This window comes from Marmota flaviventris, chromosome 18 (genome assembly GCF_047511675.1).
Source record: "Marmota flaviventris isolate mMarFla1 chromosome 18, mMarFla1.hap1, whole genome shotgun sequence".
Lineage (NCBI taxonomy): Eukaryota > Metazoa > Chordata > Mammalia > Rodentia > Sciuridae > Marmota > Marmota flaviventris.
In genome coordinates, this window is record NC_092515.1 from 5,465,843 (window position 1) to 5,568,800 (window position 102,958).

Here is a 102,958-nt window from a genome sequence, read left to right on the forward strand (position 1 = left end):
GCGGTCCTCGCCGCCCTGACCTCCGCCTACCCCCTCGCTGGTACGGGCAGCTCCCCCCAGGGGTGCCGGGCCCGGCCCCGCCCCGCGCCTCTGGCCCGGGTCCCCAAGCACTGAGCGCCCACAGCGCAACACCGGACAGAGCCTCGATGTCCCCTGCGCTCCTTCCCTGCTCCCGTTTTCCCCCATCCCTCAGCACGCTGGCCCCTCTGCAAAATGAAGGCGAGCCCTGGACCGCAGCACCCCCCACCCCGCCCCCGCCCGGCTGCTGCCTCCTCCCACCCCCACGCGCCCCTTACTCATTCCCCACGCAGGGTGTGTGTTTAAAGTAAATAAGAGCATGTCATTTCCTCTATCCTCGTGCTTAAAATCCATCACACTTTAAATAAAACCCAAAGTTCGTAACCCTAGCATTTAAAGCCCCGCACGATCTCGATCTGCCCGCTGGTCTGTCGCCCTCCTCCTGCCGCGCCCGGACTCTCCCTCGGGAGCCTCTTCTCCGCTCCATCGCGCCAAGCTCTTTTTGGCTGTGACCCAAGCCTGGCAGCTCCGGGCAAGACAGGTGCGATTGCTCTTTTCTGCTGGAAGGATTCGAGGCTTCATACAGCTGGGCTCACCAGGAGCCTGTCCCCTGCAGCCTCCCAGGGCACTTGGCATTCCCTGCAGTATTTGTTGGAATCCAGGCTGGGAGGGGTGGGATGGGAAGACTGAGGCTCAGAGAGGTGGGGTCCCCTGGCAGGTTCCAAAAGGAGTATTGATGCAGGCTGGCTTTGGGGTGGGAAAAGGGAAGGAGAGAGAGAGAGAGAGAGAGAGAGAGAGAGAGAGAGAGAGAGAGAGAGAGAGAGAGAGAGAGAAGAAGAAGAAGGAGGAGGAGGAGGAGGAGGAGGAGGAGGAGGAGGAGGAGAAGGAGGACAAGGAGAAGAAAGGAGAGGAGAGGAGAGGGATAACTAAGAAAGAAAGAAGGGATGAGGGGAGTCTGGGCAAGATCTGGGTCCCTGCTGCCCCACCCCCTGCCTCGGGGTCTAAGGCTGCCAGAGAGATTTGAGCAGGAAGCACGCAGCACCTGACCCCTGGAATGTGTCCCCTGGGGGAGAGGCTGAGGAAGCTTATAAGCCCCATGGGGGATGTTGTGGGAGGAAGCAGGCAGGAGGCAGGCCAGCCACAGAATCCAGGAGTCCAGAGGTGGCCAGGTAAGCAGCCCCTGGTCCCCACCTACAAGCCTAGTGGCCTTCATCCACCTTCATCCGCTGTTTTCGGCCTCAGGATGCCGTCTCTACATCTCCTGTCCAAAGAGATCTCTCACTAGCTCTCTCTAGTTAGAATTGCTTCTCTGATTCTCAGATCAAATTCTTAACTTCCCTGTCTCTGTGGCTCTCTCTCTGCATCTTGCCTCTGTCCCTGAGGGTTCTCCCCACTCCTCTCCCTATTCATAGATGGTGGACACCTTCTCTGTACGTTCCTCTCCACTTTCTGTCTCTTTCTCCCTCTGTTTCTGAATATCTCTCTCTGCATTCTGAGTCCCAAGCAGGGCAGGGGGCTGTAGATGTTCAGTAACATCCCAGGGGGCCCAGAAGGGAAGAGAGAGAGATGAGAAGCTCTGTTCTGAAGGTCCCCAGATTCCCCTCCTCATTCCCAGGTGCTGACATGATGGTCACAGCAGGAAGTCCTTGGGGCTGGTTCCTGGGGTACCTCCTCCTTGGGGTCACAGGTATCTGAGTGTGTGTGACTGCCTGAGGGCACAGTGTGGGCTACAGTACAGGTGTGATTTAGTGTTCCTCTGCTGTGTGAAAGGACCATGTGGCCGTGTGCCCCTGTGGTGGGACACATAGGTAATTCCTCACATCATGGTGACTGTGCATGTAACAGTGTGATTGGGTGTGTAGTGTGTTATTGGGTAAATGGCTTTGGTAGCTTGTGCCTCTGAATAGCCTGCAGAGTGACAACGTTGTATGGATGTCGTGGGCACAGGGGAGGCGGAGGGTGCCATTACATGGGAGATGGCGCATCCTCCAGAGGAGTCACCCATTGCTGAGGATCTGGGCCTGCTTCCTAAGTCTCCAATCCTCAGATTCACTGGCACTCACGGCAGAGACTATGATGGTGTTTCTGTGTGAAGTGACTGTGGCTGGGTGTGACCAGGCAAGGCTAGCGGAAGGCATGGCCAGGGCATTACAAAATGTGACCAACTCCCTGAGTAGCTGGCTGTGTGTGCCCAGCCTGGGTGAGGGTCCGCTGTGCTGGGAGACTCCTGTTACAGGGCTTGGTTTGCAGAAGAGGAATGTTATGTGGGTCCTGGAGATGGGTCAGTGACTCAAATCTGGAACCCTTCTGAAAAATGGGTTGTCCTTATGAGCTGATCTCATCTCCCAGACCTCCTCCCAAGGGACCTGACCCCACCCTGTGAGCCCTGACCCCACCCCTGAAGCTTGTCCATGGCTCCCCTCCCTAATCATGACTGCAAGGGTCCAGTCTCCGGAGCCTTCCTCCAGCCTAGACTGCGCGCAGGCCACACCCCAAAGAGTGATCCCTCCTTCTGCCGCTGACTCCTCCCCCAAGACCTCTGACACTGCCCCCAAACTCTGACCACACCCCTGCACTCAGACCCTACCCCGGGAGCCCTGATCCTGCCTTCTAAGCCCGCCCCACAGCCACAGCCCCGCCCCTGAACCCCTGGCCCCACCCCGAGGCCCTGGCCACGCCCCTTCACTGGGACTCCTCTACCCCTGGAGCCTTGGGCTTTCCTCCTGGGCCGGCCCCCAGCCCTGACTCCGCCTCCAGGGTCCCTCGCCTGGAGTGGCGGCAGCCACATCATAAACGGCGAGGACTGCATCCCTCACTCGCAGCCCTGGCAGGCGGCACTGTTCAAGGAAGATGAGTTTTTCTGCTCGGGAGTCCTCGTGCATCCCCAGTGGGTGCTGTCAGCCGCGCACTGTTTACAGAAGTGAGTGCAGGATGGGGTAGGTGTGTCGCTATCTCAGGGGAGGGGGCTCAAACAGACCCAGCATCTGTGGCGACAGCTGTGCTGGCTTGTAGACCCAAGCCTGGAACCGGGGAGTCCAGGGGGAGGGCAAGGCAGGCGCGCACAATGTTGCTGTGGGAAGATTCAGAGAGCCCTGGGACTGGGTCACCCGAGGCTTGGGGCAGGTTCTGATCCCTGGTTGTTGCGGATGAGGATTTGAGGTCACGGTTAGGTGACTCCTAGCACGGTGCTTGGCAGGGAGATGGGGTGGGTCCGAGAGTGGGGACGGCCTGGGTGGGAGGGTAGTCGTCACAGAACTCAACCTGCTCCCGTGGTCCTCAGCTCCTACACCGTGGGTCTGGGTCTGCACAGTCTTGAGGCCAACCAAGAACCAGGCAGCCGAATGATGGAGGTCCTCCTCTCCATCCAGCACCCCCAGTACAACAATCCCTTCTTCGCCAACGACCTCATGCTCATAAAGTTGAAGGAGTCCGTGTCTGAGTCGGACACCATTCGGAAGATCAGCATCACTTCCCAATGCCCAACACCTGGGGATTCCTGCCTTGTCTCTGGCTGGGGTCTGCTGGAGAATGGTGAGCCTGTGCCACCTCTGCCCTCTGGGAGGGGTCCCTCTCCCCACCAGAGGGGCTGACCCAGAGCTCTGTGTCCCAGGCAGGCTGCCCACGCTGCTCCAGTGCACGAACGTCTCGGTGGTGTCCGAGAAGGTCTGCAGTGAGATCTACACCTCCCTGTACCACCACAGCATGTTCTGCGCAGGCGGAGGACAGGACCGGAGGGACTCCTGCAACGTGAGAGATGGGAGGCGGACGTCTCAGGGGGGGACAGAGAAGTGGTGACGGGAGGTACGGTGAGGAGTAGAGACAGGGGGATGGGAACAAAGGGAAAGAGACTGGAAGAAACAGGAATAAGTACAAAGGAGAATACAAAGGCAAAGGAGGAGAGAAAGAAACAGAGCCTGAGGCGGAGGCACACACAGAAGAGCCCAGTGAGAACCAGACAGACTCCAGGAGGGAGGCCCGTGAGAAACAGGAGAAATCCCAAGAACCAGAGAGATGCAGAGGCTCAGAGACGGGGAATAACCCACAGGGAAGACACAGGAGAGACAGATCAACCACAAGCCCGAGGGAAGCCACGGGGGCCACTCTGGGCACAGGGAGCAGGCAGGGGGTCAGGGACCTGCAAGGGACTTCCAGGGTGGGTTGCTGGTTGTTTTCTGTCTTTGTCTCTCAGTCTCATGTGGCTCCTCTCTGATCCCACATCTAGCCCCACCTTCAGTGTTTGGGATTCTGACTCTCTCCTTCTCTCCACAACAGGGTGACTCTGGGGGCCCCCTGGTCTGCAACAGGTCTCTGCAGGGCCTCGTGTCTTTGGGACAAGCCAAGTGTGGCCAGCCTGGCATGCCAAGTGTCTACACCAACCTCTGCAAGTTCACTGACTGGATACAGAAAACCATCCAGGCTATTTAGCCTTGGGGATTGGACCCACGGAACTGGCCTCCCTCACCCAGGAGCCCAGGACCTTAGTTACCATCTCCCTGTGGCCCAGAGGTCCAGAACCAACCCAGCCCTCCTCCCTCAGCTCAGGAGTCCATTCAGAATCTTTTCCTGTCTGCAATGTCCTTATCAGCCCAGTGTTTCCTAGCCTCACGGGTATTAGGCTGGTTTCCACCCTTTGATCCCCTTCCCCGCACCCCCGTCCTCCCCTGGAGTAAAGTGTGAGAGCAGCCGGGTTCTGTTTGAAGTGTCCTCCTTGCTTCTCTTCCCATTGAAGGATTCCAGCAAATAGCTTTTCCACCCTTAGTCTTGTTTCCCCCGGCTGGCAAGCAGGAGCTTTGAACAGGAGGCCACAGGGTTCCAGGGGGAGCAGCTGCACCTGAGAGGTTAAGAGAAACCAATCCTGTGAATGTTGTCAGTGCCTGAAAATCCAAGTCAGCAAACAGTGGATTTAAGTGATTTCTCGCTTCATTTAACTATTTGGTTTTGATTACCTTTTTCCAATTTTGTCTTCTTAGCTGCATGTTAAGTTTGCTGGGTGTGGTGGCACACACCTGTAATCCCATCAGCTAGGGAGATTGAGGCAGGAGGATCATGAGTTCAAAGCCAGCCTCAGCAACAGCGAGGTGCTAAGCAACTCAGTGAGAACCTATCTCTGAATAAAATACAAAATAGAGCTGGGGATGTGGGTCAGTGGTCGAGTGCCCCTGAGTTCAATCCCCAGTACAAAAAAAAAAAAAAAAAAGTTGCATGATTTGTATCTACCTCAGGACCCTTGCTGGAGGCTGGTGGGAAGGCATGAGCGGAAAGATACCCAGGGACAGAAAGGGGGACCTGGGGACAGAGGGAGGACCCAGGGACAGAGGCAGAGACCTGGGGACAGAGAGGGGGACCCAGACACAGAGAGGGGGAAACCCAGGGACAGAGGCAGGGGAACCCAAGGACAGAGCGGGGGTGACCTAGGAACAGAGAGAGGGGAAGACTGAGGGACAGAGAGGGTGAGCCCAGGCCCCTAGAATATGAGGAACTGCTGTTAGACTCTTCATTGGTAAATTACGCTAGGAAGAATGTGCCTATAAAAATTTTATTCAAGATGTATTCATAAATTCATTGTACATCTATCTCCATAAGGAGATATCCAAATTTTTATGGATCTTTTAAAATATCCTCAAACATAGAAAGGAGTGAGATCACTAAAATTAGATCAACAAATTCCAACTCATCAAAGGGGATTTTTAAAGTGACCCAAAGAAAATGATAGAACAAACAAGACAAAAAATGAATAAGGATAAAGATTATTTATCCTTCACCCCGTGGGCATCTGCAGAACGTTGTTCCCGGGGTCTGGAGGACACAGACTCTTCAAAACACTACTCCAGGGATGGCTGAAACCAAAAGGAACGACAGCAGCGAGTCTCCGTCAGTGCAGGGCAGCTGGCACTTCCTTTCCTTGCTGGGGACAGTATAAGATGGTACCACCACTTTGGAAAGTAGTTTGTCAAATTCTTAGAAAAATGAACATACCTCTGTCCCACGAGCACCCTACAACTCCAACTGCAGGAAAGTCTGGAGCAAAGCTAATCAGTGTTGCCTGGCTGCTGGGATGGGAGGGGCAGTATGCCTCCAAACAGATCTGGAAGAAGCATGAGGAACCTTCTGGGTTGATTGACATTGTCTATAACTTTACAGGAGTGAAGGTTACATGGAGGCGTGCATTTGTACACTGGAAATTACACACACACACACACTCACACACACACACACACACACACACACCTGAACAGTGGATCTGGAATCTGCACAGCACACAGGCACTAGGGAAGTCCCACCCACTTCCCAGCATGCACTGGTGGTGCTGCCATGGGGGGGCTGTCTTGAGAAGGTCTCCTCTGAGCTGCTGCGCTGAGAGTCAAAGGTCCCTGAAGTTTTTCTGGAACACCACAGCAAATACCAGTATACCAGGCTGGTGGGTGCCTGGCTTGAGAGCCGTGTGGTTAAAAGATGGAGCATGTAAGCCAAAACCATAGAACACCACGCAGTGGGCAGCTGGTCTGTGACAGGAACAAAGGTCACTTTCCATTTAGGACCAAATTGGGAAGGCAGCTGGGAGAGGTCAGGGCATGGGAGGGTGGGATCTGTGTTTTGCCACTGAGGTGCACCCCCAGCCCAGCTGAGAGAAATGACACCTAATTCAGTGACAGTCTTTCCCACTCAGACCTTGGCAGAACTTTCAACTTAAAAAACTGGGGAGATCAAAGCCCCCCAGCTGATCACCTAGCCCCACACAGGTACAGCTGGGGGGGCGGGGAGGCTGAACTCCCACACCTGGTCACTCACCCAATAGCAACAACAGAGGGAAATGACAGCTGTGGGACACCACACCCCCAAGCCAGCCCAGCACAGGCTGCTTGGGTTCTCTTGCAGACAGCACATCGCTGACGAGTGTGGAAGAGAAACCACAGCGGGCACCTCACACCCCCTGCTGTCCACAACACACCTCCTGCTGTCCACAACACACCTGCCTGGGCTTGCAGAGGGTCCCCACACCTGCAAGATCTACAGAGAAAGTGAGCCACTCAGGTCAGACACAGCACAAGGCCTCAGGGACACAGCAAGATGCTCGGCAGCTTAGTGAAACTCTGTCTCAAAACAAAATAAAATTCTAAAAAGGCCTGGGATGTGACTCAATGGTAAAGTGCCCCAGGTTCAATCTCTGGTATATAAAAAAATTCATATGGATGCACAGAAGTCCTAGAATAGTCAAAGCAATCCTGAGCAAAAAGAACAATGCTAGAGCCATCACTTAACCAGATTTCAAGACATATTAGAGTCACAGTAACAGGTAGAGGGACATGTAAAGATTTCCTGAATAGGAAGGACTCTAGTAGCTCAGGAAATAAAATGAAGTATTGATAAGTGGGATTATATCAAATTAAAAAGCTTCTATACAACAAAAGAGGCAATTCACCGAGTGAAGAGAATGGGAGAAAATATTTGCAAGCCATACATCTGACAGAGGATTAATATCCCCAATACATAAAGAACTCAAAACTGTCAACAAGAGAAGTACAAGTAGTCTAATCATAAAAGGGCTAAAAATCTGAACAGGTACTTCTCAAAAGAAGTACAAATGGCCAACAGATATATGAAAAAAAGGTTCGACATCTTTAGCCATCAGGGAAATGCAAATCAAAACGACACTGAGATTCTAAACCCCAGTCAGAGCAGCTCTTATCAGAAGAACCAGGGGCTGGGATTGTGGCTCAGGGGCAGAGCACTCGCCTAGCATGCGCGAGGACCTGGGTTCAATCCTCAGCACCACATAAAAATAAATGAATGGAATAAAGGTATTCTGTCCGACTACAACTAAAAAAAATAAATAAATATTAAAAAAAAAAAAGAAGAAGAACCAAACATAACAGATGCTGGTGAGAACTGGAGCAAAGGAACACGTAGCCACGGTTGGTGGGGATGTAAATTAGTACAGCAAAGATGGGGAAATCAGAGTGGAGGCTCCCCCCACCAAAAAAAAAAAAAATAGAACTCCCACGTCATGCAGCCCTGTAAGTCCTGTGTATATACCAGAGGAAGTGAAGCCAGCAGACACGAGGGGCCCACATCCCCTTGTTTATTGCTGCACTCTCCAAAGTCGCCAAGATGTGGACTCAGTCTAGGTGCCCCTGCAGCAGATGGATGGATGAAGGAAAGACACACGGTACAGTATTACTCAGCCACAGAGGAGAATGAAATCATGTTGTTTGCAAGAAAATGGATGGAACTGGAGATCGTCGTGTTAACAACGAAATAAGCCAGACACAGAAAGACGAGCATCACGTTTCCTCTCACCTGTGGGCACCAACAAGAGAACATGACCCGAAAGTAGAAGAAAAACGAATCAGGGAAGGGAAGTGGGTGGAGGGAAGAGAGGAGAGGGCAAGAGGGGCGTTAGGTAGGGTGGTGGGCGTTAGGTGGGGTGACACATGCATGTATGGAAAGGTCACAGAGAAACCCACGAATCTGTACGGTTAATTTGAGTTCATAATTATAATTTAGAAAGAAGAAAAATGAACCAGATACTGAGACTTGAAGCAAGTCTCCACAAAATTCAAAGTCATAGTATACTCAGTGTGTTGTCTGACTACAAAGTAATTAAGCTTGAGTGACTCCTCATGGGTACAAGGCTTCCTTTGGAGTGATGAAAATATTCTGAAATTCATAGTGACAATGGTGGCATAATGTCATGAATATACCAAATTTTGTTAGTGACAAATTTTATATTATGGACATTTTTACCACAATAAGAAAAAATAAGGGTATAGAATATTTGAATAATATTAACATAATCATATACTTTGAATATATAGACACCTACAACCAAACAATATGGAATACTCATTTTTTAAAAATTTTTTATAGTTGTAGATGGACAGAATGCTTTTATTTTATTTATTTATATGCAGTGCTGACGACGGAACCCAGTGCCTCACACATGCTAGGCAAGCACTCTACCACTGAGCTACAGCCCCAGCCCCAGAATAGTCTTTATCATAAAATTCCCCGTCCCTTCAATGGGACATTAACAGAATGTACCTCATGGGGGTAGGCTTAGGTGACCCTAAAGTGCCCATGGCCTTTGAGGCCTGTCGACGGTATACCTGGGTATACCCCAGGAGCCGAGTTCAGCCTCTGGCTCCCTGTTGGGGTTTACCAGATGTCCACTGGGCCGTAAAGTCTGGGGTCTGGATTTTGGTTGGGGACTGGAGCCCAGAGCTGAGGCTTGGGTGTCGGGAGCTAGAACATGAGGTTCGGAATCGGGGTATCAAGTCTGAAGTCAGAGCCATGCAACCCCGAGCCTGGAGGCCAGAACTTGACGTGTGGGGTCTGGGTCTTGTAAACTGATACCCGGCAAAGACACGCTTCGAGAGACACTGCTGGCAGGTAAAAGATGGGGAAGGAACCCCAAGTTCAAACTCAAGCAGGAGACAGAGGACAGCCAGAGAGGGCAGCAGCCATCGGGAGGCTGTGTTACAGGGAAAAGGAGATCCTGGGGCAGCTGGAAGGCAGCGGCAGCCGGAGCTTAGGCTGAGGTGCTTCGCAGACCTCTGGGTGAGGGTCTTCCCCAGTCCTGGGGTGGGCTCCCAGCACTCCCACTGAGGCAGACAATCAGCAGACGTCAGAGAAGGAAAGTGACCGTGCCTGGAGGTGAGCAGAACATTCAACAAAGGTAGGGCTTCAAAGATGGTGGAGAGTGGAGCTGCTGTGTTCAGAACAGAGGACACCGAGTGTGGGCAGTGTGTCCCCAAAGAGGAGAAACAAAGGACTCTCTACCAAATGCAGGTCGCTGTTTTTGTGCACATCATGATTCACATAACCCAAGTACTGGTGGGGGCGGGGAGGTTTGAACAAATTTGACATCTAATTAACAAGATGTTTTCCGCAAATCTTAAACAAAGAACAAATATAACTTATAGAAATTAAACACATACTTGTAAAACTTTTTAAATCTATCAAAACACATTTGTCAAAGCTGAAGAGAATATTGAAGATGATAGAATAACTTCTTCAGAGTGCAGAGAGAGGAAGAAGATGGGTAATATAAAAGAGGTGTTAACATATTTGGAAAGCAGAATGCCGTCTGGGAGAAGAGAGGGAAGGGAGGAAAACAACTCTTAAAGTGACGATAAAACTCCTGGACCTCGTAGCTCTAGGGAGCCTAGTGTATTCTGAGCAAGAAAACAATAAAGATCCTTGTCCGGACACGCAGTAAACCACAGAGGACTCCAACAAGAAGACGCTGCTGCGAGAGAAAGGACCCGTCACTCCCCAAAAAGCCCCAACTAGGAAGACAGCTGACTTCTCAGCAGCAACCAGGGAGGCCACAGGGAGGTGGCCAGGGCACAGCTGTGAGGATGTGATAAACGTCATCTGAATTTCTCCTCAATTTAAGAAAGAAAGAAGAAAAAAAAAAACAGTGGTGTTCACAGTGAAGCAAGGTGATTGCTGGGCGTGACTCCTGGCTTGTACCTGTGAACGCTTTTCCAAGACAGACCTTGTGAGGAAACAGGGTGAAGGAAAGTTCCAAACCACACGTGCTGCACACAGCTGACACTTCTCTGAGTTCTGCAAACAGAACCTTCCAAGAAAACTTTGGCCTCCAGAAGGAAAGTCAGACATTAACAGGAGAAAAACAGCTTTTTGTGTGGTTAAGTTCCTGCTTGCTGGCACGCAGGGTGCTGGCTGATCATGTGGAAGGAAGAGGAGTCCATCTGCTCGGGACTCGGCTCACCCATGGTTTCCACGACTCCATGAGTTAAGTTTTCCTTTCTTTCACTGAACCAGAAAAACTGGAAAACAATAGCTTGCAAGTGTAGGGAGAGCTGATCAAAATTAATGTGATCTTGGGTGCTTGGTTGTTTGGAAGCAGGTAGGCACTAAAAAATGCATTCATTTTAGACTAAGATGAATATGGATGATAAGAAAAATCAAGGGTAACCACTGAAGAATGGATAGGGTTTAAATTCCAAAGAAACAGAATGGGGGAAATGATGTAAGAAAACACACAACACACACACACACACACACACACACACAATGAACTAGAGGATAAGAAGTGTGGAAAATTCTGTTATTTGAGACCATCATGTCAAGGGAAATAAGTCAGGTACAGAAAGACAAGTAGCACGTGAGCTCACTCAGATGGAACCTAACAAGTGGATCTTACTGAGGTTGGGAGAAGAATAATGCTCACCAAAGCCTGGGAAGACAGTGCGGGGGGTGGGGGGGAGGCTGGGGGAGGTTGGTCAAAGCTTGATAAGATAGGTAGGTGGGAGTAGGGAGTTCTGGTGTAGCACAGAAAGGTGGCCATGGATATTGGTGACGTGCTGTGATTTTTTTTTTTTTTTTGGCGGTGCTGGGGATTGAACCAAGGACCTTGTGCACGTGAGGCAAGCACTCTACCAAGTAAGCAACATCCCCAGCCCCTGTAAATTTTTTGATATGCTAGAAGAAAATATTTTGAATGTTTTCATTCTAAAGAAATGATACATGTTTGAGAGGCTAGGTGTGTCTCCCCTGATTTGAACATTACATATTGTGTTCACGCATTAAAACATCTCACCACACCCCACCAACTACGCATGTTTTTTATGTATTCGTTAAAATTAAAATCTAAGTACAAAAAAGAGATAGCCTATATCCAACATATCATTAATCACAATAAATGCAAGTGACTGAATTCATTAGCATATTAATTCAGTTTTGTAAAGGCTGTTCATAGGAGACACACGTAGAAAGCATGTAGAAAAGTTAAAAGCAAAAGAGGAAAAAAAGATTTACCAAGAAATAGTACCCATAAGAAAGGTAATATACCTTTATTAAATTGATTGACTTGGGCATTAATATTAGAACCATTATTAGACCAAGGGGGTAGCTACAAAGTAATAAAAATTTCTTTACACTGAATTTATGATTCTATACTTGAATGTTCCTACAAAATAACCTTATCAAAATTAATATAGAAAATTGATAGGTGTGCAGAGAGAAATGAACACGTTCCCCACACAGATGTGTGAGATTTCCAACATAACTGTCGATGAGAAGAGTTTGTAGCACACGGGCCACTTTCTCCAAAACTGAAATGTCTGATGGTTAAAACTCAAAGAATAGTTTGGAACTGTCAGTGGAAGGCTGTCGTGAAGAAGGAAAATCTGGAAAATTTTGGAGGAAAATAATATTTCAAAGGACTCAACCAGCACATGGACATAATGCCCACACATGTTGAGATTTTAAAATAATTCATGATGAAAAGAGGAAACCTAAAAACATCTTGGACCTGAAGGATAAATGGAAAGGTTGCATAATCAAAATTTGTGAGATGCCCCAGATTCATAGCTAAAAATGACTATAGTAGGAAAGAAGAACACGTGGATATTAATGAGCATTAGACAGACCACAGGGTGACCCTGGTGTAAATGGGACCCAGTGCAGAGGAGGCCCTGGAGATGAGGACGTGTTGGCTGGAGGTGGGGGCTGCCCCGGCTCTCATCTGGAGAAGAAGCTCTTGACCTGCCTGAGCTCAGGGCACTTGATCTGGGTCTGGGACCCAGGTAGGCCGAAGAGCCGGGGACCAGAGATTGCAGTAGTTGCCCCCAGAGGAATGCGTCCACCAGCCCGAGGGGACAGGGAGCTGCTGATAAGCCCCAGCAAGATCAGGAAGCTGAGATGTGGAAGCAGAGGGACACCTGTGTCCTGCTGCCACTCTGGCCTCCATCTTGTCATCTGAGTTCCTGCCTGGTTCCTGAGTCTCTGCTCCCCTCTCTCTCTGGCTGAATTATCCCTTTCCCCCCTCTGTCCTTCTCTCTCTCTCTGTCCTGAGCCTGGGAGAGTCAGGGCTGCTGATCATAACAAGTGCAGGTGGTCAACCCGGGTGTGGTGGCAGCGCCTGTGGTCTCTGCACTCGGGAGGCTGAGGCAGGAGGGTGGCTGGGGCTCAGGAGCTTGAGGTCAGCCTGGGCCACAGAAGGAGACCCTGACTCAAAGAATTAAAAAATGCAGGTGACAGCCTGGGACTGTGGCTGGCATCTGGAGTTAGGCAGATCTGAGGACTGAGCCCCCTGCTGTGGGGTCTCCCCTGACTCCCCATCATGTCAGAATTCTCAATTGAACTGAATTCCTGGTGGACACTCCGCTGGTGTCAAAGGTTTGGCTGATGTGAGGACATGGCACATCTGGTCCCAGAGTGAGTACTGGGTGAGTATTGGGCACTTAAGGTGAGAAACACACTCACCTGTCCCAGCCTGAAAAATGGACCAAGAAACACACGGAACAGCAACAAGCAGGCTTGACTTTAATGACATCTTGCGAGACCAGGTGCCTATACCCAGACTGGTTACAAGCAGCATTTTATCCCAGAGAGCACGAGATCTCTCCCTGGTTCCTCGCTGGCTGAGTACCATGGCGCACAATCTTCCTGGAAGGTCACCTAGATTTCACAGTCTTTGGTTGGGTTATTTAAAGAAATACACCTTCAGTGGTCCCCAGCAACCTTGGTCTCCTGGGGCAGAAAGGTCCCTTGGATTGAGTGCCTTTTGGCACACACACAGTTTAGCTCAGTGAGGGGGGCTTCCTCCTGTCCTCCTGTCTGACAAGGGGCTGTGAATTTTTACACTCTCGTATTATTTGCCTGTGACTTTTCCCTCTGTTCTGCTGTCAACCGCCTTTCTCACATCCCAAGTCACTTTTCTTTTAAAGCTAAATACTATATTCTGAAAACAGACCACCACTCTATTTCTCACATGAGGAGGAAAAAAAATATTTTGCCTACATTACAGATTTTTCAGTTTTTTTATTATTTGGTTTGCTTGGCTTTTTTGTGTTCTGATACTGGGGGTTGAACCCAGGGGTGATTAACCACTGAGCCACATCCCCAGCCCTTTTTATTATTTTTGAGACAGGGTCTCACTAAGTTGTTTAGTTCTTGCTAAATTGCTGAGGCTGGCTTTGAACTTGTGGTCCTCCTGCCTCAGCCTCCTGAGCTCAGTTAACAGCTTCAATAAAAATATTTGCAATGATTTTCTTCACTAATTAAGTCCAGTGTATAAAAGTCAAGCATGTGAATGTATAATTAATTTTAAAATAATATTTAAAATTTACAATAATAACAATTATAAATTTTCAAAATTATAATAGATTTATAATTAAAAATAAGTTTTAGATTTTAATAAGTTTTAATTTGTTTAAATCTTAAAACTATTATCATTTTAAATTATTTAAGTAGATAATTAAAGCCAAATCTACAAAATTATGAAAATTCTGTTTGGGGTATAAACAAAATATTTAAAGAAAATAATTTGGTGATTTTGGGAAGACCTACTCTTTTGTTTTTCTAATTTTTGAACTATTTAATGATCAGAAAAAGAAATTAGCCGCTCACATTTCCTAGAGCCCCATCTGCTCTGCTGAGGCCATTTTGCTTGCGGTGGGTTCACAAAATAGACTTGAACTCAGTCACTAACTTTGCCTCCAGTGGCTCCATATCCAGCCTCCTCTGCCTGGCAAGGGCATTTATAATGTCAAAATGGTGATTCCTGTGGTGTTCTTTGCTCCGAGGAAAGGAGAGTCTGCTCATCTCCAAGGGGACAGTGATAGACTCCTTAGTTGGACGTGAACGTGTCCAACCCCAGGAAGCAAGGGAAGGCCTTTCTCTCTGTGTCACGGATGCATAGCCCCTGTATTAACCCATTTTTTTCCATTGCTATAACAAAGCAGCTGAGGCTGGGTATCTTCTTGGGGGGGGGGGGGGGGCGTTACTTAGCTCACAGATTTGGAAGCAGAAAGTCCAAAGCCAGGCAGCCCCACCTGCTCTGCTCCGGGAGAGGGCCCCCTGGAGGATGGCATGGTGGCAGGAGTGTGTGAGAGAGGGGTGGCGTGGGGACGCGGGTCTCGGAGTGCAGGAAGGGTTGTTCGAAAAGAACTCAGTGTCTCGGGAACTAGTGGGGGCCCCTTAGAACGACCTTCAACCCTCCCGAGGGCAGGGCCTCGGTCCCCCTCACTCAGCTCCACCTCTTACTGGTTCCACCTCCTAATGTGGCCAGGCTGGGACCTCCGAGCTTCCCGCACACAAACCCCTAGAGGAGGAAGCATGAGCCACAGCGGTCCAGACCTCATGGCCACCCAGACGGCGTCTCCAAGAGTCACTCGCCATGGCGACCGCCTACAAAGCACCTCATCTGCAACCTCAAGACCCGAGCTGCAAATTCAGACTCTGACTTTGGGCTCCATAATCGCTGAGATGGCACCTTTGACCCAAGCTCCCCCGGCTCCAGACGTCCGTGGACTCTGCAGCCCGGACTCCATTCCTGACTCCACGTCCAGGGCCAGCGCGACCCGGGAAAGCCCGCTGCTACCCTTGCAGGCCACACCCAGCTGCCGCCTGTTCCTGTAAACACCACCTGAGACGGTCACATGCGCTGGTTTGCGTGTTGCCGAGGCTGTTTCCGCGCTGACACAGCAGAAATGGCTGGGTGTAGCAGGGGCTGTCTGGCCCGCAAAGCCGAACCAAGGACTGTGGGGACGTTTCCGGTAAAGGTTTGCTGACCTCTGTCCACATTCCACGGGCCTGACTCCAAACCCCAGGCCCCATGACCCAGACTTGAGTCCCTAGGTTCCAGAACACGAGCTGGACCCTCGGAAGGCAGACTCCAGACCTCAGACCCGGGCTCTCGACGCCATGCTTCTCTGTATGCCCAACTCCAGACCCTGACCCCAGGAAGGACCCCAGTCACACTTCAGGACAGGCAGAGGGACAGCAAGAGACCCCCTGAGAGAGAAAGGACAGACTCAGCCAGAGAGGGGCGGGAGGGGAGAGGCAGGGGGAGGGAGGGGTGCAGCTGGACAGAGGCCAGAGCCCTGCTGGGACTCAGGCACAAATCAGCCGGGCATGGTGGCACATGCCTGTGATCCCAGGGGCTCAGAGGCTGAGGGAGGAGGATCACAAGTTCAAATCCAGTCTCAGCAACTTGGCGAGGCCCTGAGTAACTTAACAAGACCCTGTCTCAAAACAAAAAAAAGCGGGGGGGGGGGGGGGCTAGGAATGTGGCTCAGTGGTTAAGCACCCCAAGGTCACTCTCTGGTGCCAAAAAAAAAGACAAAATTATCTTAATTTGATATTCTCAAAATCCTTTCAAAGGAAAAGAGAGAAAACCAGGAATTTGGTGAGAGAATAAGAGGTAGCAATGAGAAGTGGACACAGGAGACAAAGCATGGAGAGAGAGGTCCCGAGGAGCTGCCTGGGGCGGGCAGGGAACCCCTACTCCAGGCCCCTGATCTGACTGGAATCAGGGCATCCAGAGGGAATGAGCCTGCAAGATTGCTTCCTGCACAATGTTCCTGCCCAGCCCGGGGCAGGCGGCCCAGTACCCCAGAGGTCCCTGAGGAGGTTGAGCAGACCCAGCACAGCTCAGTGCAGGACCCAGCAGCAGAGACCCCCCAGGTGAGCAGCCAAGTATTCTCCCATCCTCAAGTCGCACGTCTGTGCGTGGCCCATGCTCTCTTTGGGTTTCCACCTCTTTCTTTCTGTCTCTCTGTATGTCTCTCTCCCTTTCTTTGACTCAGTGTATACTGAAGTTTTAAGATCACAGTCCCTGGTGCTAGACTGTCTGGGTTTCAATATCAACTCCTCCACTTGCTGGCTGTGTGACCTCAGACAAGTTGCTTAGTTTCTCTGTGTCCCTGTTTTCCTCTCTGTGCACCGGGGATAACAGTAGAGCTGTGAGGTAAGGTTGCTATTAAAATGAGTCACTGCGTGTCGAGTGCTTAGACCAGTGTTGGGCACAGAGTTGTGTCCTGAAAGTCTTACTAAAACATCTTTATTTGTGTCTCCGTGTCTTTGACATTCACTAGCCCTGACCTCCTCGTGTCTCCTTCTCCACTGTCCTCATGCTGGATCTCTGGCTCTCCCAACCCTGGTTTGTGTCTCTGTCACCATCTTCTGAATCTCTTTCTGCCAGTTCACCGTCTCTGTCTCCCCATCTCCCTGCCCGTCCTCCCTGCAGGTGTGGCTCACACTGACTTCTTCCAGGGAACACTAGACAATGAATGGGGCTTTGGGTTATCAAAATTGATGTGGAGGGTGCTACTGGCCTCTAGAGGGCAAAGACGGGAGCTGCTGCAAAACATCCTCCAATACACAGGGCGGAATCCACAGCAAGAGTGGGGTGTGGCTCAGCAGGGAGCATTGCCTGTCGAGCAGAGGCCCTGGGTTCCATCCCCAGCGCCACACACAAAAATGTCAATAGCACTGGAGGCTGAAATACTGACCTGGGTTGTGGTGTCAGGGTCAGGGCTCAGAGCCTAGGGTGGAGAAAGTCCTCCATGGCTGCTCCTGCCCAGGGAGGGTAGGGGGAAGAGGCTACAGGACCAGAATGAACACACCCCCTTGCCACCAGGTGGAAACAGGAGGATCCCAGCAGAAACCCTCTAGGTCTGGTTCCTGGGATATGTCATTCACACTGTCACAGGTATCTGAGTGGGAGAGAGAACATATGGGCCAGAGAGACATAGCTCAATGTCTCCGTGATTCAGTTTCCCCCTTTCAGAATGAGACAATGTTACAACCCCCCTGAGTGGTGATCTAAATAGACAGGTGAGATAATATATAGGCATGTCATCCCCAGAGTGCCAGACCCACGGGCGAGTTCAAAAATCCTAGCTGTAATTATCCTTCCAACCAGTACTGCTAGCTAACTGGTGCCCTCCCTGAGTGTGTGTGTGTGGCAGGGGCGGGAGGGGGTGAGGGGGGAAGTACAGTCTTGCCACTGTGTTGCTCCAGGGTGGGTGCTGCTGGATGTGGCCTTGCTGGGAGTGCAGGGGGTCCGGCAGAGTAAAAATCCTCATCCAGTGAGTACGTTCTGGTTGCTGGTTGTCCAGCTCTGTGGGTGTCCACTAGTCAGGGTGCAAGACTTGATAGCCTCTGTCCCCTGCAGGCAGGAGTCGTTGCAAAGGCTGAGGACCCTTTTGGGGAAGGGAGAGTGTGTGTGCACAAGGACGTGGGCCTTTGGTCTAGTTTTGAAACTGTGACTCTGGGCGGTGTAGGGGAGGAGGTGTAGGAGAAGAGCGGTCAGACCAGGGGTCTGGGCCTTAGACTCTGCCTTGAGCCCCTCCCAGCCCAGCCCAAGCAGCAGACCCAGAGACCCCATCCGTGCTTCAGCCTCCCGGAGCAGCCTGCAGTTTCCAAATGCTGACCTGCCCCGCCTTCCATTTGTGCCTGACCCTGCCCCCCCCCCCCCCAGGAGGTGCGATTCCTCCGGGAGGATCCCAGATTCGGCTCTCAGGTGCTTTGTCCTGCCGCAGTCCGGCTGCAGCAAAATAACCAGGGTAAGGAGCAACTTGTGTACATTGATACAGCAGGAGTGGGAGCCGTTTATTGTAGGACAACAGAGGTATTTATACATTCCACACAGCTTATCCTAATTAACATAAACTCGATAGAGCAGTCAACCAATAAGGAATCTACACTTAATGGCTCGCTGGCTTTACTTTACAAACCACTCCCTCTGGCATTTTGCCAGGCGCCATCCAGACTTGTTTACAGACCCTAACATTTCTCTGGCAAAATGCCAGGCGCCATCCTGACTTGTTTACAGACTCTAACATTGTCCATTGCCAGCAAAATACTCATCTTCGGTGGCCATGAATGCACGCTGTACTCCACCCTGGCAGGCAGCCCTGTTTCTGAAAAATGACTTGCACGGCGGGGGTGTCCTGGTGCATCCACATGGGTGCTGTCCGCGGCGCACTGCTTCCGGAGGCCACTGCTGGCTGGGGCCGTGACATTTGCACCAGCTTAGCCTAAAGTTTGGGAGGGATTTCAGCAGAGCAGAGAAAGCGGCCCGGGGCGGGGCTTGAGGGACCGTGCTTGGGGGGCGGGGCTTGGCCAGAGTGAGACTTGAGCAGAAGGCTTGGCCCGGAGGGGCGGAGCCAGGGGTGGGATTCTAGAGGGGGCGGGGCTTGAGGGGCGGGGCTCGGGCTCCAGCGCTGACTGCTAGGTGGGAATGAGAAGCAGGGAGCCTGCGGAGTCCGCAGTGATGAGGGCGGGGTTAAGGGACTGTTCAGACCCGGGCTGGACCCAATTACGGAAGTGCCTAAGAGGAGGATGACCTGAGAGAAGCAGGTGCTCAAGGAATGGGGGGAGCTGCAGTAGGAAGGGCGTTTTCTGAGCACCGCCTTTCAGCCTTTCATTGGCGTCAAGGGCGGAGGCAGGTGATGAAGTCAGGGACCGGGATGGGGTCCGGACACACCTGGGCAGAGGTGTGCGTGTAGCTGGGGGGCGGGTATAGAAAGAGGTCAGAGCAACACTTACCTTGACTGCAGTTTGAGGGCACAGTCAAAAATATCACTAATCATACTTGCTGATATAAATAAACATCGTTGTCCTTGTTTAAAAAATAAAATAAAATAACAAAATTTAGAGATTTAAAGAAATCACTAATCAAAATTAATATTTTAATGTAATATTTTAAAGAATAAACATTAGTGCAAAAATCCACAATGAACCAATATTTAAATAGAGATAGGACCTGACAGACCTGGGGTCAGGATAAGGTTAGTAACATTGGTCAGGCAGGGTCATGTGCTGTCTTTACTTAGAATGTTCATAATTTGTTCTTCATGGATTTTTTATTAATTTTTAATTTTTAAATATTATATTTAACTATTATTTGTTTGGGTTGCTGGGTGTTTAGGCTCCCTTAAGTGTGGACCTGAAGCAAGGGCCTCGTTCACTCGCCCTAGTTGTTGGGATTTGGGGTGAACTTAGGAGTGAGGGTGGGAATGGGGCTTAGGATGGTGCTGATGGTTAAGTTTGGCATGGAAATGAGTCTGGGCATAGGGCTGATGGTTGGAATGAGGCTGGGAGTGGGACAGGAGCTGAGAGTCGGTGGAGATGAGGTTGTGGTTGGAATGGGGCAGGATGTGAGTTTGGGGTTGGAGGTGAGGAGTAATTCCATGTACTGACCTGCCCTGGGGCCCCCAGCTCCTACACCATGGGACCAACCTGCACCAGGCACCAGGCACCAGGCAGCCAGATGATCAAGGTCAACTGCTCCATTCAGCATCCAGAGTACAACGAACCTCAGGATCCAGCGACCTCATGCCCATCCAGCTGCGGGACCCAGCCACAGCCTCGGACTCCATCAGCCCCATGAGCATCGCCTCCCAGTGTCCCACCCTTGGAACCAGCTGCTTGGTCTTGGACTGGGGTTGGCTGTCCAATAGTGGTTTGAGGTGTGTCTGTCTCTGGGTCCACCTTCGTCCATGGCTGTCCCTGTCTAGCTACTGACTCTGTGTCATCCATCACAGGAAGCATTTTGCAGGGTCTGGCTGTCCTGGTGATGTCCAAGACGTCCTGCAGAGCATCCCTCCCTGAGTTACACCCTTCCTGCATGTTCTGCGCTGGTGGTCAGGACAACAAGGACTCTTGCGTTGTGACTGGAAGAGGCAGGGGTACCGTATGGGAAAGAAGAGGGTAAGAAAAATGGTGCCAAATGGCCCTCTGTGGCTCGCAGCCAGAGTGTCAGCAAGGACTGTGCATGCCCAGCAACTGCAGGAAGAGCTGGACGGGGGAAGGTGACCCACCAGCTGAGTGTGGAATGGCGAAAAGGATCAGAGAGTGAGAAACCAGAGATCCCCAAGACCAGTGGGCATCTGAAATTGATTACCACCTTGTACTCTGTTGACCAGTGGTCCCTGCCCTGCTCTCAGCTGGCTCAGAGGCCACAGTGTGCCATACACACCCACACACACACACACACACACACACACCTGAACTCTAGCCCCCGGGCCCCAGCATATTCTTCCTCAGGACAGAGAGGTCACTCCTTACCCCCACTCAAACACGAGATGCCCAGCCTCTACCTCCCCAAACTCCAGACACCCAGGAGCTCCCACTCCCCACCACCAGAGGCCTTCAGGACATGGAGCCCTGCCTCCATAACATCCCCGTGTGGCCCCAGGCAGCACCCAGACTGGGGAGAGGCATGAGGCACTGCAGGTCTGGCTTCCACATTCAAAAAGGCACTTCCAGCCAGGCGCAGTGGCTCACACCTGTAATCCCAGGGGCTCGGGAGGCTGAGGCTGGAAGATCACGAGTTCGAAGCCAGCCTCAGCAACTTAGTGAGGCCCTCAACAACTAAGTGAACCGCGTCTCAAAATAAAAAATAAAAAGGGCTGGGGATGTGGCTCAGTGGTTAAGCAGCTCTGGTTTCAATCCCCAGTGCCAAAAAAAAAAAAAAAACAAAGAGGAAGAACATCTCCCAGATTGGGAATGGCACACACAGCCTAGGTCCCAGGACCGGTTCACCTTCTGTCGGGCGTCCTCACCCCTCAGCTCCTCATCACCCCTCTGCCTGGCTTTTCCCCTGGGCCTCCCCTCCGCTGCTCCAGCAGCCCTTGAAGCCCTGATGTGTTTCATAATGGCTGTTGTCCTTTCTCGGAACTGTTTCCCTCTTGGCTGTCCACGCCCCCATCTCCTGTTCTATGGTCCCTGAAAGAGGAAGGGGAAGGACCAGAGGGTGAGAGGTTCTCTGTGCTGGGAGATGGAGATGAGGACACTGGGTTTAGTGGGTTCAGCAGGTGGCCACTGGGAGTCAGGCTTCAAGGCCATCCTTGGGTCACAAATACAAAATGCATGTGGCATTCGGTATGTGTACGACCTGGGCTTGGTCCCAGAGTTTGTGCATCTCAGCAAACTCGGTGTCATATGAAATCACATATTTGGCCATAGTCAGCCATGGACAACTGGACCTGCACACTTAGGCTCTGACAAGGACAGCGCTCTAAGCTGAACACTCTTGGCGGGCGTCAGGTGGCACTTCCAATAACCAGCACAGATGTTCACGTGGGAATGAAGATGGACGGTTAGGACTTGGACACACACACACAGACCCATCCAGCCTCCAGTGTGGCCGGGACATTGATGTCACCCAGGCACACGCCACACACAGGACCCGGACATGCAAGGGAAGGTCTTACTAAGGTACACAGGGAGAGATGCCAAGGTGCCCTCAGGCCCCCAAGACGGGGGCAGTCATGGGTCTATGGTACAGTGGCCACACCCAGAGGCCACCCACCTGGGTTTACACATACCAGCTCTGAGTCCTCAAGAAACTCAGTTGACTACAGTGAGCTTCCATCTCCTCCTCTGTTATGTGGGGGCTCTCAAGAGTTAAATGGGAAACTGTGTGTGTGTGTGTGTGTGTGTGTGTTTACACATCTGGATGGGTGTGATAATGCCTGCCACATCATAACTGCTTCATAAACATTAGTCGTTTTAATCAAAGGCACATCATTATTTAAGGGACATATGTATTATATTCACATTGTGGAAATCAGTATGCCAAAGTCAGACACATGCACTGAACCAGGGGAAGAGGGTCAAGGTTAATAATGATCTTCATCCACACAGCCACTTAGGCAGTGGTGACTCAGAACCACAGACCCAGGCCCCAGAGACCAGACATTCAGATAGGACCCACCAGGTCAGAGCCCAGGAACCTCCAGGGGCAGAGGTGGACACTGAAGGTGAAAGGCACACCCTGGAGACACAGGGCGCAGGGACAGGAAGCACTCATCCATCGCCAGGTCAGGCCCTCAGTCAGGTACTTGATGTCAAAGGTCACTCGTCAGATTTCCCATATGGGGGCATGGTCCATGCACATGGGTGGGATGTGCATGCACACATGTGTACACACACACACACACACAGAATCAAATGCACAAACACCAAAGAGGGGCTTTTCAAGATTGAAGGGTCATGACCCCCCACACTGTGCTGCATGGATACATCCTCCAAGGTCAACACCCCTTCCCTGGCAGCCCCTTCCCTGAGAGACAGAGAACAGGCGGCTCCCACTGTCTGAAGGCCCTGAGTGCAAGGGCCTTTGACCAGGGGCTGGCGTGCTCTGCTAGTGTCCAAGAAACCATGGCAGGACAACTTATTTGCTTTCCCAGATCCTTCGGAGTTCCCAGTGAGAGCTGGGCCCTGGGGCTGCACCTGGCCAGCTGGGGATGAGGTGGGAGGGAGACTCAGTGGGCTGCAGCCACATGCAGAGAGGGGACCATGCTGAGCTGCCTGGGGGGTGGGGAGTGTAAGCCTGGACTGGCAGGCCCCAGAGTCACCCTGGGAGGGGAAGAGAGAGTGAGAGAGCCCAAAGGTGAGTTTCCGCCTGTAAGCGCCCCCCCAAACCCACTCCAGAAGGCAGGCAGGAATTCTAGCAGAAGGACAGTGGGCGGAGTCCTGGCAAATGGGGAAGGACCTCAGAGTCCTGCTCCTGCACAGGGAGGCAGGGTCCAGAAGGACAGTCCCCAAAGACAGGGAAGGAGCAGACCTTCCCCTCTCCAGGGATCACCTCACAGGAGGCACTGGGGAGCCATGGAGGGCTGTGAGCAGGGGCCGCATGGGGGATGCAGTAGAGGCTGAGAGGCTGAGGCCCGGAGCCTGTGAGGAAGGTGGGAGAGTGCCGCAGTCTGGCTGGGCACAAATCACAAGCCACTGAAGCAGGAACAAACTTTATTTTTAAACTGCAGGAAAACACTTCACACAGCTCCCGGGGAATCCTCCCGAACGCCACGAGGCTTGTCCAGGAACCCCCAGCCGGAAATATCTCTCCCGGAAATCCCTCCTCCTGCACTTCCCCAACCAATGGGAACTCTCAGGGAATCCCCGGAAATCCCCACGAGAACTCCAAAATAGTGCGAGAACTCAAAAGTTGCGGCAGAGGCGGATAGTAATGCCTCGCCTGTCAATCAATACTGTTGGCAAAATGCCAGGGGCCATACAGACTCGGCCGTGGCTCTCAGCAGGAGAGGGCTCCAGTGGGGACAGGACCAGGGGCCTCCACTCAGGTCGGCCCATTGCACTCCCACCCTGGCACCGAGCCCTCCCTGCACTCTGATCTCCACGCAGACACCAGAAGGAACTGGTGACACTGAGTCAGAACCCGACTGCTCCTGCCCAGCACCAGCCACCAGTTAGCTCATCAGAAGAAAAGCAGGGCCTCCCCACAGCTGTGGCCTTTAGGATGGGCCCCTCTGCCCTCTCTGATGCCCTCTCCCTGTCCTCTGCTTCCTCTGCCAGGCATGGGACCCCTTGGCCCCCCACTCCCTCCGGCACCATGAGCCTTCATGGAGAAACATGGAAATGGCCCCTGAAGGCCAAGGCACCACATACCACCAGTGGGGCAGGGTTTCACATCCAAATCAGGTGGCCACCTGCCCCTGCCACGGTCACCCCCGGGGCCCAGAACACTGGGGAAGCTGGGGGAACACACATGTGGTGGATGAGGAGGACAGGAAGGTGGACAAGGTTCTCCTGCCGAGAAGGGAGGAGGACACGAGCTGAATGTGTTGGGGACAGTTCTCCACAAGTCTCTCGCGGTTCTGTGTCTCAGAGCACAGGCATCAACAGGGCTGGAGACGGCTGTCCAAAACATTTTGCCAGCCAGCAGTCTCGCACAGAGTCATCTCCGCCAAAGCAGCTTTGTTTGCTGTCCTGGATAAGAATCATGTGTCCCCAGAAGTGCTGTGCTTCATGTCCAGGACAGTAACTACAATAGGCCCCTTGGAGCAGTTCTGTTTGGCTCTCAAGACAATAAAGATAGTATCTCCCTCAGGACAAAGTTGGGCAGGTTGGCTGGCAGCCCCTCCCTTACAGATTCTCAAGGTCAGGGTCCTCACCAGGGGGACAAACCACCATGTGCAGAGTCCTCCTGGGCAGCTCTGATGGCTCCGGGACTTGGGAGGCCCTGAGGCTCAGGGCAGTGGGCAGGTCTTAGATAGCAAACCGCCCTCACATGCCAATCTCCAGAGAGCATTTAGGTCCCTTCCTCTGGGGTATATCAAGGCAAGACTAGCATCTCAGTCTTCTTTAGTACAGGTCACCTTTTGGTCCCTGTTTCCACCAACCAAACTATTAGAGCCCTTCTACCCCCAGAGCTGCAAGATGAAACGCAGACTCTCTTCTTAATCAGCTCCTACCAACAAATTCTGCCTTAAGGTCCTTTCAAGAGCACCCCACACCCCATGCTTCATGTCCCTTTCCACACCCAGATTTCTTCTGTTTCAACAAAAAAATAATGCAGCTCTTCCGCAGCGTGACGGGCTTCCTCGCGGGTTACAATTGTAGCTTCATTTCTAGGAGTCTTGGCGGAGGGGGGACCTGGGGACAATCAGACACATCGTGTAGGGGAGCTGTCTCAGGCAGGCGTCACGGGTCCCTGACTTAGTGCGTGTAACAGGAGGCCTTAAAGGACCACAGATCTCAAGCTCTTGCCAGATCTGCCCTGCACCAGACGACAAAGGCCCTCCCCAGACCACCTTCCCTTCCAGCTGGTTAAGCCGCGTGGGTTTGCCAGCCCCGTAGATTGTGGAATCCCAGCCTGCTGTGGGAACCAGAGCTCCCCACCCCCTTGTTACTGCACAGCCTGACTCCCACAGTCCCTCTTGTTGTCTGATTCTGAATGCAGTCCCTGAGTGATCCTGCACAGTGTGTGCGTCCCCCTCCCTGGGCTGTGAAGACCTGTGAGGAAGGCGCTATTGTCCATCCCGGGTGTCCAGCCATCCTCCTGGGGCGGAAGTCCCACCCACCCACCCACAGTGTGAGGAGAAAGCAAATGAGACAATACTGTGTCCTCAGAGAGCTCAGTCTTCCCTCGAACCTGCTGCTACCCTGGATTCCCCATCCTCAGGGAGCTCCCTGGTCCACCCGGTCACAAGAGCAGACCCACCCACAGGGCTCTCTTCTCACCCCCTGCCTGTGGAAGGCTAACTCTGAAGGTGCTGGGTTCCTGCACCTTCCAAATCAAGGACTCTCCCTTGAGCGGCTTCCTGGGGACAACCCCAGGAGCCTTGGAATTCTCTGCCTGAGAGGACCTTAGTATAGCTGGCCTTGCACCAGGCCAGGCGGTTCAGGCCAACAATGTGATTTTGGGCAAATGCCTGCTTATGTACCTCTGGAGCCCTGGGTCAGGCCCTGGAGAGGCTGGGGAGGGAGGGAGTAGGGTCAGCCAGGTGAGGACAGAGGCCAATAAAAACGCTGGATACGAAGGCTCAGGGGAGCCCTCCTAGTCGACAGCCCTTCTGTCGGTGCTGTCACATATCATTGTCCACAAGACCCAACTGGGAGAGGACAGCTGGGGTTTGCCCTGTCCCCTCCACACTCCAGTCGGTGACATTTCCTCTGCTGATTTTCATCTGCATTCTGCAGGACACCACAGCACGATGGCTCTTCTGAGTTCTGAGTCCTGCTACAAAATCACTGAGTCCGAGGGTGGTTTGGGGACCACGGACACCCTCCCCCATACTGGATCAGCTTCAAGGCCTCTTGTCACCCTGTGAGTCCCCCATGACACAGGGGGACCCTCCCTTCTCTGCTCACATCTTCCTTAGGCTCCCGGGCGCCCCAGGATGAAGCAGGTGATGTTTAGTGGCACCCTGCTGAGAGTGTGTGTCGGTGCCCTGTGCTTCCAGACTTTACTCAGTGCCTCAACAGTGTTTATCTCACATGTCACTGTCTTCTCCAAGGGTGGACCCAAGCCTGCCCCATCTCTCCATCACACACATGCCACAGCCACCCACCTCCTTCTGTGTGTCCCCTGGGAAGCTGTGTGAGAAGATGTCTGCAGACACCGTCAGTGTTCTCAGGGGAGCAGAAGACAGACACTCACACCCATCCGAGGACCACTGGGGACACCTATGTCTGCCTCTTCCTTTTCCTTGCAGCCCTGACCACACCTTAGGACCCAGGTCAGCAGTGATGGGGAGGCTCTAGTTTTGGCCAGGAGAGTTCTGAGCATCCAGGTGCCCTGCGTCTACACAGGTGGGAAGATACCAGAACTCGGTGTATACTCCGTTTTACTAAGGGTAGGGATGGGGCGGGGGCACTCAGGGGTTGGCCACCATGGTGTCCTCAATCCACTTCCGGTAAGCCTTCAGCTTGGTGTACAGGGCAGGCTGTTGGGGCACGGCACAGGGATCACTGCCCCATGACGTGAGACCTTGCAGCATGCCATTACAGATGAGCGGGCCCCCCGAATCACCGTAGGGGTTGGAGGGACAGAGAGAGAGAAAGGGTAGGGGTTGGAGGGACAGAGAGAGAGAAAGGTCAGCTCAATTTCTGCCCGGGAAGCCCCATCTCTCACTCGGGGCTGGCAGATCACCAACAGCTTAGAAGTGGGGTCCTCCCATTCCTTTCCCATAAGAGATTGGGGGAGGGGCGAGCTTACCCCACAGGTGTCCTTGCCACCCTGCCAGCGCCCAGCACACAGCATGGTGTCTGTCACCTTCTCAGAATAGGCTTTACTACAAATGTCATTGGGCATGAGGTTGAGGTCCACACACTGGAGAGTCCCTGGGCTCAAGACTAAGGGCCAGGGGAAAACACGACTGTAGCCAGAACCCGCCAGGCTCCTGCCTCTGCCCGGGCGGGCGGCGGGTCTGGCCAGACCTACACTTGTCTGGTTGTATGCTGCCCCAGCCAGAAGCCAGGCAGGTGCTCCCCACTTCTGGCTCCCAGGTGGGCAGGTCCAGGACCTTCACGGCGGCGGCGGTGATCCGGGCAGGCTCCGACAGGCGGAGCAGCATCAGGTCGTGGCTTCTGTCATCGGCGGTGCTGGTGGCACTCTTCAGATAGTTCATGCTGTAGAGCGGGTGGGGGAAGGCGTAGGTGACAGGGGCCAGCTGGGATGTGTCCTCCTCAGCACCCAGGTTGTGACGACCCAGAGCGCCCCGGATATTGCTAGGGAAATAGAGGGAGGGAGAGAATGAGGAGAGGAGGGGCGGGGAGCCCAAGAGGGTCCCCAAGGAGAGGAAGAAACAGAGAAGGACGGGGGCACAGGGGTAAAAAGAGAGAAGAGGGAGCAGAGAGGAAGTGGGGTGCGCTGAGAGGAGCGGCTCACTGCAGCGGCTGTCCAGGGCCCCAGCAGGGCAGGCAGCCGGGCACAGAGCCCAAGGTCTGACCCCACCCCCTCCCTCAGGGGCCCCCAGCCCTTCCCTGTGTCTCCCCCAGAGGGGACTGGTGGTCCCACAGGGAGGGGCAGGGCAGCGCGGGAAGCCCCCTCCCAGGCACACAGGTTGGGGTGCATGCCTGCCTTTTCTCGGGGTCCCCCTGGAATGGGGCCAGTAGTGATGGGGAGAGGAGTGAGCCAGAGACCCAGAGAAAGAGAGAGGGGTGGAGACATGGAGGGGGAGACATGCAGTGCCTGAGACGGTGGCAGAGACTCAGAGACAGAGAAGAAAAGGAGAGGCCAGACCCCAGCCCCGCCCGGAGCAGCCAGATTCTGAGAGGCACAGAGACAATTCCGTGGGGAGAGATGCAGAAAGGGGCCGGGCAGCCATGGACAGGGTGGTCCAGCCTGGCTCTGCCCCTCCCCAGGCCACCTGGATCAGCACCATCCTCTCCCTCTCAGTCCCACGCCTGGTGTGGGGGAAATGCCCAGCTGTCGATCCCCGTGGGGCACAGAAGCCCCCTCCCAGACTCCCAGGCCCCACTCACTTCTTTTGGACAAGCTGCTGAGGATGGGACCCGGGTCTTGCGCATGCCAGGGGAGGTGCTCTGCCACCGACCTACATGCCCAGGCCCCTACTCACTTTCTGAAGCAGTGGGCAGCAGTGAGGACCCACTGGGGGTGCACCAGGACGCCCCCACACACTGCCAAACCATGATGGTACACGGCCACCTGCCAGGGATGGGAATTCTTCTGGCACTCCCAGCCCCCTATGATCCGAGACTGGATGGGGGTCGCAGCACCTGCAGAGAGGGGGAGCCGGCAGGGCTAGGGCGGGAAGAAGGGGCTGTGCTGTGGGCTTGAGGGGGCAGAGGACCAGGCCTGGGCACTCAGGGGTGTGGGCAAGGGGTGCTGAGAAGGGACTGGAGTTGAGACCATTCCCTGGGTTTGTAGAAGGGTATTCCGACTAGGGAGCAGGACAGACCCCCGGGCTCGGGGCAGGAGGGCCAACACAGCATCTGGAGCAGGCAGTGGGCCTGGGGTCTGGACATGAGGGTGATGGGGGGCCTTGGAGGTTGGGAGATGGTGGCGTGGGTCCTGGAAGGGCAGGGGTTTCTAGAAACCAAGGAGAAGCTCCCCGTGGGAGAGGAGGTTTGGGAGGCTTGAGGGTCCCAGGCTGGGAGAATGGTTGGAGATTTGAAAAGATGCAGATCTCGGGAGTGTGCTCTGGGTAACTGGCAGCTGTGGCTGGTGGTGCTGCCTGCCGACCCCTCCACCTTGGAAAAAGGCCAGCCACCGCTGAGAGGCTGGGCAGAGTCAGGGAATGAGGGGAAATTCTCAGAACTCCAGCGCCAGGTTGGGAGATTTTCTGCTGCCTCAGGCCAGGAAACCTGGCTCTGGGAATAAGCAGGGGTCCTGATGGAATCTGAGTTTCCTAGGAGCAGGATGAGGGGGCTCAGGGTGAAGGGCTCACTGCTGGGGGAGAAAAATCAGCAGCATTTAGTAGGATCTCTCAAGGGGGTTGAGAGGGAGACCGGGATCTCCAGCGTCATTGAGAGAGGTCCTTGGAATAGACAGAGAGACAGAGAGGGTCCGGGATCTGTCCCTTTAGAAAAGTGGCTGGCAGCAGGGAGTAGAACTCATGAAGAGGGATTCCTGGGAGGGAGCAGGGACCTGGTGTGGGAATGAGGACTGTGACGGATTTGGCCACACAGAGGGCTCAGAGGCAGGATTAAATGTGGGACTGTGAGAAATAGGGACAAACCTGGAGGGTCAGGCTGGGGGCTGGGTGGGGGAGGAAGGACTCAAGGGAGGTGAGAGTCAAGGCCCCTACCCCTCCTGGATTCCCCACTGTCTCACCAGTCCCCCACAGGGACAGGACGAGGAACAGAACCAGGAACCACATGGTGACAGAGGCCTCCAGGGGCAGGTGGCAAGCTCGGGACTGAGGAACTCCCTGAGGAGGCTTATGAAGTCTCCAGTCCCCCAAGACCCCACCCTGCTACTGGGAGCTGGACACGTCCTTCCACACCAGGAGCCCTGCAGGGGAGGAGCACCCAGTGTTGGTTGTTCTGGATGCATTTCCAGGTCCTGAAGCCAGGTGGGCAGGGCCTGCAGCCCAGAGACTTGATCTAAAAGGGTGAAAAGAAACGGGGATAGGACTGACCCTCAATGCAAAGCCCCATGTGCCCAAACCACAAGTCAGGCCTTTGCAGCCCAAGACCCAGTGTCCCCTGAAGTGCCATCACCATGGGTAGCGAGTCTCCCTGATCCCTATGGCACCCTGGCCAAGACGCTGACCCTCCAAGTTCTTATGTCCCTGAAAAAGAAGCCTTGGATGCAGAACTCAGATCATTACACTTCCACACCCAGAATCTGGGCCCCTAAATCTACTGCTGCTCTTATAATAAACCTTATGGTTCTATAGATCCACCTGCCAATCCGAAAATATGAGTCTCCTGGACTGAGTTCCTGAGCACTTCAAAATCCAGTGTTTTCCAAATGACGTGGGTTTCCCATGACCCCCCCACACACACACACTCTCTATATAGATAGATAGATAGATAGATAGATAGATAGATAGATAGATAGATACACACACACAAATATGCCCATCTCCATCCTCATTCTCCAGCCCCGGGCACTCAATCTGTACGTCAGGGATTCCTATCATGCCCACCCCGGTCAGGAGCACCCCCATGCAAAAGCCACTGTCCTCTCCTCAATAGCATATTTCAGCCTCAGGAACCAGGCTTATGCACCTCAAGATTAAGTGACATTTAAAATCGCATTTGAGGACCGCAGAAGAGAATCAAGAATGAGAGCCCTGCCACCTCCACTGACACCCGGTAAGGCTTCCTAAAGTCCCTCCGGCTGGGCTAGTTCAGCTGCTCTGTAAAACCAAATAGTTCACAGGGATCCAGCCCTGGCTGCGTCTCAGGAACTTGATAAAATCTTCCCTCTTTCCTAAGTGAGGGACAAGTAAATTCCAAGTGCTCTGAGGGTGACAGGAGAGGGACTCAGATAATCACAATTAAAGATCTAAAGGCAGGGATAGAGGGATGTGCTCAACCAGGGCCTCACCCCCACACACATAGATCAGGGTGCCCTGGAATCATCCTGGGAGAGGAAGTCCGCCTCTGCTTGAGTTAGATCCTCCTGGATCTACTGTTCCCAAGCATCTCCAAATCCCCATCTAAACCTCAACCAAACTTAACCCTGGCCGTTTAACACAACCCAGTCCACCCGCATCACACACACCAACCCAACCTAACCTAACTCAACCGAACTGCTGCCCGCATTTGAAACGATTCCAAACTCATGCCCATCCTCACATACCACATAAGCCCATGTCTGTGGCTGCCACTCTCCACCCCGAGCCAATCCCCACACAGTTCCCATACAACCTCAGAATAATCCCATTTCCACCCAGGCCATCCCCAGCCAACCAGACATCCCCAATCCCCAAACTCCACAAAAGCACAGCCAACTCCAACCCTTCCCTCCACTCTCACTGATCTTCAAGCTCCAGCCTCAAATCTGTCCCCAGCACATCATGTGGCCAAAGAAAACCAAGCATGGCTGAGTACTGACTCCAAAACCTGCCCACACCCCTCCCACACCTCCGGCTCAGCGGGACAGCACAGGGGTTCCTGCCTCTGCCCTCCAGGCCTGTGTGTGCACCCTGAGGTCCACAGACAGCTCTGACTAGTCTTTCCCCCCACACACCTTGGTACCAGGGATTGAATCCAGGTGCACTTAACCATTGAGCCACATCCCTGGAATTTGGTGTTTTTTGGTTTGTTTTTTTTGTTGTTGTTTGTTTGTTTGTTTGGTTTTTTTTTTTTTTTTTTTGAGACAGCATCTCGCTAAGTTGCTTAGGGCCTCACTAGGTTGCCGAGACTGGTCTTGAATTTGAGATCCTCCTGCCTCAGCCTCCTGAGTCGCTGGAATTACAGGAGTGCACCACCACACCTGGCCCTGACTGGTCTTTGTTCAAAAGATTTGGCTGAGATAATTCTGATTGGGGCACAATGCAGGAGACGTGGAAGACCCGGGAAGACGGGAAGACGGTGGAACTGGAAGAAACCCTTAAATGCAGGCCCCTCCTCCCTCGGCCCAAAACCCTTTGGAAGAGGGCAGCGCGCATGCGCAGATTGCGGGCCCAGGTGCTGCCCTCGCGGTGAGGAGCCCCTGAGAATGGGCCGCCTTGGTCCTCGGTGCCTTTGGAGATCTGGGGCGCCGGGGTGGTCCCATCACCCTCTCCCCAGACCCTGGGCCAAGGTCCCAGCCCTGCCTCTCTCACATCAGGAGCAGCAAGCCCCACACATCTGGAACTCAGCCCACCAGGGCTCCAGCCCCGCCCTCTCCAGAAGCGGACCCCCTAGGCGTTCCCACCCCGAGCCCCATCCAAACCCAGATCCCCCGACTTCTGAGCCCCGCCCTTATTATAGGTTCCCCAATGGGCTGCCCACCCAAGGTCGGGAGGTGGACCGGGAACCCTGCTTCCGCGGGATGTGGTAGACAGTGTTTGACCGGGACTGCTGAGCAGATGCCGGAGCAAGGCAGCCAGGCAGCCTGGACGGGTTTCTGAGGTCTTCTGTGCCCCGCCCCTGGGCTGCCTTTTCAAGGATGTTTGCCCAGAGCGGGAAGCCTTGCCAGATTCTGTCTGCCTCGGATCTGGTTTCTTACGTCCTGGGTAATAAAGATAACATCTCTCTTACAGCAGCCTTGTTTACTGTTGCGGGGAATAAATAAATGTCTCTCTAGGGCAAGTCTATTTGCAGCCCCGGATAATGAAGACGTAGCTCCATCAGGGACACAGGCTGGGCCGGTTTGCAAGTAGCCCATCGAAGATTAAGGATTCTGGGCTCGGGTTCCTTGCCGGTGGCGCAAACTGCGGCTGCACAGAAGCTGCCTGCGCTGCTCTGATCTCTGACTCCGTGGGATTTGTGGTCAGAGTCTGAACAGAGAGGAAACCTAAGGCTCGCGCTGCTCTCCTGCCGTGAGTAATGAAGCTTGGACCCAAGAGTGTCCTGTGTTCCAGCATCTGGACACCGCAGCAGACTTTTTCTTTGCAAGTTAGTAAAATCTCAGACCCTTCCGAGTATTTGGCAAGCATTGGGCACTGAGGCTGCACCTGCAAGGGGGGTCCAGAAGGGCCCCAGCCTGGCGCAGTGGGCAGGTGGAGAGGGAGCAGGCAGAGGGGCTGATGGGACTTGGTAGGGGGCGGTCTCAGAGAGCCCCAGGGGCAGAGTCAGGTAGGGAGTTAATGAAGTCACCACCACCTTCTTCAGGGCAGAGAGATCAAGTCATAATTAGTTTCTCTGCAGATGGCAACTGATCATAGTCTCTGAAGACCGCTGGATCCAGAGTGACCTTGACCTAGTGGGCACCCCTTCTGCTGTCCAATGATGCCAGTAGTATCCACCTAGAAGGGTGCTGTGAGGAGGAGATGAGTGTTTGCAAGTGCTGACCTTTGGCCTGGCCCAGGCTAGGTGTTCAGCGAGGCCAGCACAGACCCAGGCGCGTGCTGGTCACAAGGCAGAAATAAAAAGCTGAGACTGGCAGGTTGTCTGGCTAATAAATCTGCATATCCACCTGCCTTTTGTCCCACTCTGCTGTCCCATTCATTCACTCAGTCGTTCATTTGTAAGAATTAGGGATGGATCCCATCAGCATCCCATCAGTAGCATCCCTGCCTGAGCCACATCCCCAGCCCTTTTTATTTTTATTTTGAAACAGGATTTCACTGAGTTGCTGAGGCTGCCCTCTAACTTGCAATCCTCCAGCCTCAGCCTCCAGAGTCTCTGGGATCACAGGCAGGCGCCACCACATCCAGTCCTACCTGGCCCCTTGTAAAAAGCTTTCCTGGCTCCTGAGTTTTCTGAAGATGGAAATTTTAAGAAAAAAAAAAGTTTCTTCTATCATCCTTCAAAGCTGACTTTCATAAAACCCATTTTCTTGCCCATTTGACCCTGAGTCTCTGTGGAGCACCACCAGCAGCAGTGTGGCCTCTTGTCCCCATGCAGTGGTGGCTCCCGTAGCCCCACGAGCACCTCACATACACATCGGAGTCTTGCCATGACCTTGTGAAGGAGAGTGTGCAGCAGAGGCTGGACCTTGTCCAAAGGGTCAGGCCTTGGCCCTCGGCTCCTGGGAGGCCGTGTCCACACCTCGGGATTCTCCTGCCTGATTAGAGTGACTTTGTTTGCCCCGGGGCCTGGACCCCCCAACAGTCTGACAGTGTGATTCACAGTGAGGGCTTTGGGGCCTCATATCAGCCAGACTTCTGGAGGGCTGGACACTGAAGGTCATCCATGAAGGTGATCCACCATGTCTATGTGTGACCCAGCTAAACTCAGACCCTGGGGCTCAGTCAAGTTCCCTGGTCAGCAATACCCTACACACTGTCACACACGATTTCCAGGACTTGTGTGCCCAGCGGTGTCATTACTTGTCCGTGTGACTCCACATCTGTTGCCACTGCACACCTGTGCAGGTGTCTGGACCTGCCACCAGAGTATTGCAAATCTGCTCGTGTGTCCCTGAGACCAGCCTGCTGCGTCCTTCCAAAGTGTGACACCCATCTGTGTGACAGCTAAACATGTTCATGTCTGTGTGTGACCCACATGAGTCAGTGTGTTCCTAGAAGGGATCTTGGTGAGAGGGACCACACCTATCAGACTGTGCAATAATGCTTTCTCAGTCCCAGCGGGCAAATCAAAGAGTGTCAGTAGGTGGTGCTGTGGACACTTGTGTCTCCCAGAGAGACTGAGGAAGGAAGGGCGGGGGAGAAATGGAGGGAGCCGGTCCACACTCCTTTCCAGGGGGGCCAATCCAAAGTCACATCATGCTGGGCACAGTGGCTTATGCCTGTAATCCCAGTGACTCTGGAGGCTGAGGCAGCAGGATCGTAAATTACAGGCCAGCCTCAGCAACTTAGTGAGGCCCTCAGCAACTCAGTGAAACCTTGTCTCTAAATAAAATGCAAAAAAGGGCTGGGGATGTGGCTCAGTGGTTAAGCACCCCCCCCCCCGGGTTCAATCCCTGGTACAAAAAAAAAAATAGTCATGTCATTAGAACAAAATATGCTTATTATCCAGGAAATCCCAAGGGTTTTAGAGGCTCTGTGCTGGGGACCAGAACTGACCAATGAGCCACCTGTGTGCACCCATGTGTGTGTCTACCCCCGCCACAGAGCCCTTCTCTCCCTGTTTCTTTTGCCTTCTGCTCTCCCGAGTCCTACAGAAACAGGACAGGGAGAGACAGGAACGTCTGGAGAGAACGGGCAGCGGTACAAGCTAGAGAGAGGACAGCGGTCTAGTTTTAAAAGCCAGAGACATCTGCAGAAATCCATGGCAGCAACTGTGAATACAATGCAGGGGGAAGGGTGGGAAGGGTCAGGGTTGGGGACAAGGACCATCCTCAGGAATCCCTGGCCCCTCTCCAGGCGGGGTCCGCATTGGTGGGCTGGGCTGGGCTGGGCTGGGCAGGTGGACGGTGCGGCTTCTCTCTGCTACCCACCACCACATCCTGTACCGAGGCAGGTCCTGGGGTCTGGGCTGCTGGTTGTGAGGAAGCAGGGGGTCCGCGATTCTTGGGTTGTGACAGAGGAAGAGTCTGTGCCCAGCCCCTGGTGTAGAGGGACATGGGACTTACTCTCACAGGTCCCTGGGGAGAAAATGGAGGAGACTGGGAACATGGCATTTCCTGAAGTCCTGATGTGATCCTGACCTAGAGGGTTGGGTCCAAGGACAGGAGGGCAGGAGCGGAGGTCAGCTACCAGGGGCAAGTGGCAGGGGACACCACGGCCAGTGGCTTCAGAGTCTGGGGTGAAGGTAATAGGATCCCAAAGGGTCAGTGGACCAGGTGGCCTACTCTGGTCTGTCCCTCACTCAGCTTGCGGGGAACCACCTGCCCACACAGCCCCAAGAGGGTGCGCCAGGCAAGTACAGGGTGCCCCAGAGCAACCACCCAAAGCCGCTGTCCGCGGCTTCCCACAGCGTCGGCCTATGAGCTGTAAAGCACCCAGCTGCACTGCGACGTCCTGTTGGTAGGACAGGCCCTGCTGCCCACACGGGACCCAGTGGGTGTGGCCTGCATGGTGTCAGGCTGGAGCCTGGCGTTGGAGAAGGAACCCCGGACATAAGAGATCCCTGTGTAACACTGTGTGCGGGAGGACACGGGGGCCAGGATGGAGATGGGTCGACACAGTCAGGCAGACGCTGAGTCAGAAGCAGACACACAGAGCGGACGGAGTCCCAGAGACGGCAGAGCCCCAGACGCCGGGCACTGAGAGGAGGGGAGACACCTGGGGGTGGCTGATGGACACACAGGCCGTTGAGCTGTGTTTCACTTTATGTTCCCACAGTGCCAGCCGCCAGGTTCTAAGGAGCACCCTTCCTGCTCTGTGTGTGCGTGCGTGTGCGTGCGTGCGTGTGTGTGTGTTGGATTGTACTTTAAGGTCTGCCTGAGGTGTGTGTATGTCCAGCCCTGGGGCTGCAAATGCCCCAAGCATACTGTTCACACATCCAAAGGAAATGGAGGACTGATTTCCACAATGTGAGTATCCATACATATGTCCCCTAAATAAATCATGTATCTGATTAAAACAACTCATGTTTATAAAGCAGGGGGTTTTGTTTGTTTGTTTGTTTTGGTACTGAGGATTGAACCCAGGGGCACTTAACCACTGAGCCACATCCCTAATCCTTTTTACCTTTTTAATTTTACTTAAAGACAGAGTCTCACCGAGTTGCTTAGGGCCTAAATTGCTGAGATTGGCTTTGAATTTGTGATCCTCCTGCCTCAGCCTCCTGAGCTGCTGAGATTTCAGGTGTGCACCAGCACATCTGGCTATGAAGCAGTTATGATATGGCAGGCATTATCACACCCATCCAGATGTGTAAACACACACACACAGTTTCCCATTTAACCCTTGAGAGCCCCCACATAACAGAGGAGGAGATGGAAGCTCACTGTAGTCAGCTGAGTTTCTGAGGACTCAGAGCTGGTATGTGTGAACCCAGGTGGGTGGCCTCTGGGTGTGGCCACTGTACCATAGAACCTTGACTGCCTTTGTCTCAGGGGCCTGAGGACACCTTGGCGTCTCTCCCTATGCACCTTAGTAAGACCTTCCCTTGCATGTCCGGGTCCTGTGTGTGGCGTGTGCCTGGGTGACATCAATGTCCCGGCCACACTGGAGGCTAGATGGGGTCTGTGTGTGTGTGTGTCCAAGTCCTAACCGTCCATCTGCATTCCCTCGTGAACATCTGTGCTGGTTATTGGAAGTGCCACCTGACACCCGCCAAGAGTGTTCAGCTTAGAGCGCTGTCCTTGTCAGAGCCTAAGTGTGCAGGTCCAGTTGTCCACGGCTGACTATGGCCACATATGTGACTTAGTGTGATAACGAATTTGCTGAGATGCACAAACTCTGGGACCAAACCTATGCCATTCATGTGTGTGTGCACGCGCGCGCGCGCGCGCGTGTGTGTGTGTGTGTGTGTGTGTGTGCGCCCAGCCCAGCACCGTGCTCTCTTCCTCCTGCCTGCAGGTGACATGTGTACCTCTGTGTGGTCCAGAGGAACAGATGGGGGAAGGAGCGTGTGTGCGTCTGAGGAAGGGTGGGGGTGGAAGTCCTCTCATTTTCACTGTTTGTGTTTGGTGGGGGCTGGATGAGGGAAGAGGAGGGTCAGTGTTAGAGTTTCCCAGAAACATAAAGCCCACAGGATTTACAGACGCACAAGAGGGAGTCGGCCCTGGTGATTACGGAGGCCAGAGTCCTGCCATCTGCCGTCTGACCTGCAGAACCAGGAAGCCAGTGGCGTGATTCAGCCCAAGTGCAGAAGACAGAGAAGCAGGAGCACCAGAGTCCAAGGGCAGGGAGGACAGATAGCCCAGCTCAAGGACGGAGGGACTTTTTCTTTGTTTCCGCCCTCGGTGGACTGGATGAAGGCCACGCCCAGGGGCGGAGCCAGATCTTCTTTGCTGGATGCTGATCTCTCCTAGAAATTCCTCAGAAACACACCTAATATTTGCATATCCCTTAGTCCAGTCAAGTTGACACATAAAATTAATCAGGGTCCAAGGTTGGGGACTGGACCATGGCTCAGACTGAGCCTTTGCTTGAGACCCAGGAGATGCCCCCCATCCCCCCACCGACCGCCTGTCCTTTCTTCCTCTGTTCTCTCTCCTCTCTCTCTCCCTCCCTCCCCGCTTCCTGCAGAGCCTGGACTCCGCCCCAGGAGCCCTGCTCCGCCACCTCTCCTTGGTAATATGCAGCCAGCATCCCGCCCTAAGCCCGCTTGTTGGTCTCCAGAAAGAGGCCAGCTCTCAGGGCCACGGGGAGGGAGGAGCAGAAGCGCAACAGTCACTGTGGGGAGAAGACCCCAGGGCAGCTCTGGGGTGCCGGTGGGCAGTAGTGGGAGGCAGCGCCGGGAGCGGAAGTCCGTCTGGAGCCCCATAGTGGCCGCAGGTCCTCCAGTCCTTTGGAGGAGTCCCCTGAGGGATACTCACTCATCCAACTGTATACCAACCTATGCCTGCCACCAGATGGGGACAATGAACTGCAGGCCACACAACCACGGTGCCGACCCAGGGTCTGACAAACCCCAATACATCCTCTCTGCCCAGGCTTTGCAGGGGTTCATGTACCTGCCCCTTGCCCAGACCCTCAGATATACTGCTGTTCTCTTGGCAAGCCTCCCCTTACTTCAGGGACCCTGGACTGCAGAGCCCCAGTCCTCCTCCGGCTGACCCAGGGGTCCAGGCCCTGGCCCTCCTCCCTCAAGCTGTGGAAAGAACCACCTATGGACAAATACTCGCTGGCGCCACCTAGTGTCAGGACCCTCCCAGGACAAGAAGAAGAAAGGCAGGTTTCCTGTCTCCTCCAATCTTCCCCAAAGTGGCCCAAAAAATAAAGTCTCAGAGAAAAGCTATGTTCCACACGTGGCGGTCTTCCATTCAATGTCACACTCTCACGCTCGGGTCTCACACATTCATGTTCTCTCCCTGAGCCTCGATTTACCCATCTGTAAAACAGGGTTCTTGATAAAGGGGGTTCAGGGATTCTGAGAAAATTGCCACCCCAGGAGATCAAGAAACAAAGTTCCCTTCAGTCCTGGATCTGCTGCTGCCAACTGTCACCTGAGAAGGACCCCCTCATTCCCTGTAATCCCAGCTTCCCAGGAGGCTGAGCCAGGAGGATAGCAAGTTCAAGGCCAGCCTGTTCAAGGTGAAACTTTGTGTCAAAATAAAAAAGAGCTGGAGATATATTTCAGTGAGAGAGCACCCCTGGGTTCAATCCCCACCATTAAAAAAAAAAAAAAGGGTTTAGAGTTACCCTGCACTGATATCACATCAGGCCTTCATGTCTCCTCTACAGAGGAGGAAGAGGCAATCGCCACTCCCACTTAATAGACAGGCAGCCAAGGCACCGAGAGGCCCGGAAATGTGCCCAAGGGCACACAGCACTGGGTGGCAGAGACAGGATTAACACCCAGCCCAGCTTGTTCCAGAGCCCATGTCTGAATTAGGTGATGTGTTAACCGGTGTTTCAGACTCAGCCTGATTTTACAATTCACACACCTGTTCCATGGGTATTATCTCATCCAACCCAGGAAGGCCCCACCCCCTCTGCCCACCCCAACCTAAGACCCCCCCAAGCACCCAAGCAATAGATAGGTGATGCTTCTCACCCAAGGGGCCACCCAGGACCCTAGTCTCTTGACCCCCCAACTTTAGCAGCCTGTGTGGTCTTGAACAATTCCACCTCCAGGAGTGGACTCAGCAGACATCATGGACAGGGCAAGCTATCTCCTTGTACACATTAACGTGACTCTCCTAGAAAAGCTCTCTGGGGTGGTCCTCTGATGATCAGGTTTATAGGGAGCCACTTCAGGGGAGGCTGTGAGCAGGGGAGGGGAGCGGTGAGCTCTGGGTATGCAAAGACCCTCTGTGGCCATGTGGTGGCTGCCACCACCAAGGGGACAGACTGCCAGATGAGGGCAAGAAGACTGCTGGGGCCTGGGGCCTGGGGCCAGGGAGAGAGAATGACTGAGCTGGAGCCGGGCCAAGGGGACAGAGAGGAGGGAAAAAGGTGTTGGCGGGGAGGCTGGGGCCGAAGGTCAAGGACTGGGGATGGATGGAGGGCAGGGAATGTGGGGAGGGGAGGGTGGACAGGTTTCTGGTGTCTGGTGATATAAATGGGTGGATGTGGAGGTGGGATGGTCCCATAGGGAGTCTGGAGATTGAAATGAGTTAGGGCCCTGCGAGTGAGAGGGCCCTGAGGGCACTGGGGAGGGGCTGCGCGGGAGCAGGTCGCTGCCGGAGGCTGGAGTTCGGTCTGAAGGAGGAGAGAACGCACTTGGTGGGTTAGAGGGGGTCAGAAGGCTCAGGCCGCAGCTGGGCAGGTGAAGGGCATCTGCGGAGAAAGCCCGGAGCACTGCTCGGGTCTGAGCAGGCCAGAGCCGGCAGGAGGCGGGTTGCTGAAGTCGCTGCGCAGGGGCGGTCTGCTCCAGATCTGGTGTCAAGGTTGGTCGGTGTCACGCGGACGATGTCAGTACCTGCCTGCGTGGGCTGCAAGGAAGAGCACGTGCGGCCTGCCGTGATGGAAGGCCCTCAACACAGGCCTGGCACGGGAGGTCTGTGGCTCATCTGTCACCACCACCACTTGCCAACAGCCGCAGGCGGCCAGGGGGCCGCAGGCCAGCCAGCGGTGCCTGGGGTCAGAACGCTGGATTCCTGCCCGTTGCCTCTTGTCCTCTGTATGACTTGTGGCTGTGCCGCCCCTTTGTGGAGGTTGTTAAGGAGGAAGCCATCATAACCAGATGGGTAACTGAGCACAGGGGCACGGCCCAGAGCCTGCAACTGAAGCTGTGGCCGAGAGCATGAACTTGGGGGAGACAAAGGGGCGAAGGAGCTCTAGAATAGCTCTCAGCCTAGGGATCCAGAATGTCCGCAGCTCTGGAGTTCTCATGGCTGGAGACCTGAAGTTCTAGTATGCCCGAAGGTCTGGGGCTCCTGCACACTGGAAGCTCCAGAGTTTCAGGGTGTCTGGAGATCTGTGGTTTTAGAGTATTCTAAAAGCCTGGGTTCCACAGTGTCTGAGGACCTAGACTGTCTGAATGTCTTGGGGCCTAGAATCTGAAAGTCTGATATTCTAGAGATTTGGAAGGCCTTTGGTTCTGGAGGGGCCGAGTCCCAACCATACAGCAGTTTCCCATAAAGGAGATGCCTTCCCAGACAGAAGAGGGATGGTGTGTAGAACAGGTCCCAACCTTTGCTGGTTGACTTGAGGTAAGTCCCTCCTGCTCTCTGAACTTACTCATTAGTGAGACTCTAGACAATTGCTCAGAGCCCTCTGGGGTTCTGAGACACCAGAAGCCAGCCCCAAATACCTGAAGCCTTGGGTCATCTTAGTGTTGATCTCTGGCCTCCAGAATGCAAATTTCATGCTCCAGAACCCAAAATTAAGACCACAGAATCCACAATACAGACCTAGGTTCCCAGTCTCTAAATTCATACTTTACAGTCAAGATCCTAGCGATCTCAGACTTGTGGAAGCCAAGTCTGTCTCCCAGTCCAGCCTTTTAAATGTGCAATGTAGATCTAGAACCCCAGACTTCATATTCCAAATCTGAGTCTGGAGCAGACTCTAGAACAAGGCATCAAAATCCAAAATCTACCATTTGTACTCTAGGCCCCAGGCTTCACACAGCATGTGTAAAGTTCTCTGACCTCAAGTCCAGATTCCTAATCTGGATTCTAGATCCAAATACCTGGGGTCTAGAATCCAAGTCTGAGACCTCAAAGAGCATTCAAAACCTTGACCCCAGGATCCAGATTCCAGACCTGAGATCACAGAACTCATACTTGAGAATTCACACTCCAGACTTCCAGTTGTGAATGACAAATTCAGGACCCCAAAGTCTAGAACTCAAGCTCCAGATCCAGAATCCAAGCTCCAACTCCAGAATCCAAGATCCAGAATCCTGCGCCAGGAACAAGACGTATGACTCTAGAATCCAGTTTCCACACTCCACACCCCAAATTCCAAGCTCTGTATTTTGAGGTCCTCCAAATTTTCTTGCACTTGCCTTCCTGTCCCCTGCCCCTGGAGGAAAATTCCTTCTCACAGACTCAGACAATAACTTCAGCCCATAAATGCTCATTAAACCTAGTCCCCCACCCCACCAGCCACCAAGGCGTCCAGCCTGTAAACGTGGCTCTCAGACACCTCTCACCCCACCCTACACCACCCAACCCGAGACCCAGGTGGGGCTGGGACCTTATAAATTCAGGCATTCCGGTGCCTGCTTCCCTTCTGCGGCCACCCAAGCTGCCCTAGATGCTCCTGGAGATCTGGAGGGGGTGAGATCTTTAAGAAAGAACTTGGGAAGCCGGAGTGGGCGAGGGGCAACACAGACCACCCTGGGGGAATCGAGTGTCAAGGGTACTGGATAGGTCCATGTGTCCGTTACTGAGGGCCCAAGCTGAATCTGAGCCAAGACAATGTCCTGAAGCTTCTAGAAAAGCCCCTATGGGAGGAGGGGAGATAGAGTGTGCCAGAGGATGTCACTGAAAGCATCTGAGCCAGAACCCAGGAGAACAACCTTCCAGAGCTCTCTCCTGCATGCCAGGCCCCAAGCTGGCTGGGGACACAGACCCAAGCTGACCTGAGCCCCCTCTTCAGAGCCCCCAAGATGGGGGACAGGGAAAGGCCAGACAGCATTTGTGAGTGGGTGTCTGTGCTACATGGAGGCAGGAGTCCAGAAGACAAGCGCTAGGCACTGGGCAGTCCGGAGAAGACCGGGCTGAGCCTTGAAGGACAGGTAGGGAAGGACTCACTCCCAAAGCTTCCCCAAATCCCCCGTTGGCCAGACCCGGCAGCCGCAGAGCTGGGAATCCAGAACCAAGTCAGCCGGGGCCTGCTCTCAAGGAGTTCCCAGTCTGGTGGGGGAGGGAGACGCCACCGAGGGCCAGGGAGGTCAGAAAAGGCCTGCGGGGGTGAAGTGGACCTTGAAGAGAAGGGCATACCTGATGGGGCACAGCCTGAGCAAAGGTGTGAAGCCATGGGACTGCAGAAGGGGGAACAGCAGCACTAGAAGGACAAGGTCACGGAGACCCAGCCAGACAGGCTGGAGGGCAAGGGCGCGCTCACATCCTCTAAGGTGGGGCTGAGGGGCTGGGACTGTATCCCGGGATCACTAAGGGGTCTGTGGGGGCTGTGAGCAGGGAGGGGCATGGACGGCCAGCTCTGGGAGTGGACGAGCCCAGGGGGACCTTGGTTTGGAGACAGGCTGGGGAAGTGCTAGACTGAAGGGGACCCAAGAGGCCACAGGGGAGGCTGGGATTGGGTCCTGAGCCAGGGCCTTGGGGATGGAGAGATCAGGAGCTGTTGGCATGGTGCGGGGGCACCTGGGGTCTGTCCTGGTGCCTAGAGGAACAGTAGACCCTCCAGAGATGGGAACCCAGCAGGAAGAGCAGGTGGTGGGGGGCTAGGGGAGAAGGTGGGGAGAAGGAGGTTTTAAGCAGCAGGGGGTTGGGGGGAGGAATGAGCTGGTGCCTGGAGGCATCCTGGGGGTGGGGTCCAGACACAGCCCGGTTCTGGTTCTCCTCTCCACAGACATCACTGAGCCCTGGCCTTTCTCCACAATGTGGCTTCTGCTCATCTTCTCCATCCTGGTGACATCTGCAGGTGAGGGGGCCGAGGGTGGGTCCCACTGCCTGGGAGCATGGTGCCCTCCACAGAACGCATAGGTCCCGAGACCCCAAAGCACCTACCTCACAGAGACCACCAATGACCCTGCCCCCACCCTCATCCCACCTGAGCCACCTGCCAAAGCTCCTGAGTCCTTGTGCCAGCCTAAAAGCCACTGGGACTCTGGAAACTGCTGTCTGGAACCTCTCCCTGCCCATGACAGTGTCCAAAGTTCTGGCATCTCACAAATCTGAGTTTGAGTCTTGGGCCTGCCCCTTCCTTGCTGGGTGACCTTGAGAAACGTGTTTCACCTCTCTGGACCTCAAGTACTTTCCGGATAAGACAGCAGGTACCTGTGACAATAATGGTGAGGCCTCAGCAACATAATGTGGGTAATGCATGTAATAAACATTGAACAGGGTGGAGAAGCCAAGAATTCAGACTCTGGGTTCAAATCCCACCTCTGCCACCTTCCAGTTCCCCAGTGCATGATGGAGATGGCAGTCCTCCCCACGGGTGGTGGTTGAGAATGAAACATGGGGCCCTCGAGGGCCCATATGAAGTGAGCACCACATCCCTCAACTGCCAGAGGGATGGCCACTAGGTCAAGGTCACCTGGGTGGCAGTTTAGCTCCAGCCCAAGCTCTGCCACTACCCCTGGATAAATCACATGTAACCTGATGCCTCCCTGGAGAAATTCTCAAGTAGATCTGTTCCTTAACCCCCTCCTGCCCCTCACCCCTCAGGCCTCCCCATGCTGCCAGCCTCCCTTGGGGCTTTCCCTGTGCCCCCCTCCTTGCCTCCCACCTGCCTGCTGCACCCAGCTGGGGCCTCCACCCTCCTCCAGCTCGGACTGGCCAGGTGCAGCCCGGTGCCCAGCTGTTCAGCCAGCGCCCTCACACCCTTCTCCGTAGAGGACCTCACCCTTCCTCAGTTAAGCCCCTCATGTACCACATCCGCATTCCCGGCCTCACCCTCAACTTGGTGGGAAGAGTGGGGGCATTTGGTCCAATTATGCAAATCCAGCCCCAGTGAGGGTGTCTGTGTACACGGCTGTGACCTTGGGGGTATACACCCTGCCCACATGCACACTGCCCATTGTAGGAGGCTGTGGTCCTTTGACCTGGAAATGTCCTGATGTCCTTGTGCATGCCGCCATTGTGTGTGTGTGTGTGTGTGTGTGCACGTGGCAGAGGTAGGATTTGAACCCAGAGTTCGTGCACTTAGTTTTTCAATCCTTATTGAGTGCTTATTATATAAATTACCTACATTATGCTACTGAGACTTCACTGTTATTGTCATAGGTATATGCCCCTGTGTGTGTGTGTGTGTGTATTGGGGGGTTCCACATCCTGCCCATATGCATGAACCAGGTCCCTGTAGGTGAAACCTGATGAGTGACCTTGAACACCATGGATCTTGCTTGGGGGTTGATCTGGAAATGGATAAACATGACCTATCCCAGTCGTCTGATAAGTCTTTGACTTTGAATGCCTGGCCCTATGTCTGGGTGTTGCCCTGGAGTCTGATCTGGTGGGTCCACGTCTGAGTGTTGGTTCTCTAGTTTGTTGTCTGCAACTTTGATTCTACAAAATGACTTGTGGTTGAATCACGGTTTTGACCTTGGCCATGGAGGTCGATGCAGATGTCTACCTTAGTACGTCCATATGTGTGCCCACAAATAAATCTCTGGGTCCTTTGTTGAGAATAACTAGCATTTACTAAGCAGTTCCCAGTTACAATGTTGCAGGTATGATTCAACACACACACACACACACACACCCTCCTATTTCATCTTTACAAACATCCCCATCTTACAGATGAGGAAAGAGAGGCACAGTGATCAAATAACTTGCTCTAAGTCTCACACCTTGTATATTTGAACCCAGGGTTAAGGACCCCACCTTCTTTGCCTAGACCTGTTATGTACATGTGCTTATCTGTGACACTGGGAGCCAAGACCACACTGGAGACTAAATTTAGGTCTGACCTGTATCCAATGTTGAGTGTGTGTGTGTGTGTGTGTACACAACCATGTGTTAACTGTTCATATTCATACACAGTGTCTTTTCTCTGATTCTCGAAGCTCTAACCCATGCACCTGCAGTTGATTTTTAGCTTAAAGTGCTCTCCCTGTCTGTGCCTGTGCTTGCAAACCTGGTGGAGTATATGTGTGTGTTCAGGACCCTATGGGGCCAATTGGTGAATGTGACTGACATATACAGACCCTGGAGCCACGACTGTGTGTCAAACCTATTGAGTGGCTATATTCACTTGATATCATGATACTTTGGGACCCTGAATCACTAGTTCCAAGTGATCACCTGTCTGAGCCTCACCCCCAATCCCAGAGAACTCCTTGCCCTCTGATCCTTTCTCTGTCCTCCCTCTCCCGGGTTCCTTAGCAGGTGGGGCTAGACTAGAATTGCACAAAAGGCATTCGTTGTAAAAGTCAGAGAGGACAGTGCTTCACAATAAACAGCAGGGACCCTTAAGAAATTGGGACCAAGTGTGGTGGTGCGTGCCTGTAATCCCAGGGACTTGGGACGCTGAGGCAGGAGGATCACAAGTTCGAGGCCAGCCTTGGCAACTTAGTGAGACCTAAGCAACTTAGTGAAACCCTGTCTCAAAATAGAAAATTCAAAGGGCTGGGGAAGTGGCTCAGTGGTTAAGCACTCCTGGGTTAAATCCCCAATACAAAAAAAAAAAAAAAAAAGAAAAGAAAGAAAGAAAAAAGAAAAGAAATTGACGTGGATGAAAAGGATGGAAGAAAGGCGTCGGGATGCGGAAGAGGCCAGGTCTCAAGGATCTTCTGCCCCTCCCCCACCAGCCCAGGATAGAGACAAGGCGCTGGAAGGGGAGGAGTGTGTGCCCCACTCCCAGCCATGGCAAGTGGCCCTCTTCGAGCGTGGGCGCTTCAACTGCGGGGCTTCCCTCATCTCCCCACGCTGGGTGCTCTCTGCTGCACACTGCCTCACCCGGTATGAAGGCGGGGCGTGGGGGCCTGCCGGGGCTCGGGGACAGGCGTGGGGGCTAGTTTTGGGGGAAGTACGCGCTGGTGCCTGGAGCTTTGGGTTGAACGGGGAAGAGGGTCCATATTCCTGGGTTCTGAAGGAGGAAGAAGCTGGAGGTCAGGGCTCTTAGGTCCCTGAAGGAGGAAAGAGGCTGGTAAGGCCCCATCTTTCTGGGGGGGGGGGGAGAGTCTGGGGATCTGAGAATTCTAGATTCTGAGGAGGGAAGGTCTGAAAGCATGGAGGCTGAGTTCCAGGTGCGCCCAGGCTTTCAGACTCCCGGATCCCCGAGGGGCAGGAGCTGGAACCTTTTGGCCTCAGGCATATAGGTTCATAATGGCACCTGGAGATTCCCAAAGGGTCAGAGGATTCCAGGTTGCACACTCTTTGATCTCTCTATCTACTCCTTACTGCACTTGCGGGTAACGACTCGCTGCACAGCTTCATGAGAGTGCGCCTGGGCGAGCACCATCTGCGCAAGCGTGATGGCCCCGAGCAACTGCGGATGGTTTCTCGCGTCATCCCCCACCCGCAGTACGAAGCACGCAGCCACCGCCATGACGTCATGTTGGTGCGGCTAGCCAGACCTGCGCGTCTGACCCCCCAGGTGCGCCCAGTGGCCCTGCCCACCCGTTGCCCCGACCCAGGAGAGGCCTGCAGGGTGTCTGGCTGGGGCCTGGTGTCCAACGAGGAGTCCGGGACCACAGGAAGCCCTGAGTCTCAAGGTGTGTGAAAGGATGGACCTATCCTCCAGGGCTCCCGGTAGAGGGGACGGGAGCCAAAATGCACTGTATGCTCCAAGTCTGCTGTCCTCCCCAGTGAGCCTCCCAGACACGCTGCATTGTGCCAACATCAGCATCATCTCGGACGCCTCTTGTAACAAGGACTACCCTGGACGCCTGACAAGCGCCATGGTGTGTGCAGGAGTGGAGGGCGGAGGAACCGACTCCTGCGAGGTCAGAGCACAGAGGGGCTAGGAGGTGGGAGAAAGCGGGTGGGTACGGGCTGGAAAGTTGGGACATCTTGGATTTTGTGTGATTGGAGCCATGAAGATGCTAGAGTTAAGTCTAGATGTGTGATAGTAAGAGTGGTTATAATACTGGTTAGGTTGGAGTTAGAGCTAAAGATGGAAATAGGGTTAGCTTGGGATAGCATGATTGGTGTGAGGATGGGGAAGAGTTTGGTTTGATTTGGATGGGAAATATGTTGGGGGCGAAGTGGGCTGGGATGGATTTGGAGAGGAAACATTAGATGTGGAGACTGGGAGTGAGTTGTGTTAGATGTGAGGATGGGCATGGGTTTGCTTGGATGGGTTGAGTTTCTTCAGGTTTAGCTGAGCAAGTGGGGCTGGGGGTGCCTGGGATGGAGTGGGTTGGATTGAGATTGCAAATAGTGATTAGGATGGGGATGGGGTGGCTCTGAATCCAGGAAGTTCCCTCTCAACTTGAGACACCCCCTTCTACCCACAGGGTGACTCCGGGGGACCCCTGATCTGTAGAGGTGCTCTTCAGGGCATTGTGTCCTGGGGTGATGTCCCTTGTGACACCACCACCAAGCCTGGTGTCTATACCAAAGTCTGCCGCTACCTGGAGTGGATCAGGGAAACCATGAAGAGGAACTGACTAATTGGCCTACCTGACTGAGGGGAAGCCTCCAGTGCTGGCCAGCGGTCCCGTCCTGCCCTACTAGGCTACTATGTCCCTGTCCTCCCCTGCACCTACTATGTCCCTGTCTAAATCCCAGATGGTAGCCAAGGACTTGTCATGACTGAAGCCAAAGCTGGTGTTCAAGGTCACCTGTTTAACACCAAGATTAGAGGTTGATTCACATTTATCTGTAGGAGTTTCTGTCACTTTCTTCTGGAGATGAAGGGAAATGGGAGCCAGAAGCTGGGGGTGGGGGACTCATAGAACACGGTTCCATCTCCAACCTGTCCCTCCAGTAGGTGAGAGGACATGGCTTCAAGCAGGGCTGTGTCCACTCAGCACATGTGAGCAGGTGCATGCTGTTGAACAGGGTCTCAACCTCACTCACCCTGGTCCTCCCATCTGTAAAATCCTGATCCTGATATCACTTGCCTCCTGGGGTGGTCATGAGGATAAATTGAGGTCCTACTTATGAACTGATTAGAATAGTGTCTGGCATTGAGTAAATACTCTGTATCACTGAATCCCAGAGAGGGACCCCCACACACTAGGTCACCCAGAATGACTTCTTTATCTTAAAGATTTAGTTCAAGGTTTCCTGATGGTCGTGACAAAAAAAAAGGCAAACACCTCCTTTCCTTAATCAGATTCCTAGGGAGCAGAGGCTGGGACCCTGTGAGCTGTTTTGATTTTACCAAAGAGTCAAGATAACACTTTGGAAGCCTGTGGGTTTACCATTGAGGCCTCAGGAATCTCGTTCCTGGTTCTCTTCAGAGATCTCAAAATGTGATTTTTCAAGATCACGGGATGTGGAAGCACATGAACCTGGTTCTTGAGATCTAACTATTCTATTGGTGGAATGGGAGTGGAAGTTGGAATTTGTGGTGATAATCGTGACCCAGGAGGGTGGGTGGTTAATCCACATCTCTGGGGCTTCAGAGGACATGACCTTCAGGAGTGAAAGGGTCATTGTGATCCCAACACTGGGGACACACTGAACATGGGAATGCTAGAGATCTTGCCCTGGGAGACCCTGGAAACTGTCCCTGTAACATGTACAAGTCCCCCTAATTTTTATTAAGGACCAAGTCTCAGGTCTAGGAGTGCAAGCCTCAGGGCAGTGTGAATGCCAAGACTTATATTTAAGGGAGAGCTAGCAGCTGAGAAGCTGCTCTCTGGGCTCTGAGTAGTGCCCTGTACCCCTGAGCAAGTCGTCCCCCGCCCCTGAGCTCCAGGGCCTGCCCCTCCTGGCCTCAGCCTGGGACTGCATCCAGTGTGATCCAGGGCACACAGGACAACAGGTGCAGGTTCTCCCTCCCCTTCCACAGGGGTGGGAAAGGGTAGCCCAGCCCACCGCCAGGGGCAGGGCCTTGGCCAGCATCTGGGTGCCAGCAGGGCAGGGGCGGGGCTCTGGGGGCATTAGGGCTTTTAAAGGCTCCCCAAGGAGGTTCTTCAGCTCCTGCCTGCCTCTGGACACCTCTGTCACCATGTGGTTCCTGGTTCTGAGCCTCGCCCTATCTCTGGGGGGGACTGGTGAGACAGTGGGGGGCTGTGGAGGGGACCAGGGCCCTGACTCTCATGCTTCCCTCACCACTGTAAGTCCTTCCTCTCCTGCCCAGCACCCCAGCCTTGACCCTCCAGGCCACAGTCACCCTACACCAGGGATCAGGCGCTTCCTTTCTCTCCCAGTCCTCCACACTGTCACCTCCCTCACAGTTCCCTTCCCTCGAGGGGGAAGTCCCTGCTCCTTGCCACTTCCCCAGATCTTTCTCCTCTTCCCAAGTCCACAGCACATCTCTCTCTCTCTTTGGGGTTCTCCAACTCTTCCAGGGGATCTCTAGTCCCATACAGACCCTGGGACCCTGATTATCCCCTCTGACCCTCTCTCTCTCTCTCTGCAGTCCGATGGTCTGACTTCTGAATCCCCAGATCCCACCTCACCCAGTGACCCTCCCACCCAGCTGTCAGCAATCCATCTTGTCCTCCAGACCCTGACATCCCATCTCCTTTCCTCCCAAGTCTCCCAGATCCCACCAGACAACCTCGCTTCCCCAGAACCCCACACAACACCCCAGTCTTCCCTCCCAGCATGGAAATCCAAGCCCTCCACCAAGGGCTCCTTTCCCTAAGAATTCCCATCGCTCCCCAAGCTCCAGCCTTTCCCCCCCAGGAGCAAAGCTCTGCTTCCTGGGACTCCACCCCCAGCTCCACACTACCTCCCTAGTCCAGCCATCCTGCCCTGACCTCCCCAAAGGACCACAATAACCACGATCCGTGATTCTGAAACCCTACATCGGCCGAGTCCTCCATCTCCACTTCACGGCCGTGTGGCCTTCTCCATGCCTGTCCCGGATGCCTCCAGATTCCCCAGCACCCTCAGCCCAGGAGAAGCAGAGCCCACCTCTGACCGCATCCCAGAACAACGGTCACCACTCCCTCCAGGGTCCCCATCCCAGTCCTGATGCAGCCTGTTCTCAGGACCATCAGAGGCCATTCTGCAACACAGGAAGGACCCTGAAACCTCACAGGAGCCTCCTCCAGCTTTAACCCTGCCCCTTCTTTTATCCTTCAACTTGGAAACCCCAAATTCTAACTCTTCAGCCCAGCTGGCCCCTTCCAGCCTGACCTGGTTCCCCAAATCAGCCCCAGATTCCCCTGCCCAGATACACTGTCCTCTCAGACCTGGTTCCTTAACGCCTTCTCCTCTCCTGAACCTCAAAAGCCCAACGCAGGCCCTGCTTCCCCAGCCTAGGAGCCCCTAAACACCTCAAGTTCTTCTTCCAGCTTCTGATTCTCCTGGGACTCCTTTATGGAATCCCTCCTCTGGACACTCTCCTCCCATCCCTCAGCCCAAGACCCCAAGTGGCCTGACCTCCAGACCCACGCCTGCCTCTTGTCTTGCTGCCTTCTCCTTCACTCCTGGGGCCAGCTCTGCTCTCAGAGAATGAGGACTAGCCATCCACTCACAAGCTCAGGGGTGACTCTTGAATTTGGGTCCTTTCCCCAAAGCACTTGGCTGTGTCCCCAGGTCCCCAGTCCTGACCCTCTACCCCCATGTCCCTTCCAACCTTCAGCACAGTTCCCTCTAAGCCTCGTCCCCCAATCCTTCCAACAGGCGCTGCGCCCCCCGTGCAGTCTCGGATCATCGGTGGCTGGAAGTGTGAGAAGCATTCCCAGCCCTGGCAGGTGGCCGTGTACCACTACAGCAGCTTCCAGTGCGGGGGCGTCCTGGTGCGCCCCCAGTGGGTGCTCACAGCTGCCCACTGCATCAGCAAGTGGGTACCAGCAGGGGCTGGGGAAAAGGAGTCTCGCCCCCCAGAAGTGGGCAGCCAGGGCCATTCCCAGGGTGACCTCAGGCAAAGCTGGGCCAGGAGAGTGCTGGCTTTGCAAGGAGGAGCAGAGCTGGGACTGAAGACCCTGTCCCCACTGTGGCTCTCTCAGTACTTGGCTCTGTGTGTGTCTCTTTCTCTCCGGGCGGGGCTGGGGTCTGGCCGCTGTCTTCCATTCTTCTCTGTCTCTGAGTCTCTGCCACCGTCTCAGGCACTGCATGTCTCCACCCCTCTCTCTTTCTCTGGGTCTCTGGCTCACTCCTCTCCCCATCACTACTGGCCCCATTCCCAGGGGGACCCTGAGAAAAGGCAGGCATGCACCCCAACCTGTGTGCCTGGGAGGGGGCTTCCCGCTCTGCCCTGCTTCTCCTGTGTGATCATCAGTCCCCTCTGGGGGAGACACAGGGAAGGGCTGAACTGGAGCTGGGGGGGGGGGGGCAACTGAGGGAGGAGGAAGAGCGGGGAGGGCGGGGGCAGGGGTGACCTTGGGCTCTGTGCCCAGCTGCCTGCCCTGCTGGGGACCCTGGCCAGCTGCTGCAGCTGAGCCGCTCCCAGGCCTCCCCCCTCTCTCAGCTCACCCACTTCCTCTCTGCTCCCTGTTCTCTCTTTAACCCTGCACCCGTCTCCCACCTTCTCAATTCGCTCTCCTTCCTCTTCCCTTTGGCTGTCCCTGTCCCCGGCTTTTCTCCTCACTTTCTCTCTTTGGGGACCCTCCCCGTGCTCCCGCCCCTCCTCTCCTCACTCCCTCCATCCTTTCCCCCAGCAATTACCAGCTGTGGTTGGGTCGCCCCAACCTGTTTGACGATGAAGACTTGGCTCAGTATGCCCAAGTCAGTGACAGCTTCCCACACCCGCGATTCAACCTGAGCCTCCTGAAGAACCACACCCGCCTCCCCGATGAGGATTACAGCCACGACCTGATGCTGCTCCGCCTGTCGGAGCCCGTGCAGATCACCGATGCTGTGAAGGTCCTGGAGCTGCCCACCCAGGAGCCAGAAGTGGGGAGCACCTGCCTTGCCTCGGGCTGGGGCAGCATAGAGCCAGACAAGTGTGCGTTTGGCTAGACGGTGCAGCCTGGAGCTGGACGCCTGTGGGAGGGAGAGGGTGAGGAGCCAGCTGGGATCCGGCCACAGCCCTTTCTCTCCTTGGCCTGCAGATGTGTACCCAGATGATCTCCGGTGCGTGGACCTTGAAATCCTGTCTAATGAAGAGTGTGACAAAGCCCATTCCCAGAAGGTGACAGACACCATGCTGTGCGCTGGGCACTTGAAAGGTGGCAAAGACACCTGTGTGGTGAGCCAGCCCCTCCCCCGGGGTGTGGGAGGGCTGGGGTCTGAGCTCTTCCCATTCTGAACTGGGGTCTGATAGCTAAGTGTGCATGGCTCCTCTGCTGCCCAGCTGCAGCCCCTGCTCCAGAGCCTCAGCCTCCCCCACACGCGCTGCAGGCCCCGCCCTCACCTCGCCCTCCACACGGAGTCCCCCCTGGTCCTCTGCAGGTGTGGATGTCTCGTTAGAAAGTTCCCTGGAGAGCTAGCTCCAGGACACACACCCCCCAGTGTCTCCTAGCTGCACCTACTGCTTCCTTGCCGCCAGGTCTGCAGGCACTGTCCTCCTGGACCATGCGCGTGCCCCCCCCACCCCTGTGCAGGAGACAGACTCTATGTCCCCTTGGCCAGCAGTCTGTCCCTCTGTTGGAGCCCCTGCCTGCCTTCTTCCACGAGTGGGCTCTGGAATCCCCAGGTCTGAGAGCTGGCTTGTAGCTGGAACCCAGGCCCTGGAGACCCTTCTCACCCCCTCTCCCTCTCATATTCCCAGGGTGACTCGGGAGGCCCACTGGTCTGCAATGGTGAGCTCCAGGGTGTCACGTCATGGGGCCATGTCCCATGTGGCAGTCCCAAAATGCCTGGTATCTACACCAAAATATTTTCGCATATGACTTGGATAAATGACACCATAGAGAACAACCCTTGAATGTCCCACGTTGTGTCCTAGTCTCAGTAAAACTGAATATGCATCAAATGAGCGTAAAGTTCTGGCATGATTTGGCCTTCCAGATGTTGGGTGGGCACCTCCACGCTCAGGAGCCATAGAGCAAAAGTTAGAACTTCCCCATGGGTCCCAGTCTTTCGAGCAGTCATGAGCAGGCAGGGGACAGAAAGGGGCCCTGACCAAGGTACACCAACAGGCAGAGGAAGGCTCAGACCCCAAAGGGCAAATCAGGAGCACAGCCATTAGTTAGTTCATGCTGGGCCTGACCCTAACCTGGGAGGGCAGGTGCGGCCAGGGAGTCAGACAGGGAGAGGCTGGAGAGCCTCAGGTTTTATTGTGGCAGGAATCCAGGAGGGGCTGCGGGATGCGCTCCTAGGGAGGCACCTGTTGAGCAGAAGGGTGAGGCTATACCAAATGCAGGGCAGTGGGTGTCCCTGGGAGCAAGAGCGGACGTCCACATATCAGGTGGAGCTGGACCTCTGGGAGGGGAGTTCCGATGTGTACTGCCAGGGCTGAGAGGATGGCCAGAGCGGGCGGGGCACCAGGGGCGGGGCTACTCAAATGGCCACACTTCTGGGGCTTGGCAGGACAAGGTGGACCAATCAGAGCGGCAAAACCCCAGGACTTCCACGGCGGGGGGCCTTAAGAAGACCCAGCGGGTGGAGACAGAGCCGCAAAGGGTGGACCCTAGAACAGGGGGCAGGGCTTGCCCTTGTCTTCGGAGGGCAGGTGGCCTGCGGTCATCGAGCGAGGCCTCCTGGGAGGTCTCATCTCTGGAAAGTGGCCACGCTGCACAGGCCGGCCTGGCACCCAACAGCCGTTACCAGTGACCTGAGAAGCTTGGGTGTTACTCCTTGGAGGAACGTAGGCAACCGTCCTTGCTGGCGCTTAGGCGGGGCAGGTCCAGGACCTGGCACGAGCGCCTCAGCGGACACTGCTGCGAGGCCCACCGGCGACTGCTGACCGGCCGCTCCAAGGAGGACGTGTAGCGGCTCCATACGCCCACTTGGTTTAAGTAGGACAAGATTCCTGGGAGAGGGGGCTGGGTGGGTGCTGGACTCTGGGCTCCATCCTAGGCCCGCCACCTCCCTCGAGGCCAGCTGCCTCTGGTTCTCCCTGGGCTCCACCCTCTGCCCTGCCAACGCCCTGCACTTCTTTCAGAGCCTTGCGCTTACCTGCCCACAGCATCAGGGCGCTGGCACACCAGCACAGGTAGAAGGTCACCATGTAGGATACCTGTGGCCTTGGGCGCAATATCTGGCAGTTGACTACAAAAAGCGTCAGGCTGAGGAAAATCAGGAGCCCTGCACTGGGGTGGGGCCAGAGATGGCAGGAGGCTGGACAGTGACCCCCAGGAATCACGGTGGGAGAAGAGAGAGGGACTTCCTCTCCCACCCTCTAGGACAAGCAAAGAAATGGGCATGCTTGCACACAGGACAGACCGACGCCTGGAGGGAGGGGAAGGGAGGAAAAGAGAAAGACAGTGGCAAAGAAGGAATTCACACACGTGGCTGACAGAAAGAACAGGCTGAAATACACACAAGGTTTGGGCCCAAGAGACACCCCAAGGCCAGCAGACAGCGAGCCTCGTCAAGGCAGGAGGTTGGGGGGCACCCTCTACCCTGCCACTCACCAATGCTGATGCTGAGGGAGCTGAAGACCAAGTCCAGCTTGCTCAGGCGGCGGAAGAGCGGTCGGAAGGAGAGGCTCATGGAGAGGAGGAGGAGGAGGCACAGGGCCATGGCCAGCATCATGAGGCCCTTACTCATGTGAATGAGAACTAGAGAAGTGGTGACAAGTACCCACAGTCACCCCCAGACACTCAGGCCACCTTCCAAAGCATCACACTGACACCCATAAGCAGCCCAATAGGCACCCTAGGTCTGATCACAGATAGCCTCAAAATCACCCCTAGAAACTCCAGAGTAACTCCACTCTCAAAATTCACCTTCAGAGAATCTCCAGAGACACCCCCAATCCTAAGATCCTCCCCCAGAAACTCCCGGGAGACCTCCACCCTCAGTCACTTCCAGGATACATCTGGAGGCCCTGTAGCCCATGCAGGGTAACTGACCGGTGACCTGGCCCGTGTCAGGACACTTGTGCCTCCTGCAGTTGGTCCAGAAGCCCAGGTAACCAGTGTAAGAGCCCTGCAAGTAGGCCATCTGCCCATCCACCACGCTGAACACCATCAGGGCAGAGAGAACGATGAAGACGAGAGACCAGCCCCGCAGGATGAACTTGCGGTCCTCCTCCCAGGAGAGCTGAGCTGCTGGGGCAGAAGAGAGTTCTGGGGGCTGGATCTTCTCCATCACTTTCTTGTATCCTAGTCTCCATTCCCAACCCAAACCAAGCTCACCTTTCATCCCAGTCTGAATCCCCTCCCATCCCCCCGACCCACAACCACCCCCCCACTTAACCCATACCACAACCACAGCCTCATCACCTACTGTTCCTGTTGCATCCCCATCTCTACACTACCAGCAGCCCATCCCACTCACATTATCCTCCCCTTCCTAACCCCTAGCATAGCCGCATCCCCACCTCCAGTTCCAGACACATCCCCATTCCAATCGCTAACTCTGATGCCAATCCCATAACCCCATCCTAAGCTCCAGCCTGCTTGTGTCCAACCCCATTCTCGGGTCCCTGTTCCCCAAACTCCAGCTCCGACTCTGCTCTCAATCGCATCCACTTATCTCCATCCCTCCCCCAAACCCCAGGCCAGGGCACTATGATACCAGTTTCAAGGTGTGTTCCTGAGGGCAAGAACCATGGGGTCCAAAAGGGACCCAGATGCTGTACTGCTCCTGCCCCAGATGCTTTTGATCCTACCAACTTTCCCTTTGCCATTCAAGTCCCACCTCCCATGAGTGGGCAGTCCTGGTGAGAAGCTGGTGGGAGGCAGGGTGGGCTTGGCACTACTAGGCTGAGATGGGAGCACTAGCAGTGCCGCTTCTATGATTCCACTTCAGACTCACAAACTGGGGCAGAGAGCAGAGAAATAACAGCTGTAATGGAAGCAGACTGCTGTTGACCTTCACAGAGCCACACCCAAAGACCTGGAATTGTCAGGGGCAAAACTGCCTGACTGGACTTTCCATTAGCTGAGGTCTCACAGCAGTGTGCCCAAGGAAAGGAAGACAGATCACCGTGTGTGTGTGTGTGTGTGTGTGTGTGTGTGTGTGTGTGAGAGAGAGAGAGAGAGAGAGAGAGATGTTAAATAATGGTTGTATGGATGGAGACACAGATATAAAGACAGAGATATATCTGCAGATTTTTTTCTTCTTATCTCCCCTTATATAAATTGTATTTTGCCTTTTCTAAATGAAATCAATTCTTACTTTCCCTTTTATACGAAGAAAAAGTCTATACTAGAATTATGAAAATACTGCTGGCAGTATTTTCTGAAAATAAACATCAATATCCTTTTTAAAAAGTCATTTCTACTTAGTTCAGAATTTCTAATAAATTACCAAATGAATATTATAAAAAAGAACTAGAAACAAACAAACATAAAAGTCACTGCAACGTGATGTTTGGCCTAGGCAAAATAATCATACTAATAGTTTATTCTCTCAACAAACACTTATTGAACAATGCCATGTGCTAAAACTTGTGCCAAATGCTAGAAATAGAACTGAAAGTCAGACAGTTTAACCCCAGCCCTTAGGGAGCTCACGAGGAATCAGAAAGGCAGGCATTACACCAAAAATCACACAAGTATATCAAGACCAAATGTGATAAATGCTGACAGCTGAACTAATCTAAATGTCCAACAGCAGGGGATTGGTCGAGAACACAACAGTCCAGCAGTGGGCAGCAAAGTCTGATAGTCCTCTACTTATGCTCTGGAACAAAAGCTGGATAGAGCAGAAGGTGAACCCTAACTGAGCAAGGGCAGGCCTAGAATGAAGGCTTTATTACCAGGTTCCCTCACTTCTCAGTGGCCATATGACTGAGTGCTGACGAATGGGGTATGAATACAAGTGTTTCAAGCTCTAAAAGGGAAGGTCTTATAATTTCCCTTCTCTCTTTCCCTGGATGGAATGTGAACAGGATAAAGGGTTAAGCAGACATATGGAGGGTAAAGTAAAAAAGACAGAAGGAACCCTGCACCAGGACCCACAGGGGAAAGAAAGAATTCTTCATAATATAAACCACTGTTACTTCATTTGAGACCCTGTTCCAGATGCCAAACAAATCTCTCAACAATCCACAACAGAAGACCACATTTCACTGATTGCAAAATGCACATTTTTTTGACATTTTTTAACCCTCCTGAAATTGGAATGCATCATATATCATCAATAGTATCTCAAAATCACCTTTGGTTATTTTTTTATTACAATATCGAAGAATGCCACCTAGATGCTCTGTGAAACACAATGTCATATAGTCATCAAAATCTACTAACAGGCCGGGCGTGGTGGTGCACGCCTGTAATCCCAGTGGCTCAGGAGGCTGAGGCAGGAGGATTGCAAGTTCAAAGCCAGCCTCAGCAACTTAGCAAGGCTGTAAGCAACTCAATGAGACACCATCTCTAAGTAAAATATAAAAAAGAGCTGTGGGTGTGGCTCAGTGGTTAAGAGCCCCTGGGTTCAATCCCTGGTACAAAAAAAAAAGAAAAAGAAAAGAAAAGAAAGAAAGAAAAGAAAAAGAAAAAATCTACTATCTAATAACAGGGGGCTGGAGAGGTGGCTCAGTGGGAGAGCACTTGCCTTGCATGCATGATTCCCTGGATTCCATCCTCAGCACCTCAGAGAGGGGGAAAAAAATCTAATGACATGGATATTCATGTAAATAAAGACATTTAAAAGTTTGTGGTTCTTTTTTTTTTTTTTTTTTTTTTTTTTTTTTTCTTTTCCTCAGAAGATTATCACAAAGCCAAAGGAAAGAATGGAGGACAGGGATTGGAAAAGTCCCCACCCCTCACCAGTAGGAGAGGTCACACATACAGCTTGGGGCACCTGTACCCCTAGTGACCCTCTTGATCCCCAAGCCTTGGCTGAGTCTTCCTCCTCTCCCCAACCCTAAATTGCAGGTCTTTGAGAGCAAGCAGCGGGCCTTCTCTGCAAGCTCAGGGAGGGTGCAGTGGGCAGAGACAGAAGGAGCAAGAGAGGAGAGCTATGGGGAGTGGAGAAGGCCACCAAGGGAGGCTGACCCAGAAGCCCTGGGAGGGGTGAGGAAAGAGGCTGGACCAAGAGGGATTACAGAGGCAGGTCTCAGGCCCTCTAGAAATTGTCAGAATTCATGGGCTCTGACCAGCCCCGACCCCAGCCTCTGCCATCCCTGCCGCCTCCACCCTGACCCCACCCTCTCACTGACCCAGCCTACCCCTTCCTGATCCAATCGTGACTCCACTCAGACCCCATACTGAGCCCAATCTGACCCAGCCCAGCCTCCAAGTCACTCAGAAAGGGTGGGGTAAAGTCTGAGGCCTTGGCCAACGACCTAACCTCCTGGAACCCCTCCAACTGTCATAGAACCTACCCCCAACACAATCCGTCCCCAGCTGTGGGCCAGACTGAATCCCTGAGCCGTACCTGCGGGAGAGCGGGAGAGACCAGGAAACAGACAAAAAGACAGAGAGATACAGATGCCAAAGGGCCGCTCTTGAACCCCAGAGAGAAACCAACCGGCTTCCGGGGGCCATGGAGGTGCCCAGAAGGAGGGGCTGAGGCAGTTCGGGCAGCTGAATGCACTGGGACTGGCCTGATGCGGCGCCTCCACGTGTCCCAGAAGCCTCCACCCGACCAGCAGAGCACTCAGCCAGCAGCTCCCAATAGCACCCACGCTGAGACCCAAAGCTCTTTGTCAATTGCCCTTGATCCCCAAGTCCATACTCAAGAGTCTCCGCTCGCCGTCAGCACTCTAAGGGTCAGCAGCCAACCTTCTCACACCACTGGCATTCTCAAGGTCCACCACCAAGAGCCTTCGTCCACCCCCAGCGGTCGCCGGGTCAGCATCCAAGAGCCTCTGCCATCCCTCAGCGTGCGCCGGGTCAGCATCCAAGAACCCCTGTCAATTTTGCAGAGTCACCGGATCAGTAGCCACGAGTCTTACCCAGATAGCAGCCATCGCCGGTTTAGTATCCAAGACACACCATCCATTACCTACAATGGCTGGGTTGGTGCCCGAGATGGTCAACCAAATCAGCACTTGAGCACCTCCCTGACTGAAATCCAATCAGTTAGCAACCATAGTCAAACCGATTTTGAAAATTTCCAGACAGTAGAGAGAACCGGCCAAACATTCAAACAAAACCGGCTCAGTGTTGATGTCCCCCCATCCATTACCCACAGCCCTGAGGCCAGTATCAAAAGTATTGAATCAATTGTCTGGGGTTCCCAGGAGAGTTTCAAACAATATGCGCACAGCCCCCAACTCAGCCAAATCACTCTGGACAACATTCACAACTATATGCCCCGGTACTCCACCGGAATTGGTTCCTCCAGGTGAGAGGCAGGGACCCCAGCAGACCAGTCTGGGCTAGAATTTTGAGGGGCGGGCAGCAGTCAAAGGTCAGGGACCAGCAGCATAGCTGGTGCATTAGAAATTGGAGGGTGTGACAGGCCTTGGAAGTCTTACCTCCAGGCTGGTCCTGAATGGGACTCTGCATCCAGTGAGATCTGGAATGGACACATGATAGAGAGGGTCTGAAGGCTGGGTCTGGGATGCCTGGGCAGTGTGGCTGGACTCAGTGCTGACGATGATGGTGTATGATCTGATTCAGGTTTCAGGACAAATGGAGCCGCCAATCACTGCTGCCCTTAGGCTGGCGACTGCTGCACGAGGCCAGGAAGATCAGCCGCCAGCTGAGCCTGGTGCTGAGCCTGGCTGGCATGGTGATCATTGGTCTCATTTCTCTGGGCCAGCCCTGGATGCACTTCCAGGTGCCACTGAAGCCACCAGGGGACCCCGATGGCCCGCAGACCATCCCCATCAACACCATCTTCTTTATGCAGTGCCCCGACGTTGTCTGCATGTATGAGTACGACCAGAATGCTTGTAAGGCCCGCCCCTCCTCACCACCCTAGGACTCATCTCTCCCAGGAACCCGTTCTCCTGTCCTAAAATGTTTTTTCCCTTCCCTGGGATGGTCCTCACTGCCCACCCTACTTCCTACTACCCAATAACCTGTCCTTTCTGACCCAGAGGTGGATACTGAATGCTGGAGGTACCAGCCTCAACACTAGTCCTCTAGAGCCCAATTTCAATTTTCCTAACATGAGAAAACTCCCACTCCCTCTCCCCTGTGCTCAGAGGCGAAAAGACAGTCTTGGTGTTCCTGGTTCTCTTCCTTCCCCAGACTTGCTGGACCTTTCCTGGGCCTTCCTCGTTATCTCCAGTATCACCGGCTTCTGCCTCTGTGTGGCTCTAATAAGCACCCTCTTCTTTACCAGCTCCAACCTGCCCATGCTGGACTTCTTCCTCTTCATCAGCAGCATCATGACAGGCACAGCACCTAAGATCCTTCCCTCAGGAACCAAGGCGAGGAGTATCTTGCCCAGTACTGACCATGGAACCCAACCCCATCTCCACCATACTCCTCACCTTTATCCCCAACCCTAATCCTATATCCTTACAAATCTCCAACTTATCCCAATAAAAATATCAACCTTCAACCCAACTCTACATTCAGACCCAACATCAAGCTCAACTTTAACGCTTGCCTCCATTGCCAACAAATCTCAAACTCATCCACATCCTCCACTGTAGATCCATTCCCATCCCCACCCCATCCCAACTCTTCTTTTCAAACCAATCCCATAAGTATCCCCAATCTCTTTATAAATCTCAACACCCAACTTATTCCCATTCCTGATTGTGCTCAACATTTGTTTCAAATTCAACCCAATCCTATCAGCTGTGAACTTCAACTTCAGTCCATCTCCACCCCCCCACCTCTACCACCTATGAACCTCACCCTCAAACCCAACCCAACCAATTCCCAACTCCATCCTTTTATCCATATCCAATCTATCCTCTTCCCAACCACAACCCATCACCATCCTCAACCACAATCCCATCCCTACACAACCTCAGCTCCAGCCTCTCCCTGATATCCAGTCCCATCCCAAATCCTGTCCCACCACCACTGCTCTCTGATTTTGGTAAAGCTGCTTCCTCTTTCTGAGCCACTTTTCTCATCTGTGGGTTGAGGATAAAATTTCCTACCATATGGAAATGTAGTGAGGACTGTATTGGATGTCAGTATTGGACATGAAGGTGATCTGGTTGCCACGTCTGTCACCCCATTGATTGGTCAGGGTGGGATTGGCTGGTCTGAAAGACTAGGTGTGTGTCCACTTCCTCGTCACTTCATGTATGTCCCTCCAAAGCTGCATGCTCAGTAGAAGAGGATGACCCCCTTTAATGGAAAAGGGCTGCTTTCTGGTCAAGGGAATATGAACACTGTGCTTCCCTGCTAGGCCCCCAAAACAAACTCTCAGGGCCCATCTATAGTCAAGTCCCCAAGACTTCAGACATATCCAGATGAGGTTCTTCATGTAGCAATCTGCCTTTCAAAAGCAAGGAAAAAATTGTCAATACTTGATGCCAGCTATTTAACTTTGCACAAATCCTTACCAAGAGAATCCTCTCACCTGATCCAAATAACACAAAATTGATATACTGATTTAAATGTTTAGTTTCCATTTGCATGCCACAGTTGCAAAAAGTGTGTGTGTGGGGGGGGGAGGATTTTGCTCTAGAATGAGGAATGTTGTCTTCCTGTCAGTTGTAGTAATTGACCACAACTTTCAGTTGCTTTGGGAAAATATTTTTGGACACTGATGGTATAGCCAAGAATAGAGACCTCTCAACTTCCTGTTTCCTTGTTAGAAACTGGTATTTATCCACTTTGTCTGCTAGCTTATCCTAATTGTTTAAACATAAAGTACAAATAGCAGAAGCCACCTTAATTTAAAACATCTAAAAGAGGACATTCTTCTAAAAGAAAATAATTTCTGTCCATTCCCTCTTTGGGGGGACAGATGGGGGACACTGAGGGTTTAACCCAGGGGCAATATACCACTGAGCTATATCTCCAGCCCATTTTTTTTTTTAATTTTGAAACAAGGTCTCATTAAGTTATTTAGGGCCTCACTAAGTTGCCAAGGCTGACCTTGAACTTGCAATCCTCCTGTCTCAGCTTCCTGAGCAGCTGGGATTGCACCCATGTACCACTGTGCCCAGCTTCCCTCTTTTAACTAAATAGAGAACATCTCCTATATTATTTTTCTATAACACAAATTAGCCAGTACTCCACAATCTGAAAAAGTCTTTCCTTTTTATAAATTACCTTTAATTCATAACATTTCAAATTATCCAGAAAGACTGAGATCTTTGTTGCTTCAAAAGACCAAAATTAAGGACTTAACATAATGATAATCCATCTTTGAGGAATTACTATGCGCCAGGAAATGTGCTGATCACAATATCTCCTCATGTTAACCTTACAGGATGGGTACTATGATATGCCCACTCTTCGGATTAGAGGCTCAGAGAGATGGAGTGGTTGCCCTAAAATGAGGTGCAGAGGCAGGATAAGAGACCTGGTCTGTTAGTACAAAAGCCTATGGGTTTCCTCAATATTGTTGCTTAGTTTTTAAAGACCAAGACTTGACTTCCGATACCCTCTAGCATGATATTGTCAGGAGCCAGTTCTCTCCTTGTAAGCAGAGATATAAAGGTTGGGGAGGTCAAAAAAAGAGGGGGAAATAATGAATCAGCTCAACTCTGAGCAGGGGTTCTCACACACCTGATTCCTGGTCTACTAACATCTGTGTCCATGCAGGGGCCAGTATCATATTGGGCGTCCTGTTCTACCTGATGCAGGCCCACAAGTTCCTGCAGGAAGGCATGACCTACAAGCTGGGCATCAGCTTCTATCTGGCATGGACTGCCGTCTTCTTATTCCTGATGAATGGTCTGAGTTGGGATGGGTTGGGTTCAGGCATGGCTTCAGGGATACAAATATGTATTGTGTGGGATAGTTTGGGATGGCAGTGGGGTTGCAGACAGCGCTAGGTAGGGTGGTTTTGAGGTGTAAAAATGGGGTTTAGGACACACATGGGGCTGGATGTGGGATTGGGTTTGAGTTTAAAAGTTGGTTGGGGACAGTGTAGGAGATAAAGCCAAGTTTGGATTTAGGGATGGGTTTGGAGATAAGTTAAGGAATGAGGAAGGGTTTGGAGATAAATTAAGGAATGAGGATGGGTTTGAGGATGGGATTGGATGCAGTGTAGGATTAATCTAGTGAACTCTGTATCTCACGCCCTCTGTCATCTTCCTCTCCCAGGTTTATTCTCCTATCTGAATTATATGAATTTCTGGTCCATCCTGGCGATCCAGGCCATCTGGGCTTAGCACATGGGAATGAGCCCACAAATGGCCTGCTCTCGTGGCTACTTGTCAAGCACCTGACAACCCTGCTGTCTAGCCCCCACCCCCACCAAGAATCTTGTATTTTTTTCAGTCTCCTCTGACCTCCCCCCAAACTCAAATTAATAACCTATATTTTGAAATAACCTGTATTTTCTTTTTTTTTTAAGAGAGAGAGAATTTTAATATTTATTTTTAGTTTTCGGCAGACACAACATCTTTGTTTGTATGTGGTGCTGAGGATCGAACCCGGGCCGCATGCATGCCAGGCAAGCGCGCTACCGCTTGAGCCACATCCCCAGCCCCTAACCTGTATTTTCTGCCCGGAATATTCTTTATTTAGTTCTGTTCCTTGAAAGCATTTTGTGGAACTGCTATCTTTCTGATGCAGCCATTCTTGGGTTCTCTGGGTTTGGAGGGACAGGGAAGGAAAGGGACTCAGAGGTAAGGGACCAAGGCGCAAGATCAGCAGGGACTGGACAATGATCCCTGGCATACAGATGATGTCCAATCAATGTTTATGTTAAGAGCTGATTCTCTCCCATGCCCTTTGTCTTCAACTTTGACTTCTGCAATCCCCAATAATTTACCCTTTTTGAGGTAATTCTCTCTCCACCTTTAATTCATCTCTCTCCCTTAGTAGCAGTCTGACACTCACCCTGTCTTTCTTTTTCCCCAAGTCCCTTGACACAAGGCTCTTCTATGTAGCAGTTTTTTGAAGAAAGTTTGGGGCTACCACTTGTTGAACAAGGCAGGGTTGAACACACAAATACAAAATTATATCATTGCCCAGGTCCCCCCACAGGACCTCACCCTCGAGCTCCCCTTTATCTCCTCACAGAGTGGTCAAGCTGCCAGGCTTTTGGTCTGGGCTTTGCCACTTAGTAGCTCTGTGACTGTAGCAAGTTGTTGAACCCATTTGGGTCTAGGTTTCCTCATCTATAAAATGGGGGTAATGATAGTACATGAATCTAGGTAGAATTTGACAAAATGCCCCCAGAAAATGTGCTCCTTCCATGTGTTTATGATAACCTTCCCTTATCTCCTGCTATAGTTCCCCAAATCCATTCTTTTTAAAATAGATGGAGCCACAACTATGTGCCAGACACTGGATCTATAGGAGTGATCAAACTAGACACAAATCCTTATCATTGTGGAATTGACATTTTAGCAGAGAGGCCAAAAAAAAAAAATTAACCATAAACAAATAGGAAATAATATGTTAGGGAATAAGTGCTATAATAAAATAAAGGAGGATAAGGAATATGGGGCTAGGAAGGAGGGGGCCTGACTGGAGTGGAGGCAAGGCAGGGGGACTCTATGCTAAGCTGACCTGAGCACAGACATGACTGAGGGATGAGAGAGCCATGTAGACTGACAGAGTTCTAGGCCCATTAAGACAGAAGTGCAAAGGTCCTAAGGTGAAATGTACTTGGCAGGTCCCAGGAACACCAGAGAGGCCAAGAAGGGAGAGAGGAAGAAGATAAGTGCAGAGAGGGAACAGAGAGGTGAGATCACTCAGAGCCTTGTGGGTCACAGTGAGAACTCTGCTTTTGCTCTGGAGTGAGGAGTGATGGAAACATCTCATTTCCGAAAGGCAGAAACCTAGTCTTTTCCTTTCACTTCAGACCACTAGGTCCATGCAAGGAATCTCCTCATCAGAAGGAAGAAAGCAATCCAGATGACCAGGGAGACCAGCTAAAGAAAGTATGTACTATTCACGCAAAAGATCAAAGTATTTCCATATGTCCTTATGTTGTGGGGACAAAAGAGGCAAGGCACCGAAGGTAGCAGGAAACAGTTTTATTTGGCTGCAGACAGGTTCAGAGGGTACAGTCTTTGCTGTAATCAGTCAATCTTCTGAACCGCGAATACAGGTAATTTCAGAGTTTTATACCCAGCATGTAAGGGGAGGGGCTCAGAAGTTCCACAGTCTGCAGAAGTTCACACAAAAGCAGCTTTTTCCTTCACTGTTTTGGGCAAGTTAATACTTCAAGGACAACACCTGAGAAGGGAGAGCTTCTTCTCCCCTTTCTTTCTTCCCCTGACAGCTGTTACCATGGAGCCCAATTGGTATGTTCTCTTATCTTAAAAAATGTAGACATCTCTGTGAAGCCCAGCTCAAGGCCAGAAGCCTCCTTAGCACATTTCTACAAACTACTGGATACATTTGTGAAAAATTATTAAGGGGGTGCCCAGCACCTGGAGTGCTGGTATCTTCCTGGCCGGTGGCCAAGCAAAACAGGGCAACAGGAAAATAGGAAATTTATCCATATTGAACTTTTTCTCAGAGACTCTTTGGCTGACAGTCCCAAAATCAGCCATGGTGAGAATTCCTGGAGAAGCCCAATTAAGACATTTTCTGTGGAGAGAGGGGGTGCCACTTCACTTACAAGGGAAGACTGTTTGTGGGGCAAACTGGAACGGAAAAAAGCATCTGTGTGTGTGTGTGTGTGCGCGCGCGCGCCCAAGTACAAAATCCACACCCAAAAGGTGATGGTGGCAACCTCTGGTGAGTAGGTCTGGAGTGGAAAAGTTTCATTTACTTTCAAAATAAACATCTTTAGAATCACGTTCATTGAAAGACACTCCCTGAATCTCCAACCCCTCAAAGAATCCAGGACCCCAGGCCTAGAACCACCTAAACGGTGGGGAGCTCCAAGTCCAGTTCTTCAGATTCTAAACCAAACAAAGGTTTCGGGCCCTGCCCTCCTCACCGAGACCCCGGAGTCCCATCTCCCCGCGCCGCGTCCTAGCTCCGGCCCCGCCTCTCACCGCGCGGGTTGCGCCTCTAACTCGGCGCCACGCTGCGCTTTCCCAGCACGGTCCTCTGTCAATCTCTGCACTGGCTCCGCCTCCCACTATGCGGCTGAGACCCACTTTGGGCCCGCCTTTCAGCGCCGGCCCCGCCTCTGCATCCGCAGCTCCACCACTGCCGCGCTGGCAATTCCCGTTGCTTCCCTTTTTGGCTCCACCCGTCCTCGGGGGCCTTTCTCTTGGCGGCCCTCGTTTGGAGCTGTCCCCAGAATTGCCTGACGCGCGAGACAAGACTTTCGTAATAGGTATTCCCTTGAACCTGTTTTTTCCCGCCTCTAGAGACAACATCTTCCCGCTTGCTCTGGAATATTCTAGGGACGACCTCCGTTTTTCCTTTCCTCAACTCCAAGGCCGAGTTCCCGACACAGGCGCGTACCTTGGGTGCCCCAGGGCGGAAACCAGACTGACGCCGGGGGCCGAGCCTTGAGAGCGGCGCGTACTATAAAGCGGGACTCGCTGCGGCGCGCGCACGTTTTGCGGAGTGGGGAGGCAGGTGAGATGGTGCTTTTCGCTCCGCGCGCCTCTCGGTCTGTGCGGCCGGGCTCTGGGACGCACGTGTCGCGAGGTGTCCTGGGCTGCGGCGAGAGTGCCGTGTCGCGTGGACGGGGTCTCGGACTCTTTCGGGCCTCATCGAGGGCGCTGCGGGTTGAGCCTGGAGGTCTAGTGCGGGGAGGGTGGAGGCGCTTAGGCGGCGATTCCTTCCACCAGGTGGGTCGGGCGCGAGGCGCCGGGGCGGGCCTTCCTTTGTCTGCAGCGCGGATGGGCTGCGCCATTTCTGTGCCCACGTCGCGGGTTTCCGCCATCTTGTCGGTTTTGCGGGCAGCTGAGAAGGGGGTGTGTGACTTGAGGGACGGAAGAGAAGAGGGTGTTGGGGTTTCTGTAAGGGCAGAGACGACATGCCGATTTATCAAGGAAGAAGTGGGTCTCCAAGTGAACTAACTGGGCTATTGCAAAGAACCAGGTAGAGCAGAAAGAAGACGAGGCCTTTGCTCACCTTCAAGAATTGGTCTTCTGTAACTTAGTTTTCAAGACCCTGCCTTGGAGCCCCAGCCTGGAGTGGGCTACCTGATTTTAATCTTAATGTATTTGCAAATAAAGTTTGTAATTAACCCCAAATACCTCAACATTTGTTCCCTAAGGCTGACATGCTGTGTGTTAATGAAGCCCATTTCTTCATATGGTTATTTGCGATTTTCTTAGTGTTCAGTATTCCTAAGTCATCTTAAATGACTCGCAGCAGATTTGTTCAAACCTGACACAATCAAGGGGTCTGTGACCATTGTTTATGTTGTTTAGCTTTATTTTCTCCCAGAACATTTCCTTTCCTTGTGCCTCCTACTAAAGGATTTGCATCTTAGCAATGCTCATGGTTCAGGGTCATTAGTAGGTATAGCTAGTTCAGGAAAGATTGGGGTCCTCTTCGTGTTAATGAGTTTGAAGGTCCATCTCAGGACCACTACTGTGTGGAAGTATGACAGTGAGAAGTTGGGGGTCAGTTGAGTTTTGTGTTTTCCTGTCTTTGAAGGTAATGGCCTTGAGACGTGATTGCACAGGGGCCACGGTTCCCATGATGTCTAGCACTGGGCTCTGATCATTCCTGAGGACACAGTGCTCTCCAGGACCTTTGACACCTGGGGGTCTGAGGAACCCTGGTTTTGATGGTCTGGACATATGAACTGTTTCTTCCACACCCTCATCAAGTCCTTCCTATGTTACAGGTCTATCTTCTAGCTGAGGGGTTACCCACCATCATCCCATCTTGGTAAGAAGCCTTGCTCCAATGCCCTGATCCATCCAGGTCTAAAATACAAGATGTCTTACATATGTGCCAGCAGTCTTACTCAGTATTACATATTAAAACCATTTTATATCCATGGGAACCCAGTCAACTACTCATACATCCAGACCCTAGTTCTGCTGTTCCTTGGCTTATAGAGGTCAGAGCAATCCCTCTCCTAAGCTTCAGTTGCTGTATTCATAAGGTGGGTGTATCTTCAGGAGCAGATGGTCTGAATCCTTTGCACAGTTGGGTGGTGCTGGTGGCGTTTCCTGCTTTCCAAAGGCAAAGGGTTGAATAAGATGGGGAAGAAGAAGAGTATTTGGGTTTTAGGGAGAAGGAGTAATCAAAAAATTTTCAGACTGAACAGAGGAAATGAAACATTGACTCAGCATTATCATTGCCTCTCATATTGCAGGTTTTGTGGACTGGGTACAGTGTACCTTTAAGCAAAACAGTAGCTTACAGTCAAACATTTGGATGTAATTTGATAATTGAAGGAACCCTAAATTTACATAATAGCCATTGTAAAAATATCAGGATTTATCTTGAATGTTTTGTGTTTAAAAGAGCTACATCATAAGATAGGCATATGTTTGTTATTGGGAAAAAAAAAAAAAGTGTTCTCAGTTCCAGGATTTTCTATTGCTCTTGGGGTGTCAAGAGTAGGGAGGACAATGGCTGCAATGAAATAGACCTGAAAGTGTATCTCTGTGCTCTTGGAGGCTTAAGACCTTCGATAATCCAGGTTGTCCCCTGCAGAGCACTGAACAGGTGTGGATGTGGGGAAGTCCTGGAGAAAGGGAGTCAGCATGGTGCTATTTGGGCAGGGATGTTAGGTGAGCAGAGGAAAGAAACACCTTGAGAAACATGAACTCTGAGCTCTACCAGAGTCCCAGTGGAAGGTTGAGGCCCTGTTCTGGTTTTTACAGAAAAGTCCTGGTGAGGTCACTTTCCAAGTTAGGTAAGTTGCAAGACTTGGTTAGGGAAAAAGCAGACCTGGGCTTCGGATCTGCCACTTGCCTGTAGGCTGCCCATAAGTACCTCCAGTCCAACCCTCCATGTGGAGGAGTGGCCTCAGGGTGGCTTAGGTTACTTGACTGCAGATCATCATAACACAAGAAATATGTAGGGTTAAGCTGGACAGTGAGAGGTGGGCTAGGGGAACTAGGGGCTGTCATTTTCTTGCCCAGATCTCTGAAATTAATAAGCAGTGTCCTCTCAGGACTGCAGTGACCCCAGGGTCTGAATAAGGGGGTAACACCAGGACCCCTGTGATGTCTAGCACTGGGCTCTGACCATTCTTTGAGGATAATGTGCCCCCCAGGACCTTTGACACCTGGGGGTCTGAGGGGTCCTGGCTCCTGGTAGGGGATGGATTGGGATAATAATGATTTACCTGTACCCCACGGACCTTTTTTCCCTCCCCTTCTCCTGTCTACAGGTGGCTTCTCCAGGTGTCCTGCTGCCCAGCTTTCCCTCCTGGTAAGGGCGGAGGAGCTGCCTGTTGGTAGGGAGCACAGCTCAGCATCCTGTACTTGTGAAGCAGTGGCTTCCTTAATCTCCATAGTAACCCTGTGCTGGGAGGGAAGGGAGGGCTGTGCTGGGCCTGGGTTGCTATCCTATCAGGGTTGAGCTTGGGGACCCCATGATATTCAGCACTGGGCTCTGACTGCCCCTGAAGATATAGTGCCACCCAGGACCTTAGACACCTGGGGATCTGAGGGCCCCCACTCCAGGGAGGTGCTGGGTGGGGGTGTGGCCCTTTCTACTTCACACAGCTTCTGCAGCAGTGCCCTTCCTGACCCTCTTGCTCTTCCCTGCCTTGGGGCAGCTGTGGCCATGGCTGAGAGAGTGCTGGCACCCACCCAGATGGGCCGGGGAGACCGCTACTATACATATACTGAGCTCCTGGCCATTTCTCGGCGCTTCAAGCAGAACCCCAACGAGCTTATGATCACCTGGATCCTGCGGGTGTATGACCAGGGGGGCCCAGCTCTGTCCTTGAATTCCGGGGAGCTGGCACTGCTGGGTGACCTAACCCATGATGCCATCTTCAACTACCACTGCAAGACGCTGCGGGGTGGCTGTAAGACGCTGCTCACCTGGCTACTACAGGCCTGGCGCCAGCGCTGGGAATCCTTCCTGCACTTTGAGGCCACTGAACTGCCTTTCCGTCCCTGGACCACTATGGAGGAGGGCATCCAGCTGGTGCGTGAGCTGGGCATGCTCGACTGGATCTACCGTGAGCTGCCTTCGCCACTCTCACCTCCTGAGCCCGAATATGCAGCGCCAGAGGACGTGCCTTTCACTCAGGGCCTGCAGAGACGCCTGCTTACAGCTGCGCCCTCAGAACTGCGGCTCTCACTGGTCAGCCTGCTGGTCAAGGGCATGACCGTGCTGGAGGCCGTGATGGAGATCCAGACAATTGCTGATGTAGGTTTGCTGTGGCGCCAGAGCCAGCCAGGCCGTGCCAAGCTCATGCTGGGGCCTAACCCCACACGCAAGGACCTCACCGGCTGGCTACTCAGCCATGGGGTGCCCAGGGAGAGAGTGGATAAGCAGCCCACCAAGGTCCTCCTGGAGCTGTACATCAAAGAGGCCAAGCGCAGCCGCAGCCAGCCAGTCTATGGGCTAGGAGAGGAGCAGCCGCCTCCACCTCCCTACTCTGACCAGGCCTGTGGGGAGGAGCCGCCCATACGCCATGACTAGCCCCTTCCAGTGAGTGGGGTGAGAGGCCAAACTCCAGAAGAGCTGCTTTCAGCCCAGAGTTCAGGGAGGACCTTTGCCTACACCTTTCCCATGTAACTCAAGCAGTTGTAGGTCATGTTCGGAGACCCTTAAAAAGAAAGGGGTGTCTTGTCCCTGGCTACTCCAGTTGCAGAGATGTTAAGGGAGTAGCTACAAAAACAGCCACTTGCCCAACTGGGCCTTGGAGTGGGTTGTGCCAACTTATCTTGGCATGGCTGCAGGGTGATTGGGCACAGTAGTGGACTCACCCTCTGCCATTTGAGCCCAAAAGCACTAGGGGCCAATTGAATACCCCATAGCCTATAATACCTGGCATCTTGTTTTTACTTTTTTTAGGTTTTAGAGGCAATATTTTTACTTAATATGTTAAGCATGTATGACATTTTGGTTTTAGTGAAGGTCATTGCCTTTTCTAACTATTGTAATGCTTCCATTTTAAGGTGTGCTTTGCTGAGTGCCTCCCAGGGAGGGGCAGCCATCCCTCCAGGTGGGTCTGGTTTCTCAAATTTGTACATCTGGCCTTGGGCCAGTGTCTGAGGTAGGTTTAGGGGGATCTGAACCAGGATCACAGGTTTGGGGACAGCTGGTGGTGCTGTTTTCACAGGTACCCAATAAATGGTACGCATATCACCCTTTGTGAGCTGTGGTGTTTGCTGTCCTGACATGGGCTGGGTCTGAAGTAGGGGAGATACATATGGGCTTGTCCACCTTCAGGGCCATCTCCATTGCAGTGATCTGATGGAAGTGTGAGCCTGATGTGAACAGCCTCCCAGGGCCAGAAAGTACAAATGGGTCACAGCTGTTGCCTTCATTATTGGAGGCCCTGTGACTACTGGGCACCTTTGGTAACGACAAGCAGGTTGGCTGACCAGGGTGCTCCAGTGTGGTGGTGGTATAACCACTGGTTCTCAACTGGTGGGAGAGGAGAGCTTCCCTCCTGGGGCCAAAGATGGCTGACCAACCTGTAGGCAGTCGCATGTGGCTGGGGCCTGGGCTTGCTGGTATTGGACCTAACTTTTCCTGTGTGGTCCTTGCCTACCTTGCTGGCCACCCCCATCCTGGAGTGACCAGCCTTGCCTTGCTCTCCAGGGGCTGCTGCCTGAGGTGTGTGGAGCAAGGGGGCCGTGCTGGAGATGGACAGACACCTGCATGTTTGTCCACATGGGAGTACAGAAGCAGCCACGCAGCATGCATGTGTGTGCCACCTGCACACTGGCTTCCATGACAGGGAGCCCACCCAGCCCTTTTCCACGCACACAGACACAGTGACAAGCCAGAGCAGCGGGAGAACACGTGTTGGGATCCAGTCAGCTGAGGGGAGGTGCTACCCCAAGTTCCCAGCTCACACGGCCCCCCCTAAGGCCCGCAAGCAGCCAGGTCTCCAGGCCAACAAGCCGAGCCCCAGGCTAAGCACAGCCAGCAGGGCCACAGCTCCGGCCAGCAGGGGCACTGTGGTGGCTGCAGGAAGAACTTGGGGGTTGTGAATCTCAGGTCTGGGGGATCCCCAACTACTACCCCAGCTTAGAGAGCGGTCACCTGGGGGAGTGGTAGTCTCATAGTCATGGCAGGGGGCCCCATGCACTGGCGGTCGGGCTGAAGCAGTCAGCTGGCGGAAGTGCCCTAGTGGGCAGGGGGCTGGGCACCCAGGGAGGCTCAGGGACAAGGGTAGTCTGGCAGAGTCATTGCGGTAGAAGAGGGAGATGGTGATGTTCCTGGAGGGAGAGAGGAAAGGGTGACACCTACCACTGACCCTGGCTGAAGGAAGAGCCCAGATCAGGGGAGAGCTGCTGAATGGAGAAATGCTCCTGACTCAAACCTGTCAATCTCATCCAACTGTCCCTTCCAGGCAGGTTCTTTGGCAGTGCCCTCTGCCTGTCCATCACCCCTCCAGCCCATTCCCCTGTCCAATGTCCAGTTCCTCACCCTCCATCTTCTGGGTCCCTGAGACGTTTCCGGAACTCAAAACCAAGGCAGGCAGCATAGGGTGGGGTGTGCCCGTCATAGAGGCCTAGAGCCCCTAGGAGGGCCAGCAGGGTGCTGTCGTGCTGCAGGGAGATCCAAGTTCTGAGACAGGGTTTCCCCCTGGATGGCTCTTTCCCAAACTCTAGTCTTGGGCATCTAGCTGCCTCCCAGATATTCCCCAGCCACTTAGAACCAGTCCACCAAGCCTGCTCCTGCCTCCTCACTGGGGGGAACAGGTAGCCACTAAATATGATCAAGTAATGGCAATGTATGGTTGGACACTGGTGAAAGAGCCTGTCCTTCCACAGTGTACCTCTAGTCTGAGAGTTAAGATTCGGGGATGGTGGTATCCAAGGCAGTGGGCTGAGATTGCATTAGGACCACCAGCTTTTCCTCACCCAAACTGATGTGACCTTCATCCCTGTGCCCATGAGGCACTGCCTTCCCTTCCCAAGAACTCACAGCTGAGTACATGACCATCTTGAGGGGCAGTCCCAGGCGCTGAACCCGGGAGAAGTTGGAAAGGATGGCATCCAGCAAAATCCCTGAAGGGGCAGGAACAGTGCTTAGAACCCACCCCGAGAGGAAGGAACCTCAACCCCCCACCTTCCCTACCTCCAAGCCCCACACCTCACCCCCTGTCAGCTGGGCCTTCTCTGCTGCCCGGGGTGGGCCCACATGGGCCCCAATATCCAAAGCAGAGATCTGAGCCAGAGTTCTCAAGACGTCAGGGGAGGCCCAGGAAGGTAGGGGAAGTCCGTGAGCTCGCTGGAGAGACAGGGAGGGAAGACAGAGGGCACATCCAGAGTTGCCCCTAGTGCTCCTGGGCCCTCTGGTGCCCTACCCCATTAACTGCTGGTTCCTTCCTGCCCTTGTGGGCTGGGGGAGGGGGGAGTCATAGTGTGGGCAATAGTGATTTTTTTTTTTTTTTTTTTGGTACTGGGTATTGAACCTTGGGGTACTCTGCCTCTGAGCTACATCTTCAGCCCCCCCCCCCCCCCTTTTTTTAAATTTCAAGACAGTCTCACTAAATTGCCACGCTGGCCTGAACTGACAACCCTCCTGCCTCAGCCTCCTAAGTCTGAAGTCTGAGGTTACAGGCATGGTCCACCGCCCAGCAGCAGTTGTCTCATTCTACAGTTCAGCTGCTCTTATCTGACACCTTTAGGCAGAGGCGTTTTGGGATCTAGACATTAAGGAGGGCATGGGCAGTCCTTGTAACCCCACACACGCTTCCCTCTGTGCATGGCACCGCGTCAGGTCCACTCCTGCTGCCCAAGTTTTGGTTTATGGAGCTTTTCTGAGTACAGGATAGCAGAGAAAGTATTGCCAAAACAGCCTCCACCTCTGTGTGGCCCAGTGTGCCAGCTGCTCCCATAAGCCTGTTACATGGATTAGTCACTTTAATCTTTGTGGCAATCACAGAGGAGATGGGCAGCCATTCCTGGTATGCAGATGGGGAAACCCAGTAGCATGGGGCAAAGTTACGATTTGAACCACTTGGTCCAGAGGGACAGGGCAGGGGGCTTACCTGGCATATGAGTGTATCCAGAACCTTCCATGCCCTGTGCAGTGGCTCCCCAACCAGCGTCAGCCCCGTGAAGTTGCTCAGGCGAGTCAGAAAGTCCTGGGTGCACAGGCTGGGTGAGTCTAGAACCTGGCACCCTGCCCCGCCAGCCCATCACCCTGCTCACCGTCCAGCCCTCCAGGGCCTCCTGGTACTCGGCGGCCTCTGTGGACTCCCGCAGCAGCTCATGGTATCGAGGACAGCTGCGCATGGGGAATCTCAGCAACTGAAGGAAACTGAGGCTCAGGACAGCAGTGGGCCCCGGGTCTCAGGCCCTGTCTCCCTCTCAGTCTCTCCCCAATCCAGATGAGTCTCATGGGAGGGGTGGCTTGCCCATGGACAGCTCAGCCCAGAGACAGGTTTACTGCTTTGAGCCATATGAGGCTTCTGGAAGCTGACCAACCCTCAGGCCTTGAGCCACCTCCATCCCTCTCCAGCTCAATGTCTTTATTCTTTATTCTCTCCCACCCCCATTCAGCCCCAGACCTTGTCCTCAGCAACAGGCACCGTGTGCACAGGAATTGGCCTCCAGTCCGCCTCAGGGCTCCCCGGGGCTGCCTCCGGGAACAGCCCAGCCAGGTTGGCCTGAGCGCTCTCCAAGGTCCGGTCGAAGTCTGTGCTCCGGATGTACACCTGGGGGGGGGGGGTGCAACAGGAAGGGGCACAGGGTCAGATGTGGTGGCAAATCAATGGCTTTAGATTCAGTTTGGTGTTGCTTGAAGGTCATGAAAACAGATTAAAGATTAGGCATTTAAGGTGGGTTCAAATGTCTGGCCTTTAAATGTGTCAGAGGTCAATGTTAGGAGCCCTCAGGTTGGAGGGCAGGTGTTGGGTAGGCGAGGGTTGAAGGAGTCAGCTGGGTAGATGACGGTCAAGATCATCAGAGTCAGGGGAATGGAGGCAAGAGGTCAAACTGAGGATGGGGGGCGGGGACGTTGCCATAGTTAGGTATATTGTCCTCAGAGGGATCAGGGTCAGAAGTCAGGAGGCCTGATCCTAAATATCAGAAAAGGAAGGTTAGAATGGATGAAGGACTGAAGGCTAGAGATCAAATGCTGGAGGTCAGGAGGACAAGTTGAAAAGAATTGAGTTTAGGAGTCAGAGGTCTAGTTGGAGTCAGTGGGAGTGAAGACAAAGGTGGAGGTCAGAAAGTAAGGTCAGAGGTCAGGGGGTCAGAATGAGGTGAGATTAGAAGTCAATGTAGGTTTATTGGTGACTCTGAGGTCCATAGAATGCAGGGCAAATTGATGGAGGGCAAAGGCCAGAGGTGGCACCCAAAGGGAGCACTGGAGTCAAACGTGGGAGGTCAGGGAGCCAGGTACAGGTAAACGTGCCAGTACCTCCTCCCGCCGGTACTGGGGACTCAGAAAGGACTTGTAGCGCCTCCGCAGGAAGTGGCCCAGCTCCAGCTGCTGGCGGACTCCCTCCTGGGGACAGAGCAAGGCCTCAGCACACCCTCCTCACCCAGCCACGCACCTCGCCCCCACGCTTCTCACCCTGGTCAGCTGGCCCAGGCCTCGAGGCCACAGGGCAGAAACGGCTTCCTTGTGTGGGTCTGTGGGATAGGAGGCCAGCGGAGCCCGGTCGCCATGGCGGAACACCTGGGGACAAATAGGGTCAGGGCTGGCCTGGGACAGAGGAGGGGCCAGGTGGGTGGGGGCAGCTCACCAGAGCCACGAACGCCAGGGGTCCTTCTGGCAGGGCCTGGTGCGGCAGCTGCAGCAGCAGCAGCAGGAGGGGCAGTCCAGCAGCATGGCCCTGCAACCCCAGTCCGGCCATCTCCACGCAGCCCAGACGCTGAGCTCAGCCGCCGCCGACTGCGCCGGGGCCTCGCCTGCTCATTACCCTGTGCCGCAGCCCCTGGAGCAGGCCCCGGCGCAGGCCCCGGCACGCCCCCGCAGCAGCTCCCGGTGCCTCGCCAGCCCACGCTGGATTAACCCGTGTACTCTCCACCGTTACCACCACCCATCACACAGATAGGAAACCAAGGCCTGGGCAGAGTCATTGCCTGAGGGAGTCGCCCTCTCCTCTCCTCCCTCTCCTTCCCCTACTCTGAATCTGTTCTTCCCTTCCTTGCTCCTAAATGTTGGGACTCAAGAAGCCTTCCTGGGCTTCTTGGAGATTAACTTCTTCCACCTGCAGCTGATCAAAACCAACAGGGCCCAGTAGTTGGACCCACAAGTCCAATAATTGGACAGATTGGGTTCAAATCCTGGCTTCACCATTTATATATAAACTGTGTGAGTTTGGGCAAGTCATCCCACCTCTCTGTGCCGTAATTTCACAAATTGGATCAGATGAGTTCAAATATATTCAGCACTTAGAGAAAGGGGTTTTCAAAGAGTATCTCCTAGGCAGTTTGTTGGTTGGTTTGAGTTACTGCGGGTTGATTCCGGGGTGGTTAGGCAAGCACTCAACGACTGAGCTACACCCTCAGCCCTTTTTATTTTATTTTGAGGCAGGGTCTGGGTAGTGGCCAATGCTGGCCTTGAACTTTCCATCCTTCTGCCTCCGCCTCCCCATAGCTGGGAGACAGGCATGTCCATGCCTAGCTGTCTCCTCTTCCTATGACAAGAGTGCTTTCTTCTTATGTGATCCCCACTCTCTATCCAAATGTCCCCCAATTTCTCTCCAAATCCTTACAGTTGTTTTGTCCAGTCCAGAGCCCTGTCTGGGATCATCCTAACCTAGTCATAGGTCTTGTTAAATTTTTTAAAATATAGAAAATCTGTGAAAAAAGATCCATCACTTCATTAATAAAATATGTTTAAATAAAGTAAATAATAATAAAATAAATATTTCCTCTAATATATACACAAATGCTCCTCAATTTACAATGAGCACCCATCCCAACATCGTAAGTCAGAAATGCCTTCAACACCCCTGACTCACTGAGTCCCACAGCCTGGCAGCCCCTCACAGGGTGGTGGCTGCCCAGGGTGGTGGGAGAGGATCTCCCCACCCCCTCCTGGCCCAGGAAAAGAGCAAAACTCGGGAGTTCAAGTACAGTTTTTACCCAGTGCACACGCCTTCGGCATCATCGTAAAGTTGAAAACTCACAAGTCAAACCAGGAACTGTCTGTCTATACTTTTTTTTGTACCAGGGACTGAACTCAGGGTCATTCAACCACTGAGCCACATGCCCAGTCCTATTTTGTATTTTATTTAGAGACAGGGTCTCACTGAGTTGCTTAGTGCCTTGCTAAGTTGCTGAGGCTGGCTTTGAACTCACAATCCTCCTACCTCAGCCTCCCAAACTGCTGGGATTACAGGCGTGCGCCACTGTGCCCAGCATTGTCTATACATTTTCCAGAAGCAAATCATTGTATTTACTGATGCCACACTCCCAGGTACCCAGCGCAACTACTGCAGATAATGAGAGCAATCCTGCCATAAATAATGAGGAAGACGCCCTGAATAACGAGACCACGTAGTCTGGCTTTTGTGGTAGATGTAGATAGGTACAGACACACACTGCGTGCATATTAGAATCCTCAGTCCTCCAAACAACCTGGTAGAGCCTATTTTTTATATATTAAAAGCACACAAAAAGACTGTCTTAAGTGACACCCCCCCTCCCGGCACTGCCCCACGAAGGAGCCAGAGTGCACACTTCCACTCAGCCGCCGCTTCCTGCCCGCTGTCCCTGTCAGGGGCATCACTGCTGGGAGTGGGGATCAGAGGCGGAGCACGGCTTCCCCCCACCCCCACTTGGACAGCACATCGTGCACCTCAAACTGGTGTCCTTTTCTAGACACTCGGATAAGCAGCCCAAGGCACCTGAGCGGAGGTCAGTGTGGGCACAGGGGCATCTCAGGAGGGAGTGCACAGCCTTCAGCCTCCACAGGAGGGTCCACGGCTTGTTCGTTGCTCCCTGTTTCTGGCAGCGTGGGCGAAGGGACAGAAATCGTGGCAGGGGCCTACAGCGTGAGTGGGAGGCTGGCCCAGTGGCTCAGGCTGTCACAGCCAAGGTACATCATTGTTCCTAAGGTTCAGAGGCAGGAAGCTGCTGCCACTGTCACTGCCACAGTGTAGAAGGCCGGCTGGCTGCAAAATAACCGGGGGGTGACGAATAACTTGTGTACGTTGATACAGCAGGAGTAGGAGCCGTTTATTGCAGGACAGGAGCAGTATTTATACATTCCACACAGCTTATCTAATTAGCATAAACTAGATACATCAGTCAACCAATAAGGAATCTCCACACTCAATGGCTTGTTTTTGTTACTTCTCAAACCACTCCCTCTGGCATTTTGCCAGGCACCATCCAGACTTGTTTACGAACTTTAACATTCCCCTGGCAAAATGCCAGGTGTTATTTTGACTTGTTTACAGACTCTAACATTTCCCCCTTTTGTTTAATTTAAATAACGACCATAGTGGTTTTTACAGAAACACCATAAATAACCTGCTACAAACAGAAAGGGAGGATACAAAATGCCACAATACCAAGCCAATTGATGGCTCCATGCAAGAAGCCCTTGGAAAAATTATACCAGCAATGACACCGTTAGCAAAGATACCGAGTTACAATTTGTTATAGATTACAGTTTGTTGTCTCAGTCCAGGTAAAGCAGTGTCTCAATAGATCTCAGTTCAGATAAAGCAGTGTCTCAATAGATTAACTCACAGTCCAGGTAAATCACAGTCCAGGTAAGTTCTGCAGGCAGCTAGCTTAAATCACAGTCCAGGTAAGTTCTGCAGGCAGCTAGCTTGATTCGAAGTCTCGCCCGTTTCTCAGCCAAAGTCTCATCCGGTTTTCAGCAACACTAGAAATTCTTCCACCTTGGTCTTTACTGGCACGAAGGCAGGAACTCCGGATGCCCCCGAGTGTCCCGGGGCTCCCCGTACGGGCCACCATCTGTAGAAGGCCGGCTGGCTGCAAAATAACCGGGGGGTGACGAATAACTTGTGTACGTTGATACAGCAGGAGTAGGAGCCGTTTATTGCAGGACAGGAGCAGTATTTATACATTCCACACAGCTTATCTAATTAGCATAAACTAGATACATCAGTCAACCAATAAGGAATCTCCACACTCAATGGCTTGTTTTTGTTACTTCTCAAACCACTCCCTCTGGCATTTTGCCAGGCACCATCCAGACTTGTTTACGAACTTTAACATTCCCCTGGCAAAATGCCAGGTGTTATTTTGACTTGTTTACAGACTCTAACACCACAGTCCACCTGACAACTTCTAATCCCACCCCAAACTGGTGACCAACCCAACCACCATTGCATTGCTGTCCCTTGTGTGTGGTGGACGCTGGAGGAGTGAGTTTCACCTGGGCCACCTTACCTGTTCTCGCACGCGTGTGCGTTCTGGGCTCTCGGATCTTATTCATCTCAATGCCAAATTCAGAGACTCCCCGTGACATCTCACACCTGTGTCCCACTCTCCCCCAATCCCCTGTAGAAATGTCCCCTCTACCCAGAATGCACTTCCCTGGTCACCATGGCCACCATTCTGGTCTCCCCGACGACCCCCTCTTGGTTCCAGAGGTTTTTCCCCTCTTTGGCTCAGAGGCCAGGGAAAGGGAGAGAGGTGCAGCTAACTGCGGCCAAGGTCCCATGGCCATGAACTTTCAGGAAGTGAGGACGGATGGGGGAGGAAGGCCAGGGGTGGGGCCAGGGCAGTGAGGGGAAAGGTCCTGACCTCTGACCTCCTTCCCTAGAATGTGACCCTGGCTATGGCTGTGTTCACCATCCTCACCACCATCTACTTCTTCAACAAGGTGAGCAGAAAGAGGATGCAAGTGGGGGCCCAGGCTGTCTCTGCTCCCGTTTGATCATCTGGGTCTCTTTCTCTCCATGTCTCTATCTCTGCATCTCTTCCTCCCTCAGGCTCAACAGTGAGAAGACACAGGCTCCCCAGTCCAGGGGCCTGGTTTCTGCCCACCTGCACCATGTCCCTGGCCTCTGAGACCCAATAAACATACAGCATTAGCAGACCCTGCTCCTGCTCCCCCACAGCAGGGCCAGCCTGCCTGCTAGTGGAAATCCAGCCCTCTGGGTCTGAGGGAGGAGGGCTGGGCCTGGACCCCGGGGTAGGAGGGAGGAGGCTGGGTCTGGACCCCCGGGTAGGATGGAGGAGGGCTGGGTCTGGACCCCCCAAGTCTGAGGGAGGAGGGCTGGGCCTGGACCCTGGTCTGAGGGAGGAGTCTGGGCCTGGACCCTGGGTCTGAGGGAGGAGGCTGGGCCTGGACCCCTGGGTCTGATGGAGAGGCACTGGGCCTGGACCCCAGGTCTGAGGGAGGGGGAAATGAAACCCCAGGTTCTCAGATGCCTAATTTTTGAGCTGGGTTGGGGAATGAGTTGCAGGCCCGGGTGCACTCGGAGAGGGGGAGGGACATTCCCACTGTAGGCCCAAAGGCACAGAGGGGAGAAAACATGGCATGTTTACTACCCAGCACTAAAACAGCCTGCATTGTACCTCAGACTCTTCAAACCTCATCTTCCCCTTTCTGTCAGACAAAGATAGAAATCTTAGTCTGATGGGTCCTGGAAGGTCACAGCAAAGATGAACTGACATCAAAGTTGTAAATGGACGTTCTGAACAACAAAGGGTCTGTAATTAACTACCATATTATTCACCATTATTTTATTGTGTGAACACACCCTCTGTTTTCTTAACAAACTCCTATTCAACCTTGGACACCCCTATCCATGCCCCTTTTTATAAAAGTGTCCAAAACCCCAGGTAGGCAACCTGTTAGCAGCCACCTGGATTGCTGTCCACTCCATGCCTCCAACCTCAGTGAGTGCTTTGGGAGCCACCAGCCTTTGCTTGAAGTTCATCTACATCTCATCTAGTTAGAAACAATTTCAACTCAGTATCTGAAAAGTTAACTTCTGAATAGCGATTGTAAATCACTTCCCAGGGAAAGGACTAGGAAATCCCAATTACGAGCATATTCACAGTCATGGTATGACTTTAGCTCAGATCAATGTTTTATTGGATTACAAATACTTTAGGCCAATTATTTCAGCATAATTGGGAATAGAGCCCTCTGTAATTCTCCAAAGCATCCTAATTTGATGAGTCCTTGGTTGCAAAACGACGAAGAACCAGAAGGTGGCGGTGTTGGACTATTTTCTCCCGCAGAATTTAGCTCCAGGGTCGCGCTCCGCAAAGGAACTTTGATTTCCGCAAAACCACAATTCTCTGACCTGGGAGGTCCTTGCCTCTCCTCTCGGTTTGGGCTTGGGCTCTCTCTCCCCGGACCTGCCCCAGCCTCCCGTCTCCTCCAGTCCTCCGTGGGGCCGTCCTCAGCGCTGACCTTGCCCTCCCTGCTCACAGCCCCCTTGGGGTTCCTCCTCCTCCAGCCCCTGGCCTGGCACTGAGGCTGGGGCTACCCGGCTCGCTCTGGTTTCTTTTAAAAACTCCCACCCGTCCCCGGTGGCCCCTCCGCTCTACATAGAACTCACATATACTCACACAGAACTCAAAGATGGTTTAAAATGCCACACGCCCATGCCTTTGCCCTGGCTGTCCCCCCGGCCTGCTGTACCCTTCCCACTTCAATTTAGTGTCCCCGCCTCCAAAGGCTTCCCCCAGGGCTCCCCACGCAGAGGGAAGGGAGCCCGTCCTGCGCACGCGCCCTCCCCGCCCCACTCTCCTCCGCGCGCTCGCAGGGCGGGCTGTGGTTTTAAACTCACGCCAACGGAGCCTCTTCTCCCTCTTCCCACTCCTCACCCCCACTTCAGGGTTCGACCACTTAAGATTTCTCAGTGTTCTGGGAGCTGTCAAGGCTGCATTTGGGCAACCACAGACACGTGGAGATTGATGGCCCTCGGCCGGCTGCCCTGCGCATCCCCGGGGAGCTTTTGAAATTCCCCGAGCCCAGCTTCACCTTGGACCACTTAAACCACCACGCCTGGGGATGGGCCCCGGCATCGATTTTATTTTAAAAGCTTCCCTTGGAGATACCAAGGTGCAGCCAGGGTCAAGAGGCATACCCGGATGCATTAAAAAAAGAAAAAAACACAGCCGTTCTCCCTTGGAGTTGAGCACACGTCAAAGTTGTGTGGCTGCATGGAAGACTCGGAATGTGGCGCAAAAATTAACTGAGTTTGGAAACATTTGGAAATTTGAAAACAAAGGTAGTTTCCCAGGGCCCGGCAGAGAAAGCTTGCTAAGAATGGACTTGAAGATTTGCGAGACAATGGGGTCAACAACCCACAGGCGCAGTGTGGTCTTATTCTGTTCCACCTGGAATAACCAGGGTGGGTGTCACCCTCCATCACCTGCCCAGTTCCAGGTGGCGCCTGTGTTTCTTTTCATCCAGACTCAGGCCTCTCCCTGTCTCAGAGCCGTCTCTCAGTCTCTGTCTCCCTGTCATCTGTCTGTCTGTCTGCCCCTCTCTCTTCCCACACTTCTCATTGGATACCAGCCCTATCTCTGCCTCCACCCAGCAGCCTGACCCGTCTGTCACCTCCCCCCTGCCCCAGCTCCCATCTGCTACCTGTGCCTGTGTGATTCCTCCCCAGGTGCCTGTTCCTCCCCCTGGCCTACCTTATCCACCCGCTGCTGCTCTCCCTGGGTCTCTGTGTCCCTCCCTTTCTGGCTCCTCTCTCTCTGGGTCTCTGTCCCTCTCCTCCCCTTCTGCCCACCACGCGGGACAGCCTCTCAGCTCAGCCCCGCCTTCTTCTCTGGAGGTGGAGGAGATGGGAATCTGCCCTCTCCCCTACTCACCAGCTGTCCCTAATGCCCCAGGAATTGCCTCTCAGGTCGCTGCAGGAGGGCTCAGCCCACCAGTCTCCTCCCCAGATGCTCCCCTGGGGCAGGACCAGAGGGACTGACACAGCTGTCGCCCGAGGGCCTGGGCCACACACACATAGAGCAAGGGGTTGAGGCAGCCACTGGCCACCACCAGGGTGAACCCCAAGGGTCTGAGAAGCACCCAGACGTCCCCCAGGTCCAGTCCAGCCTCCTGCATCCCCAGGAGCCTCAGGAGAAGCAGCAGGTGGAAGGGGAACCAGCAGAGAAACAGCATGGCCCTGGTGGCCCAGGGCATGCCCAGCAGTGGGGGCCGCCCCGTGAGCCTCGCCAACCACAGCCTGGCCCGCAGGAGGCTGTGGAAGGTGCTCAGCACCCCCAGGGGCACCCCAAGCCCAAACACCAGCTGGTCCAGCACGTGGCCCCAGGATCTGGAGCCCTGGCCTTGGCTGGGGAGCTGCCCTGCAGGTGTCCTGTTGTAGGGGTCAGCGGGGCTTGCCTGGTCCCTCAGGGCTCGCAGGGCTGACCCACCGAGGCCCAGCAGGAGGAGCCAGAACCCAGCGGCCCAGAAAACCACCTGGCGAGCCGTGTGGTGAGCCAGCGCCCAGGCAGGCTGCAGCAGGACAGCCTGGCAGTCAGCAGCCGCGCGGGTCAGCAGGCGGCCACTGGCGTAGAAGGTCAGGAAGGCCAGGCTGGGGTCCAGACGGCAGAAGGCAGCACCCAGGGGCCAGCAGGAGCGTGTCCAGGTGAGGGTCAGCGGCAGAAGGACTGTGAAGATGGCATCGGTGGTGGCCTGGTGGCCAAACCAGGCAGCCGACAAAGGGGAAGGCAGGAGGGGGCCCGCAGCCTTGATCAGCAGGCCGTGGCTGGTCACCTCCAGCAAGTAGGAGGTGAGTGCCACCAGGGAGTAGAGGAGGATGAGGGAGGCCCAGGGCAGGCACAGCGCCTCATGGGGAGCCAACCTCGGAGTCTCTGCAGGGTCCTCCATGGGCTGGATGATGCTGTGGGGACCCACAGGCCACCACATTAGTGTGACCTGCCGCCGTCCCCAGAACCGCCCAGGTCCTGCAGTCAGCCCCACTGTCCACCCAGAGGCCCGGGCATCATCCTCTCCTGTTCATCTCCCATCCTGGCTCTGCCCACGGCGCCCACCCCGTTCAGAACTCATTTTCCTCCCCAGCCTCCCTGCCTCCAGCCTCCTGCTCCAGCCCATCTTGGAATACTCCAGAGCTGACCTGTCCCTCCCCTGATGGCAGCCCTTCCGGTGCTCCCCAGCACCCCTGGACAAGGTCCCAGCCCCTCAGCCCAGGGTGGAAATCCTGGGAGGCTGTCCCTGTTCCCCACTGCCTCCTCTTCTGGCCTCCCCCCGCATCAGGCCTACAGGCTTCCGGAGCCAGCTCCTGCCCTTCAACCCTTCTGTCCTCCTACCTCCTGGACTCTGCATCTCCAAATCTCAGAGCCCTACCTGCCAGGTGGCTTCTCTGAGCAGCCCCTCCTCCAGGTGGAGAAACCAAAGCCCAGAAAGAGGGATTCAAAATCCCACTGCAAAGCCAACACCGTGGGACCCTGAGGCCTGGGTGTCGCCTCGGGGGATCTGTCTGCAAGGCCAGCTCTGTCTGCAGGCCTCACTGTATCCCCTCTGTTCCGTGGTGTCCTCCTCTGGCAGGTGGAGGGTAGGTGTCTTCCGGGTGTCTGAGCAGGAGCTAGTAACGTGGTCTCCCCAGAGGATTGGAAGTGGAACCTGTGGGCAGCTCACAGCGGAGGGAAGAGGAAGTGGGAGCCGGGGCCTGGCTGGGAATCAGAGAGGCCACTGAGTGGGGCTGAGCCTGGGCCTCGGTTTCCCCTCTGTGTATCCCCAGGGTGGTTTTGGCCCCTCCCCCGGCCTGCAGCCCTGCCTGTTGTAGCCCTGCCCACCATCTGCCTCCCAGCTCCCCACTTCCCTCTGCTCTGCAGTTCCCAGAATAAGCCACACCCCTCACACACACAGGCACAAACAGCACTGTCCCTGCTGTTACTCATCCCTTTGCTGAAGAAGCAAACTCCTATGCATCCTTCAAAACCCAATTGGGTGCCACTTTCCCTGGAAACCCTTCTCTGGCCACCACTCACCCCATCAGACTGGGTCAGGTACCACTGTCCTTGTATGCATCATGTCTCAGAGTGGGTTGGTGCTATGCCAAGGGCAAGGACTAAGTGTCCACTGAGAACAGACAGTGTGCGATGTCCTTTACATCATTTTAATTTCTTCCAAGATCCCCGTGAGGACGTTACTATTGCTGCCTGCATCTTACCAGGGGGAGACTGAGGCACAGAGCGAGCACAAGGAACTGAGCCGGCCAGGAAGTCAAAGGACTGAGGAAGGGATCTAGGGCCACCGACTGTGGCTGCATCATGTCATCCTGATGAAACCCGATAACTCCTTGAGCCACCAAACCCCACGAGGCCACAGGGCATGTTGGGAAAGGACGAGTAAAGGAACAGTCCTGTGTCCACCCTGCAGACTCCCACTCACCTAACAATGCCCCATTCACATGTCCCCCTCCAGGAAGAAGCAGAGTCCTGCCTGGAACCTCCTTCCCTCCCTCTCACTCCCTTGACCCCCCTCCACTGGAACCGTCTCAGTGTGTTTCCTGAACAACCCAGGAGCCCCCGAAGGCTGAGTCACATCCCCAGAATCATCCCGTCAGGGGTCTGAATGGCAGGCGGCTTGGGCACAAATTTACATGGACAGCTGATGGTCTGGAGATGGCCTGGAGGAGGTGGGGCTAAAACCAGGGGGGAAACAGCAAAACCTCGGGCCAGTTCTCCAGGGAAGAGCTTCGGGCTGCAGGCCCAGAGCACCGACCTCCCACCTGCTGACCCTCCCCTCGCTCTGGCCTCTGGTGTGACCCCAGCCCCATGCACACTCCTTGGCTGGAGAACCAGGGGTCCGTCAACGTGTGATGAATGATGACCATACTGGATCCACCCCACTGTCCTTATTTGCACCAGGCACCTCCAGGCCTGGACCCTGCAGTGCCAGCTGCCTGCGGCACCCTTCCTCCCGCAGCCTCCTGGATGCCTCCGGTGGGGTCTTCAGGTCTGCTCAGCATGTCCTGGTCCCCAAAAAGTCCCCAGGCCATGGGAGGGGGCAGTAGCCTCTCTTCCCTTGCTCTCCCCTAATCCCTCTTCCTATTGCTCATGACCAGCTATTGTCTTTAACTTGGGCCTCCTGCCAATCATTTGTGTCCCCCACCCCATGCTCTCACTTTGAAACGCCATCAGAGCAGGGACAGCAGGGGTTCCTTCCACTCTGTACCTGAGAGCGCTTGATGCTTCATAAAGACTGTTGAATGAGGTGAGCCGGGATCCCTGTGCCCACTGAGGTGGCAGATGGATGGCCCCCAGGAGGTCCCTGTTCTAACCCCTGGGACCCCGGGAATGTGTACCATGACTCAGCCAAGGGAAGCCAAGGCCACAGTGGCACTAAGGCTGCTGCTCTCGTCCTCTGACAACAGGGAGACCGTCTCGCGTGGTCCAGGTGGGCCTGATGTGGCCACAGAGGTCCTTGTGGGGAAGAGGAAGGGGAAAGAGTGGGAGCCAGGGACAGATGTAAAGAGGCCGTGGGGAACGTGGGCCCCTCGCCAGGCTGGGAAAGGCAGCTGACTCTCCTCAAGAGCCCAGAGAACTTTTTAGGACCTGTAAAATAATTTGTGTTGCTTGAAGCCCCCAAATTTGGATACTTTGTTACAGCAGCAAGAAGAAACCAATACACCCATTTTATAGACCAGCAAATGGAGACACTCGGAAGGTCACACAGTCACTTCATTGTTGAGTTTGCCTTTGGAAGGAGAAGGGGGTGGGGAGTTGGGGGCAGACTGCAGAGAAATGGGGTCTACACCCAAGATGGCTAAAGGGGGGACCTGGAGGGAGTGGCTAGGCAGTGGTGGCAGTGGGTAGGACAGGTACTGGGAAAGAGGAAGGAGCACCAAGAAGAGGGGAAGGAGTGGCTCCGGTGGACCTCAAACTGCCCGAGATGTGGAGGAGGAGGTGAAGCCAGGCAGGAGGAGGAGTGTCCTGGATCTGTACCCACTGCCAGGTTTCCCCCAGCAGGGCCCCCTGCCCTCCTGCAGTGTCTGCCCCATCACCTTCTCCAGCTCAGTGCCCTCCACGCTCAGGCCACCTCCTCTACCCCTGGACTCTGGGCGCAGCCTCCTCCTGGCCTCTGTCCACCCCCACCAGGGATCTTTCTACCCTCTGCCCTCCCTGCTTACAGACCTGTCATGGCTCCCAGCACCCCTGGCAAATCCCCCAGTCCCTCAGTCTGGGATCCAGCCCCCCCCTCGAGCCCCACCCCCGGCGCGGAGGTGGCAAGCCCTCTGCTACAGCCTGAGCACCTCTCTGGTGGTTGGTGCCCATCTCCATAGACTCAGTAGGCAAATTCAGTTAGAAGGTGGTCACATCGTCTCCTCATTGTATTCCACACGAACAAGAGTGGGCACCCGGAGCCCACGGGGCATCTGGCAGTGCTGCGGAAGCGGGTGGACGCCGGACTCCCACGGTCTTGAGTTCGAATCCCGGCCCTGGCAGCGCGTCCTGGGGAGGGGGGGGCACCGTGCACGAATTAGGCTCATACCTCGCAGCTGCTCTGCGAGGAGTAGAAGGCCCGGGGCGCTCAGACCGACGGTGTACGAGCGGGGAGGGCTCCTGCGCGGGGCTGGGGACGTGTCGGGGTGAGGAGTCTCATGACAGCTATTTTCCGACATTTGATGACAGACTGTCTCCCAAGGCTGGGAACATCTCAAACCAGGCCAGATTGGGGGCGACGCCTCCCCTCCCGCGTTGCCTGCGAGAAACAGAGGTAGTGATTAAGATCGCATAATTACCTCCTCCTGCCTGGGAGGCGAACCTCTCTCCTGCCTGGGATCTTGGGGTTAGGACTGCCTTCCCCTAGCTGCGCGCTCCGCCAGCGTAGAGGCTTCACGCTGCAGTCTCCACCCGTGGGAGGGACTTGCACCTACTATGTGCGGGGCCAACACGTGCGAGATCAGGGCTCCCCAGCAGGTGAAGGCTGCAGGCTCCCCAGAATGGAAAGTACCCCCGGCTGGAATGTCGACCCCGCCCCCAAGCTAACATTCAGGCCCCCCCTCTGGGATATGAGCCCTCCCACTTGGACATCAGCCCCTCCTCCTGGAGTGTTAGCTCCGCCCCCTGGACTCCAGCCCCTTCCCCAGGATGTCAGCCTCTCCACCTGGAATGTCAGTTCTTCAATTCAAGATCTTTGCCTCCTGCGCCATTTACCCTCCGGGTACTCTATGAGCGAAACTGAATGGGTTGATGCAGTCAGCCCCGTCAAGTGCTGTGCGACCTTCCGTGAGTGACTTTACCTCGCTGAGCCTAGAGTTTCCTCAGTTTCCTCGTCTGTATGAAGGACATCAAGGCAGTGCTGTCCCCATGGGTTGAGAGGCTGATGTCGGGGGCTCACAGGTTTATAAATCCCTGGACAGGATCTGGCACTCAGGAGGTCGTGATGGATGGAGGAGCGACTCGCCTCCTGTTGTCACAGCAGTCTGATGCGGTGAGGAGTTTCAGTCCCCACCGGGCGGAGGAGAAACCCGGGCTCCGGGAGGCGGTCCAGGGAAATGCCAGCCCCGGCGGGACCTTGCCCAGGAGCGCTCCCGAGCGCAGCCCCGCCTGGCCACGCCGCCAGCTCCCCCGCCACCAGAGACCACCGCCCCCGCAAGGAGAGTCCCGCAGCGGGCCCTGAAAGCCACCGTCTACTTGAGAGAACGCGTCGCCGCACTCATTAGAAAATCAATGCAAATTAAAAACCTCCCCGGGATCCACTTTCCCTGGAGAAGGCGAGGAGCAGAGAGTCTGACTCGCGGTTGCGTTGGCGAAGCCAGCCGTGGAAACAGCTTTGCGGAGCGGCGCTGTGTGGCGGTGTCTGGCGACACGGAACACGCCCTCTGACCCTGCAGTTCCCCGCCGAGGAGCTCGTTCTAACAGGTGTCACCGCTGATCGTCGCAGACTCGTCGCGCCTCCTCGGTGCCGGCAGCCACCCGGGCGCCTCACCCACACTAACAGGAGAACTCCTCGCGGCGACCCTTTGCCTGAGGCCCCATCAGTGTCCCCATTTTACACGGGTGGAAACCAAGGCGTGGAGGGCGGGAGCGGCTTGCCTGGTGTCCCCAACAATAAATGACCATGTCTTCGTGTGGACTAAGACTTTTTTGGGACTCAAAAAAGTACATAAATGTTAAGGGATTTTATTGCTAGGAGTGTGTGTGTGTGTGTGTGTGTGTGTGTGTGTGTGTGAGAGAGAGAGAGAGAGAGAGAGAGAGAGAAATTTGAAGATAAATGAAAAAGAATAACAATTTCCCTCCAAGAACCATCTTCTTATCCTTGCCCACACCTTTTCCTTAATTTCCTCATTAACCTCTATTAAGGTTGATGTTTCCTTTCAACTTTTGGTGCATTCATTTTATTGTTCTTTTTCTACTTTCTGGAATGGTTTGCTTTACTAATTTCCTTTTGGACTTTTGTTTTTCCCCTATTAAAATTTAGAGCTACAGATTGTCCTCTAGGCACTGCCTTGGTCCTCCCTCGGCCAGTTTGGGTGGGCAGTGTTTCTAAATCAGGCAAACTTGAGTTTTGATTATGGTTGAACACAGGAGGTACTGATAAAGGTGTTTTGCAACTATGTCCAAGGCAATAGGAGTGGGAATTTTGGGTCCTTCCTCATATTGGATTTTTAATTTCCAATGTGGCCTGTGTTACTTCTACTATGCGGGATCATTCTAGGCTGTGCTTATGACCTAAATCAACCAGTTTGGGGTGGGGAAAGAATACCATTGTAGAATCTTGATTTTTTTTAATGCTCTAAAGCTCATAATTGGGACAGTTAGGAAATTTGAATATGGACTTTTGTTAGATCATATCATGTTAAAGTTCTTAAGGAGAAGAGTGAAGTTATGGTTGTGCAGGGAAAATGCCCTTGTTCTTAGTGGCACAGGCTGAAGAATTTATAAGTGACACCTAATGTCCTATTTGCACCTACTTTCAAAAGTTTCAAAATTTTCTGGAGCTGCCTGTAAACACGGCCCCTTAAGGACAGCACCTTGTCAGGGCTCCCTTCCCTGTGTCTCTGTCTTGGCTTCCTACATGGTGGAGGTGCGATAATGTACACATGCAGGTGTGTGGAAAGGAAGTGGGAAGAGAGAGGGAACATGGGAACATCTGTGGGGTGGAAAATATTAACATCTGGGAACTTTATAGGAACCAGGTAACTGAATGGTAACCAGTATTGTACTGATAATCATACCTTAGAAGTTTTTCAAATGAAATCTTTTGTTTTTTTAAAAAAATTTTTTTCAGTTGTAGTTGGACACAATACCTTTATTTATTTATGTTTATGTGGTGCTGAGGATTGAACCCAGCACCTTGCACATGCTAGGCGAGCACTCTACTGCAACCTCAGCCCATAAAAGACAAGTGTTTACAACAAAGTTTGGAACAGAGGTCACCTTTAGAGTTGGAGGAGTGATTGGGAGGAGGAGGAAGAGGAGGAGGAGGAGGGGGAGGAGGAGGAGGAGGAGGAGGAAGAGAACCCTGGAGTAGTGTTTTATTCTGTGACCTGGCTAAGTCGGGCTCGCATGGTTTTTCACTTGGTGATCAATCAATTAATTCTCCCAGTTCTTTTTTTTTTTCAATGTTCTCCAGAATGTGTGTTAGATAGAATAATTTTCCAACTTTCAAAGATACATTGCAGCAAGCTCGAAGCAATCTAGACACCCATCAGTAGGGGTTGGGTGAAATACCTTTAGGCACAATATATCTACATAAGAGAACACTTGGCCCCACCACTGAGAAACCATGTGGCAGCCTCACAGACATTTATAAGCAGCCGTCTCTTAGACCCACTCTTGTTTGTTTGTTTGTTTGCAGTGCATGGGATTGGAATCAGGGTTTCCTGCATGTCAGGCAAGCACTCTACCACTGAGCCACATCCCTAGTCCCTAGACTCTTAATAGAACACACATGGTGTGGGATAATGTACTTGGCATGTTCTGTTTGTGTTAAAAATAATTGTGCATGGGTAGGCTATCTGGAAGGATATGCAAGAAGGTGATGTCATCTCCAGGGAGGAAGAGTAGGCATGGAGGATGAGGAGTAGGAGTGAGAGTTTCTTTTTTGCCATGTGCCTACACCGCTTTAAAGTTTTGGTTTGTTTTTAATAAGCCACTTCCTGCAGTTAGTGTTTTTCAAGGTGCCTCCATCCTTCCCGTCACCGGGGTACCGGGTCATTTAGTCCTATCCTCACCCATGAATATGGAAGCATTTGGTCCCATTTTACAGAGTTGGTCAACTAAGGCTCTGAGTGGCAGAGTTTCAGAACACGTCAGAGCTGGGCCAGAGATGCCACTAAGAATTGGGACAAGTAGTGTGATGGTGTCTGGTTTGGATGGTTTTTTGTTTGTTTGTTTGTTTTTCCTCTCCCTAGAACTAAGGGAATGGTGCCCCACGACTAGGAACCACTAGCATCTCTATCCCTGGAGAGAAGCATTCATGGCATGTATCAGCAAGGGCCGCTCTGGGTTTCCAGTAAGAGCAAGTCTGACTCTAAGTGGCTTTGGCAATACGAAAACTGATTACCTCCCTTCATCCAGTTCCAGAGGTTGGTGGCCCAACAGGTACAGGTCCATTCAGCTGCTGCAGCACAGACACCAGGTGACAGTGGCTCCAGGGAACTGGAATTTGAGCTCTCTCTTCATAGCCCGGGTGTGAACATCCCAGGGCTGGCATGAGCTCTCCTTGGGGACACATAGCTTCCCATGTGGCTTGCCACAGTGGTTGCTGTGCAGATTGTAAAAAAAAAAAAAAATGGCCCCAGTTCTGCATGCCGCTCAGAATCCATGGCCTTTTGCAATGTCGCTTTGCGGATTTTCCGATTGAGAGGTGGAACCTCTCACCTGGTCTAGGCTGGCGTGTGACTTGTTTTGACCAGTAGGAATGATGGTCACCTGTGCAAAGTTCCAAGCTTTATGTCCTGCTTTTCTCACTCTTAAAACCCTCCTCGTGGGCTGGGGATGTGGCTCAGTGGTAGAGCACTTGCCTAGCAGCACAGGACCCTGGGTCTAATCCCCAGTACCCCCTAAAAATCAAATAAAACAAAACCTCTCCATATAAATGCCACATTAAAAAAAAAAAGTCACTCTGCGGGACAATAGGAACTATATGGCTTGGCCAATCCCATTATCCAAATTGACCAGCCACCCCTCCCAGAATCATTTAGCAGGTCCACAGGTGCATGAGGGGGTCCAACTAAGACAAGAAAACTGCTCAACTGAGCCCAGTCTAAATTTCTTAACCACAGAAATCATAAAAGGTTGTGATTCTAAGCTTTTCAATTTGGGGAGTGTTTGTTCCACAGTAAAAGCTAACTGATCCATTCACTGTCTAGTCACATGGAGAAAGGAAGGGGCAAGCCCCATTCATTTAAAGGCACTTCAAGGAAGTCACACTGATGATATCCACTCCATCCTACTGGCCAGAAAGGAGTCCCATGGATGCCTCTACTTGCTACAGTTACTGGAAAATGTAGTCTTTTCTTTCTTTCTTTTTTTTTTTATTTGTCTGTCTGTATTTCCTCCTTCTTTCTTTCTTTCTTTTCAACCACATGTCCAGCTTAAAGCAGATAAAACTGTTGTAAAGAAAGGGAATGAGGGCTGAGGTCGTAGCTCAGTGGTAGAGTGCTTGTCCTGCATGTGTGAGGCCCTGGGTTCGATCCCCAGCACCACACAAAAATAAACAAATAAAGATAAAGATCTTGTGTCCATCTACATCTAAAAAAAAATAAAAATTAAAGGACTGGTGGGGAATACCTAGCTGTCCCTTAGGTGAGGGACTGCTGGGGAGACTTCCTAAAGAAGAGGCAGATCCTTGGAAGCCGGCCTAAGTTAGGGTTTGCAAGCTATGGAGGGAGATTTCCAGCTGCTACTCGGAGGTTCCCATTGTCCTCTGGAGACTTCATCTCTGGGACAGGATGATTGATGAATCCCTCATCGCCAAACGCTCTGGCCAGGGCAGAAGGCAAAGACTGAAAAAATTTTTCTTGGAAATCTCTGCCAATAAAGACATAAAGAAAGGGGTTGAGGCAGCTGTTGAGGCAGCCCAGGGAGAAGGCAGCCCACAGGACGAGCATCATCTTAGGCCAGTGGGATTGCTTTTGCATCACCAGTAGCCCTGACTGGACCAGGAGCGCCATGTTGAATGGGAACCAGAAGAGGAAGAAGGCATTCACTAGCACCAGCAGCATTCTCTTCGGCCTGCTGCTATGGACCCAGCCTACCTGCCGGAGCTTGGCCTGGATGAGGTGGGCACAGGTGCCAATGATCACCAAGGGCACCAAGAAGCCCAGCAGGAAGTGAGTGATGGCCACGGCCATCTGTCCCTTCCAAGACGTTGGCTCCCCATCCCGGGTGACCTCGTTCTGTAAGTTGAACTTGAAGTAGCAGTAGTCACATCCATTCACTTTTCCAGTGGCCCGGAATTTCAGGTAGGGAGAGCACGCCGTGGCAGCCAGGAGCCACACACCGAGGGCCAGCCAACTGGCCCGTCGTGCGGTGCGGTGGTTTTGGGCCCAGACAGGGTAGAGAACAGAGAGGCAACGGTCCACGGAGATAAGGACCAGGAAGTAGATGCTGGCGAAGAGGTTCAGGGCCAGAAAGGCCATGTAGAGCTTGCAGACCAGATTGTCGAGGGGCCACTGGCCGAAGGCAACATTGTGGATGGCGATGGGCAGGAACAGCAAGCCCGAGAAATCAGCAAGGGCCAGGTTGAAGAACCAGATGGTGGTGACGGTCCGGGCCATTCGGAAGACGGTCATCCACAGCACCAGCCCGTTGCCCAGCACACCCATGGCGAAGGACACGGACAGCACTGCTGTGGTCAGCTGGCGGAGGTACCCCATCTGCTCAGGCTGGCACTCGGAAGCACTCATCTTTCTAGAAGAGGAATCATCTCATGTCAGAGCCAGAGGCTGCTTTTCACTAGAGCCCACAGTCCCCTGGAAGACCCCAGTCGTCCATTCCTCCATTCAGTAACTTTTTATTGTCTGGGAGTGGGGGCACAGGCCTGTAATCCCAGTGGCTCAGAAGGCTGAGGCAGGAGGATCACGAGTTCAAAGCCCACCTCAGCAAGGCCCTAAGCAACTCAGGGAGACCCTGTCTCTAAATAAAGCACAAAAAAGGGCTGGGATGTGGCTCAGTGGTTGAGTGCCTCTGGGTTCAATGCCTGGTGCCAAAATAATAATAATTTTTTATTGAGTGCCGTTTATATCACAATGATATTCTTCTAGGTACGGGAGATGAGTAATGTAGCAAGGCAAGCCTTCACAAAACTTGTAGCCTAGGAAAGTATGTCAGACGTAACACCTAAAATAAGTAAATCCGTGATGAACTGCTTTAGAAGATGACATGTTATGGGGGAAAGTCAAAAGGAGCGGTTCTGATTTTTGGTAATATTAGCGCAGCTTTTTCAAAGAGTCCTAGAGTCAAAAAAATTACAAACACTAGACAACAATATCAAAGATCAATCTACCGATCGAAAACACTGGAGAGTAATCAAAATTAGGCATAAACTAGACGAGAATCTCCCCAATGGAGGGTTTTAGTTTGCATCTTTTGTGTATGCTCACTATGCTGACCCTACAGCTCCCAGATGCAGTGGTGCACGCCCGTAATCCCAGCAGTCTGGGAGGATGAGACAGGAGGATCCCGAGTTCAAAGCCAGCCTCAGCACAAGTGAGGTGCTGAGCAAATCAGTGAGACCCTGTCTCTAAATAAAATAGGGCTGGGGATGTGGCTCAATGGTTTAGTACCCTTGAATTCAATCCCCAGTACCAGAAAAGAAGAAAAATTCTACCTGCCCAGCTGATTTGTGTTATGCGAGGACAGAGATAAGAGCAAGGAAATTGGCCATAAAGATAGTAGGAGGAAGAGAACTGGGGAAGGAAGCCACCCATTGGATAAACACCAAAATCTGCATTCAAAGCCCATCCAAACCTTTTCCTGACTAAATTATGCATGTCTGGGGGAGACACCAAGATGCCTGGTGGAAAAGGAACAGTTGAAATTAGAAATTCCAGAGCACAGATTTCAACCATCGACCACAGAGGTGACCCAGACTTTGGGGTTTCAGTCCAGCCAACTTAATTGTCTGCCAAAACAAAAGTCACTTTTCAAAGGAACATAACACAATGCAGATTCTCAATGTCACTCATGATCTCCAATCTGTGTGTGAAAACCTCTAGACATGTGAAGTAACAGAGATGTACAGGCCACGCTCAAGAAAAAAGCAGCATTACAAAAACCCTGGGGTGACATGGATAGTGTAACACACAAGGATGTTAAATCACCTGATACAAATGTGTTCGAAGACTTCAAGGAAAAGGTATTCGTAATAAACAAACTGGAGGCCCACCGCCTGCTTAGAGGTCACTCTGGACGTCTTGACCAGAAAAACTGCTGACCTTCAGAATCAGAATATCCTGAAATTAGGATGTTCTCTCCAAGGCTGACTGAGAGACAAGGAAGCACAGATCGCTCCCCTCAGCTGTTTGCAAAATGCTGTGCTCATTCCCTTTTAATTCTATCTAGAGTTCCAGCTTGCTGGCACAGAGAACTGCTTGCTAAAATAATAAAATCGAGCAGCTCAGCACTCACGGCAGCTTTTAATCACATCTCTGGTTCTATGCTCCTGAGAACATGCCTGCTTGTTCATTTATCTCTAGTTCTGGGTTCCTTAGAACACCGTACCATTGTTCATTCCTCCTATTAAAAAAATAAAATGCTGCTCAGCCTGGGACTTCCCTTCATCCTGAGTGAAGTCACCTGATCCCCCGCTTTAAAACAACTTTGTCTCTGTGTCATTGTTCACTTGATGTGTCCAGGGTTCAGCTGGTCTGGCCTGGCAAATAAATAGTGTGGGTATTCTAGTAGAAAAGAGGAACTATAAAAAGAGAAGTAACCAACAATTCTAGATATGAACAGTTGAGATTTCATCAAATGGAAATATGGGCTTCAGAGGTGGGAAATGACCTCGGTGAACTTGAAGATAGATCAGTAGAAATGTCCCAACCGGAAAGATGAAGGAAAAAAAAAATTAAAGAAAAATGACTAGGCCATCCGAGACGCTGTGGAACAATACAAGTCAGTCCACCCTAGAAGTAGTGGGATTTCAGGGCAGAAAAAGCAAATGAGACAGAGAAGTCTTTGCAAAATAAATAAATAAATGAATAAATAAATAAATAACCCTAAATATACCAAAGTTAGCAAAAGACATTGTCTTACAGATCCAAGAATTTCAACGAAGTCCAAGCAGAATAAATACAAGAAAATCACTCCCAAGGCACAGTGCAGGAAGAAGAATGAACTCCAAAGATAAAGAGGCCATTTTGAAAAAAAGCTCCATAAAAATGACACTTTACATAAAGCAAAACGTTGATATGAATATGAGCTGACCGATCACAGTGGGGGGGGCCATGAATGGAATGGTGACTCGTATTTCTAAGGTGCTAAAAGAAAAAGGGGAAAAAAGTCCATTTGGGATTTTACGACCTGTGAAGATATCCTTCAACAATGAAGGACATTTTCAAGTAAAACAAGTTGAGATGATTGACGGTGAGCCGACCACAAGGAAGGCTAGAGGAAGCTCTGGGGGCTGGAAGGAAATGATAGCAAATGGTAACACGTTTCTCAGGAAGAAAGAAGAGGGTGAAATGCTTTCTTAGAAAATCCAGGTAAAGGAGGGGCATTGGGAATGTGGAGGCTGGGGCAGAAGAGGAAAGGCTCAGGACACACCCTGAAAGATTGATTGATTGATGATTGATTGATTGATTTGGCTACAACCCCCAAATCTGTCTCACTCAGGCCCGGAGCAATGAAGTGAGCCTTCTATGGACTGAGACCTCTGAAACCATGAGCCCCAAACGAACTTCTCCTCTTCTACAATTGTTGTTGCCAGGTCTTTTGGTCACAGTGGTGACACAGCTGAGAAGGGACGGACACCCAGAATGCATCTAAGGAGCTCAACCCAGCAGCAAAAAATAATCTGGTTCCCTCAATGGACAAACGATGGGAGCAGACATTTGTCAAAGGAAGGTCTACAAATTGCCAGCAAGTGCGTGAGAAAATGCTCAGTCCTTGATCATCAGCAAAATGCAAATGGAAACCGCAATGGGACACCACCTCACCCTGGTTAGAAGAGCTGCCATCAAAAAGAAAAAGGAACAACGCTGGAGAGTTCAGAGAAGGGGAGCCGCACACACTGCTGGTGGGGATGTAAGAAACAGAGCCGCCTCCTGGTCTGGTGGGCCGCTACTGGTGCAGACCCAAAGGAAACCAGGCAATAAGTCGAGGAGTCGCCTGCACCCGCGTGTTTATTGAGATGCCGACAAGAAATCAAGTTAGGTGTCCATAAGCAGTGGAATATTATTCAGCCATGAGAAGAGCAGTGAGAGTGACAGCAGAGAGGGAAGAGGCCTGACCATGTAGGACACTGTGGGTCCTGGTGAGGACTCCCACAGCTTTCCCCCTGGGAGCCACCAGAGCCTTTTTTTTTTGTTCAATTTGTTTTTATTCCTCTCCAGAGCCTGCCGGTACCCCCAATCTCCCTTCACTTACCACATCCCAGCTTCCCTGCTCCGTGTCCATTGCTGAGACTCACCTTGTCCTCTCTTGCCTCAGGGCCTTGGCACATGCTCCGCCCTCTGTCCTGACACCCTTCTTTCCCCTGCCTTTTGTTTTCAAACTCCTTCTTGATTTCTCAGTGTAGATCTCACTTTGTCCCCCAAGCCTTCCCTGGTCACCTTAACTAAAGCCAGGCTCTCCCCTGGGAACTTTTTAGAAATGAAGGGATTGCTATGGGCAGCCATGTCTACATGATTCACATCCTTCCTCTCGGGTCCCCAGTGATCTCTGAGTTCTGTCAAAATGAGGCCCGTGTGGGGCTGGATCACCAGCTCCCAGTGCACAGTAGGCGGTCAATCAGTAATTGGAGGGTGGGTTAAAGGCAATCTCCTGCTGGGTGCGGTGGCCCTTGCAACCCAGGAGGCTGAGGCAGGAGATTCACAAGTTTGAGGCCAGTCTCGGCAACTTAGCTAGATCCTGTCTCAAAAAAAAATAAAATTTTTTTTTAAAGGGGCTGGGGGTGTGGCTCAGTGGTTAAGTGCCCCTGGGTTCAGACTCTGGTACCAAAAAAAAAAGCAATCTTTGCCATTGGAAGGTGGATTCTCACCCATTTCACCTAGAAACACACCGTGAGCGGGTGCTGGGTGCCAGACACCACCCCACTCGCTGGGCCCAGCGGTGGGCCTCAGGATTCCAGGATTCCAGGATTCCACACCCACCTCAGGTGCCAGACACCGCCCCATGCCCTGGGCCTCAGTGGGCAGACCTGAGAGGCAGGAGAAAGCTCTTCCCGGGAGGTGACCCAGAAGGGCAGCCTCCCTGTCACCTCCCTCTGTGCACACCGCACCTATGCCTGAGACCCCTCCCAACAAACCCCGGTCCCTTGTCACCCACCGTGTCCGAGGGTGGGAGTGGGGTCCAGGGCTCCGCCTGCCTCCAACGTCTGCCCCCGCAGCTGCCAGCCAGGAGCCCAGGTTGGGAACAGGAAGCAGCTAGTGAATTTGCAGGGACAGATAAGGGTTCAGGAGAGTCTTGAGCAAGAGCTCTGGTGGCCCCAGAGATCAATATCAGAGTGTGTGAAGGGCCTGTCCCTAGATGTGGGTCCCAATAGGCTCAGGGCCTGGGAGCGAGCAGGAGTCCCTCCAGCTCCCTGCTCTGCCCTTCCTGGCGTCCTGAGGTGAGTTCAGATATGCAAAGCACTGGGAGCGCCCCTGGCACAGAGCCCGCGCCCAAGCTTGGCCAGCTGTCATCCCTGAGAGGACTTCCCTTCTAGAGAGGGTTCCTGCGGCTGCACTTCACGGGACGCTTGAGAGACACCAAATAAAAGACAACATGGAAAAGGCTGCACGCTCTCTTTTCCCTTGGAATTTCTACTTCGCGGTTCCTGGAAGACCTCTTAGAAATGGATTGCCCAGAGGGACACACAGGTGGAGCGTCCTTTGTCTGAAATAGTTGGGACCAGAAGTGTTTCTGATGTTGACCCCCTCCCCCATGGATTTAGGAATGTCTGCTCATACAGACTGCCGTGTCTTGGGGTGGACCTACCGGCTCACCTGAGATGCACACACACCTTCTGCACGCAGCCTGAGGTGAACTTAAACACTGCTAGGGTGCACAGTGTCTGTGCCTGTGGGGTTTGGCTTTGTTTTGTTTGGGGTACCAGGGATTGAACCCAGGGGCACTTGACCACTGAGCCACACCCACAGTCCTTTTTATATTTTATTTAGAGACAGGGTCTCACTGAGTTGCTGAGGGCCTTGCTAAGTTGCTGAGGCTGACTCTGAACTTGTGATCCTCCTGCCTCTGCCTCCCAAGCCGCTGGGCTTACAGGCGTGCGCCACTGTGCCTGGCTATGCCTGTGGTTTTGGCTATCACCCAACCCTTGAGGTCAGGTGAAGAATGCTCCACCCATGGTGTATGCCAGTGCTCAAAATGTTTTGGATTTTGGAGCATTTCCGATTAGGGATGCTTAACTTGTACAACTAAAATGAAGTATTCCCCAAATTGAAATCTTATTTTTTTTTTGTCTAAAAAAATTCAAAAACAATAAAACAAAACAAAACTGCATTTTAGAAAATGCCTCAACAGAGGCAGGAACAGTCACCAGAGTGTGGAGACCTTCTTTGGATCATGTGTGACTTCCGCGCCTTGTTCTGTTGACATCTTTATCCCCCACCCCCACAAGCAGTTGATTTGGGGAGATACTGGGAGATTGAACCTGGGGTGTTTTACCTCTGAACTGGGGATTGAACCTGGGGTGCTTTACCATGTCCCCAGCCCTTTCTATCTTGAGACAGAGTTTTGCTAAGTTCAGGAACTTGGCCTTGAACTTGTGATCCTCCTGCTTCAGCCTCCTCGAGCAGCTGATTTTAAAGTCCAGATATCACATTATTCCAAGAGAGAATAACTCAGTATCTTTGGTATGTTTCAGATATGGGTTGAGTGTGCCCCACCCCAAGCATTCTGTGTTGCAATTTAACCCCAAATTTGAGGTATTCAGAGGGTGGAAGCTTCCAGCTGGGAAGGCTGAGGTGGGAGGATCACAAGTTCAAGACCAGCCTCAGCAACTTGGTGAGACCTTGTCTCAAAATTAAATTTAATAAAGGGCTGGGGATGTGGCCCAGGGGCAGAGCAACCCTGGATTCAATCCTAAAAAAAAAAAAAAAAAGTGGAAACAGCATAATCTAATTGTGATGTTTAGGGTTGGGGACTTTGGGGATGATTGGAATTGGATAAGGTCATCAGGAACCCCAAGACTGGGTCCCGTAGGCTTTACAGGAAGCCCTTCTAATTTTCTCTTAACTATTATAAGGTTTGGGGGGGCGGTGGGAGGCCCAGCTTGCCTCAATCACTTTTGACGCAGAGTCATTCAGGTGCTTAGGTTTCTAAGCCATAGCAGCTCTGTGATAGCTAGGACAGGGCTTGGGAAACGTCCCTGTAAAGTGACAGAGAACAAATGTTTGGGGCTCCTGGGGGAACACAGCCCAGGCTGCCAGCACCAGCTCTGCCATCGCATCAGGAGACCAAATCCACAGAAAACAGGATGTGGCTGTGGCCGTGCCTGGAAAATTTTCTTTATGAATGCCGAGTTCTGAAGTTCATATCACCGTTATGTGCCATGAATATTCTCCTTCTTTTGATCTTGTCCAGCTGTTAAAAAAATATGAAAACCATTCTTAGCTCAGAGGTGGCACAAACAGCGAGTCCTGGGGCCCAGAGTCTGCCGTCCCTGAACCGGACACCAGCCCAGCTCCGGCCAGGAGGCTGCTTCAAAGATGGTGAGGGCCCAGAATCGTCACCACGGGGCTCCTGACCCGCTCTGCAATTCCGCCTTATCATCAGCATCTCCACATACAGCTCCATCTCCACCAGCTCCTCACCTGTCCCCACCCATGCCCGGGTGGCATCAGAGGTGTGTTGTCAGAAGATCTCCTGGCTCGGAGGGGTCAAGATGTGCTTTTTTGAATCATCAAGTTCAAGTTCAAGACCAGCCTCAGCAACTTAGTGAGACCTTGTCTCGAAATGAAATTTAATAAAAGGCTGCGGATGTGGCCCAGGGGCAGAGCAATCCTGAGTTCAATCCTAAAACAAAAAAACAAACAAAAAAAAACAACAACAAAAAAAAAAACCACAGAATTTCAATACACAATGCCCAGGGTACAGAATACATGGTACCTCTTCCAAAGGTGGAGCCTCCTTAACCAGAGCCAGTGACTTTTCTTTTTCTCTTAGTTGACAGGGGACTTTATTTTATTTGTTTTTATGTGGTGCTGAGGACTGAACCCAATGCCTCACACATGCTAGGCGAGCACTCTGCCACTGAGCCCCAGCCCCAGCCCCAGCCGGTGCCTTTTCTAAAGGCAACACAAGACAATCTGTGAGGCTGTTCTCGCCAGGCTGTGCTCTACCTGGATTTGGGGATTGCTTCTCGCTGTGGTGAAATCCTAAATGTATTTCTCCTGCTGCTACATAATCTGCAGCTTTTTAAAATCATGGTGCCCCATGAAGTGTTAATGGCATCCTTACCCAATCCTTTCTTGGCCCCAATGGCCCGAAAGTCAGGGGTGTTTTTTCTTCCTAAGTGTTTTGCTATTATAAATAGGGCTGCAAATCATGTCTTTGAAGATAAAGCTTTTCTCCACATTTAGGATTATTTATTTGTTCTGGATTCCCACAAGTGCCCCACAGAAGAAAAGATCTTGTCTTTACCATCCAGGAGGATATGAGAACCTTACGACAGCACAGGAAGGATTCTTCCCCAGCCTCATCCAGTGGCTCCGGGGATTCTTGTTAGATTCCCCCCTTTACTGGGACAACTGGTGGTGTGTGTGTATGTGCGCGCGCGCGCGTGTGTGTGTGTGTGTGTGTGTGTGTTTTGCTGGGGATCAAATCCAGAACCTTGCACATGTGAGGCAAACACTTCACCACTGAGCGACAAACCCAGCCCCGATTTTGGGTCTTGTGTCGTGGAGTGCCTTCCTGAAATGGTCTGTGGCTGTTTCTGTGTGTGAACCATCTCCTCGCGTCTCTTGTCTACCTGCCTCCTGGAATCCAGCTGCCCCTCCCTTTCCTATGCCCTTTACAGAGAAGATTATAAACTCTGCTTCTGTCACAGGGGAGACAAGTGCTCCCCCCATTCTAAGTCTATTTCTTGACTTGTCAGG

At 53.0% G+C, this 102,958-nt stretch overlaps 9 protein-coding genes and 3 non-coding genes across 17 annotated transcripts; 8 read left to right on the forward strand and 4 right to left on the reverse strand.

Moving 5' to 3' along the window:
• The first annotated feature begins 1,641 nt into the window (after positions 1-1,641).
• Klk4 (kallikrein related peptidase 4) lies at positions 1,642-4,644 on the forward strand. The gene is made up of 5 exons (XM_027920339.2): positions 1,642-1,705; positions 2,776-2,938; positions 3,299-3,549; positions 3,629-3,765; positions 4,291-4,644. Exons 1-5 carry the CDS (start codon positions 1,642-1,644, stop codon positions 4,441-4,443), a joined length of 768 nt encoding a protein of 255 aa, XP_027776140.1. The 3' UTR covers positions 4,444-4,644.
• Positions 4,645-26,903: 22,259 nt separating this feature from the next.
• Positions 26,904-29,870, reverse strand: LOC114079223 (kallikrein-2-like). Of its 2 annotated transcripts, none has more exons than XM_027920384.2 (5): positions 29,825-29,870; positions 28,608-28,767; positions 27,470-27,756; positions 27,249-27,381; positions 26,904-27,063 (listed from the first exon to the last, which is right to left on the reverse strand). In XM_027920384.2, exons 1-5 carry the CDS (start codon positions 29,868-29,870, stop codon positions 26,904-26,906), a joined length of 786 nt encoding a protein of 261 aa, XP_027776185.2. The 2 variants fall into 2 exon arrangements, with proteins under 2 accessions (XP_027776185.2, XP_027776186.2); XM_027920385.2 differs by having other exon boundaries at positions 26,904-27,060; positions 27,246-27,381.
• A 13,751-nt stretch (positions 29,871-43,621) lies between these two features.
• Positions 43,622-48,300, forward strand: Klk15 (kallikrein related peptidase 15). The gene is made up of 5 exons (XM_027920386.2): positions 43,622-43,664; positions 46,498-46,648; positions 47,120-47,403; positions 47,498-47,634; positions 48,148-48,300. Exons 1-5 carry the CDS (start codon positions 43,622-43,624, stop codon positions 48,298-48,300), a joined length of 768 nt encoding a protein of 255 aa, XP_027776187.2.
• Positions 48,301-49,811: 1,511 nt separating this feature from the next.
• LOC114079222 (kallikrein-1) lies at positions 49,812-53,624 on the forward strand. The gene is made up of 5 exons (XM_027920383.2): positions 49,812-49,857; positions 51,440-51,599; positions 52,417-52,703; positions 52,810-52,946; positions 53,469-53,624. The coding sequence occupies exons 1-5, from the start codon at positions 49,812-49,814 to the stop codon at positions 53,622-53,624; spliced, it is 786 nt and encodes a 261-aa protein (XP_027776184.2).
• Positions 53,625-59,360: 5,736 nt separating this feature from the next.
• LOC117794547 (uncharacterized) lies at positions 59,361-64,016 on the forward strand. The gene is made up of 5 exons (XM_034635180.2): positions 59,361-60,100; positions 60,379-60,653; positions 60,955-61,101; positions 63,445-63,576; positions 63,949-64,016. The coding sequence occupies exons 1-5, from the start codon at positions 59,361-59,363 to the stop codon at positions 64,014-64,016; spliced, it is 1,362 nt and encodes a 453-aa protein (XP_034491071.2).
• Positions 64,017-67,289: 3,273 nt separating this feature from the next.
• Positions 67,290-72,006, forward strand: LOC114079228 (Friend virus susceptibility protein 1). 4 transcript variants are annotated; one of them, XM_027920392.2, is made up of 4 exons: positions 67,292-67,341; positions 68,567-68,610; positions 70,070-70,110; positions 70,460-72,006. In XM_027920392.2, exon 4 carries the CDS (start codon positions 70,468-70,470, stop codon positions 71,335-71,337), a length of 870 nt encoding a protein of 289 aa, XP_027776193.1. In that variant the 5' UTR covers positions 67,292-67,341; positions 68,567-68,610; positions 70,070-70,110; positions 70,460-70,467; the 3' UTR covers positions 71,338-72,006. The 4 variants fall into 4 exon arrangements, with proteins under 4 accessions (XP_027776195.1, XP_027776193.1, XP_027776194.1 ...); XM_027920393.2 differs by lacking the exon at positions 67,292-67,341 and adding an exon at positions 67,357-67,556; XM_027920394.2 differs by having other exon boundaries at positions 67,290-67,341; positions 70,070-72,006.
• On the forward strand, positions 68,408-68,498 carry LOC114079306 (small nucleolar RNA SNORD88). The gene has a single exon (XR_003580461.1). It is a non-coding gene; the product is annotated as a small nucleolar RNA SNORD88 (small nucleolar RNA).
• Positions 69,892-69,983, forward strand: LOC114079307 (small nucleolar RNA SNORD88). Its single transcript, XR_003580462.1, has one exon. It is a non-coding gene; the product is annotated as a small nucleolar RNA SNORD88 (small nucleolar RNA).
• On the forward strand, positions 70,266-70,356 carry LOC114079308 (small nucleolar RNA SNORD88). The gene has a single exon (XR_003580463.1). It is a non-coding gene; the product is annotated as a small nucleolar RNA SNORD88 (small nucleolar RNA).
• A 712-nt stretch (positions 72,007-72,718) lies between the features above and the next one.
• On the reverse strand, positions 72,719-76,684 carry Acp4 (acid phosphatase 4). Its single transcript, XM_027920300.2, has 11 exons — positions 76,574-76,684; positions 76,402-76,506; positions 76,246-76,332; positions 75,392-75,538; positions 75,033-75,131; positions 74,870-74,965; positions 73,974-74,106; positions 73,801-73,883; positions 73,300-73,421; positions 72,913-73,088; positions 72,719-72,834 (listed from the first exon to the last, which is right to left on the reverse strand). The coding sequence occupies exons 1-11, from the start codon at positions 76,682-76,684 to the stop codon at positions 72,719-72,721; spliced, it is 1,275 nt and encodes a 424-aa protein (XP_027776101.2).
• Positions 76,685-83,631: 6,947 nt separating this feature from the next.
• On the reverse strand, positions 83,632-85,173 carry LOC114079198 (chemerin-like receptor 1). The gene is made up of 2 exons (XM_027920341.2): positions 85,090-85,173; positions 83,632-84,625 (listed from the first exon to the last, which is right to left on the reverse strand). Exon 2 carries the CDS (start codon positions 84,610-84,612, stop codon positions 83,632-83,634), a length of 981 nt encoding a protein of 326 aa, XP_027776142.2. The 5' UTR covers positions 84,613-84,625; positions 85,090-85,173.
• A 7,195-nt stretch (positions 85,174-92,368) lies between these two features.
• Gpr32 (G protein-coupled receptor 32) lies at positions 92,369-99,255 on the reverse strand. 2 transcript variants are annotated; one of them, XR_003580457.2, is made up of 3 exons: positions 99,189-99,255; positions 93,489-94,610; positions 92,405-92,460 (listed from the first exon to the last, which is right to left on the reverse strand). XR_003580457.2 is itself a non-coding variant. In XM_027920486.2 (2 exons), the coding sequence occupies exon 2, from the start codon at positions 94,604-94,606 to the stop codon at positions 93,578-93,580; it is 1,029 nt and encodes a 342-aa protein (XP_027776287.2). In that variant the 5' UTR covers positions 94,607-94,610; positions 99,189-99,255; the 3' UTR covers positions 92,369-93,577. The 2 variants fall into 2 exon arrangements, 1 of the variants encoding a protein (XP_027776287.2); XM_027920486.2 differs by having other exon boundaries at positions 92,369-94,610.
• Positions 99,256-102,958: the final 3,703 nt, after the last annotated feature.

What these genes read in the sequence shown, in the direction of transcription:
- Klk4 (XM_027920339.2), top strand. Translation starts at nt 1,642, where the DNA reads ATGATGGTCACAGCAGGAAGTCCTTGGGGCTGGTTCCTGGGGTACCTC. An exon ending in CCTCCTCCTTGGGGTCACAG is followed by an intron (nt 1,706 to 2,775) that starts GTATCTGAGTGT and finishes CTCCGCCTCCAG; the next exon opens with GGTCCCTCGCCTGGAGTGGC. An exon ending in ACCGGAGGGACTCCTGCAAC is followed by an intron (nt 3,766 to 4,290) that starts GTGAGAGATGGG and finishes TCTCCACAACAG; the next exon opens with GGTGACTCTGGGGGCCCCCT.
- LOC114079223 (XM_027920384.2), bottom strand. Translation starts at nt 29,870, where the DNA reads ATGTGGTTCCTGGTTCTGTTCCTCGTCCTGTCCCTGTGGGGGACTG. An exon ending in GCTGCCCACTGCTTCAGAAA is followed by an intron (nt 27,757 to 28,607) that starts GTGAGTAGGGGC and finishes CTATTTCCCTAG; the next exon opens with CAATATCCGGGGCGCTCTGG. An exon ending in CAGCATACAACCAGACAAGT is followed by an intron (nt 27,382 to 27,469) that starts GTAGGTCTGGCC and finishes CCTGGCCCTTAG; the next exon opens with TCTTGAGCCCAGGGACTCTC.
- Klk15 (XM_027920386.2), top strand. Translation starts at nt 43,622, where the DNA reads ATGTGGCTTCTGCTCATCTTCTCCATCCTGGTGACATCTGCAG. An exon ending in AGGAAGCCCTGAGTCTCAAG is followed by an intron (nt 47,404 to 47,497) that starts GTGTGTGAAAGG and finishes TGTCCTCCCCAG; the next exon opens with TGAGCCTCCCAGACACGCTG. An exon ending in GAGGAACCGACTCCTGCGAG is followed by an intron (nt 47,635 to 48,147) that starts GTCAGAGCACAG and finishes TTCTACCCACAG; the next exon opens with GGTGACTCCGGGGGACCCCT.
- LOC114079222 (XM_027920383.2), top strand. Translation starts at nt 49,812, where the DNA reads ATGTGGTTCCTGGTTCTGAGCCTCGCCCTATCTCTGGGGGGGACTG. An exon ending in GCTGCCCACTGCATCAGCAA is followed by an intron (nt 51,600 to 52,416) that starts GTGGGTACCAGC and finishes CCTTTCCCCCAG; the next exon opens with CAATTACCAGCTGTGGTTGG. An exon ending in CAGCATAGAGCCAGACAAGT is followed by an intron (nt 52,704 to 52,809) that starts GTGCGTTTGGCT and finishes CTTGGCCTGCAG; the next exon opens with ATGTGTACCCAGATGATCTC.
- LOC117794547 (XM_034635180.2), top strand. Translation starts at nt 59,361, where the DNA reads ATGCGGCGCCTCCACGTGTCCCAGAAGCCTCCACCCGACCAGCAGAGC. An exon ending in CATCAGCAGCATCATGACAG is followed by an intron (nt 61,102 to 63,444) that starts GCACAGCACCTA and finishes GTGTCCATGCAG; the next exon opens with GGGCCAGTATCATATTGGGC. An exon ending in CTTCTTATTCCTGATGAATG is followed by an intron (nt 63,577 to 63,948) that starts GTCTGAGTTGGG and finishes TTCCTCTCCCAG; the next exon opens with GTTTATTCTCCTATCTGAAT.
- LOC114079228 (XM_027920394.2), top strand. Translation starts at nt 70,468, where the DNA reads ATGGCTGAGAGAGTGCTGGCACCCACCCAGATGGGCCGGGGAGACCGC.
- Acp4 (XM_027920300.2), bottom strand. Translation starts at nt 76,684, where the DNA reads ATGGCCGGACTGGGGTTGCAGGGCCATGCTGCTGGACTGCCCCTCCTG. An exon ending in AGGCCCTGGAGGGCTGGACG is followed by an intron (nt 74,966 to 75,032) that starts GTGAGCAGGGTG and finishes CTGTGCACCCAG; the next exon opens with GACTTTCTGACTCGCCTGAG. An exon ending in TGAGACTACCACTCCCCCAG is followed by an intron (nt 72,835 to 72,912) that starts GTGACCGCTCTC and finishes TTCTTCCTGCAG; the next exon opens with CCACCACAGTGCCCCTGCTG.
- LOC114079198 (XM_027920341.2), bottom strand. Translation starts at nt 84,612, where the DNA reads ATGGAGGACCCTGCAGAGACTCCGAGGTTGGCTCCCCATGAGGCGCTG.
- Gpr32 (XM_027920486.2), bottom strand. Translation starts at nt 94,606, where the DNA reads ATGAGTGCTTCCGAGTGCCAGCCTGAGCAGATGGGGTACCTCCGCCAG.